At 55.6% G+C, this 112340-nt stretch overlaps 38 protein-coding genes across 38 annotated transcripts; 20 read left to right on the top strand and 18 right to left on the bottom strand.

Annotated features, from left to right (window-relative positions):
• Positions 1-2148: 2148 nt before the first annotated feature.
• UV8b_05392 (uncharacterized protein) lies at positions 2149-3084 on the top strand (the record flags this gene model as incomplete). The annotated part of the gene is made up of 1 exon (XM_043142889.1): positions 2149-3084. One exon carries the CDS (start codon positions 2149-2151, stop codon positions 3082-3084), a length of 936 nt encoding a protein of 311 aa, XP_042998822.1.
• A 4948-nt stretch (positions 3085-8032) lies between these two features.
• UV8b_05391 (uncharacterized protein) lies at positions 8033-9647 on the top strand (the record flags this gene model as incomplete). The annotated part of the gene is made up of 2 exons (XM_043142888.1): positions 8033-8487; positions 8588-9647. 2 exons carry the CDS (start codon positions 8033-8035, stop codon positions 9645-9647), a joined length of 1515 nt encoding a protein of 504 aa, XP_042998821.1.
• Positions 9648-10493: 846 nt separating this feature from the next.
• On the top strand, positions 10494-12444 carry UV8b_05390 (uncharacterized protein; the record flags this gene model as incomplete). Its single annotated transcript, XM_043142887.1, has 3 exons — positions 10494-11952; positions 12094-12205; positions 12309-12444. The coding sequence occupies 3 exons, from the start codon at positions 10494-10496 to the stop codon at positions 12442-12444; spliced, it is 1707 nt and encodes a 568-aa protein (XP_042998820.1).
• Positions 12445-12720: 276 nt separating this feature from the next.
• On the bottom strand, positions 12721-14017 carry UV8b_05389 (uncharacterized protein; the record flags this gene model as incomplete). Its single annotated transcript, XM_043142886.1, has 2 exons — positions 12721-13400; positions 13624-14017. 2 exons carry the CDS (start codon positions 14015-14017, stop codon positions 12721-12723), a joined length of 1074 nt encoding a protein of 357 aa, XP_042998819.1.
• Positions 14018-14361: 344 nt separating this feature from the next.
• On the top strand, positions 14362-14580 carry UV8b_05388 (uncharacterized protein; the record flags this gene model as incomplete). Its single annotated transcript, XM_043142885.1, has 1 exon — positions 14362-14580. The coding sequence occupies one exon, from the start codon at positions 14362-14364 to the stop codon at positions 14578-14580; it is 219 nt and encodes a 72-aa protein (XP_042998818.1).
• Positions 14581-14748: 168 nt separating this feature from the next.
• UV8b_05387 (uncharacterized protein) lies at positions 14749-15414 on the top strand (the record flags this gene model as incomplete). Its single annotated transcript, XM_043142884.1, has 1 exon — positions 14749-15414. The coding sequence occupies one exon, from the start codon at positions 14749-14751 to the stop codon at positions 15412-15414; it is 666 nt and encodes a 221-aa protein (XP_042998817.1).
• Positions 15415-15485: 71 nt separating this feature from the next.
• UV8b_05386 (uncharacterized protein) lies at positions 15486-16235 on the top strand (the record flags this gene model as incomplete). Its single annotated transcript, XM_043142883.1, has 2 exons — positions 15486-15519; positions 15622-16235. 2 exons carry the CDS (start codon positions 15486-15488, stop codon positions 16233-16235), a joined length of 648 nt encoding a protein of 215 aa, XP_042998816.1.
• An 861-nt stretch (positions 16236-17096) lies between these two features.
• On the top strand, positions 17097-17606 carry UV8b_05385 (uncharacterized protein; the record flags this gene model as incomplete). Its single annotated transcript, XM_043142882.1, has 2 exons — positions 17097-17379; positions 17494-17606. 2 exons carry the CDS (start codon positions 17097-17099, stop codon positions 17604-17606), a joined length of 396 nt encoding a protein of 131 aa, XP_042998815.1.
• A 422-nt stretch (positions 17607-18028) lies between these two features.
• Positions 18029-19968, bottom strand: UV8b_05384 (uncharacterized protein; the record flags this gene model as incomplete). The annotated part of the gene is made up of 7 exons (XM_043142881.1): positions 18029-18082; positions 18185-18280; positions 18389-18563; positions 18667-19051; positions 19132-19316; positions 19383-19603; positions 19687-19968. The coding sequence occupies 7 exons, from the start codon at positions 19966-19968 to the stop codon at positions 18029-18031; spliced, it is 1398 nt and encodes a 465-aa protein (XP_042998814.1).
• A 2993-nt stretch (positions 19969-22961) lies between these two features.
• UV8b_05383 (uncharacterized protein) lies at positions 22962-25064 on the top strand (the record flags this gene model as incomplete). Its single annotated transcript, XM_043142880.1, has 7 exons — positions 22962-22973; positions 23118-23141; positions 23221-23288; positions 23454-23508; positions 23608-23920; positions 24041-24339; positions 24477-25064. 7 exons carry the CDS (start codon positions 22962-22964, stop codon positions 25062-25064), a joined length of 1359 nt encoding a protein of 452 aa, XP_042998813.1.
• Positions 25065-25713: 649 nt separating this feature from the next.
• UV8b_05382 (uncharacterized protein) lies at positions 25714-27651 on the bottom strand (the record flags this gene model as incomplete). Its single annotated transcript, XM_043142879.1, has 4 exons — positions 25714-26249; positions 26345-26725; positions 26908-27220; positions 27331-27651. 4 exons carry the CDS (start codon positions 27649-27651, stop codon positions 25714-25716), a joined length of 1551 nt encoding a protein of 516 aa, XP_042998812.1.
• A 1032-nt stretch (positions 27652-28683) lies between these two features.
• Positions 28684-30460, bottom strand: UV8b_05381 (uncharacterized protein; the record flags this gene model as incomplete). Its single annotated transcript, XM_043142878.1, has 2 exons — positions 28684-30171; positions 30263-30460. The coding sequence occupies 2 exons, from the start codon at positions 30458-30460 to the stop codon at positions 28684-28686; spliced, it is 1686 nt and encodes a 561-aa protein (XP_042998811.1).
• A 3430-nt stretch (positions 30461-33890) lies between these two features.
• UV8b_05380 (uncharacterized protein) lies at positions 33891-35813 on the top strand (the record flags this gene model as incomplete). Its single annotated transcript, XM_043142877.1, has 1 exon — positions 33891-35813. The coding sequence occupies one exon, from the start codon at positions 33891-33893 to the stop codon at positions 35811-35813; it is 1923 nt and encodes a 640-aa protein (XP_042998810.1).
• A 768-nt stretch (positions 35814-36581) lies between these two features.
• On the bottom strand, positions 36582-39443 carry UV8b_05379 (uncharacterized protein; the record flags this gene model as incomplete). The annotated part of the gene is made up of 2 exons (XM_043142876.1): positions 36582-38864; positions 38937-39443. The coding sequence occupies 2 exons, from the start codon at positions 39441-39443 to the stop codon at positions 36582-36584; spliced, it is 2790 nt and encodes a 929-aa protein (XP_042998809.1).
• A 3034-nt stretch (positions 39444-42477) lies between these two features.
• UV8b_05378 (uncharacterized protein) lies at positions 42478-44230 on the bottom strand (the record flags this gene model as incomplete). The annotated part of the gene is made up of 2 exons (XM_043142875.1): positions 42478-43983; positions 44072-44230. 2 exons carry the CDS (start codon positions 44228-44230, stop codon positions 42478-42480), a joined length of 1665 nt encoding a protein of 554 aa, XP_042998808.1.
• Positions 44231-46827: 2597 nt separating this feature from the next.
• On the top strand, positions 46828-48099 carry UV8b_05377 (uncharacterized protein; the record flags this gene model as incomplete). Its single annotated transcript, XM_043142874.1, has 2 exons — positions 46828-47992; positions 48068-48099. 2 exons carry the CDS (start codon positions 46828-46830, stop codon positions 48097-48099), a joined length of 1197 nt encoding a protein of 398 aa, XP_042998807.1.
• Positions 48100-48664: 565 nt separating this feature from the next.
• Positions 48665-49292, top strand: UV8b_05376 (uncharacterized protein; the record flags this gene model as incomplete). Its single annotated transcript, XM_043142873.1, has 2 exons — positions 48665-49058; positions 49117-49292. The coding sequence occupies 2 exons, from the start codon at positions 48665-48667 to the stop codon at positions 49290-49292; spliced, it is 570 nt and encodes a 189-aa protein (XP_042998806.1).
• A 76-nt stretch (positions 49293-49368) lies between these two features.
• UV8b_05375 (uncharacterized protein) lies at positions 49369-49975 on the bottom strand (the record flags this gene model as incomplete). The annotated part of the gene is made up of 2 exons (XM_043142872.1): positions 49369-49863; positions 49934-49975. The coding sequence occupies 2 exons, from the start codon at positions 49973-49975 to the stop codon at positions 49369-49371; spliced, it is 537 nt and encodes a 178-aa protein (XP_042998805.1).
• Positions 49976-50619: 644 nt separating this feature from the next.
• Positions 50620-51510, top strand: UV8b_05374 (uncharacterized protein; the record flags this gene model as incomplete). Its single annotated transcript, XM_043142871.1, has 3 exons — positions 50620-50743; positions 50858-51123; positions 51211-51510. The coding sequence occupies 3 exons, from the start codon at positions 50620-50622 to the stop codon at positions 51508-51510; spliced, it is 690 nt and encodes a 229-aa protein (XP_042998804.1).
• Positions 51511-51697: 187 nt separating this feature from the next.
• On the bottom strand, positions 51698-53091 carry UV8b_05373 (uncharacterized protein; the record flags this gene model as incomplete). The annotated part of the gene is made up of 4 exons (XM_043142870.1): positions 51698-51832; positions 51874-52320; positions 52396-52709; positions 52779-53091. 4 exons carry the CDS (start codon positions 53089-53091, stop codon positions 51698-51700), a joined length of 1209 nt encoding a protein of 402 aa, XP_042998803.1.
• A 2924-nt stretch (positions 53092-56015) lies between these two features.
• UV8b_05372 (uncharacterized protein) lies at positions 56016-57803 on the top strand (the record flags this gene model as incomplete). The annotated part of the gene is made up of 2 exons (XM_043142869.1): positions 56016-56550; positions 56656-57803. 2 exons carry the CDS (start codon positions 56016-56018, stop codon positions 57801-57803), a joined length of 1683 nt encoding a protein of 560 aa, XP_042998802.1.
• A 3439-nt stretch (positions 57804-61242) lies between these two features.
• Positions 61243-61728, bottom strand: UV8b_05371 (uncharacterized protein; the record flags this gene model as incomplete). Its single annotated transcript, XM_043142868.1, has 2 exons — positions 61243-61466; positions 61524-61728. The coding sequence occupies 2 exons, from the start codon at positions 61726-61728 to the stop codon at positions 61243-61245; spliced, it is 429 nt and encodes a 142-aa protein (XP_042998801.1).
• A 560-nt stretch (positions 61729-62288) lies between these two features.
• Positions 62289-62709, bottom strand: UV8b_05370 (uncharacterized protein; the record flags this gene model as incomplete). The annotated part of the gene is made up of 3 exons (XM_043142867.1): positions 62289-62311; positions 62371-62482; positions 62611-62709. The coding sequence occupies 3 exons, from the start codon at positions 62707-62709 to the stop codon at positions 62289-62291; spliced, it is 234 nt and encodes a 77-aa protein (XP_042998800.1).
• A 2187-nt stretch (positions 62710-64896) lies between these two features.
• On the top strand, positions 64897-65628 carry UV8b_05369 (uncharacterized protein; the record flags this gene model as incomplete). The annotated part of the gene is made up of 5 exons (XM_043142866.1): positions 64897-64914; positions 65015-65121; positions 65198-65214; positions 65308-65410; positions 65505-65628. 5 exons carry the CDS (start codon positions 64897-64899, stop codon positions 65626-65628), a joined length of 369 nt encoding a protein of 122 aa, XP_042998799.1.
• A 7656-nt stretch (positions 65629-73284) lies between these two features.
• Positions 73285-74325, bottom strand: UV8b_05368 (uncharacterized protein; the record flags this gene model as incomplete). The annotated part of the gene is made up of 1 exon (XM_043142865.1): positions 73285-74325. The coding sequence occupies one exon, from the start codon at positions 74323-74325 to the stop codon at positions 73285-73287; it is 1041 nt and encodes a 346-aa protein (XP_042998798.1).
• A 690-nt stretch (positions 74326-75015) lies between these two features.
• UV8b_05367 (uncharacterized protein) lies at positions 75016-75584 on the bottom strand (the record flags this gene model as incomplete). Its single annotated transcript, XM_043142864.1, has 2 exons — positions 75016-75209; positions 75311-75584. 2 exons carry the CDS (start codon positions 75582-75584, stop codon positions 75016-75018), a joined length of 468 nt encoding a protein of 155 aa, XP_042998797.1.
• A 1949-nt stretch (positions 75585-77533) lies between these two features.
• Positions 77534-80830, top strand: UV8b_05366 (uncharacterized protein; the record flags this gene model as incomplete). The annotated part of the gene is made up of 2 exons (XM_043142863.1): positions 77534-79413; positions 79501-80830. The coding sequence occupies 2 exons, from the start codon at positions 77534-77536 to the stop codon at positions 80828-80830; spliced, it is 3210 nt and encodes a 1069-aa protein (XP_042998796.1).
• A 502-nt stretch (positions 80831-81332) lies between these two features.
• Positions 81333-81737, bottom strand: UV8b_05365 (uncharacterized protein; the record flags this gene model as incomplete). Its single annotated transcript, XM_043142862.1, has 1 exon — positions 81333-81737. One exon carries the CDS (start codon positions 81735-81737, stop codon positions 81333-81335), a length of 405 nt encoding a protein of 134 aa, XP_042998795.1.
• Positions 81738-82125: 388 nt separating this feature from the next.
• On the top strand, positions 82126-82812 carry UV8b_05364 (uncharacterized protein; the record flags this gene model as incomplete). The annotated part of the gene is made up of 2 exons (XM_043142861.1): positions 82126-82239; positions 82333-82812. 2 exons carry the CDS (start codon positions 82126-82128, stop codon positions 82810-82812), a joined length of 594 nt encoding a protein of 197 aa, XP_042998794.1.
• Positions 82813-83288: 476 nt separating this feature from the next.
• UV8b_05363 (uncharacterized protein) lies at positions 83289-85549 on the bottom strand (the record flags this gene model as incomplete). The annotated part of the gene is made up of 3 exons (XM_043142860.1): positions 83289-83339; positions 83484-85195; positions 85345-85549. 3 exons carry the CDS (start codon positions 85547-85549, stop codon positions 83289-83291), a joined length of 1968 nt encoding a protein of 655 aa, XP_042998793.1.
• Positions 85550-86747: 1198 nt separating this feature from the next.
• Positions 86748-86999, bottom strand: UV8b_05362 (uncharacterized protein; the record flags this gene model as incomplete). The annotated part of the gene is made up of 1 exon (XM_043142859.1): positions 86748-86999. One exon carries the CDS (start codon positions 86997-86999, stop codon positions 86748-86750), a length of 252 nt encoding a protein of 83 aa, XP_042998792.1.
• Positions 87000-90935: 3936 nt separating this feature from the next.
• Positions 90936-93085, bottom strand: UV8b_05361 (uncharacterized protein; the record flags this gene model as incomplete). The annotated part of the gene is made up of 2 exons (XM_043142858.1): positions 90936-92515; positions 92575-93085. The coding sequence occupies 2 exons, from the start codon at positions 93083-93085 to the stop codon at positions 90936-90938; spliced, it is 2091 nt and encodes a 696-aa protein (XP_042998791.1).
• A 780-nt stretch (positions 93086-93865) lies between these two features.
• Positions 93866-95164, top strand: UV8b_05360 (uncharacterized protein; the record flags this gene model as incomplete). Its single annotated transcript, XM_043142857.1, has 2 exons — positions 93866-95030; positions 95127-95164. The coding sequence occupies 2 exons, from the start codon at positions 93866-93868 to the stop codon at positions 95162-95164; spliced, it is 1203 nt and encodes a 400-aa protein (XP_042998790.1).
• A 600-nt stretch (positions 95165-95764) lies between these two features.
• On the top strand, positions 95765-97050 carry UV8b_05359 (uncharacterized protein; the record flags this gene model as incomplete). Its single annotated transcript, XM_043142856.1, has 7 exons — positions 95765-95818; positions 95902-95920; positions 95984-96099; positions 96166-96255; positions 96316-96368; positions 96499-96636; positions 96702-97050. The coding sequence occupies 7 exons, from the start codon at positions 95765-95767 to the stop codon at positions 97048-97050; spliced, it is 819 nt and encodes a 272-aa protein (XP_042998789.1).
• A 1781-nt stretch (positions 97051-98831) lies between these two features.
• Positions 98832-99718, top strand: UV8b_05358 (uncharacterized protein; the record flags this gene model as incomplete). The annotated part of the gene is made up of 3 exons (XM_043142855.1): positions 98832-98950; positions 99187-99313; positions 99539-99718. The coding sequence occupies 3 exons, from the start codon at positions 98832-98834 to the stop codon at positions 99716-99718; spliced, it is 426 nt and encodes a 141-aa protein (XP_042998788.1).
• A 941-nt stretch (positions 99719-100659) lies between these two features.
• UV8b_05357 (uncharacterized protein) lies at positions 100660-101565 on the top strand (the record flags this gene model as incomplete). The annotated part of the gene is made up of 1 exon (XM_043142854.1): positions 100660-101565. One exon carries the CDS (start codon positions 100660-100662, stop codon positions 101563-101565), a length of 906 nt encoding a protein of 301 aa, XP_042998787.1.
• Positions 101566-102358: 793 nt separating this feature from the next.
• UV8b_05356 (uncharacterized protein) lies at positions 102359-103277 on the bottom strand (the record flags this gene model as incomplete). Its single annotated transcript, XM_043142853.1, has 2 exons — positions 102359-102888; positions 103067-103277. The coding sequence occupies 2 exons, from the start codon at positions 103275-103277 to the stop codon at positions 102359-102361; spliced, it is 741 nt and encodes a 246-aa protein (XP_042998786.1).
• Positions 103278-105157: 1880 nt separating this feature from the next.
• On the bottom strand, positions 105158-106639 carry UV8b_05355 (uncharacterized protein; the record flags this gene model as incomplete). The annotated part of the gene is made up of 3 exons (XM_043142852.1): positions 105158-105889; positions 105962-106101; positions 106207-106639. 3 exons carry the CDS (start codon positions 106637-106639, stop codon positions 105158-105160), a joined length of 1305 nt encoding a protein of 434 aa, XP_042998785.1.
• Between the last annotated feature and the right edge of the window lie 5701 nt (positions 106640-112340).

Genomic DNA, 112340 nt, shown 5'->3' with positions numbered 1-112340 from the left:
GACGCAAGCAGGGCACACACGAGTACGAGGGGTCGCACGCAGTTGCCAAATGATCAACGTACTGCACTGTGCGAAGGCGAACTACCTACTGCGTACTCCGTACCTTAGGTCAACTACCTTAGGCAGGTACCTTGCCTCTTGGGATGAATTACTTGAGGTATTACTTGAGCAATTACTTGAGGAATCCTGATTACCTGAGGAATTCTGCCCATGTCTAGACTCCAAAGGCAGCACAGTGCCGTCTTGACTCTTGCGCACCGCTTCAACTTGCAATTTCCTGGCACTGTCCGACCACCCAGACCCAGGTCCAGGTCCAGGTCCGGTCCCAGACGTAAACCCAGACGGTAGGTACTAGGTAGTAGGTCCGGTACACCCCAGGCCAGCCAGAGTCCAGACGTCACCGCCACCTTCCTTCCCCCCTTGCCGCCTTCCTTCAAGTTTCCTCCCCTCCTTCCGTCACCTTGACCTTGGTAAACTGAAAATTTACGGCGTTGCCAGGCCCGCCAGTCAAAGCTCGGAGGGAGTCAGGCATATTTTGACGTTTTTAATTTAACTTGATGCGGTGATAACCTACGGGGCAGAAAATTACATACCAACCAAGGTAGGTACGAGCTACCAGGTAGGAACATTGAAATTTCCAGGGTCTTGTTTGGTGTGTCCTGCCTGTCATCTTGTCAGCCCTGAAATCCCTACCGCTCGTTACGACGTACCCTTACCACCAGTGCTCGGCACAAGGTTTCTGCAGTTTGGTCTGATGATTATTCCCTTTTCCCTGCCCACTAGCATGGATTCGATGCTGGCAACAGCTGGCACAGCGTGCTGTAGCATCCTGCATGGTGCGACGCGTTTCGAAAAGGGAAAAAAAAAAAAAAAAAAAAAAAAAAAAAAAAAAAGGTTGGTGATGGCCCTTCCCTTTCTATCCTCCCCTAACCATCGTCCCAAAATTCCTCTGTTTGCTGCTGATGTGGGGTTTCCAAACCAACCAGACCAGACAATTTCAAAGTTATGTACATAGCTCGGTCCTCTACAAGCACACACAGGACATGGCCGCTACTCCATGTCTAGACTATTTCTCGAAGCACCTCATTTACATCCATGGCGCTAACTCGCCGTCACCGCCATGGCAAGCCGAGAAATCTAAAGTCCCTTGTTCGCTTCATGCTGTCATCTCGCTGTATGTGGTGCTAGGGACAACTGCAGCGGCGACGCAAAAATGAGACAGCTGTTACAGGCACGCATCCAGCCTACGCCGGCGCTACACTTGCGGCCGTCGTGTCAGAGAATAGAACGAGCCGCTGCGAAAAGGCACCAGACAACTTGCTCCCATCTCAAGAGCCCCGGACGAATGGATCTTGCTGGGATCTACCAAGTAGCCTCGGGGTCGCTTGGCTTGGCTTGGCTTGGGGTCCTGAACTAAAACGTGCCAGCCTGGGATCCCACCGTCGATTTTGTTTCTTATCCCCTTGCAGTCAACGTGCACGCCGCCATGGCTCCAAACCTCTGGCTTCCAAAATTCCAAGTCACTTCTGGAACCTTTGGAGACCCGGGAAGCGGAATCAATTTATCGGGACTTGTTCAAGTGCGGCAGTTGCTCTGTCTCGGCTCGGTTCACCGAATGGATATCCACGAGTGATTATCCAGACACCAACGCTATCCATCCCCTGGTGTTTTGATGGGATTAATCGAGCCTCATACTCCGTACATGACCACATATCGCAAGGCACGCAAACGAGGTGCCTTGTCACGATGCGCTCGGGGCTGCTGTGCCCAGACTTATTTATTACCCACCCGCGGTCCTTGATTGACTCCTGGTGTATGTTGATCAACGGGTGGTGGGGCGTCTCAATCTACTCACTTAGTCTGGAACGAATTCAGATATCGGGTCAACAGACCGACTAGGGGCCGGGGTCTTTGCGTTATACATATCTTGGTGTATACGCACAAGTATATCACAAGACTGAAGCTATTCATCAGATTATTTAAGGCCTTGTTCAGCCCTCCAATGCAGCAGATTCCGAGTCACATATCCCTCCCACCTTGTCTCGTCTCTCATCCAAACTTTCAAGCTCGAATCTAACTGAGCACTCCGCGAAAGGCCTTTGTATGCTTTTTTTTGTTTTAAATCTAAAGAGAAAAGAGTTATCCATCATGGCTCCCTCCGCCATCACCCCTGAAACCTCCCCCGAGCGTCACATTTTTGTCAAAAAGCTCAAGGTGCCAAGTCGATCTCGCCGCAGCTTTGCCTCACCGGTGCCGTCCATCCTGTTGAACGATGGCAACTCTATTCCCCAAGTGGCCCTGGGTGTCTACAAGGCTCCCAACGGTCAAGAGACCGAGGACGCCGTGACTGCCGCCCTCGACGCCGGTTACCGTCACATTGACTCTGCTGCCAGATACGCCAATGAGGAAGCTTGCGGCCGGGCCATCCGACGCTGGCTCGAAAAGACTGGCACTCCCCGCGAAGAAGTCTTCATCTGCTCCAAGCTCTGGGACACCGACCACGGCTACGAGGCCACCTTCAACGCACTTTGCGACTCTCTTGATAAGTTCGGACTCGACTATCTTGATCTCTACCTGATTCACTCTCCAGCCGAAGATGAGCAGAAGCGTCTCCAGAGCTGGCGTGCTCTTGAAACCGCTCAGCGACTCGGCAAGGCCAAGTCCATCGGTGTTTCCAACTTTGGTGCTGCCCATCTTAAGAATCTCTTGCAACATGCCACCGTCGTCCCTGCCGTCAATCAGATCGAGGTGCATCCCTTTTGTCAGCGCGAGGCCCTGGTTGAGTTGTGCAAAAAACATAACATTAAGATTGAGGCATATTCTCCCCTAGCCCGTGGAAACAAGCTGGAGGATCCCACCATCAACGCCATCGCCAAGAAATACAACAAGACGCCCGCTCAAATCCTACTCAACTGGAATGCTTCTCGAGGCAACGTTGTACTGCCAAAGAGCTTGACCGCTTCCCGTATCCGGAGCAACTTGGAAAGCTTTGACTTTAAGCTCCATGCCGAAGATGTCGAGAAGATCAACGCTCTCGGCTCAGAGAACTACGTCACCGGTTCAATGCACAAGTCGAAGGATTGATTGCACTCTTGACAACTGCTGTTTTCCCCTTTTTTTTCCTCCTTTTTTTTTTTATTTAACGAGGAACGAGTTGCTTTTTGGAGGCGGCCAAAAAAAATAGAGCGGTTTTTCTCTCCGAGGACGGGATCCATGGAACTATAGAGGATGAAGCAGCGCAGCAACATGCACGCGTCGCGGCTCGTGCCGCAGCTCATATCAAACGTCCACTGTGGACATAATACTAACCATTTCGCTTCATAAGATATGATGCCAAGCTTTGGAACTCTGATCCTCTTGGTATTTTGCCTTCTTTTTTTTCTTCTTCTTTTTTTTCGGCCATTTATATCTATCTATATTTTTTTGGTCGGGGGGTTGGGGGGAGGGCGGGTGGGAAAAGCAGCCTCTTTTTTTTTTTTTAGATTCGGAGACATGGCAAAATTTTAGACATGGGGCGAGGGTTTCTTTTTTTCTTTTGCGGCAAAAAATCTATCTAGACCAGTCAGGCGTACTGACTATCAATAGACCAGAATTCAAATGGCCCTCGAGACTTGCCTTGCGGCCACTTGTCAATACCCAGTGGAGGCTAGGGAGTGCACGACACCAAGACTTGGCAAAGTCGGCCTGCCAGAGCTTGGACCAAGGTCATCGGAAGTGGACACTTGCGATGCAGGGACGACACTATAGAGTATGCACCACGAACCATGGTTACACCGCATGACTGGATTGTTCAGCATGTTGTTGGCACTCGCAGAGTCCTACTCCGTACATATTCGAAGACGCACCGAGCTCAGCGTGGGTCTGGCTTTGCTCAACCCCACCGGTTTCGAAGCAAAGACCGGCTCTCACCAACGTTTCACCACGTCGGCAATGGCGGGCGGGTGATGCCGTAAGGACGGAATCGGAGGCCCGGTCTGGGTTGCTGCCATGGCTGTTAAGCAGCATGAAGCTGCAGCATGAGGCAGCTTGAAGTGCATGCTGGAAATGCAGACGAGGCACCGTGGGAAGCAGGTCAACTCGCCAGGTCACTTGCATTGCATGTAAGGAGGTCAATGACGGTTGAGATGCAGCACAGGGGAAGCCAACTGGGGCAGCTGGAAGTCCTAGGTAATCCAATTGAGGCGTGAATCTCGTCAGTTCATCTCGACTCGCCTCGCAGACTTCAAATAGATGGCTGGGGGCTGGCTGAGGGTCTTTGTAGGCTTGTCAATAGGCTGATGGCGGCTTGTAGCGCGGTTGGCACGGTGGGTGGCTCAGTGATGGCTCAGTGGTGGCTCAGTGGTGGCTCAGTGGTGGCTCAGTGGTGGCACGGTGGCTCAGGCAGCCATCAATTTGGTAACGGACATATATGAAGATGAAGGGTTTGGCTTAATTGGGCCTGGCAGAATCTCCGTCTCAGGCAGAGCCTCATGGAAGGAAGGAACGGCCCCCCTTGGATGGGTCTGGTGGCTGGCGCCACGCCACATGCATGCGTCTGGGTGACGTAGGCACTATATATGTAGCTCTTCCAATTGATAGCCTCAATTGGGTTCCGTGCGCGTGGTGGGTGTGTTACAGTGTGTAGGACATATTCTCATGTGTGCGGATACTTTTGCGCATTTTGCTTTTTCTCTTCGGATGGTTTTTTTTTTTTTTTTTTTTTTTTTTTTTTTTTCACGTCCTTTCTTTCTTTCTTTTTTTTTTCTCGTTATTTATTTTCCCCCTGCTGCATGAGCCAGCAGTATGTCCCTAGTTTATAGCCCTTTCCGCAAAGGCCCGAGCAGGACGCACCCAGAACAGGGCCGGGTTACACAATGGTATAAGGGAGCCGGCCGCCGCACTCCCACGGGCCATGGGCGTGCAGCCAAGCTCACCGTAAGTTCGATGACTATGAATAACCTTCCCAGGAGGAGGGGGGGGGCTCACGGAAGTGGTCGAGACCATCCGGGTCCGGGTCATTCAATCATACACCAGCATGTCGCTGCAGCCAACAAACCCTTTTCGGGGCTGCTCGGGAGATGAAAACCACTTCACCGCCGGAACAATCTCCCCAGACTCCGGTTTGCGTAGGGCAAGGGATCCAAGGGGGGGTGGATGGAGATGCAAAGAGGACCTAAAGAGGGGAGAAAAAAAAAAGGAGAAATAGAAGAAGAGGAAGAAGAAGAAGAATATGATGATGATGATGATGATGATGATGATGATGATGAATGGAAAGCCAAAGATGGCTAGCTACATACATACCTACCTGTCAACAAGGAGCAACCCTTCTTGAAGCCCAATCCCACGCTGCCAAACGCGCCCCTGCTGCCGCTATCCGTGCTCCCGTCAGAATGGAACGAGCAAGGACCAGACGGATCCCAAACGGGCAGTTGAAACTTGTGATGCACGTGGGCCTCTCATCTTCTGATTCGTATTTGCGACTTGACCCCTGCCATACTGGGAGACAAGAAAAAGCTGGAAACCAATCGAAGTTGCCGACCCAGGTATATGTACCTTGGGTTAGGTTAGGTTAGGTAAGGTACAGTACCTAACCTAAGCTCGACCGCAGGGTCGGGTCCAGACCGGACCGGACAGAGTTGACCCCTCCCCTTATACCCCCTTATCCGTGCATCTTGCTTGCCTCCTGCTCCCTGATGCGTCGCTAAGAGGAAAACCGGCGGTGTAAAAAAAAAAAAAAAAAAAAAAAAAAGTTGAAAAAGAAAAGGGAGCCTTGAAAAAAAAAATAGGAAAAAGAAAAAGAAAAAGAAAAAAAAAAGAAAAAAAGAAGAGACCCTCGGATCGACGGTCTGGGTTGAAATTGGACAAGCAAGTCAATACCTCCTGGCTGCATACACATACGCCACCGCACCTCCGTACATCAGGTACATACCTAGGTACCTACCTACCTAGGTACACGTGAGTTTGACAGCAGTCTGCCTGCCCTCTTTGGCACCGCGCAGGCCACACAGTCCGCAGTCCACAGTCCACAGTCACCAGTCACCAGTCACCAGTCACCAGTCACCAGTCACCAGTCCACCGCACAGACATGGCGTGATGCACAACTTCGACTGCATGCAACTGCCCATGCATGGTACATGGACATGTCCAAAACATCTCCCTACTATATTCCTTGATGGTATGCTGCAGCCGGACGCCAAGCACCAGACGCTACTCCGTACATACCAGTTGACCTCCATTGACTGCTACCGCCCAGGGTACTGTAAATAAAGCACCTCAACGGTTCAACCATCAGCAACCCTCCCCCCCCTACCCCCCCTTCCCTTTTCCCCGGGGCTAGGGTCTTGGATGCCGATGCTGGCTGCTGCTACGTTTTAGACAAATAAACTACCAGGTAGGTAGATAGCCCTGGCTTTGCCTGCTCGAGCCTCGAAGCGGGCTGGGGTTGTGCATGCCACTGCACCCAGCCCCCAGCCCCCAGCAGTCCAGGGTCAAACAACCAAAATGCCAGGCACTTTGCAGTTTTCATGAAAAGACACTCGCCGGCACAACTCCCCGGTACCAGAGAGCAAGATTCGAGTCGAAATCATGTTTTTTGGTAATCGGTAGGGTGCGTCAGGAAGTATAAGAAACTCCCGCTTTCGCTGCGGCCATCGACCTTGCATCACGACCCCTCTTGCGGCAGGTCGGTCCTTTCGATCAGGCCTGGAAATATTCGTGCGTGCTATTATATTAGCCTCGATCCGCTGCTGCCAGAGGTACTGTACTATACAAACTTGGAGCTTGGACTCTGCTCGAGTAGTCCGTAGGTAGGTACCTAATGTAGGTACCCGGCCAGGCCAATGAATCACCGACGGACGAATCTTGCATGAAAAAAAACGTCATCATCTCCAGGGTGAACCAGCATCAGAGTGGAGCGCGGCCTGGAATTGCGCAGATTTCGTCTGGTCTCCGTATGTCCAAGTTGCCCTGGGGCAGCAGCAGTTCACGGTCGATTCGGGTCAAGTCTGGTGCTGCGTTGCTGATCTGGCCGAGGGGCACATGCCCATGGCACACATGCTCCCATCGAGAACAGAACCCCCCCCCCCCGGTCAGGGCCAGAGGATCGCCAGAGGATCGCCCTCGTGCTGTTATCGAACTTGCTGCATTTTCGACTGCCGGGGTCTCGAAACTGAAACTGCTGGGCAGCAAAGCGGTGTTTGCGCGATGCCCAGGTTGGGTTGTCAATGCATGTGGACTGGACTGGACTGGACTGGATTTATCTCGAGGTTTGAGCCTGGCAGCAGCTGCGCTCGACAACCGGCAGCCACCTGCTGACAGTCTGTCCTCTCAGTCTGTCCTCTCAGTCTGTCCTCTCAGTCTGTCCTCTCAGTCTGGTGCCCAGTGCATTGCCACTGCCACTGCCGCTGTCCATCCCCGACCAGACCCGATCCCCCCCCCCCCCCCCCCCCCCCCCAATTGACTGGCATCTGGTGCTGCGTGCTGCCTTCACGCTCACAACGGCGGGCAAAGCAGATCGCTCTCCCTTTCGGTGCCCGTGTGCCCCTGAGAGTCGAGACGATGCTTGACCATCTCCGTCCAGACCTCCTTTCGACCCCCAGTAGCTTTCCCGGCGTCATGGCGTGGATCATCGCCCTGGCTGTCTGTCCTCTGGCTTCCCCAACGCTGCTGTACGCTATTTACGCGCCAGACTCTGGGCTGGTGGTGTTGCCCTTACAACCACCAGCTGGCATCACAACCTGCCATCGTGCCATCGTGCCATCGTGCCATCGCGCCAGCTGACCAGGAGCCATGTCCCATACCGGCCTCGCACCTGACTGCCACCAAATGACAGTCACCATGGAGCTACGAGATGAAATGACACATGCGTCGGCAGACACCTTAAATACCGACGCTTTGGCCGGATGAGGTCAGCTCCCCGACTTCCCACTTGCGCCTGTTTTCTTTCGAGTCAAATTCTCCGCAGCTCAGCCCTGGTCGTCAGGGAGAGTCTTCCCCTTGAAAGCTTTGCTCCGTTTGGCATTCCGGCCGCCGACGTTCCCTGCCGAACACCACAATGGGTGCGGCAACCGAGTTCTACAGATCCCAGATTGGCGGCACTTCGGTCATCAACTACAGTTACACAGACTTCCCCGTCACCCTCTTGTTCAAGGACGTGTACTACTTCTTCGTCTACATCTGGGCTCTGCCATGGATCGTGCTACCCCTCGGACCTTGCGGATCCGGTGAGCTTGACGAGTTGTATCCGAGCTGGAACAACATGTTGTGCGTGTCTGTCCATGCCATCCTGGGGATACTGCAACTGGTCTTTGTCTTTGTTCTTCCCGTGGCTCTTGTTCTCCCTCTGTGGCTGAGTGCAGTCGCAGTTTCTGCTTTCTTGACACTGAACTGGGCCTTGTGCAAGCTTCTCAACAGCAAACAGGTCACCTTCCAGTCGGATGAGAAATATGCCAAGCCGCGGCCTGGGCATGCGCACGAGCAATGGGTGTTTCTCAACGGTGTCGCAGTTGGGTAGGCTTTCCCGTAACAAGTAGCCCGAGGCTTGACGCTGCGACTCTGCATCCTGCCGGTCGTTCAGACACGGTCATGCGCTGACAAGTCTACCGAATAGCGAACACTGGATGAAGAGCAACCTTAACCGGCTGGCGTTGACCTTTGGTCGTCCAGTGCTCGGCATCCACAACCCAACTTCGGGAATCATCTTCGACGTGGTCGAGTGCTTGGTTCAACGCAACCTTACTTATGCCACCAAGAATGTGCGAGTCTCGTACAGGATCCTCCGAGACATACTCTACGACCCCAGCAAATCCAAAGTCATCCTCATTCTCCATTCCCAAGGGGGGATCGAAGGGGGCCTCGTGCTCGACTGGCTGCTGCAAGAGACGCCTCAGGACCTCTTGTCAAAGCTGGAAGTCTACACCTTTGGGAACGCCGCGAATCATTTCAACAACCCCCATCGCCACGTCGCCTCCCAAGACTTGACCGACTCCAACCCCCTGGCCGCTTTGACAACATGCTTCTCCGAGACGAGCTTCTCGTCCTCTGCGGACTGTCCGGCGGAAGGGACAAGACGAGCGGTTGCAGGCAAACACGCGCATGAGACGCTTGGGCCGGGGGCATCACGGACCGCTTTGGCAGCCAAGGACAGGGCGATTGGCCACATTGAGCACTACGCCCACTCGACCGACTTCGTGGCTCTGTGGGGTGTCTTGCACTTTGCAACGAACCGGATGGGCTCCCGCCAGCTGCCGCGGTTTCTGGGAAGACTGTTTAGCCGGGCGACTGGCGCCGGCGGGCATCAGCTCAACCAGCACTACCTGGACGGCATGTTTCCCCTCAAGCGGGACGCAAAAACGGGCGAGCTTGTCGGCGCCGACGAAGACAACAACGCGTTCATGGAGGAAGTCATCAAGTTCGGCAAGGAAGGCGACAGCATGGCCAAGACCCGCGAAGCTTTTGATATATCGTACCTGGGAACGGACGGGTTTGGGAGCGGAGACGTGTCTACTCCGGTGGAGGTTCACGGAGTGGCGGGAAGGAGGCGAATCGAGGCCGGGGTCAAGGTCAAGGAACTCAGCAGACTCTGGAGCTACAGGAACGGGCGGTCGCCGGGGGAGATGCCTCCTCTGCTTGTTTCTGAAGACGGCCTCGTGCGAAATGCCACTTGGTAGACAAAGGGTTGAGGGGGCGATTTCGATGCGGAAGTCCGTAAATCTCTTGGCAGTTCTGGAAGTTCTGGTGAGCTCCGAGGAAGGCGGAGGAGCCGCTCGCTGGCTGATGGCCCGGATGAACGACGGAGGACGGAATGGGGGGCGTCAGCCGGGAAGGGCCCCACCGCAGCCCGGGTAACGAACGGAGTATCCGTAGACTCGGGCAGTTGCTGCTTCTATGGAGCAGTCTCTGGTGTCTGCTATGAGTTAATTCCATGTACATATATATGTACAGTCTGGCCTGGGTGCTGCTACATAGGTACCTACCTAGGCAATTGCTCGCAGCAGGGGGCCAATTACACCATCTGCCAAAAGTGGGGCTTGGCGATAGCGCCAAGACCAACCACGAGAAAAAAAAAAAAAAAAAAAAAAGAGACAGGGAAAGAGACAAGAGACAGAGAAGGAGCAACCAAAAAAAAAAAAAAAAAAAAAAAAAAAAAACCTTCAACGTCAGTTTCTCACCTTTAGCAGTGGAAACTGGGATGGAAAACCTGGAAAACCTGGAAAAACCTTCACCATAGCTTGCTTGCTTGCTTGCTTGCTTGCTGTTACGGCGCCCGTCGTCAATTGCGAATCAGTAGCGAATTTCCTCCAAGTGCCGCGTTGCATCATTGCCTTGCGTGCAGGCGTGATCTGTTGCCTCTTCCTTTTTTTTTCCTTCCTCTTTTTTTTCTTTTTCTTTTCTTTCTTTTTTCTTCTCGCTCTTCTTACCCAAGACCGATTCCGAGCGAAATCTCTGCCTTCTTCACCAAAGCCCTTGAACGAGACAACCTCGCGGCAAACGCACATTCCCCGGCGAAAAAGGCCATGCTGCCTCCCGGACTCGTGCCCATCGGCACCGACGACGACGACGACGCCAGCAAAGCCCCCCGTTCGCACGCGCACACGCACAGGCACACGCACGCGCGCGCGGCAGCCGGCGGCGGCGGAGTCGTGGCCTCGGACGACGCCCTCGCCAGGACGGCGTCGCCCCCCCCCTTCGACGACGACGACGACCACGGCGGCGACCTGCTGACCGCCGGCGAGGGCCGCCTCCTCAAGCGCGGCCTGGCGGAGCGCCACCTGTCCATGCTGGGCATCGCGGGCGCCATCGGCACCGGGCTCTTCCTCGGGCTCGGCGCCGCCGTCGCCACCGCCGGCCCTCTCGGCGCCCTGCTGGGCTACGCCACCATCGGCCTGGTCGTCTGCGCCGTGCAGTTCGCCCTCGGCGAGGTGGCCGCCCTGCTCCCCGTCACGGGCGCCTTTGTCCGCCACGCCGAGTTCCTCGTCGACCCCGCCTGGGGCTTCGCCATCGGCTGGAACCTCGTCTACGGCAACATCCTGTCCATCCCCTCCGAGATCACGGCCATCTGCGTCCTGTTCGAGCTGTGGACCGACGTCAACCCGTCCGTCTGGATCGTCACCTTCATCGTCCTCACCTTTGCCGTCGGCATCTCCCTCGTCCGCGTCTTTGGCGAGGTCGAGTTCTTCTTCGCCGTCCTCAAGATCCTCCTCGTCGTCTTCCTCATCGTCCTCGGCCTCGTCATCGACCTCGGCGGCGTCCCCGGCACGCCCCCCGTCTACTTTCGCCACTGGCGCGACCCGGGCCCCTTTGTCGAGTACATCGCCGCCGGCGGCTGGGGCCGCTTCCTCGGCTACTGGAGCGTCATGACCGGCGCCGTCTTCTCCTTCGCCGGCGTCGAGTCCATCGCCATGGCCGGCGCCGAGACCAGGAACCCCCGCAAGGCCATCCCCGCCGCCTGCAAGAACGTCTTCATCCGCATCATCCTCTTCTACATGCTGGCCATTGTCATTGTCGGCATGCTCGTGCGCAGCGACGACGAGCGCCTGCAGGGCGGCGGCGGCACCACCACCCAGAGCCCCTTTGTCATTGCCGCCTCGGCCGCCGGCCTGCCCGCCGTCCCGTCCATCGTCAACGCCGTCGTCATCACCTCTGCCTGGTCCTCCTCCAACCAGAGCCTGCTGGCCGGCACCCGCGTGCTGTACGGCCTGGCCGTCAAGAGGCAGGCGCCCAGCATCTTCCTGAGGACCACGTCCTGGGGCGTGCCCTACGTCTGCGTCCTGCTCTTCATCGCCTTTAGCTTCCTCAGCTTCATGACCCTGTCCAGCAGCGCCATCACCGTGTTTTGGTGGCTGGTCAGACTGACCTCGGCCGGCGTGCTGGTCTCCTGGATCTCCATCCTCGTCAACCACATCCGCTTGCGTCTGGCAATGGAAGCGCAAGCCATCCCCAGGTGTCGGCTGCCATGGTCGAATTCGTGGACCCGTAAGAGCATTTATTTTACTCTTTGTTTTGTTTTGTTTGTTTGTTTGTTTGTTTGTTTGTTTGTTTTGTTCTTTTTTTTCCTTCTCGCGTCTCTTAAACGGGCTGCTAACAAGACTTGGCTTCTGTTTCATATTCTCGCAGTATACTCTTCCTACCTTGCGCTGGGCACGTGCATCGTCATTCTGCTCACGAGCGGATTCGCCGTCTTTACCAAAGGTCGTTGGGATTCCAGCACCTTTGTGTCTGCCTATCTGTAAGCACCCTGAGCGTCAATGCCTCCTCCTCCCCCCCCCCCCCCCCCCCCCCCCCGCGAGAAGACGCCTCGCCTCGTGCGCGCTAACGAGGCTTTTCCCAAGTGACATTCCTCTTGTCTTGACCGCGTACATGACCTGGAAGTGCGTCAAAAAGACAAAGGTTGTTGCCCTGGCAGACATTCCTCTGCACAAGGCTTTCGAACGGGCCGAGCAAAAATACGAGTCGCTTGAATCATAGAAACGGCGTTGGGCGGACATGATTGATGATTTCTTCTCCTCTTCTCTTTTTACAGTGTAATACTCTCATGATGTCATGTATCTCATTTCCCCGTCTGTCTCGGCATAGCATAGGGCGCTGTTTAACTTTTCAACACATACATACTCGACGCATCAAGCTCAACTGAATACGATGCAATTTCCCATCAAGTATCCCGCAGTTTCGCCCTCGATTCCCCTTTCCTTCAGCTCCATGCGCACACAAAATCATGACCTGCTTCAAAGCGCAGAGAAGCCGTCACTCACTTCCAGCGTTGGGGGCCAAGGCTTGGTTCAGTACCTCCGTGGTATGATGCCACACCTGCTTGCTGGTTCCGGAATCGCGGACCCGTTCGTAACTCACCTTGTCTGTGGCCTCGGCCCTCTGCCCGACGGCGTAGCAACCACCGCCAGGCTCGTTTTGGGTGCTCCGGGCTGCTCGCACCCCTCCCGCCAGCAGCTTTTCCGGATCTGCGATACTCCCTTTGGCTGGATATCGCGACGTTGCGAGATACAGCATGACACGACCGCAGTCACGGGGAGACGTCATGTACAGCCGGAGCAGAGGCTTGACGCACCGGAACACGACGCGGAACCAAACCGGCGCATCGTCGCTGTAAAAGGCCGGCCCGTCGACCAAGCCCGGGTAAACGTGGGTCAAGCTGAGTTTCCCGGCGTGTTCTTGCGCGAGATGCTCAAACGCAAACGTCTTCATAAAGGCGGCGTGCTTCCGGACGCTGGCTATGCCATAGGCAGCGGGCGGGGGGCACCCAATGGGCGATTCGCCTGGCTCTGTGCCGTCTTCAAAGGTTCCCGCGTAGACGGAGACGACGTGGCCGGGGCCGGGCGATGCGGCAAGGAGAGGAAGGAGTCGGGTGATGAATCTGATGCGAGAGTAGTAGACGGTCGAGAGGAGGGCGTCTAAACCCTCTGCTGTTGCTGGTGTTTGCGGGAAAATAAAAAAAATGAAAAAAAAAAGAGGAAAGAAAAAGCAAAGAGGGAGGGCAAGCCGTCAGCAAGATGGGGGTGTATTCAACCTCGACGAACGAACGAAACTCGAGGGCTAGGCAGGGATAAAAAGCGGGATTCAAAAAAAAAAAAAAAGAGAGAGAGAGAGAGAGAGAGAGAGAGAGAGAGAGAGAGGCCGCAGTGATGAGCTCACTGGATCGCTGTTTCAAGATGGGATAGCAGTGTGTCATGTAGAGGAGATGCAGTCGGGCCGGTTCTCCGTGAAACGGCTCCTCGGTCTCTTGGCGGACGATCTCGGCACAGCAGCGATCAACGTCGCGGATGAGGGCGAGGTCGGTGGCCTTGACGAAACGCCATTGCGAGCCGGGGCTGATGCTTTGGCAGTCGGCAATGAGGGCCTCGGCCCTGGCGACGTTGCGGCCGATGATGTAGACGCGAAGCTTGGCCCCTTGGCCAGCAAAGGCCGCGGCCAGAGCCCTGGCAATGTAGGAGCCGATGCCGGTGGTGCCTCCGGCAAGGGCAGCGACCAGCGGGGGGCCGCGGCACAGCTCGTCGATGCCGGCTTGGACGACGCTGAGGCTCGGCATGTCTGTCGGCTGGTCTGTCGGCTGGTCTGTCGGCTGGTCTGTCGGCTGGTCCGTCTGCTGGTCCGTCTGCTGGGGCGATGTGATGTGCTGGCCGGACGCAAGCTGGTGTATTTGACTCGAGCGGGCGACAGCGGAAGTCTTATCAGGGCAGGGACGCTGCTTGCCGTGCGGAGAGGGTTTCGCCGGCTTTGCTCTTTTTTTTTTTTTTTTTTTTTTTTTGGAATGCAGACGAGAGTATGGAAAGCGGCACAGCGGCGTGGCTGGGAGGCTTATTGAGGGCGCTTGGTTGCCGGGGACTTGCTAGTAACTTGGCTGGAAACATGAGCTGGTAACATGAGCTTGTAATGAGCTGGGTGAGACTTGGCGCGCGCCTGTGCTCCCCATCTTGCCGCCCGACCGGTTGTTGTTGGCATGCTCCACTGCGGCTTGCTCTGCGGCTTGCTCTGCGGCTTGCTCTGCGGCTTGCTCTGCGGCTTGCTCTGCAGGGCGAGACAATAGGAAGCCAAGACGTGGCTGGCGCCTTGCTGGTGGGTAGGGCAGGACAGGTGACGAGGGGAGGATAATAAGATGGGTTGGGCATCGGGTCGGCCGCAACGCATCCTGGGCATCCGTCCAAGTCGGTGGCCACACGCGTCAACCGGGACATATGTCCTGGGACAAAGGAGCAAGCAGGCTCTCGGCATACAAGAACAAGAGGATTGGTTCCCTTGCGCCGCATGCCGACCCCCTAAATGCCCCAGCCAGCTTGGAACGCAACGCAAACGCAGCGCAACGCCACGCCTCGCTTGCGTGCTCGCTCGCTTGCTTGCTTGACTTTCTCTCCGTTGCCTTTACTCCATGCCGAGGCCGAGCCGACGCAAGGCCCGCATAGTGCCTTGGATGGCTTTGCTACGGACCAGCATCTCCGGTCGGCAGTCGGTGTCGGTCAAAAGCAACCATTGTCTTGTGTCTCCCAACTGAGTCTCGCACGCGGCGTGGGAAAACCCGCCCGAGGTGGTTTTCCAGGGATGCGATGCCGCGAAACGAGGCGGTTTCGAAACGCACCCGGCTTCACATTCCTGGGGCGCAACAACCGCTGTCGCATGGCACGGCACGGGCGCCGGTCTTGTCGCGAGACTCGTCGCAAGCCGGTTTCACCAACAACGCCTGGCTTGTATGGTGCTGGCGCTGGCGCTGGCGCTGTCGCTGGGCCGGTCGCCTCTGCATTGCATCTCGACGGACTTATAAATGGCCGGTCGACAGAAGGCATCGCGCAGCTCGGCGCACCACAAGTCATTGCCGAGACGACCTGGCGTCCGTCTTGCTTCCTTTTTCTCCTCCATTTCAAATTTCTGCTCGTTAAACCGGCACTGGTGCCAGTTTTTTTGATTATCCACCCGCATCTCTCTCTTTGCTGATTGCTTTTTTTTTTGCCCTTTTTTTTTTAATTATTACCCATTTCCGCTGATTTTTATACTCCCTGGCCAACATGGTTCCCTTGGCCTTGGCTTCTCTTGCCGCCCGTGAGCAACAAGTTGCCCCCCCCCCCCCCCCCAACGTCACGTTCCGGCCAAGCGGGGAGAAGCTTTGACTGACGGGACCCGCCGACTCCGGGGGCCAAATAGTGATCCTGACGGCCGGCGCGGCTGTGCCAGACCCCGCCGGGGCGAGAAACGTCGGCAACGGCCAGGGCCGGCAGTTCATCACGGGGCAGTGCCTCAGCAACACCGACTGCGCGTCCGGATGCTGCGCGCAGCTGAACGGGGGACCGGGCGTGTGCTCGGGGGTTGGGGCGCAGTTCCAGGCCGGCAAGACGGGGTGCGGCTTCGCGGGGGGCGGCGGCAACGGGACAAGCACCGGCACGGCAGGCGAGGCGGGCAAGACGGGCAAGACGGGCAAGGCGGGCAAGGCGGGCAAGGCGGACGAGGTAAAGGCCGGGGGCAAGGGCGGCGGCAGCAAGGGCGGCAAGGTCAACAACGTTGGCTGCAACGCGCATCAGGGTGGGAGCGGGAAAGGGGAAAAGACAAGGGGAAAAGGAAAAGGAAAGGGAAAGGGAAAGGAAAAGGGAAAGGAAAAGGGAAAGGAAAAGGGAAAGGAAAAGGGAAAGGCAGAGGCAAAGGCCAAGCAGGCGGAGCAGGCGGCTCGCAACGCCACCCAGAGTCAGCTGGCTGGCACTGGCAATGGCAATGGCAATGGCAATGGGACTGGCACTGGCCGTCTGACGGGCTCCTATGCCTAGGTAGGTAGGCACCACCAGCACCACCAGCACCTCCTGACCAATAACCCGTCGCGCCTGCCGCTCGTGGGAGTGCCATGTCGCCTGCGTCCTCGCGGGCGCTCAACCCGGCCAGCTGCCAGCTGCCAGCTGCCCTCCGCAATCCAGTAACCAGTGACGTCTGGTGCATGCTGTCCGCTGTCCGCTGCCCGCTGCCCGCTTGCCCGCTTACCAGCTGCAATTCCCCACCCACCAGCTGCCAGCTGCCAAGCCGGCATAGCAGCTTGCCCCCCCTGCCAATAGCGTGCCTGGCCCCACCGCGCCTAACGGCCATTCACCTCCGTAACCATGCCGGCAGCCCGTTACCACCTTCCTGACCGGACCACGCCCGGTCCCCGCAACAAGGCACGTGCTTCGCGGCCAAGCGCACCGAGCCCTTGCTCCCCTCTCTTATCGGTGATCCCTCCCGTTCGGCAAAGATTTGCCGTCACACACGGCCCCCCACCCCCCCGCGCCAACGCCTGCGTTGCCGGGCCCTCAGCTGACATTGATCCCACCACGGCCAACCTTCCAAGACGCGCAACATGGCCCGACACGGCGGGATTGCCGAGTGCCAAGGACCAGAGGGCAAAAAAAAAATTGAAAATGAAAATGAAAATGAAAACGAAGTAAAAGGAATAAAGTTAAAAAGGGGAAAAAAGCCCACCGCTTCTGGGGGACTCGAGTATTGATTCCTGGCTGCGCGCTTACCCCTTCATTTCCTTCTTTTCCACCCCCCCGGTTTCTCAGATCGGCAGGTCGGCAGGTCGGCAGGTCGGTCGGAAGGAAGGAATCAAATAAAAACAACACCCAAATCCCCCAGCTTGACCCGTTGAACTCGCCAGCATGCACCTCGCACTGCTCGCGGGTTTGCTTGTCGCCGCCACGGCGCGCGCTGCCCCCGTCGCGACCGCCGTCGCCGGCACCACCTGCGGGACCGTCGTGTACAGCGGCTCTGCCGTCCAGGCCGCCGCGGACGCGGCCTGCGACTACGTGCTCGACGGAGGCGAGGCCGGCTCATCGTCCTATCCTCACCGCTACAACGACTACGAGGGCTTCTACTTTGGCGGCGTGCCGGGCCCGTACCAAGAGTTCCCTATCCTCGCGTCAGGTGCCATCTACAGCGGCGGTGCGTCGTCAACATACATGCAGGCATACGAGCAGGCATACGTGCCTGTGTCCATTCCCCCTCCTTGCTCGTGGCGCGCTTTCCCTGTTGCTAATGTCTTTTTGCCCGTGGTAGGTCGTCCCGGCCCGGACCGCGTCATCATCACCGATGACTGCGAGATTTCCGGTGTCATTACCCACACCGGTGCTAGCGGAAACAGTTTTGTCGGCTGCTCTGGCACCTCTTAGCTCTTTACAAGACGGCATTGCATTTGTCAGGGCGTAGGGGGGCTGTGCCTTCCTCCCTTTTTTTGCCTTTTTCTTTTTCTTTTTTTTCTTTTCTTTTTCTTTTTTTTTCTTTTTTTTTCTCGTTTCAATTGCTCTCTCGCTGCTCACTGCTTGCTGGCGAGACAAAGAAGATATGTATGTATGGGTTTGTGTGTGGAGTGGACGTCTGTCACGACTGTGTAGGTAGGTATATAAACAAGGCACGTCGGCTCTGGTGTGCTCACTGGCACAAACTTGAACAAGTCTCTTATCATGGCATTGCGTGCAGCATGATTTTGCACAGCGCACTGCTCCGTCCCTGTCCGTCCCTGTCCTCTCCAGGCAACCCGCCTCTATCCAACGTACCGCTGTCAAGTGCCCCCCCCCCCCCCCCCCCCCCTGTGTCAGGTGGTCAGGACAAAAAACGACGCCCGGTCACCACGTTCTCGCTGCTCTAGCTGTTCTCGAGTCGTCAAGCACGGTAGATATTGCCGCGACGCTCGCATCTGGTTCTCCCTCCGGCAATACCACGTCATGACCGCGGTAAGCACGCAACTTACACCCATCATTCCTAAAAGTATCCCGTGACCCGAGACGAACCGGCGAGCATTCTCCTTGCAGATGATGAACCCAGCCAGTCCCTCGCCCAGATTGCCCTGGAGAAAGCATTCGGGAATCAGCCAAACATTGTCCTAGACTTGTACATTCAACCACAAGATGAGACGAGGCGAGATGCCAAGGCAGGGTGTCGTGTCGTAGCTTACCAAACCAATCTGCATCGCGATTCCAACTGCCCGTTTGGTCGATCCGCCGATATTGTTGGCATTCCAGGCAACATCTTGAGGAACAATCGGAAACGTTCCTATGGCGATCAAGAATGTGGCTACGTACTCCATCTCCAGACTCTTGGCTGTTCCGAGAATGGAAAATCCCACCATTCTGTTGCCGTCCCAACAAGGAACTTGTCAGCAGTCAAGTTGATGAGAAGGAGTGTTCCCCCCCATCCCCCAAGACTATAAGACTAGACACACTGGACACATACCCGATGAGGCAGAAGCCAATAATGAAAACGCCACGCTGTTCGTGCCGATCGGCTGCAAATCCTCCCGCCAGCACAAACGCGCTGGCAACGAGACGAGGGGGAATACCCATGAGCTTGGCTTGCACGCCTTGATACCCCATTTCCTCAATAATGCCCGGGAGGAATTGGGAAATGGCAAACATGGGCACCGTGACTCCCAAAGTGACAAGCATGTGGACCCAGATTTTCCAGTCTGTCAGTGCGTCCTTGACGTATTTCAGGCGGAAGTTCTTGGGCATTGATCCTTGTTCTTCGTCGATTCGTTGCATCACCAGTCGTCTTTCGAATGGCGTGAGAAATGTGGCCGATTCGGGGTAGTCTTGCATCAGCCTGAAAGCCACGAGAGCTGCTCATTTATCCACGTCAGTCCCCAGATAGCACGCAACAAGTTTCGAGACAACAGCCCTATCTTGCTGACTTGCTTACCTGCGACCAAGGTGACGCTTCCCTCCATGATGAATAGCCAGCACCAGCCTCCGAGGCCGGCTCGGCCGTCCAAGCGTAGAATGGCATTTCCAACGAGATCGTTAAAGGAGTCGCCCGCCACTGCGACAGAGTACATCATGGCAATGCGAAGACCGCATTCATGACTTTGGTACCACATTGAAATGCTACATCGAGCATCGTCAGCATCATACGCGCCCCCTAACAAGGTTCAAACACCGCCGCCGACTTACAAATAGACAATTCCGGGAAACACGCCTCCCTCGAAGAGACCAAGGAAAACGCGAGCGACAAGCAATCCCGCAAAATTCCGAACAAACCCCATGCAAGTGATGATCATGGCCCAGCCCAGCATCAAGCTGGGAACCCAGAGCGAAGGCCGCCATGCTCTCATGACCAAGTTGGATGGTATCTGAGAGATCAAGTAGGACGGGAAGAAGACGGAAACGGCAATCTGTCCGGTATTAGATTGAGGCCATGTTGATTCCCTCGTTTTCTACGCATAGGTTACGCATAAGGGGTCTGCATCCGCCTTACATTAAAGTCATCCTTACCTGTCATGCGCAGATCCTTTGTGAGCCCGTTCTCTTTGGCGTTGTCCAAGTTCGAAAAATCCAGCCAAGACAGTAGATAGAGAGCCGTGATGATGGGTATCAGATTTCGATCGATTTTCCTCAACAGGGCTTTGGTATTGCCCTTGGAAACCTCATAATCTTCCAGGTCGACAATGGATGGCTCGCCGACGAGGGTTCCCTGGGGCGACAACGTCACACTGAGGCGCACGCTTTCAGTCCGGACCTCCGCCGTCGATTTAGCCATGGTTCTTCATAGAGCCGCCGTTCTCCCCTCCTCCTCTTTTTTTTCTGCCTTTGCCTTGTTTCCTCTTCCTTTTCTCGGCGGTCGGTTCTCGCAGTTGGCTATGGCAGGTTTGCTGAGAGGGAAAGCAAACAAAGAGCCCGATTCGAAAGCCGGGAAAGGAAAGCAATGGGAGTCGAGTAAAGGAGCGATACCGACTTATACACCCGGAAGCACAAGGGGAGAAAAAGTAAAGCAAAATAAAGACATGTGGGAAGCGAAAGAACATAAATAGATTGGGGACACATGCTAGATAACCTGCACCCTGAAGCGCCTCCACTCCGTCCGTGGGTGGTGCTGACGTCGGTCCATGTGAACTTGGAGCTCATGAAAGACAAGGAAAAAGACGAAAAGAGGAAGAAAGCACGGGCGAGGTGTGATTGCCGGCAACGTTGTTGCCGGTCGCTGGAGATTTCACCATCAACATGGAACCGTGCAGGGATTGTGCAATACAATGTGCCAAGCATTACCGGGCTCAACCTGGCTCACTGCGTAATGCGTACCAGGCACCATGGGGCTGATCTGCTGACCTTGACCGAGTGTTTCAGTCGATGCCATTCCATTCTTGTTTAGATAAAACTGCCGATACAAACATCTAGCACTCAGGCAGGACAAGGCATTAAACGGTGTTGTTCCAAAATAAATGGGCGTGGCCACGTCACGAGCAACGATGACATGGGGAACCCCTATATTCTATGCGGCATGAACTTGTGTACCCGATGCGTAATCTTTATGTACGACGTAGCGTCAGGAACAGGGTCAGGAACTGCCGGAGCCGGGCAGGCACAGATATGAATAAAGTTATCCCGTATGGCTGCCAGCATCGAAGCCCTGCTTGGATTAGTAGGGCGGGTCGTGCCCCAGGTGCATTAGGGGGCGGATAGAAACTCGAGGCAGGGATAGGGGATGGCCGACCTATCGGCGCACGAAGGGGGGCGGAGCGGTGCTGGAAGCAAAGGGTTGAGATACGGTATGTTGTTCGATACGATCTGGGTGGCAAGGCAGTCAGTTATCTCGTGGAAATCAGGGCAAATTGGGATACACAGTATGAAGCAGGGGTTGCGAGACAGCGTGCACAGAACGGAGAGTGCTAGCAGTGGGGAAGGGGTCTCGGCCGGCACCTTTACTCAGTTTTGACTCTCAGCTCTCAGCTATCGGTGCAGGAAGCGAGCGAGATACTCGGACTCGGAGCACTTTCTTGAATGGAAAAAAAAAATAAAAGCCCCTTGGTGATGAGGTTTGCGAGGGTTGTCGTGTGTTTTTTTTTTTTTCTTTTTCTTTTTTGCTGCGTCTGTTGTATTTTGGCGAATATTTCTTTTGTGGAGCGAGCACACGACGTAGTTGGCCGCAGTGGAGGAAGGTGCCCCCCCCTCCGCCCCTATCGCCCCCATCGCCCCATTTTTGGAGCCCCAGCGCGAAAGGGGACTGTGCAGTGGATTTATCTAGGTACCTAAGGTAGGTACATAGCTCCGACCAGCACGAGCATGAAGAACATGGTACACCAGACGGCATCTGTTGAAAAAGGGGGCATCGGTTTAGTACCATCTGCCCTTGAGCACCAGACCTCTTGGGAGGTATTATAACGGCACGATTCAACAAGTTCCAAGTTCCCAATCACATGCAGGGTATGGAGCTTCTAGAACCGCGAGGCATGAGCTTTACTTGGCGTGTACGGAGCATGTGGAGGTTAGCGGAACGAGTTTCCTTCAGCCCTCAACGTTCAACGTTTCAACTCAACCAGGCCAAGGTACTCCGTAAACGTAATCTAACTGACGGGTGGAGCGAAATGGACCCGACATGACTTGCATCACATCACCTCTCCCGCCCAGCCTCTTTCCGAGTGATTCGGCAATTAGGCAAAGGGAATCGTCTTTCACTGTCCTCAGATCAACCAGGGGACTTTCTCGTTCACATCTCCGAGATGTATGACGTGATAGATACATCATTACTCTGCGTTGCTCGGTACTTGGCTACCGAGCACAACGGGTGATTACACGACAGCTCGAGACTGTTCTTGCGCAGAATGCAGCAGGATATCGGAGGAAGAAGAAGGAGAAGAAGAAGGACGTTGTCTCGTACAAGAGGGAGCATTCCCGAATTCACCAAGCCGACAAGGGGAAAGGGGGAAAAGGACATTAAGAAGAAGGAAGACGGACGAGTCTTGTTGTTGTTGTTGTTGTTGTTGTTGTTTGTTGTTTGTTGTTTGTTGTTTGTTGTTGCTGTTGTTCTTGTCCGCAAAAGGATAGCTAGTGGGTCCACCGCCCAATGCGGCCAAATGGCAGCACCGTCTCCACAAATCCTGGGCTGTCACGCCCAATCATCTCGCCTTGGCATTTCGCTGCGGTGCGGCGCGGTGCGGTGGCGGTGACGGTGGACGAGAGGGTTATGTTACGGAGTAGTATGTTTGGCAAAGTGCGCAAGTACCAGCCCGCTGCGTCCGCCAGCGAGAACCCGCCCCATGAATGTGCGCAAGTTACATGTCATCTGGACTGAGCATTTTCATTTCATTTCTCGCCTTGGGCGTTGAGTGGCACAAACAAAGCATTGGGCTTGCCCGCCTAGCCGCCTACATACATACAGCAAGCCCAGCCAAGCGCTACCCTGGGCGCCAGGCAGCCGAGTTCCCAAAAAGAAAAAAACAGAAAAAAAAAAAAAAAAAAAAAAAAAGACCCTTTCCCACAACAAAGGGGGGAAAACAAAGGAGCAGAACCGAAAACCCGAGTCCAAAACGAACGAAACAAAAATAAAAAAGAAAAAAAAAAGGGAAAAAAGAAAGAAAAAAAAAATCCTTCGCAGGAGACTGGACGACATCCGTGCCGTGCTTTGCTGGCTTTTGCTTGCTTGGGCGACCCTTGAGCCTCTCGAGTCGCTTCGCTTTCCGTTGCCCCATCGCCGCCGCCGCGAGGCTATTTTGCTTCGCTCGCCCGCCCGCCCGTTCCGCCGGCACCCGAGACATCATGCCAGAGATTGTATGTTCACCCTCCTCATCCTCGCATTGCTTCCTCATGGCTGCAGCCGTGACGGAGGGGGGGCAAGAAGGAGAAAAGGAACAAGAAGACACGAGAGAAAAGCCCGGCGACTAACGAGCCGTTCCCCCCCTTCCCCTCCAACAGGTCCATCTCCAAGTCGGCCAGTGTGTAAGTTTCCGAGCCCCAGGGACCCGGGGACCCGGCTTGCGACGATTCTTCAACTGTGCATCTTCTAAAGCCGCCGTAGGGCAACCAAGTTGGCACTGCGTTTTGGCAGACGATTCTCGGCGAGCATGGCTTGGAGAATAACGGAGTGTGGGTTCTTCCATCCTCCCCCCCCCCCCCCCCCCCCCCTTCCTTCTCCCTATTTCACCTCTCTTATCTTTGCTGGCATGGAACCAGAAAAAAAAAAAAAAAGATGATGAATAGAGTACAAGTCGTGGCTTCGTAGCTCGAGGTAACACGTTCCTTGTCACCTAGATATACTGGCCAAGACCACATCCAGCTTGATCGAATCAACGTCTACTTCAACGAGGTGAGGAGCAAACCCTCTTCCCCTTTGACGCCTGCGGGTGGGCGCGCCCCTTTTCTGGTCAACCCTGACAAGATCGACGTCCCTGGGCCACGTTGTTAGGCTTCAAACAAGAAATATGTTCCCCGCGCCGTGCTTGTCGACCTGGAGCCCGGCACAATGGATGCCGTAAAGGCTGGTCCGCTGGGCCAGCTCTTCCGACCCGACAACTTTGTCTTTGGCCAGTCATCTGCCGCCAACAACTGGGCCAAGGGCCATTACACCGAAGGCGCAGAACTCGTCGAGGAGGTCATCGATGTCGTCCGCCGTGAGGCCGAGAACTGCGACATTCTGCAAGGCTTCCAAATCACGCATTCCCTGGGAGGCGGCACCGGTTCCGGCATGGGCACCTTGCTCCTGGCAAAGATTCGCGAAGGTAAAGCCCCCCCCTATCATCCCTTGAAAGCAAGCAAAAGCATCAATCGTAAAAGCCAAAAAAAAAAAGAGCCGGTGCGAATGCAATGCAGCAACTGACCTTGGTGACCCTCCGCAACAGAATTTCCCGACCGAATGATGGCCACCTTTAGCGTGGTACCGTCCGCTCAGACTTCTGACACCGTCGTGGAGCCTTACAACACAACTCTATCCGTCCACCAGCTGGTTGAGAACTCGGATGCCACCTTTTGCATCGACAACCAGGCTCTTTACGACATATGCCTGCGTACCCTCAAGCTGGCCAACCCATCAACAGGCGACCTGAATCATCTCATCTCGACTGTTATGTCAGGCGTGTCGACTTCCCTGCGCTTCCCCGGCCAACTCAACTCTGACTTGCGAAAGATGTGTGTTAACTTGGTAAGACAGCCAGCGCAGCGCCAGTTTCATCCACTTCTGTCGCATTGGAGGGGGGGAGAAAAAAAAAGAGAAAAGAAAAAAAACCTTACACTCGGGAATGATCCAGCAAACGCTAACAATTATCCCCCTAATCCTAGGTCCCTTTCCCCCGTCTTCACTTCTTCATGGTCGGCTTTGCCCCCTTGACCAGTCGCGGCACCAACGCCTTCCGATCTGTCACCGTGGCGGATCTCTCGCAGCAAATGCTGGACCCTCGCAACATGATGGCCAAGTCGGACTTCCGCAACGGCCGTTTCCTGACCTGCTCAGCCATGTTTCGCGGCAAGATCTCGGGCAAGGAAGTGGAGGACCAGATGCGCAAGACGCAGGACAAGAACTCGGCCTACTTTGTCGAATGGATCCCCAACAACGTGCAGACGTCCATGTGCACCGTGCCGCCAAAGGGCCTCAAGATGGCCTCCACCTTTGTTGGCAACTCTACCGCCATCCAGGACATCTTCAAGCGCGTGGGCGACCAGTTCGCCGCCATGTTCCGTCGCAAGGCATACCTGCACTGGTACACCGGCGAGGGCATGGACGAGATGGAGTTCACCGAGGCCGAGTCCAACATGAACGACCTGATTGCCGAGTACCAGCAGTATCAGGATGCCACCATTGACGACGACAACGACGACGCAAAGGAATACGAGGACGAAGAGCCGGGCGCGCAACCAGCAGAAGGGTGAGGAACCAGGCCGGAAAGAGGAGAACCGGCCGGGGCGAGTCGCGAGTCTTCGTTGGGAGATTCTGGCCAACCCGAATTGTGTGGACTTGCGGGGGTGGATTGCGTTTTGCAAAAGTAAAGGAGCTACAGCCAACGCCTTTTGTCTATCAAGCTGTAATTCGCACATATTTTCCCTTCTTTTACTCGTTTCTTCTTTTTCTTTCAAATCTTTGGCTGCTGTTCAGATATCCAGTAGTCTCTGTGCGGGGAAGCACTCTGATACATATCCCACGCTTATACAAGCGCGATAGTTCATCCTTTCTCATGTCTGCATGTTGGGGAAATGTGTCTCGCAGCTCTCTGGCACGTTGCTCAGCCGGGGGGGGGGGGGGGGGGGGGGGCGGTTTGACAACAAGGGGCCCCCTCCTCCTCCTTCCCCCCCCCCCCCCCCTCCCCCCGTCCTTTCCCTCTTTTAGTCGAGGACTTGCCTGTTTGCCCATTGGCCGAAGTCATGTTGCAATGGATGCTCCAAGTTGTTGTATTACCTGCGTTTGAGGTCTAGTTACCAGCAACGGCCTGCCAATTGGGAAAACCCTGCGAATCGCTTTGGAAACCCCGACGTGGAGAAGGAAGAGAGAAAAGCCTCGAGGAAGAAGTTCAAGCAGCAAACACTACTCCTCGGCAGCATTTTGCGCTGCCGTCCGGCGATCCACCGCCCTGCACAGGAGCGGAATCGCAGCGGCCAGGGCGGCAGCTGTTCCCAGGAACGCAGCCGTGACGCCGAACCCGATGCGGAACGCGGGCCTGTCCTCCTCGGGCCATATGCGGCTGCCGTAGACGCTGGACAGGTTGCCGACGGCGTTGACGAGGGCCAGCGCAACGGCCCTCTTCTCGGCGGGCAGGCTGATGGTGCTGCTCGTCCAGGAGAGCACGAGCGGCAGGGCGGACCAGATGCCCGCCGCGAGGAGGCAGAGCATCATGTAGCGCACCAGGGGGTTCTGCACCGCGGCGCAGCCGGCGCTGCAGGCGAAGCCGACGCCCAGCGCGGCGGCGATGTGCCACCGCCGCTCGGCCGCCCGGTCCGACGACCACGCGAGCAGGTTGACGCACACGGCAGCCACGGCGTAGATGGGCACCGTCATGTACTGCGCCGTGGTGGATTCGTACCCCAGCGTGAGCGTGATTGTGGGGATGAAGTAGCTGATGCCTTTGGAGAGCGCTTTTGTCAGCGAATCTTGACGAGGACAGACGGGCGGAGTTTTGGGAAAACCACCCCTCCCCCTTCTGTGCAACCTCACTTACTGCCGGCTCCGGCGTCCATCATGAACAGCAGAAGAAACATGTACGTTCGGGGGTCGCAGACGGCCGCCACAAAGGCCTGCCAGGGTCCCATCCGGCCGTCGTTGGCGAGGCCGTCGTTGGCGAGGCCGTCGTGGATGATGCGGATGGCGGCTAGTCTCCGCTCCCGGGGCGCCAGGCGCTTCGACGTGCCCGGGTAGTCGAGCAGGACGCAGTACGCCGCCGCGGCGACGCAAACGGTGGCACTGCCTTCGACGATGAAAAGCCAGCGCCATCCGGCCACGCCATGCGCATCGTGCAGGCGGCCGGTGATGGCGCCCGCCAAAAGACCGCCAAAAGCACCCGACAGCACAGCGGCGGTGTAAAAGATGCCGAACCTCTTGCCTGTTGCGCAACCGACGAGTTGGAGCACGGATTTTCCCTCGACAATGAAGCCATTTCGCATTCGCTAAAGGAGGAGAACATAAAGGAGGAGCAAAAGGGGGGGGATATCCCCCCCCTAAAAAAAACAATAAAATAAAATAAAATAAAATAATAAAATAAAATAATAAAAATAATAAACGCACCTAATTCGGCCTTGGTATACCAGCAGCTTAGGTAGTACAGAACACCGGGGAAGAAGCCTGCCTCGACGCATCCCAGGACGAACCGAAAGCCCAGCAGCGCCCGGTACGTCTTGGAGACTGCCATTAGGGCACTCAGAGCCCCCCATAGGAGCATAAGGGTGGGCAGGAAGATGGAAGGCTTGCTTCGGCTGAGAATCATGTTGGATGGCACCTCGCAGAGGAGATAGCCGAAAAAGAAGATGGAAAGAACCCATGCGTAGCGACCCTCGTCGAGGTCAAGCTCCGTAGCCATGCCGGATATCTTGGCGTTGCCCTTTTTCCGCCCCTCCCCAACGCCCACGTTAGCAGCTAGCAGGACGAGCATGTCTAGTCTGGAGGCGGCAGGAGCAAGGCAAGTGAGTGAACGGGTTCGGCGAGACTTGCAATATTGGTGCGGTCGACGTAGTTGAGGATGTACATGATCCACAGAGCGGGCATGAGGAACGTGTCAATCTTGCGAATCAGCTTCTTCTCTTCTGTCGAATGGGGGACATGGTTGCGGAGGGCTTCCGCCAGCTCGTCACTGCTGAGGCCGGTCGAGTTTTTGGCGTCGTCGTGCATCTTTTCCACGGCTCGCGGAGGGCCCTCTTTTTCGTTGTTGCGGTTCCTAGATGCGTTTGCGCTCGTCAGAGGGAGAGAGCTTGTTGCGGCGGCATTGGGGCGCTTGGCGAAGAGCAGAAATGGCTGGGCCTTTGAACTTGGCATCAACATAACATCAACATCAGACCGAAGAAACCGAGGACCTGAGGACCTGAGGAGCCCCGCTTCTTGGCCCCGCTTCTTGGCCCCAGCTGGCTGGCAACTGGCTGGAGACTTGGAACTTGGAACCCCTGTCAGCCGTTCCGTTACCCGCTGCCAAGCCCCCGTCATGATGACACGATTTCCACCAATCAAGGTCAACCGTTCCCTCCGGATCCGACCCTGTGGGCCCTAGGTGATGGCGGCTCCACATGCGGGGGTGGGGGGATGGGGGGTGTCTCCAAGCACTTGCAGCTCCAGTCAGTTAGTTCGTGATGCCCCTATCGCAGTACATATAATACCCAATAAAGTCACATATTGTGTGGCGTCACACCTTTGGTGCAACAGCCCCCTTGGGCAGCGTCAAAGAGCAAGCAGGCCAATGATCCTTCTGCGGAATGCTTGGGGCGTGTCGCGTTGCGCGAAACGCGGACGAAAAAACACAGGATCGAATGTCATGGGCGACGAGTCTAGGGCCTACATCTCCACGCCATGAAGAACAAATCTTCTCGCGCTGGAAATGTACGGATTACATGTCTCGACGATGCATTTCATTAGCACACCACAGCACACCACAGCCACGTCCAGATAGGAATTGTCAGCCGGGCATTTGCGAGCCGAGCGCGCCCAGATGACTGATCCCGCGCTGCGCCTCTTCATCCTGTGGAGACCGTTTGATTTGCCCTTGCTCGTCGTCGGCCAAATATCCAATTTCAGTCCGGCCACACCCCACTACGGAGTACAACAAGCCTTCATGCTCGGCAAAAGTTCCCCGCTAGAGACTCGATTTATCCGAGACATGACTGGGATCACAGATAAACGCCTGCAAGGTCTGTCAGAAGGTTGGAGGGTCTGCCTTTGATTACCGCCTCCCAAATTTCCTCAGGAGAGCTCGATAGACTGGCGCGGAAGGAACAGCAGCGCTGTGTGAACTTTGCTAAACCGTTGTTCGTCTTGGTAAGCAGGGAAAAAGAAAACCAGAAAGGCAACTATGTGCCATCATAAAGGGATGCTGCAACCCTGCTCATGTGCGTGACGCAGTACGCACACCAGGTTGTCCACCAACGCAAAAGCATTCGCGTTGCAAACAGACCACGTTTTTTCCTTCTTCCACATATCCCTACATGACTGCAAGGCGTCGAGCATGATTTTTCTAGGCTGTGTCTCACAGAAACCCGTGTGAGAAGAAACAGCTGTGCTTTCCAAGTCCCTGATCAACAGGGAACACACTGTCATGGCGGCCATGAAAAACTCGTGTCTAAAGAATCCGGCAAACCATGCGCTCAGCTCGGCCCATTTCTCGCCTTCGCACAAGCCTCGTTGGTAGGCCAAGATGGCCAAAGCGCTCTCGAGAGATGAAACGTATGAAACGGGGTGTTCCGTCGACGCGTTCGGTTGCAAGGAAAACCTGGCGTGGAGGGCCATGAAAACTTGTCGGAAGAAGATCTGCACCATGCATACTTCGAGGTCAATGTCTTTGGCGGGTTTATCAGCTTCCAAATGACTGTTGGCGAGGCCGATGCCGGACTGGTAAAGTTTATCGCGCAACGACGTGTCGACTGCGGCGACGTCGCTGTATGGTGTGCCGCCCATGGGAGAAGTGGCGAGCTCTATGGCTCGGAACAAAAGGTCGTCGTCGGAAACGGCGAGTAATCGGGTCAGAATGATCGGGTCCTTGTTCCCAAAGCTACCATAATCAATTCTCGAGTCTCCTAGCGTCGTGTTGCCCGTGCTCGGAGTCTGGCTGGTGTTGGACTCGACCGAACTGATGTCAGCTGCTCTCAGCAGAAGCGGCATGCCACACACCAAGGATTGACGCATCTCGAGGACGAGGACAACGGCCCAGACTTGGGACTTGACTTTCTCCTCGTGTGATCGCTGCGTATATGGCTTCCACGCAGCTCTGTGCAAGCCCATTCGGATGGAAAGCCGGACAATGAGGCCCGTGAGTGGCCAGCATGTATCTGCCTCGTGATAAGACATGGCATACATCTGCTTCGACATGACAATCATGATGAGTGTTCTGACGTTGGCCAAGCTTGTCATGAGCATATACGGAGTTCTCTTGAGACAAAGCTCGGCGCTTCGCAGAAAGCCGGTTGGCATGCTGCGATGTGCCTCATTGCCACTCTCCTCGGAGCAATAGTTCATGGCCTGGCAACCAAGACCGAGTATGACGAAATACTGAGCCAACCAATCCTCCGCTTTTGCCGCTGGATCCTCCCAGAATTCCTGCAACTCTCTGTCGAACTCTTCAAGATGGAGGAGGTGGTACGTCTTTTCCACGGAATTGAGATAATAAGAGACAAAGAGTTCCTGGACTGGTCGCGGGGGTAGCTGGGCAAGCACCCGCACGATGGCACCCCTCCCCACCGTGTCACCGTTGAAGGGGTAATTGATGGTTGGGACCATTCGTGAGACAGGCTTCTCCTGTTGTAGGCTGGGACCGGTTCGTTGCGACGGCCATTGGGGGAGATAGTTTTCCATCTATGAGAAGCGGAATCAGTGGTCAACGGCTTCATGCGAAATGAAAGACGGATGGATGTTAGAGTGAGGGAATCAGCAAGCAATCACACACTTGTTGCAGCAAGGAGTGCCAATGTGATCCATTTTGGACAAGAGGATTCCATTGTGAATTGATGAAGCTCGTGGCAATGACACTGAGCGGGTCTTGCTCCTTCTCGGACGTTGGCGGTTCAACAGCAGGCGACGAGTCGGCATCGGCATAGATGCATTGGGGCGCTCTCTTGTTCTTGACGCATCTTCCACAAGGCATGTTGCGGTCACATCGTACCTTTTGTCTCCTGCATCGCATGCAAGACAGGATGACACGATCACGCGGCGGCCTGGGTGATTCGCCGGTAGGGTTGGGAGCAGCCGTACAAGACATGTGCGCACCCCGGGAGGGAGACGATGCCGCGTCCAAGGCCGAGGGCAGTTCCAGGGAGAGGGAAACCCCAACGTGACGGCGGGATTTGGGTATTCCCAGAGCAGCTGCCGCTGGCTTGGGGGGACTGGGACTCGAGAGAGACCCGTGCTCCGGTAGCGGGTGACGAGCAGCCCCCACGGAGGCAGAGGCTTCGGCAGACGGTGGTGAGGTGGTGTAATGGCACTTTGCCTTGACCCTCGCGCATTTTTTGCATCTGGGCTTGGTCCTGTCGCAGCCGACCTTGCGCATGCGGCATCGCTCGCAGGCGGAAATGGGCCGGCCGGGTGATGGAATCGCCTCGGCCATGACCAGGGCCGCCACGGGGAACTCCCCCATCCCGCGGTGCGTTTACCCAGGCTGGTTCGAGGGTCCGTCCACCTGGGAACTTTTTATCCCGATTTCCAACTGTAGAGAGGCGAGGGCATGGTGAATGCGCGAGGACATGACGCCAAGGACCGAACGGAAACCTGGTTGATTGGGGACGACGGGTATGACTTGGCTGCGGGTTGAGCCTGACCGCGAGACAAGTTGCTCCCAGTCACTCCGGTTGCTCCACTCCGTATACGGACAAGGATAGGACAGTGTCGATAGTGAATAATGTGAATAATGTACAGTGTGACCCTGCCTACCTCCTCAACTTGGGGTCAGATGGAAGTCGAATAACCAAGAGGTGAAATGGGTGCCAAGTCAAGGTTCAATTCAATTCAGTTCAATTCAAGTCCATCTGTAACCGTCGGCTTGCAGACCGGTTCAAGACTGGCCCTTTGACGTCGCCTCCGAGCCCATTCGATATGGCCAAGGTTTCCGTCAAGAGGCTGTTGGGCCGAGAATCGGACAATGGCCACACCACGAGTTGATGAGCGAGCCAGGCCGGCTCGGCTCGTATGGACCAGCCACAACTAAAAGAAAGATCCCCCGGCCAAAAAGACATCCAGGAGCCTCAGCTATGGGCGCGTTTGATGTTGCGGCTTTGTCTCTTGGTCTCTTGGTCTCTTTGTCAGTGATTGACCCAGTTTAGCCGCGTTCAAAGTGAAAACGTCATATGCCAACGGCAACACAGCGGAACAGGGGGTAAAGTTCCCGTCAATAACGTTCCCATCAATAACGTTTCCCATCAGCACGGTACTCCATAATGAAATCGAAACTCCTCGTCAGCCGTCCGGTCATGGCCAGGTCCGTCCCCTCGAGACGCCCGAGTGCCCGGTCCATATTCCCGTGCGGGGGTGACGCCTCCCTGAAGGCAGCCAGCCGCAGCTTCCGCATCCATGGTGCCATGCATAATGTAGTCCGTATACTCGCGAGTCGTGCGTGAGGAGGTTTTGTGTGATGCCGTCTCCGTCATAGTTTGATTCGGGCAGTTCGTCCTGACTTGGTTGGTAAACCCTCTTGCTTGACTTGCCGCATTAAAGACCTGCCGCATTTAAGACCTGCCATGCCAGGTGGGCATCAGCAGGTTTTGTCGCCGGCCTTTTTGTTCACCTGGTCTCTCTTTAAGCTCAGCTGAACCATCCATTCCGGAACTGGGCTGTGTTGTGTTGGCGTCGGACAGCCGTGCGCAGCTGATGTTTTGTCTCCTGACAGGAACCGAGACGTTGATTGGGCTTGACTCTGTGGTTGCAGACGGAAGCGCCGACAAAGAGAACAGAGCACGGGCTTCTGGCCCCAGCCGTTGCCAAGATGTATGTACAGTATGCACCTAATGTCTGGTAAGTACCGGGACATTGATGCATGTGTACGGAGTAGACCTGGATGTATCGGCCACCATGCCCCCCTTGGACTGCCTTAGGTCTGGTACCTGTCACTGGGCCCTGGCTGGCAGTTGGTTGACCTTGGCATCTTTGACAGGTGAGGGGGTTAGCGGCTCTAGCGGGGCCATGGGGGGACGCTGGGCCGCCTGCGCTAACCAGGCTCAGACTCTACATCAGGTCAACGGTTGCTCATGTCTTTTCACAGAGGATAAGGTGCCTCGTAGCACACATCATGTCTGCAGTAATTGATGGTTTCTTCACAAGAGAGTTCCAAATATTTTTCACTATGCGAAAGGAAAGGTGGTTTAAACAAGGCATCTCATGAAAGAAATTAATCTACTCTGTATGTCGGGTAATGTACCTCTTGCAAGTAAGTGCAGGTACATACCTTCTAGGTACCTGTCTGGTACATACCTTGTCCTTGTGCGTGTAGGTCAAAGTGGAGCTACCAGACACTAGGTTAGGTTAGGTAGGTACCCCTGGCCCGGGTCGGTCACTTGGGTCACTTGGTGGGCAAGAGCAACCACGCAGTTGGAAAAAGCAGACAACATTGAAACTCCTCCAAAGCCCTCCTCCCTTCAACCTTCCAAGCCGCCAAGTTCCAACGCTACGGAGTGCATAGCAACATACATGTACGGTTCCAATGGTCGACCCGCCACCGCCAATCTGTCGTCTGGTGCTTATTTCCCGCATCGATTGCTCGAGCATCACCACTGCCTCCGCCTCCGCCTCCGCCGCCCCAGCGTTGCTTTTCCGAGCCGTCCTCCTCGACGGACCGGTGCCCGCCCAGTATAGCACAAGGCCCTGCTTGCCACCCCTTTCAGGCGGCGCGCGGTTTACAGTGCCGGAAGTTACAGGCTAAAAGAGATCAACATGCCGCCAATACCAGACCAGTCAATACACATCGTTACGTATAAAGTACATGCAACGGTGTGGGAGAGAGGGCATGCCGCCGTGTCAAAAAGGGCCGCCGCTAATATACCGCTCCGAGTGGCAACGCTCCTTTGCAATGAATGGCCTTAGGCGCCCCCATGGCGCCCCCCCCCCCCCCCTTTCGACTAGTTCCATGGCCCATGTGCTCTCTCAGTTGCCAGATTCGTCCAACATCGATGGAACGTTGGACGACCCGTCCTCTTCATCATGTCGCGGAAGGGAGGGTGCACGTTGGACCGCCTTGCATGTCCCGGGGTCTCGTCTCTCCCGGTCACGGGAACGCACGGGAACGGGGACTGGCCTTGAGACAGGAAAGCCAGCCGCATTGTCAGGACTCGGGACGGTTGTCTATAACATGACTGCGCCGGGACAGGGCAACAACGGCCGCCAGATTAATGGCATGGTCGGCCGGGAATGAGAATCGTTATCAAGGGCCATGGCTCCCGACTGTTTCCCCAGCCTTAAGTCGAGTTTGACAAGTCGGAGAGACTGAGCCTGGCCCCTGCTACCCGCGCTCTTGTGCGAGCAAGTATCTTGTTTTCTTCTTTTTTTTTCTTCTTCTTCTTCTTTGAATCATGTTGCGGATCTGGGTGTCAATGGAGGAGCCCTTGGCCAGCTTGATCTGCCTCCTCCTGTTGACTCGGATTTCACTCGCGACTCCGACGCCGAAGCCCCTGGAAAAGTGCTCCCGCGCCGCCGTCCCAGACGTCTGCCGAAAGGAGGACCGGACGTATAGCAATGAAGTCCCCAAGCCGGGCAATCACATGCCGTGGGCTCAGATCCCCCTCCAGGGCATCGGATTCCCCGCCAAGCAGTACATCACCATTGTCAACCTGACGCCTCACCGGTTCGTCCTCGACCGAAGCCGCACGCACTCGTACCAGATGGACACGTTCGACTGGGACGACATCCCCCAGGGCCGTGCGCGCCAGAACACGGCCGAGTACACCAAGAAGCTCGGCAAGTACCCGGTCGACGACGCCGGCGAGGCCTACTACTCGATCGCGGGCACGGGCAAGGGCTTCGAGATCCGCGCCCGCACGCACATCCCGGACCAGTATCCCCGGCGCACCATCGTCGACCTGACGGCCATGGGCCTAGGCCAGCGCGAGTACCCGGACCCCGGGAAGGAGACGGCCGTCACGCTCGTCATCACGGGCAGCGCCTCGTACGGGTTCGCCGCCTCCCTGCGCCACGGCCGGGGCGACTGGATGAAAGGCCTGTACGGCGTCATCAAGGATCGGCAGATGCAGCACGTCTTCATGCCCGCCACGCACGACTCCGGCATGAGCACCATCAGCGGCAGGATCGACTCGATCGGCACCGACGTCAACACGCAGACCCAGGGCGTCGGCATCTACCACCAGCTCCGCGCGGGCGCGCGCCTCTTGGACCTCCGCGTCGGAAGCGTCCACCGGCTCGACAACCCGGCCCGCTACTCCTTCTGGACCATGCACGTCAGCGACGAAAAGGCCCAGGTCGTCGTCGGCAACACGGGCGTGTCCCTCGACGACGTCGTCAGCCAGGTCAACATGTTCACGGCCGAGTTCCCCGGCGAGGTCATCTTCTTCCGCGTCAGGTACCTCGTCGGCGTGCTGGAGCTCCCCGCCGGGGGCCCCATCTACTGGACCGCCGACATGGTCGACGACTTCTTCGGCAAGCTCCGGCGGGCCAACAACCGGTGCGGCAACCTCGACGGCCGCACCAAGTTCAACAAGCGCACCGCCTCGTACTTTATGGACCGGAACGGCGGCCGGGGTTGCGTGCTGTTTCTGCTCGACGGCGGCAACCTCAAGGCCGACGTGCCGCAGGACTCGGTCGCCGACGGCATCTACAGGTCGTCCGTGATGGACCTCTGGGACAACTGGTCCAACCTGCCCGACACGGCCAGGATGGCCAACGACCAGGTGTCGGGCTGGGAGGCCGTCGGCCGCAGCGGCGCCTTGGACAACGACCAGTTCCTCGTCAGCCAGTGGCTCGTCAGCGCCGACCCCGTCACGACGACCCTGCTGAGCATCCAGGACATTGCCATCCTGCCGACCAACCCGGCCCTGTACTGGATGGGCGTCAACCACATGAGCCCCGAACGCTGGCCCACCGCCCTGCTGGTCGACTACCTGGGCGTCGTCGTCGCCAACCGCTGGAGCTGGGACCAGCTCAGCGCCGAAATGTACACGCTTGCCGTCGGCATGAACCTGTACATGATCAGCGAGAACTGCGACATCAGCCCGCGACGATCACCGCTCCTACCCCGCGCGGGAGCGGGCGCGGGTGCGGGTGCGGGTGCGGGCGCCGCGCCATCGCTAGCCGCCTCGACCGGCTCTCTGGCCGCGTCGTGGAACGGGATAATCTACGCCAACGGCACCGTCGTAGACGGACCCCCAGAGACGCTGCATCTGGGGCGGGTCGAGATGCTCAAGAAAGGGACGCGGTTTCTCAACGGGACTGTTTTGCGCCGCGACACTCGGAACCCGGCGCTGGACTTCCTGAGGGGGGAGCCAGGCGGGACAAGTAGATAGATGCATGTGCGGTGGAAATGCCATGGATATATGAGTAGATGGACGCATGTGCGGCAACGTCATGGGTACATGTATGTGTTTTTTTTTCGTGTTTTCTCGTAGGTACAGTACATACATACGTAGCATATGCAACAGCACATAGAAATCTCTGCCAGAACATTGCCCAGCCTACCTCTGCCCTCCAAAGCCAGCCCAGCGTGACGGCGACGCCGTCTTTCCATTCTCCAGCTCCTTGATCCCATCTGCTCGAGCACCCCCGCATCTTTACGAATATGCAGAAACACAGGAATATAGCTGGCTACTTGCTCTAGGTCCCTTGACTGCACACGCTAAGAACTGCATGGATCAAAGCATCTGCCCACCCATGCTTGCGGTGGGGTGGCCGTGCCTGCATGCTAGCCCGGCGTCAGCCAAGCTCGGGATAGGGTCTAGCCGTACTGGAAATTGCTATATGCCATTCTATGATACCATTTCTCTGGCGCGCTGGGATAAGCGCCATGCTGTGCCAGTGCCATCCAAACTCGGGAGACTTTTACCGACGTTGCCGTCAACACCGAGACCGAACCAAGCAGCGTGTTATCGAATCATGTGGTCAAATAAGAAAGCACGCCTACCAGAGTATTCACAATCGTTTGCACACTGCACAAAAAAAAAAAAAAAAAAAAAGAGGAAAGAAAAAAAAAAAAAAAAAGAAACATCGAGAGACAGAGAGGGAGAGACGCCGCAGGACTAATGGCTCCTTGGCAGCTCTCAAAGTCTGCATAGACCCTACCCGGACCTGTTCTTTGAGCTGCCGGTCCGTGAGAACCCGGAGAGCCACTTCCTTCGACCCCCTGCGACGAGAGGCGCAGCTGGGCTGCTTTCTACATTGGCCTCCTCCTTGGACGCGGCGGCTGCAGCCATGGCCGGGTTCGGTGTCTTGCTGCGACTGCAGTCTTGGGCAGCAGCTCGTTCGGCCTCGACTTCGGCGCCCAGCGTGTTTCGCCGTCCTTGGCGTGGATTGAACATGATGGGGGGTGGAGTAGCCCCGGTTCTGTCATCATCGACTGCCGAGGCCCGGCTCGACCAGGATGGCACTCCCACCATGTGCTTGCTGCTGCTTGGCTCTGCGCTGTTGATGTCGAAAGCACTGGTCTCACAGGGGGGCGCGGTAGATGTGCCGCTTGTGGAACGTCTGAATAGCCTGTTCAGCCCGACCCGGGTTCCGTTCTGTTGGCCAGAGAGCGGGGGATAATGCTTGCATCTCTGTTCACTGCTAGGCTGAGGTGGAGGTGCCGAGAACTGGTCACGTTGAACCGGCGTGCGCAAGTCATCTCTACGGCCCAGGTCCACGCTGTTTTGCCTGCTGTGGTAGCTCCGACGTTTTGTCGCTGACGAGCGTGGTCGTTTTTCACCGCCATGTTTGCCTGCGTTGAGCGATGAAGCTTCAGACGAGCCTGTTGTCGCTTGCAAGCTGGATCTTCTGCTGGGAGGCGGCGGGGCAGCGTTGCCAAAGAGACCCTGGCGAAGCGAGAACAGGTCTCGCATGTAGTCGAAGCCTGGAGGAGGCTGATCGCGTCCAGCCTCGGCACCAATCGGTAGCATCGACGCTGCTGAAGCGCAATTCCCCGTCAAGACGTTGGCGGGGAAACTGAAGAGGTCTGGTGATTCGCGGCTCCGGCCCTTGGATTGGTCGCTCTCCCGCATCCAAATGTCGAGGCTGGACTGAAGTGAGCGCGTGTCCGAATCGTCGTCCAGGTCACTGTCCCAAGCTTTGCCTCGTCCATGTGATGTCGTAGATTCATCGGCTGAACGCGGCCGAGGAATTAGTGGCCCTCGGTGGTGGTCGAATGGCGATTCAATGGGTGGTTTCCCCAGGGAAGCCCAGCTGTCCAATTCTGGCTGATGCTGGTCGGCAACCGCTTCCCCGTGGCTGTCGCGCCATGTTTCGTCGTGAACGGAGCTTTTCAGAGAAACGCCATTGCAGCTGTCGTCAATGACGTCTTGCTCATGGGCGAGGGCGTCGTCTGAGCCCTGTAAGCGTTGCAAAGTCGAGCTTGAGATGGTGTCAGGCGTTGGGGGAAGGCCGTGATCGTGTAATCGAACACCGCCAGGTCCTTCGGTCAGTACTCTGCGCAAGGTATCTCGCCTATCCTTACCAAGAGCGCCTGGTGCCGCTGATGGCGCATCAGACGCTGTGTGGTGCGTTTTCGGATGATCTCTTTCTCGGCTTTGGGGGAGGCCTTCTTCCCTCTGGCTTGTCCAAGAGCCGTCGAGACGTTCCAGGCGCTGAAGCGGCGAGCCGGCCATCAGGTCCGTGATGGATGGAAAATGGGTTGCGGAACTGGCTCGCGGAACCACCGCACCATCAGGCGGTACGGAACCTGCTTTGCCTCGCGACATCTGATGCTCCGTCGAGATCTTCATCAAGGTTGGGCCGTCGCCGTCGTGAACGATAGTTTCGTCGACCTCCGTACAAGCTGCATCCCCAACCGCGCCGTTCTCCCTGCGCCCATATATACTCGCAAACGAGCTTTCGCTAAGGACGCTCAGAGTCGGGCTGCCCAGGGTTCGGAGAGTATCGCCTTCGGGCGAGCTTTCCAACAGACGGGGAAGGCTCAACATGCTGCTGCCCTTGGTCCCCAAATATACATTCCTCAGATTTTCAGTGGCTTCGCTGTGGTCCGATAAAAAGCTGGGCACTCGATTGACAGCTTTAGCGTCGTTTTCCATCTTGACGATGTCGGGTCCCAGGCCGTGGGCAACTGGTGTCCTGTATCCAATTTCGTAGCCTTGAGAAAAGAAGGACTCGTTTTCCATCCTTTCCGCCATACTTCTTTCTCGGAAAAGCTGTTCTACTTGCATTTCCAGCGTGATGATCATGGCGACGGCCTCTTCTACCGCCTTGTCACGCTTCTCGAGTTCGACCAATAACTTGTCGTTAACCTCTTCCATTCGTTGCCTATCGTTCTCCAGATCATCGAGACGCTCTTCCAGGGTGGTTTGTCTTTCTCGCCTGTGGTAAAGCTCGAGCTTGAGGTCGAAATTTTGCTTGTGGAGAGTGGAAATCACCTATGAAATGGCGCAGTCAATAGGTGAAAGATCTTTCGCCCACGGTGGGATTATGAAACCCCATCAACCTACCTGTTCCATTTCTTTTACTCCTAGGCCCCTCTTCTTTCCCAGCTCAAGTCCAGCACCCGACTGAGGTCTACTTATTTCTGACATTGACAACTTGAGGGGGGACCCGGAAGCTCGTCCCAAGTCCGTCGAAGCACTCATATCGGGGTTGGACCGTGGCAACGAGGATTGCGACCGGTTAAGTTTGTCCGCCTCTGCCTTGCGCTCCCTTGACAACTTTTGCTGCAGGAAGGTCGAGACCGCAGGTTGTCGCGTAAACTCTGCGCTGTCGTCCTGTGTGGAAAGTGGCGGTGTCGAGCGCGACGTTGGTCGGGGGGAGCCAGTGGAGCATTGAGCATGATGAAATCGACGCGACGAATGAGGGTGTGAAGTTTGCGGCGATGCGGGAACATGCGATGATGAGCTGTTGGCGCTGAGGGAGGTCACGCGAGACGCGCTGGTATGGCTTGAGGAACGTGATGGTGCGCGAGGGTAAGATCGTTGACGGGGCTGTGAGGGAGCTCCTTCCATTGTTGGCGTAGTCTGCGCGGCACACCGAAAGTGAACAAGATGACGAGACTTGTTTTGCGGTAGATGTGAAATCAAATGCCGCGATTTTAATGTGCCAAGTTTAGCAGGCCAAAGAAAAAGCAGGTTACGGGCCACAAATGAATGGCAGGGAAGGGGTTGCAGACAAAATGTCTCAAAATCGGTCGTCCCACAATTCTCCAAGGGAAATAGGAGAGAGGTACTCGGTGCAGAGCAGAAAGGCGACGGGAGGTTCGACAGAGCCTTGAAATACGGCTGAGGGTTTCTTATTCATGTGCAGATTATATCCTCCTCGAGAGCCAACCGGTGGTTGTGTGCATCTCGAGGCCTGCTGAGTGGCTCTGACGGGAAGTGGCAGGCCTTGGACGAGGTGACGATTGGTGTTGTCGAGCGGGCAGATTGTCCACTCAGCAGCTGATATCTAAAGCCCGCATGGCATAAGCAGCTGAACCCAGAATCCTGGCCAGGGTTGTGCTTGGCGGCGGTGGTGGTGTAACAAGGCGGCGTCTGCTGTAGGGCGTCTGTAGGTCGTATGTAGGTCGCGTGGAAGTCGAGTCGAACGAGTACGGTTCGCCGACATGGATTGAGCAGGGGGAAGTGGTTCGGTCTGCTTGCTGCTCGAGTCGCACGAAGTCGGTTTTTGCAGCCGACTAGACGACAGCAGTGGTGGGATCGACGTCGAGTTCTTCGAGGGGGCTCAGAGCATGGCGACTGGCTGGTGAGCAGCGGAAGCAAGATTGAAACACGGGGACAAGAAAGGGGGGCAGACAGGAAGAGCGGTAGGGGCCGGGGCCTGTGCTGCTTATTCGAATTTTGCTGGCGGAGGAGAAACGGGGAGCAGTTAGGATAGGGAATGTCAACAGACGGAAGGGGGCGGGAGGACTGGAATGCAACGGCAAATCTGAGGCCAACCGAGCAAGACGGGTCTGGGTCTAGGTCTGGGTCTGCACAGGGAGGTGAAGGGGCAGAGGTTATAGAACTGAAGAAGGGGGAAGGAATCAAAGATCAAAGCCATAAGGCAGATGCCTGGCGGGTCCAGATGCGGCGGCATGCTAGTCCTTGGCAGTTTCAGAGGTTGGACTTGGCGTCGGGCGTCGGCAGACCGCCGACTGCAGGGTCATGCAACCGTGCAGTGATTGCTTAAGCCATGTTGGATTTGTGGATGGATTGATGGATGGGGGTTGTACGGGCTGTACCAGCTAGGGTTGCAACGAGCCCATCGCCGTTGCAGCTTGGCAATACGGAATGATTGGACACGGAGGAGAGTCTGGTGGCTGTGGCTGTGGCTGTGGCTGGGGCAGGTCGGGGGTTTGTTTTTCTCACCTCTTTTTTTTTCCCTCTCTCTCGGTTTTCTTCCTTCTTTTTTCCCGTTTTTTTTTCCTTCTCTTTCCTTCTGTTTATATATACGCCCGAGATGGAGCGAAAAGCGGCCAATGAGCCCTTACATGATTTGGACGAAAATAGACGTGCCTAGTATGCGGCTATCATGGGAGGAATGACGATGCTAAACCCCGGCTTAAGCTGATGGCTAGCTACTTGTCAATATGTTGTGTCAAATCTCAATCACTACTAATAAAACACCATCAAGCTGATAATGAGCAGGTCGGGCCAACGCCCACCCCCCTTCACGTCACGTCACGTCACGCCCCGGGACGAGCCGGCATATTCAGCGCCTCAGGCAAAAAGTCCCCAAAAGTGCCAGTGCCTCTTCTCTCTGCCTACCCCCCCGCCCACCCCCCACCTGAATCGCGGGCCAATGTTTTTCTTCGGCGCCACCTTCAGACCCGTCAAGACGCCACGACTTGACGACTTGCCATGACCATGACCTTCCTCCAAGCATGACGCTCCAACGGCGGCGCGTCGAGGCGGCGCCTGGGCTGTATCTTTGTGCCGCGGCTTCGTTTGTCGTCATCCGCTTTCTTTTTTTTTTTTTTTTGTTTCCCGTCCTGTCACTGCTCGCAACTTTTCTAACGCCCGCTCTTGGCTTCCTACCATCGGGCAAACAGACGAGACAGACAAAGACAACCAACAGCCACGGATCTCTAGTGGCGACCAATCAGAGTGCATTCCAAGGGAGCGGAGCAGGGGGCTCACAGATCCCTGGCCGCATCTATCCCTGCGGTTGGATCACAAGGTGCCACCCCCCACCGCCACATCAAGGGAGGAATTTTACGGCCGGCTGCATTTGTGATTTGTGGCTTTGGGGACAAGCTCGGCTCCTTGCGGGCGAATCCACAGTGAAGGAAGGGCGGTTCCTTTAGTTTGGTTCCTGTCTGGTGGGAAATACTCCGGAGTTCGAGCCAGGTTTCTTCATTCTCTGCCTGCAAGCAGTTCCCCCATACGGTTGTGATTTTGCGTGAATAAATCAATCCATCGGTGCTAACCAGCCGGTGCTAACCAGCTGGTGCTAGCACCCAACCGGCGCTGTTTCTTATGGTCTGGTGCGTACATGTAAATTTCCCCTAGGTACCTACCTCTTAATCACGGTGTTATTAAGATGAAACCCAACCGTGTCGAGGTACGTCCAGCCCACCCAATGGAATGCCTTTCCCGTGCGGGTACAGATGTACTGTGTACCTTGCGAGAAATCATTCTCTGCCTTTCCATACATTTCTTTCTTCCCCAGGCAGGATAAACGCTGGGATTCCAAGACAATCGGTCAACCCAAAGCCAATTTAGCCCGTCACAGCTGATGTTACTTGCTTTTAGCCTGTATATCAAATCCGATGCCTGGAACTCGCCTGATCAGTCAGCTAAAACGAGTAGAGTGGTGCCATGTGGAAGCCGCCAGTGTATGTTGCCTGCCTTCCGTCACGCGCCAACGTTCGCTTTTCAGGATAGAAAAGAAAAAGCACCATGCCTGGATTCCGTAGCAGGCAGCATGAAGAATCAAGAATGAACTCGTCTTGTCGTTTCCCATCATGTAAAAGCTGTAATTCCAACTGATGCTTGTTCTAACCGCCCTCCTCCACCCACCACCCACCACCCACCACCCACCAACCCCCCAAGTGCAGGGCTACAGTTCGTCTCGCTCAAAAAACCTCTCTTGGCTGCCCTCTCCGTCCCTCTTTTTCTCTTCGGACGCTCCGTCTTTACGCCCCTTTGACGGGTCTTTGTCATCCTTTGCGTTTCGACCGCCATTCCCCTCCTGGTTCTTTTCCTTGCTCTTTGTAGACTTTATTTTCCCATGGGCCGTGCCTGGCTCGTCAATGAATCCAAGCAGCTCCTGCTCGTCCTCTTCATGCATCTGGAATAGTTGCATCTTCCAGCCCGAGTCGCCAGCGAGCTTCTTTAGCTTTTCTCGCATCTCCTTGACCGTTTTTGGGTCAACGTTGAGGCCTTTGAGCTCCTCGGCTGTCAGCTCCTTGACTTTGCCGCCCTCGGCTTTGCTCGCTGCCTCGGCGATGAGCTCCAGAATCTTGGGCTTGGGGACGAACAAGTTACCGAGTTGGTCGAGTTTGACGGGTTTCCCGTCTTCGTCGCCGCTGGAAAGTGCCCGTTTGCCCCCCACCAGCACCCCTCCGATGGTGATTTGCGGTGTCTCGTGTTTCTTGCTTGTCAGCTGGTGGCCATCATCCGTGCCGATCCCGTCTTTCGGTTCCTCTGCTGCCTTGATAGCGGAAGTTTGCTGGTCCAGGAGGGGTTGAGATGCTTCGCTGATATCCGAGATCAACTGGCAGGTTATTGGGTTCGCAGGATTACCCGCAGGGGGTTGGAAAGCAACATCGCTGCACAGGCGAGGCGTGTTGATCATCATGACATACGAGCAGGTGATGACCTCCTTGACCCATCCGATCTTGTCGTGCTTCAGGCCCGGTACGCACTGGTACTGAACCTCGATGGTGCGCTCCTTACCCGTCAAGTCGCAGACAGTGCCACCGCCTAGCCTTTGGACCAGATATCGTTGATCACCTTTGATCTGCAACTCGGCTGGGAGGCGCGCGGGTTCGTTGGCATCACGCTGCTTCCTTGATTTTTCATCTCCCGTTGTCGCGGGCAGAGTCGGTACCCGTCCCAGTATGTACTCTTGGCCATTTGGGTCTCGTTTCGGGACCTGGCTCTTGCCGGTGGCAGCGACGGCATGGTATTGGACGATTTCGCGGTTTTTGCAGAAGCTGTAGCTCCACCACCCGGAAACGTAATACAGGCAAAAGTCTTGGAGGCCGTGCAAGAGCTCCCAACCTTTGACGGTGGCTCGGTGACGTTCCCGCTCCTCCTCGGCCTTGGCCAGGGCATTGTCCGTCGCGTTCACCGGACCGGGGGGTCGGATGGTGGGTATCGTGCACAGATATCGGTGCGGCGACATTTTCAGGATTTCGTACGAGAAGCCTACAATTTCGTCCGAGTCGGCGGATCTGGGTGCCGAGGCAGCGGCAGGGGTGGAGGCTGTTGTCGTCGCGTGGCCATTACCGTTGGTCGAGTCAGAAAAGTCGGCCGCATACGTCGCGTCTTGTCTGCCGCGTTCCACAAGCGCCTGCGCATCCCTCTCGGAAACATGGGTCTTGTCGAAGACAACCTCAAACTAAGGCGGTTCCTCGTCAGCCGTGGCAAAGGTCCCGGGGGGCTTCGGACGAAACGAACGGGAGTGGGCGGTTCGGTCATTGGCTTACCTGAGGAAATGCCAGCATGTCATCATGAATGCTGAAGCCCAGGGACTTGGCTGCACTCATCTGAGTAGCAGCGAGAAGAATCAAATTCGTACGGCGCATTTTGCCGCAGCCTTTCGCATCCTCTCTCTCACATGGAGCGCATGGAGCTAGAGTGAGCATGAACGAACAAGGCTGGGGTCTTGGTCCAGAAATGTCGCTGTCATGAAGACGGCAAGGTGGCGTTGCGAAATGCCGATAATTTGCCGGATGGGAAACCGGCGCGGCCACGCTGCAGAAGCCAAATCGCTTCTTCGAGGTCGGTGCCTCCGTACCGTGCTATGTACCTCCTAAGGTTTAGGAACCTTAGGTACCTAGGTACCTATTGACCCTACCCTTGTTTAGCTCGTGCCATCTGCTCCCCGTCTGCAGCCCAGGCAGGCCTTTACGAGATGACGGGCTTCTGCTTAGCTGCGGTTGGTGAAATGGGCCAGACGACTTTTAGACGCCAGTCTCCCACCACCATCCCACCCCCCTCCTCTCCTTCACGTTTCAGCCTCATCCTCACGCCCCAAACCCGAGGAGATCTCTTGGGCTTGGGTACAAGTTGGTTGCCAAAAGGTGCCGCTGGCCAAAGCGAATATAGGTGTGCACCGTTGATGCTGTTCTTTAACGGGTGGGGGATCCAAGTGATGCAACTCGTGGTTTGCTCGTCGCTCCCGTGCTCGGCTCCGACCTCGGAGGTTGACAGCCTTCAACATCAACGCCCACACGTCTCACTTTTTCACTCCTAAAAGGGCGCGCGCTAAAAATTTTAAGCTGCCAGCGCTTGGGCTCATCAGGCATCAAACGTGGACTCGGCGGATGCTTGAGTGCCTATTGATCTTGCGTAGCGACAGAGAGCAAGCTGTCCATATCGCAGTACACAATACCCAATAAAGTCACACATTGTGTGGCGTCACACTTTTGGTTCAACAGTCCACAATGATAGTATACCTAGGTACCTAGGTACCTAAGTAATAGTACATACCTACCTACCTAGGTAGGTAGGTAGGTAGTTTTGAGATGTACATGGAGCTACATTGTACTGATCGCCTTTATAGGCATGGCATATCAGGGCGTTAGATACAAAAGCGGCACCTTAACACAGCCAAAGGGCTGACAGAGATGACTGAGCTTATTTAGGTGGCATCTGGCCTTGCCACGGGTTTGCATCCATCAGAGTCACCAACAGAGGGGACATCAAACTGCCAGCGTCAATCCTTGTTTGGGCCCAGATCCAGATCCAGATGCAATCGAGGCGTTTTGGCGCACAGAAATTGGCGCATTGTTCATAAATACCGGCACCTTACCAGAGTTAGTAAGAATCTGCAGCATAATTTTATGGAAGCGTTCCAGAACCCCGCAAACCCTCAGTGCTGTTCACGATGTATCGCGCTAGCAGGGGCGGGCCGCCTACACCATGACGCCCCGTAAAAGGAATAGTTGCTACGAAAGTGCGCCAATTTGGCGCACAACCGTTCTTTGTACATATTAAGGTCTGTACGCCAAAGCCTCAAAACGCCTCGATTGGGTCTCTGGGTCTCGTGCTCGGCTTGAGTCCTCTATGCTCTTTCTTCCATTCCCTCGCCGCGCCACTCCAACATGCCGCTCTCGGCGACAGCACGCATGCGCGCCCCTCCGGTCTGCAGAAGTCCAACCCTAATTCGGACGAGAATTCGGACGAGAATTCGGACGAGAATTCGGAAGGCCAAGGGGTTGGTTGGTTGCCTTGATGATGACGGAGCGCCGCGCGGCACCAATATGCCCTTGCAGTTATGCAAGCACGATCAACTATGGAGTACTCCGTACGGTCTCGCAGGCAACCCAGCGATGCTGAGCCAATCTGATCGATGCACGTGCTGAGCGATGCTGGGCGACAAATGGGTTGGTCCTCAAGGCTTGAAATGATAGGAGGCCATGTTAGCATAGTGTCTTGACGTCTTGACAGAGCCGCCTCATTGTGTTGAGCGTAAGCTGGGCAGGCGCAGGCGCAGTTGCAATCTCCACTGCTCCCCCGGTTGCCTCATGCGTTACTCACTCATGGACGCCTTTAATGGCCGTGGTATGTATATATATCTGCCCATCTCCCCGCAGACGTTCGCTCTTGCTCTTTTGTTTAACCAAAACCCCAAAACCCAGACCAAACAATCTGCAACTGCAATAGGTTGGCACTACCTTTTAAGCATTCTTGCAAGCAGTTTGGAAATCAGACTCTTCCCCCCTCCTCCTCCCCTTCTTTGATAGCGACTTGGGTGTGAGGCCTTGGTCCCCAATGTCCCTCATCCAGCCACCAGTCACTTACCCATCATCTGTCTTTTCACTTTTGGGTCAGATCTTGTTCGGCGGCAACGGCAACGGCAACGGCAGCGGCAGCGGCAGCGGCACGAATAGCCCAGCATGGCCTTCCAGTCTCTTTTACAACCGACCACAATGTACGGATACGACATCGCCTTGCATCTCAGTCTCCCTCCCAACTCTACTCCGTACAGCGACCCTAATCCTTTCTCACGCTGGGCTATTACGTCATTTAGGGACGGCAAAGTGCCTCTCGACGGCTTCAAACGCGTTAGAGTGTCTCTACAAGCTGCATCCTCCTTGCCCATTTCCCTCTATATTCCATCTGCTTCAGCCCGTTTGTTCATACCGAAATTCAGAATGGACCCAGTGGCGTTTCGCGCCCAGACATCGGCCAAGGAGCGTACTTGCCGCAAGATCCTCCAGATACTCCAACACACCATATGGCTCCCGGAGCCTTTGACCTTTTCGACTTTGACTCTCATCTCTCCGACTTTGACAGAGCCTCTTTGTACGGGGGTGCGGCCTCGCCTTTCATCAGTTTCCCCTATATCCAAGGTGCCCTAGCCTGCGTCGACCAGAATGGCAGTGTTCCGCGGTTCGGCATGCACCCCAGCAACTTCCTCTCGTCTAGCAGCTGGTGTGACGGCCAGTCGCACGTACGTACTGCTGGGTCATTCTTGTCTCCAAACCAATTCCGCAACAACTTCGTTCCTCCGGCCTCTGTCTCGACGGTGTCGAGCATCTCTGCTGCTGAGCCTGATCCGGCACTCACCGGACAGAACATCTTCCATGATGGAAGCAATGGCGCAAGCAAGGCTAGTCTATCGTTCTCTCAGTCCTGCCAGACGGATGACTTGTTTATCCCAGCATCTTTGCAGCCTGCCGACGTTGATGATAGATGGCCAATCAACTCTTCCTTTGCAACAGCTTTTCTCGGCATTGGCTGGGGATTCGAAGAATCGACCCCTCATGACTATCCCCCGTCCATACCCAACACGGTCGCCTTCTTGCCTACCTCCATCTCTCAACCTATGGAGGAGTCATTGCCCGGCGCCAGCTCAACCAGCGCAAACTTCGGTGGCTCCAACTCTGACCGCTGTGCCAAGCAGGGGTGGGACGAGACTGTGAAAAACGGCAAAACGAACCAGATTCGTGCCGAAATCCAGGGCACTGCATCGCTCGAGAAAAGCAACAAGCCTTCGTTGCCCAGGAACCCCAACAAGCCAGGGAAAGGACCCAGGCTCTTCTGTGACTGCAAGGATCATCCGAACGGATTCCGCGGTAAGCATGAGCTTCGACGTCATATCGAGGCTCGGCATAAGCGTATCAAGAAGTACGTCTGTCGCGACCCATCAGCGGCCGGTATTGCCTTGTCTGCTCCGGTCATCGTACCATTCGCCAATTGTGGACCTTGCTTGAGTAAGAAGCAGTACGCTGCTAACTACAATGCTGCCGCTCACCTCCGTCACGCACACTTTACGCCCAAGCCTCCCCGCGGAAAGAAGAAGGGACCCAATGATGGGAGATGCGGCGGAAAAGGAGGCGGTACCTGGCTTACAATGGCGGAGTTGAGGCCTTTGATAAAAGTCGTCAAGCATGAGCAAGGTAAGTCTTGCGCTTCGCCAGTCAATGGTGCGTCACTTGTCGCTGACGGCGACATGTACAATCTTTTCCTCAAAGGCCCCAGCGCCGACGCATTCGCGCATTTGTGACTGGAGTCTATGAAGAGTCATTAGAGATACCTCCAACAATGCGTCTCGGTAGGGCCAACTTTCATACGATTCGTCGCCTCACATACGATACCTAGAGGACGTATTTCCCATGCGGGCAGACCAAGGCATCGATTGTTCTTTTCTGGATCTTATCTCACCCGGACCTGCTGCTGCACCCTTTGGACAAAATGAGCCGTACCCATGACGAACTAAAAATATGTGATCCACGCGGTTGTTGTGTCGATTTACCATGATCTTTGGCTTTGCCTCCAATCCTTGGCAAGCGGGCAATGTGGCTGGTGTTGGGAATATAGGCTTTTTTTTCTTCATCTCTCCCTCTGTCTTTCTGTTTGTTTCTAACTCTGCTACTCATCTTCAACGATTCGGGTATCTCTTTTTTTTTTTTTTTTTTTTTTTTTTTTTTTTTTTTTTTTTTTTTTTTTTTGGTTCCTTGTCCGTCCTTCGAATACCCATACGCGGGAGTGTCTTTTCTGTACAAGTTGCTGATGTTCGGAAAGACGTTGAAACGAAAAGTTTGAATAAAAATCGACGAATTTGCATATCCATGGGTCCATTGGCCGTCTTCGCCTCAGGCAGAGAATCTAATGCCTTTATGCATCCAATTGTCCAGGCTGTATGCCTAGTTCTGGATGACTGGTCGATGGTTGAAATTGTCAAGTCCATGATACTGGCAGATGGTGCCGAGCCAGCCTGGAGCCCAAGACCCTCTCGGTCAAGTAAATTCCCGCCCCTGCTGCGACTTGGCCTGATCAAGGTGCTGATTTTTGCAAGTCGTGCTTTGGCGCCACCCGAGCGGGCCCATTTTCCTTATGCTGCAGTCGAACGATGTGCTCGTCATGTCCGGGTGGATGGTCTTTCGGCGCTGATTGTCTGGAGGTTGCAGAGGACGCGGGCGTCCGAACGGAGACGCGACGAACAACCCTCGCCAGAGCTCCGACGTGAGTACTCGGTAAACAAGACGTGTGTTTGGAGCACGGATTGGTCATGGAAAAAAAGAGGGATATGCGGGGCGAATACCTCGCGTGCGGCGTTACCAACGCAATACGCTTCGCCGGCTGGGACTAGGCCCTGACGCAGCATCCGATTCCAACCTGCCGCTCCGCACAGCGCGTGGAATGCCGGATCCAGGCCGCACTTCGCACCACTTGTCGCCCAGTTCCCGACGCTCCTAAACGAAACCCCGCGCGCCAGACGAGGCGCCTCCTCCCTCCCTAGCTCAACGCCGGTGCCGCGCTTCCGAAAACTCACTCACATCTTCTTCACCCTCTCCGTCCACTCCCTGGCGCCCCTGACGCCCTCGTGGCCCCTGCGGAACAAGCTCCTCTCCCACTCGTCCAGGCCCCTCAGGAACTCCTGGCCCCGTCCACCGACGGCCTCGTCCGCCCTGCGGGCATGCAGGCCGATCTCGCCGGCGCGCACGACAAAGGTCCTCCGCAGGACGGCCCCGAGCTCCTTCTCCTCGAACAGGTCGAGCATGCGCACGGCGAGGCCGTAGAAGTGGGCGCTCTGGTCGCGCAGGGCTACGGCCCGCGGGTCCGCCTTGAGCGCGTTAAGCACCCGGTCGGAAAGGCAGGGCGGCAGGTTGAGCGTCAGGGGGGCGCGCGTGCCTTCGCCGGCCGACACGAGGGCCAGCAGCTCGGCCAGCCACAGCGGCAGGGAGAGCTGGGTGCCCGCCCGGAGGGCTGGCGAGTTGTCGAGGTGGCCCAGGTACGGCACGTCGAGCTCGAACCGGCACGGGACTTTCTGCGTAGAAGTACGAAACGCTGGTTTAGACTGTGGCCGGCGTGAAGGCGTGTGGGCGGCTTCAAAATACCTCTGCGTCTGTCAGGATGGCGTTGACGTCGTAGTACGACATGGTGAAGAAGGGTCAGTGTAGCGACACCATGCCTCGGATTGGGGTTTGGGAATGGGTCGTCGATAAGGAAGGTCGTCGAGGAGGAAGGCCGTCGATGAGGAAGGCCGTCGATGAGAGGGCCGTCGATGAGGAAGGCAGGCCGTCGATAAAGGTGGTTTTGTTGAGACGCGGTTGGGGAAGGGCCAGCGGAGCCACGTGACCTCAACCTCTGGCCTCGTGTCGCACGACGCCACGACCCGTGCCGTTTTACCAGCCACATCCACCACGCCACACGCGCTGCCGAATCCCACCGAATCCACCGAATCCACCGAATCCACCAGCTGTCAATGACTTGTGACGACAAGCTGACACCACCCAGGCGCAACCAACTGGCAACCAACTGACTGGTCTGCAACTGGTCTGTTCTTCCGTTCGTCCACTTCCAAAAAGCTTCACCTCCGTTGACCCCGTCTACGTTCAACCATCCGCTCCACTCCCATAGGTACGCCCTGGACACGCGCCGTCCCCAAAATTCCTCATGCCCTGCCGTATGATCATAACTGCTTCTACCAGCTCCCTCCTTCTCGCGACACCTCTTTCTCTCCACCTTGTTGCGCCCAGGCTCTCAGGCTAATTCGCATCAGACATCGCGCAGGGCACCAACCATGTCGTCGGCTCTGCTTCGCGCACCACCCTTTTTCCGGGCCGGCCTCCGGGCTGCCAAGCCGATAGCCTCCGTGGCAAGCACCGGCTTTGTCCGGAACAAGGCTACACTGCCAGATCTTCCTTGTAAGGCGCACAACTTGCTCTTGACCTACACACCTACCTGCTGCGCAGTGTGGCAAAACAAAATCCCGTCATGTCTCTTTGACTGACCATGAGACGCAAAAATTCAATAAACAGACGACTACGCCGCGCTCGAGCCTTACATATCCGGGCAAATCATGGAGCTCCATCATGCCAAGCATCACCAGACCTATGTGAACAGCTACAATGCCGCCATTGAAGCTTTGGACAAAGCCCAGGAGAAGAATGACGTCACGGCTGCCGCTGCGCAGGCCCCCCTGATAAATTTCCATGGTGGTGGTCACGTAAATCACTCTCTGTTCTGGGAGAACCTCGCCCCCAACGGCAAGGGGGGCGGTGGTGAGCCTGAAGGCAAGCTCTTGGTATGCGAAAAAGAAGCTCCTCGTTGACGCTCTGCCTTTCTCCCCGTTCAGCATGATCACACGACTTACTCGATCTTCTCACACAAGGCCGCTATAAACGAGGACTTTGGGTCCTTCGAAGACCTCAAGAAGCAAACCAACGCTGCGCTCGCCGGCATCCAGGGCTCTGGCTGGGCTTGGCTCGTTAAAGACAAGATGTCGGGCACTCTCAGTCTCGTTACTCGCGCTAACCAGGATCCCGTCATTGGGAATCTTCAGCCTCTTCTCGGAATCGACGCTTGGGAGCATGCCTACTACCTGCAGTACCAGAACCGCAAGGCCGAATACTTTGGCGCAATTTGGGAGGTTATCAACTGGGCTACTGTCACCAAGCGATTTGAAAAATGAAAGGAAAGCTCTCAGGACGTCGTACTTGTGGAGATTCGTGACCTGTATGCTTCGGAAAAGTAGCTTGCTGGCTGCTATGGGTAGGTGCTTGACCAAGTTGAATACCTACCTTAGGTATATGTATGCTTGGTGCGCAACAAAAGATGTAATAAAAATCAGCCAGAGGATACAGATTCTCCTCCTTTGTTCACATGACGGCTTCGAATCCTTCTTGAACGTTGTCGCCAGGATCCGCCTGCTGCCTCCTTATTGGGGTTGTTGTGCGTGTTTCCGGCTCAAGTGCATTTTCGGCGGCAAAGGCTGTGTTTGTTATGGCCATTATCTAGGAAATTCGTGGGTTGGTCATGGCATTTGACAACGCACAATTCCCTGATATGCGGCCAGCTCGTTGGGAAATTCCTCTGCGAATATTTCCCCTGCGTATTCGTACCAGTCGCTATTCTTGTCACTGGTTCGAGCTTCAAAGAACTTGACGTAGTCCCACCATTCTGGATACCAGCCAGCACAGTCCCACCCCGTGACATGCAACAATCGATTGTTGTCGACAATGATGTTCCTTGGGCAGATTTCCCCATGACTCAGAATAGCAGGGGCAGGGGCTCTGTTGGCCAGCTGGTGAGCCAGAGCTGCTGCGACTGCTTTCGGGACGGAGGGTTCGAAGGATGAGATCAAGAAAGCAACAAACGTCTCGTGAGTTGGGGTTTCCCGTATTGCCCAATATGTGCTGTTCTGGTGCTTGTCCAGCAGAAGAGAATACTGCCCGGATCCGACGGATCCCAGCTGGGGCACGGAGCCAGCAGGGCGAATCGTCTGCATCCTTTTGACAAGTTTTCGCACCTGACGGGCCGTATCGTACTTGCGCGCTGCTGAAAGATTATGCTAAACATCTTCTAGCAACTCTCCGTGTGCGATGCGGCTGAGACAAGGTTCGGCTGGGTATAGGGAGCCGTGTGCTTCCTCCAAGGTTGGGAGTGCTAAGATGGGCAAGTCTGAGAGATTTCGTATGTGTTCCGTCAAAACAAGCCCGGCGTCTGTAACTCGACGCGGTTGCGTGATAGCAGCAGCGGCAGCGGCAGCGGCAGCGGCAGCGGCAGCGGCAGCCGTTGGGGCGGACCTCTTGGATGGCTCGAGAATCAGCTGCAGGACTCGATTGCGGAGGAGTTTTGTCAGATACAAAGTGTGCTCATTTGATGGCGGAGCTGGTTTCGGATCGTCCACCGCAATTGTTAGCCATGGGTCCACGCAGCCTGCCACAGCCTTTAACTAACGCGGAGCGAGAACAGGTGGTTGCTGCATTGCATCGTCGCAGCCGTCGTGCCGCCGGATGCGTTTTACTCTCTTGTCGCTGACGGGGTCGAGCGGCCGCTTCAGAGAGAGGTCCGCGGCTTGTCTGGTGCCTGGGGGATCGACAGCTTGATTGTCTCGGCTGCCGTCCATGCCCAGGCCTTGCCGCTGCAGAGCAAGGATGTTGGCACCTGTGATGCGAATCTTGGTCACGTCCAGAGGCGGTGGTGGTGGTGGCTCGAACGGTGCCTGCGCATTCTCCTGGAGCATGCGGACACGATCGGGGTTCATGGCCATCGCGGCGTTTGCATTTGCCTGCCTGATGTGCACGATGGGCAATGGGGGAGAGATGGCCAAAAGCAGGCAGTTTGTGAACGGGGAACCGTTTCCACGGTGATGAGGATGAGTGAGGTGCGGAGTAACGGCACCTGCCCAAGTCTCGGAGCCGAGACATCAGTTGCTCCTGGCCAACTCCCACCTACATAGTCACGTCACGCACCTCCTCCCCTCCTCCCAAGGCACGCTGCACGTTGGGGTACCAAGCTCTAGGATTCATATGGTCATCTTCAACCGTTTCTTTCAAGCAATGGATCTGTGGGCTCCATGGCCGGCCTTTGAGCCTCTGAGCAACTACCCGAGTAAAACGGGTTTGGTTGGTGTTCCCGGCTGTAGCTGAGTGGCACTGAGCGGAGACGGCGACGGCACGAGGCACCACGCTGATCTAGCACGAGAAGACGCAGGTTGGACAAACTCAGACGAGCGCCGTTGCAAGTTAGCCGAGTTGCCTTTCAACGGCCAGCTGGCCATCCATCAGCTCCGGTGCTGGCATGGACTCGGACGTTCTCACCGGCGAACCACTCGGCTGGGGGGCCAGCAGGGTTGGGCCACGTGCCCGAGGCCTATTCTGCCCATGATGGAGGCTACCTCTTCGCGTGTCGACGCACAAATCGAAAGCTCGAACTGCTGTATACGAATGACTCATGGATGGCACGAGTTGCTGGGGAAAAAGCCCCATCATGGAAACTTTTGCATGCTCGGACCTTGCTCTCCGTGGGAATACGTCACCACTCGACGGCTCTTTTTACGGGGAAGATAGAAGGAGCTTGCTGAATTTGCATGTACCCTTTCGACTTGATGGGTATCATGGCTTCACGAGATCCGGTGTTCGTGTCCCATGCCATATACTGCAACTCCTCTACCGGGCAAGATGTCTGTCTGCTGCCATTGGTGACAGCATGGCATGCATGCTTCCGTGGGCTCGAGCCGTTGCAGAGAGATGCGGCTGGCTTTGAAGGCGACAGAGCCGGGCGGAGCACGACAGAGCGAGACGGAGCGAGACGGGGGTTTGGTTCCGCGCTGTCCGCATACACCTTTCCCTATCAACGTCGCCATCACCGAACCCAACCGACCTCATCTTTATCGTTTGGCTTCTGCAAAGCTTGAAAGTAAGACATCACTTGGATCAAGTCTCCACAAATCCAAGGAGATTCCCTGTGAAATGATAAGCCGTCGCAGCTACGGATTTTCGCGAGACGCGAGCAAAGGCTTGCTTGGATAAAGACGTGACGGACATTCTACGACCTAGTTGCGTGACTTGGAAAATAGACCTCAGCCAGGGACTCTACGCTTTAAGACCTGGACGCAACCGCAGGCTTACCAACAGCACTGCTTACAGCCGACCCATCCCTCTGACCGGCAAAACTACAGACGGCTAGATCATCCACTCGGCGATGCAAATGTATCTGTCGGACATCCGTGAGACAATACCGAGGCTAGGGAGTGAGCGAGTTCTGTGCATGGCGGTCTTTGGCGGCGACAAGAACTTGGGTGGCAACAGAAAACCACGACGTGGCTAAACTCGGTAAACTTCAGAAACATCAGGGATTATTGTCAGACTCGAGACTGGACGAGCCGGAGGAAGACACGGCTGTGTTCGGCTGATGAGAAGACCTTTGCCGTGTGGTCGCTGGGTGAAGGCAAAATTACTCGCGTCCCGCGCGTCGTCAACACAAACCCAGTCAGGCAGGTCGCTTTGGAGAAGCCGATGCTGGGAAACCAGACCTCAAGCCTTGAAAGACGGAAAGGCTTTTGCAATCGCTAAAACTCGTGCTTAAAACCCAAACCCTTCTCTTACTGGGTACGTCGTATAACACTGGCAGCAACGTCCCAAAGCAGTGTTTATGCCAACCCATATACTCCGTACACAACCCCAAGTCGAACCACGAGTTGAAGTCTGGGCTGTAGCACAGACACGTCCAAGGCCAGGGTTCGGATGTCGCCCGTGCCTTCATTACCTGCTGCCGCCGTTACACCTGCTAACGGCTACTGACATGTTCACCGCCCTGTGCTTCGATCCGAACACATGGTACCGGGCTTGTCATGGCAGTTGCTTGGCTGCCGATTTAATGAGCCTCGCTTCCCTATCCCGCACACTGCGGCGCGCCAGCATCCCCTCCTCTTCTTGCTGGACCGAGAGTGGCGAGGACTTGTGAGCAACGTTGCACAGAACACCTACTTGCTTTCCTGAACCCACTGGCGGGAAACCCCTGATGGCCGTGGTTTCCCGATAATAGCGCTGCTCGATGCTGCCAGGCGTGTCGCGTCGGTCGGGATACAATGGAACGGGCTATTCCCCCCTCCCCCTTGTCCAGTATATCTCTGGCACATTCGGACATGGTTCCTTGTATGACCGGCATACGAGATTCGGAAAGGTAACAACAAAGCTCCATCAGGAACCGAGAGACTGGTTAGGCGGTTTCGAACTGCCTGCATGATTCGGCTCCCCCCTCCCTTTCACAAACCCCCCCCCCCCCCCCCCCCCCCCCCCCCCTCAAACCCCGGTTCTGTGTCGACGTTGCCCCCGGGAAAATCTGGACTCATCTTTTTCTGTCACTTTTGTTTCATCCTTACCAGATGGTCGGGTTCGCAGTCTGTTCCACAAATCCACAGCCTTCTGACACGACGAGTCCAGCGTGCGGTGCAAGCCTATCATCACGACATCAGCACAAGCGGGTACGAGTTTTGGCCTGGGTCTAGGGGAGCGGCGGTTTGCATCTTTTTCTCCTTTTTTCTTTTTCTTTTTTTGGAAAGAAATCGTTTCTCGGTAACCAATTACTTGGCTGATATCTGTCTCAAGTCAGAATAGGAACGGGAAGGGGCTGGAGTGACGCATGGTTCCAGGTGGATATCACAGTTCGGCGTCGTCTTCTTAAACCATCCGCATGTCTCTTAACCCCATCTTTGCTTTCCCCGATGATATGGTTCTGAACATGGCCGATAATATTATTAGGAAGGCCTGCGACCGTTGCCACTCCCAGAAGCTGAGCTGTAAACGTGTTGGTGACGAGGCTTGTGAGCGGTGCATTAGACTCCAAACCGAGTGCAAGTCGAGTCCCTCTCTTCGCTATAAGAAGCAGCAGCAGCAGCAGCAGCAGCAGCAGCAACAGCCACAGCATCATCATCATCATCATCATCATCAACAACAACAACAACAACATCATCATCATCATCATCATCATCAACACCAATATCAACAAGAACAACCACCGCAACCGCAAGCACAGCAACAAGCACAGCAACAAGCACAGCACCAGCAGTATCCGCGGCAGGTCCAAGGACACCCTAATCCGAATCAACAGCCGCCACAAGCTCCCCAGCCGCAGGGTCCGGCGGCGGGCATACAACCCCCGGTTGGTAGACGCTCCCCAAAGAGACGAAGAACTGGCAGTCAGCTGGACCTGGTCGTTGGAGAACAGGGTAAGTGATCCTCTGCACGGCAGTGTCAAGTCAGTGCATGCCCATTATTCCCCCGACCAATGATTGATAGCTTCATGTATTGACAAAACATGCTTTTTCTTTCAGACCTTCCTATACTGCAGCAACCTGAGGATCCTGGGAAAGAGGTCGTCGTCGCAGGTGAAACATCACTGGGTCCTGCGGATCTGGACTTTGCTCAGTTTGAGCAGCTCGGCTTCTTCTCGCCGCCCGCACCAGCACCGCTGCCACAAGGTTCCCTCACTGTGTCGGTGGAAGCGTTCCAACCCATCACTTCCTTTACGGAGCCGTGGGATCACCAGCTGAACCAGAGCAACAACGACACGTTTCATCCAACACGAACAACTTTGCCGGCAGCAGAGAGCAACCAGTTTCAAACGCCGGTTTCGTCAATCGACCTGAGGGGAGGTAGTATCCAAGGCCCAAGTGTCATTGACAAGCGCCGAAGGTCACGGTTCCGCAGCCGACCACGACAGATTGCCTTGCGTCACGCTGCTCACGCACCAATACCCAAATCAAACTCCCCGGACAACAACAACAACAACAACAACAACATTCACTGGATGGCGCAACTATCGGAAATCAACTCTCGGCTGCTGGACCTTGCCTCTGTTTTGCCTCAACCGCAAGCAGCCGTGTGCAATATCCAGGTCCTGGGAAGAGCAGCCGACGAAGCGTACCCAGACCAGGGTGGTTTCCCCATTGACGAAATGTTCAAGCTCACTCGGCGGGTGGCCGATGTTTTGGACCGATTGTCTGCGTGTGAGCAGCATGGTTCAGGAGCCGCTTCCATGGATAGCTCTGATCCCGGGAACTCCATGTTCGTGCTCTCTACATACGTTCGACTTCTGGACATGTATCAAAAGGTCTTCAGTCTGGTTCGCATGGAGCTGTCGCAGGCCGATTCCGAGACGTGTTTTCGGTTCTGGAGACTCCCTGATGTCCAAGTTGGTTCCTTTGCTGTCGATCCATCCCCGTCTCTGCAAATGTCTCTCACCATACAGCTGGCCGAAGAGTTCCTCGCTCGTCTGCGCGCCGCAACTGCCGCCTTGGATCCAGCCCTCAACTATGGCCACAGTCACTCGGCTACTGGTCTCGAAGATTGCGTAAACGGCAAGTCAATGTTCTCGGACGTGGTGGGTATCTCTTACAGAGCAGTCAAGTCCAAGGAAGAGAGCCTTGGGAAGCACCTAGCTGAGCTCCGAGACGAGATTGAAGCCTTTCTGGATCACTGATGCACGCCCCCGGCCGGGTTAATGAGCAAGTCTTTTGGAGGATCGAGTTTGTGTTGGCGCACCCACCAGTAGGGAGATGACTATTGTTTCGAATACGAGTGGCCCCGCGAAAGCGTCGGAATTGGGTCCCGGCGGTGCAAAACTTGCACAAGTCCAGGGGTCTCTTCCAGTGTCTTGACCGGGAGCCCTCATCTTGTCCAGAACGCTGAGCCAGGTGCTGCTCAAGCCTAATGTATTTTCCCCATGTTGTTGCGGTTCGGATATGCCCTCCTTCTATAGGCCATACATAGATAGCACTTAATAGCCATGACGTTGTGCCGCCGCTCAAGTCGGGTTTCACCGCCATCCATAGTGCAGAGTATCTTTCCGTTGGGTTGTTGGGTGATTTGACTGCATAACGGTTGGAAAGTTGGTTTCCGGGGGGGGGGCTACCAGTGTGCCGACTACTGGCAGCTGTATCGGCGTTTGTGAGATGTGCGAAAGCAGATACTTGGCGGGAGATTGTGCAACAAAGAGAAAGAAAGAAACTCGAGGGCCAAGAACGGACCGGACGTGCATACCATGTCACAAGCCCCCCCCCCTGATTCCAGTCGATGATGGGGATACCTATCTCCACTGGACGGTCAATCTTCAACACGTCTGTCGTATCTACACACTTGTCTCTTTCCTTGCCCTTGACCTTGCTGGTCTTCGATTGACGTCTCCAGCGGGTATTTATTAGCCTGATTCGCTAAAGCCAGTGAGTCAATTACCAAAGGCCGTGTGTGAGGGACACGGGGCAGTCGTCCCGTCCCATCCAGATCTTCGGCGTGTCGCAATATCTGGCCATATCTTATACCTTCTGGCCCACTTGGCGAGGTCAAATCTGCCAGGAATGGCCAAACTTTTTGGGGCAATTTGGCTCGGCCCGAGTTACTCTTGACTGCTGTGTGATGACCAGCCCGCCTGCATGGGCTTGAGTCACTGGACTCTCGAGACAGCTGTTGCTGGGCGCGCCCTTGAGGTGTTGCCGAGCTTGAGGAAGGGGGGTTCCTCGAATGATGCAACGTCTTTCTGCGTCCGCCACCCCCAATCTTCATGGCTCGGGGAATGCGCTATCGAGGTCCGTGCTCGCTGGGTACCTACTCTACTGAGCATGGGTGGTGGCCAGTAACCGTAAAAGCGTAAACTGCAAGTCGTAGTCGTGTAAAATGCAGCTTCCCCAACTCGCAGAGACTTGCGACTGCAATGAGCCGGCTGTCAAAGGCGCACATTGGACTTGGTGTTTTTTCTCTTTCTTTTTTTTTTTTTTTTTGGCCCTCACAATGAACCGACCTAGCGTGACTCTGCTTACGGAGGTATGCTCCCAAAGTACTAGCTAGTACTGGCGGTTGTAAAAAGAAAAAATAATAATAAAAATAGAAATAAAAGCCAGGACGTGGTCGGTTCGACGAGTATTCGGGGAGTAGGCATCCAACATTGATTTGCCCAGGGGCCTAGCTAGGGCTGGCTGATTCGGATCTTCTAGTGCTAAACCCAAGCAAGGGTGTCCTCGTGGAGCCGATGAAACAGAAATCCAAATCACGGGACGGACGGTCTGCAGTCTGGACTTCCGGACTCTGCTGCCTTTTTAAAAACACCCTTGGCGAAACATCCCTGTAGCTTGTGAGTGATGGTATGTATCAATTTGCATACCCTCCTTCTTTACCCAGTCCTACCCAGATCGAGTGGAGCACCCAGATCCCCGTGGAGCTATTTTCCGCGCATTTTCAACTTTGCTGTTGTCAAGGAAGCATATGGGGTAAGCCAAGTTGAAAAGCCCAAAAACCGCGGCTCGGTAAGGGATGGAGGACTGGATCATTTTCACCTGAATTTACCATGGCGACGGCGCCGTTGGTGCTTGGCATTTGGCAAGACTTGCTTTGTCGGAGAATCCCCTGAACCGCAACCACAACCACTCCGTACTCCCGTTCCGTTATCCCATTGAAATGGGCTTGGCTGGCGCCTTGCATCGGCAGCCCCCTCCCCCCGGCAGTTATCGTTGGATGCAGCAGCTTGGCGCAACTAGCTCGGTAGGTAAGGCTTGGAGGGATGGGATGGTGGCCGGCTCGCTCCACTCATGCTACTAGGTAGCCTACCCACTGGAGATTGCAGCGGAGTTTGAACCCATCTTTCCGTGGGCCGCTGTGACGGTTGCACGATGTGATATGAAGGAGGCTTGATGAAGCTAAGCCAAGACGTGTTGTGGTGGTGGAGCCTATATACGCCTAGTAGGTGGGGTCATGTGACAGCCGCGCTTGACGCTCAACAACTTCATTCAGGCTCGACTCGACTCGACTCGACTCGTATCGTCTCGTCTCGTATCGTCTCGTCGCGTGATTATTGACTTTTTAAAATCCCCCCCCCCCCCATGCAGTCAGCGGCTCAGGCGCGGGCGCGGCTTTTTGGCCCCAAGTTCCATCTGTGATGTTGACTATAGTCATCGTAGCATCAGGCATCTAATCTTTGTTTACGCTTTTGCTTTTGTGGTGGTATGACCTCGGAAACGTCGAGCCAAAGTTCGTTGGGCATCAACATGGCTGTTTCATACAGAGAGATAACGTGCTCGATCGAGCATTATCACCAGGGCATATGATACATTGACACGCAAGGACTGCCGGTGCAGCGCCGGTTTAAGCAATCTACATTACTTTACATGTCAGCAGCCTATGCCTTGAACTGCCTTGGGTCAACCATGTTATAAATGAGAGGGCAAGGAGAGAGGCCAAGGAGGGGACATCAACAAATAAACCGAAGTGTGCCCCACGGCATTGGGGTGCACCCGCGTTAGGCGCACTTGGCTCTCTCAACAATGTCAACAATTGTCACGTCACAGTCAAGTCTTGAGCTGGAAGCAAACAAGAGCAAAAGTCAATGAATGAATGGCCCGGCCCCACTGTCTCTGGCCAGGATGGACAAAAGTATTTGGCTCGCATCGTATTGCTTTCACAGGTAACGACATGATGTCTGTGCTCCTTGGTCAAGTAGGTAGTCAAGACGAACAATTCGTCTTGATAACCCGTGTCCCCGAACCACAAACAAGGAATGGAGCCTTGTGGTCTTTGTGTTGAAGCTTGACTCGTCATGGATTTGCTCCAGTCCGCTGTGGCTTCGGAAGTTGCCTGGATTATTGTGGCGGATGGGTCGAGCCGTGCCGATGTTGGGCAGAGCCGTCGTGTCACATTGGACCCGAAAGCGTGCACACGACCGACTAGGGTATGTACTAGGGTAGGGGGTCGACCGTCGGAGTGAAGGTGGAAACGGTGGGGTCGAATAGTTCTAAGCTCGTAATGCTTGTAATCTACATATCATGATCCTGTCCTCCACCTTTCCACCCTCTGCCTCAGCAGACCCTTGAAAGCATCCGCAGATTGACCAAACGTCCCTCCTTTCTTCACAGGCTGAGGAACCACAAGACGCGTTAGAATGTCGCCGGGCGGTTGTGAAACGGCTGCAGCAAGTCATTATCCCACCATCCCATCCATACCGTCCTTCTCAAACGGCGGTTGGAATGGCTCTTGGTAAGGCTGTTGGTAAGGCTGTTGGTAAGGCTGTTGGCAAGGCGGTTGGGAAGGACATCTTGGAAAATACGGCATGGCCTCACCGGCCAGACGTCAACATCGGAAACGTGCACGTCCTTGAAGCCTACTTTTTCACAATCAGTGTCCATCACAATCATGTATGTCATGTCATGGCCCTTACCCACTGCCGTAGCCGCGGCTTCTGGCTCGCACCTCTTATTCTTATGCGTGCGAGTCCCAACTGCAGGTGCATGGTCTCTCTCCCGCCTGCTTTTCCCCTTGGCAGCCGCCGGGTTGCTGAATTGGGCGTGGTGCACCAAACCGTGCCAACCAGTGACCACCCCGCTTTGACATCCGTTCTTGAGCCCGTCATGAAACGCAAGCATAGATTCGTTGCATCGTTCTTGGCTACATGAGAACAAGTTTGAGAATGTTCCGGATATGGCTGGACATGTATCCGCCTCGACTATTGGTCGATTCGCTAGAGAATGCCACTTCAATCCTGGTCATCACATCTTCACCGGTCTCCACATTGAAACGGCTAGGGAGACAATGTTTGCCCTTGGGACTCCTGGGACATGGTAAACTGGTAAATAGTACGTGCATGAGCGTTCTGGGCCATCTCTTGGCAGGCTTCCGTGTAGGCATGGCTAGTCTCCGTGCTCATCGCGTGACTCCAGAGAAGTGAGGGTAGGACGCTGAATCTGCAAACTTGCAGCTGGTGTTTGCAGTACTGGTCAGCGAAATTCAGGTACCAATCATTTTCCATCCTTGATGTCTCCCATTAGTTCCATTGCAATCCGTATCTCGTCCAGAAACCCAATATACCTGGGCATTTTCCCCGAGCTTTCGGAACGCCCAACCCCTCCTAGCATTGAGCATGCAAGTGGTTGGAAAATGGAAAAAGGGGGCAAAGACGGTGGTACGTATGTCTTGCATGTCTAGGCTAAGGATGTGGTTCTGTGTGGTCTTGTAGGCTCACGTTTATGGTCAGTACGAAGACGTTCTGAGTGGGGTGGACGTCTTACATATGTACCAAGGTCTTCCGGGCCGGACGCAATAGCGTGTCTGCGTGACGAGGTTCAGGAAGCAGCCATTTCCGTTCTTGAGACCGCCGTGGGAGCGCAAGGAGGGGGTGTGCTTAGGGCAAGTTCAAGACGCAAATACCACCACGTGGTAGTTGAGATGACTGCAGACTGCAGGTCGTGTCGTCGTTTCGTCTGAGCTGGCACGCTGTGGTTGACGATGCGGGTTAGGCACGAACAGACTTTATAGTCTTGGGTTGGCGTATGCAAATAGGTCTGGTTGGTTGTGCTGCGATGTGGACGGACATGGTAGGGAGAAGAGAATAATGGCGTGGGCTGCATTGCAGTTGCAGTGTCTTTCTTTTCCGTGCCGCCTCTATGTTTTGTCTTTATCTCCTCCGGCTTCGATTTAAGGCGTGCATTTCGTTGCTGGGCTGGGAAGGGCAGGCCCAGGGCAGGCCAGGTGTCACAGTTCGTACCTGCCTCAGATGCCTAATCCACCAGACTGGACATGCACCGCTGCAGCTGGCGGCGTCGAATGCCCACCAAACCAAAACCGACCAACCCTCCATACATCAACCTTCATCGCATTGATAGCTTGCTGCCGTTTCTGCCGTTTCCCAGCGTCAGCACAATGCCCAAGAGCCTTGATGACGAGTTTCGCGGAAATTAAAGGAGGCATCCTTGATGCTGGGTTCAAGCAATCGGGCGCTGACGTGCAAGCGCAAACCTGACGCTGCACGGAAGCGACCTGGCCAACTTGGCTGCGATGCAGCAATGATTCTTGCCCAAAACACCACAGCACACCACTGTACTCCCACTCGCACGACGTCTGGTTTGGGTCCGCGGTTCTGGTTTGAGCGGAACAGAGGCAAAAAGCTGACACCAGATATCCCCCGTCTGTAGATGAACTAGAAGCTTTTCGCGGTGGGATCCACCATACCATCAGTTTGTCCGTTTGTCCGTTTGTCCCCGCCCTTGCTCTCGATTCAGCCAAGCCGCACACTAACAGGTAAACTACCTACTACATAGTAGTTAGTTAGGTGGTGATGTGATGGCCCATAGGCTAGCAGTCTCCTGCATTTGTCCGCAGAAAGATGCCGACGTTAAGCTTTTGACTGGATGATTCCAAGTCTGTACGCCAATGCTCGGGCGAGTTCTCGAGTGTATAAGAAGGGGAAAAAAAAAATAAAAATAAAAATAAACCTCGTTTCTCATGTCACCACTTACAAGCTGTTCGACGTCATTACAAGAGTTTCCTGTTCGATCGACCGCAACATTATTCTTTGGATAATGCCCCTGGGCGCCTGAGCAAAGTAGCGAAGATGGAGGTCAAACTTCATACCCGTCGCAACTGGATTCCTAAGTCATCGTCGCGATGATTCAGTCTCGCTCGGCTTTCCCTCCTCCCGCTTGCGGCGTCTGTCATTGATTTATGCTGGAACAAGCTTCTGTCACAACCCGCAAGCACCCCGAATCTGCGCCGGGAAAAAAAAAAAAAAAAAAAAAAAGGTGAAAAGCAGGGCAGGCGAGACAAGTTCACCGACATGGCAGCCAACAAAGTCCGAGTCAAGCAACGGAAGACGTTACTCCACTGTTACAATGATACAGCGATGCCGTTGTGGTGCAGTTGAAGCAATCGCACTAGCGAGGCGGGACGAACTTGAGCGCAGCGCGAAGCGAGTCTCGGGACGGCTCTGGGGGAGTTGCAGGTTGCAGGTTGCAGGTATCAGGCATTTTCTGGACGACAAGGCCAGAGTTATCGGTTCTGGGCTCCACAACACCCACGCCCACGCACCAGACCCCAGAGGCTTTCATGCCAACCAAAGATGATGTTGGACACCACCACCAAGTTTCCACGCCCCTCTCTTTTGGGAGGGTCTCGTTTTGCTGCCTGGGGAAGAGCCTAGAGGGGGGTATAGGAATCCAAGTAAAATCACCCCTTGCCTGACCTGCCGGGTGGTGTGTTGTTTTCCTACCCTGGCTTCTCGCACCCTTCTCCATGTCGGCTGGCAAAGTCAAGTCATTGTGTGCTAAGGGCCTCGACATCAAAGGCAGGGGGGAAGACGATGGGTAAAGCGGAGACTCCTTTGCCAGCTTATTCACCCTGGCAGTAATAAGAATGGCCGCTGCTCAACATCGACGCCTTTTTCCTCGATCGTCTTTGACTGATGAAATCTTTGGGAAGAAATCACTGCCCTATCGTTGTGCGGATTCAGTATTTATCTGAGAGAAGCCTCGTCCTTGGATGAAAGAGAATCCTCACCATCTTGTCTCTCCAGCACGTTTATTATTCCGAGCCATCTGTCACCAGACTACTACGCGCAAAGTACTCCGTACGCCGCTGACAAGATAACCTAATCTGGCACCCCGTTCTTGCTGTTCGGTTGGACCTTTGCAACTCTCACTGTCCCGGCCCCTGGCTCTGTCCTTTTGTCCAGGGAACAGCTTCGTTCCTCGACCAAGACTAGGACGGGCTCTCCGAGTAAAGGTTTCAGGCTTTGACCTAGCAGCCATCACACACACAACATGTGCAACTACATCTATGTAAGGAGCCTATACATCCCGAGCCCAATGGGGACGTGGATCAGCGTTAACAGAGGTACTCTTTTTCTTTTCTTTTCTTTTAACGGTTTCTTCCTTTTAGAAAGAGATGAGCTGCCAACATCACTACCATTTGGTGGAATCGTGGTGCTCCAAGTACATCGAAACAGAACGGAGATGTCCGCCTACAATTGTGAGCAAACAGTATTGGTGAGTTTCCCGAGTAGACGAACAAGTGTCATCAAAGCGATGTTTTGGATGCAAAATAACTCATGCGTTAAGCTAGGGGTGACGATATCTGTTGTACGTGCCTAATCTTGCCTTGCCCCTTGCCCCCTCAAGATTCATGCGTTTCCCGGACCTGGTTGAAGTAGAGACTGATATACAAAACTGCAGCGGCCTGCCGCGAACGACAGCAACCAAGCAATCATCCTTGCGCAAAGCTGATTCAACGGCCAGCCCCGAAGACACCATCCTCGTATCAACATGTGGTGGCACGGTAATGGTCCACATGGGCACCGTACAGCTGCGTGGCTCCGGCTCGCCACAGGTGCAATTTTTCTGCGCGACTGAGACGGTGTATGGACGGCTAGCACTCCAGGACAGATGAGAAGGTTAAATCTCAACAGGAGGACTGGGACGCTGGCAGAGACGGTCAAATCTCTCCCTTTACTGCAATGGCCCATTGTGACGGCTGCGCAAAGCAGATGTCCTTGAAGAAATATCTGTTCTCGCTCTCCCACACACACCCTTCTCTTCTCTCTGCTCCCCCCTTTTTTTTTCATTTTTATTTCTTTTTTTTTTTTTTTTTCCCCAAGCGAACAAAATTCCCGGTATAAGCGATTTATGGTGGCAAGCAAAAGGATTCTAGCTAGCGCTGCACAAATCAGGCTCCCCTACTGCCTTGGGACATGTAGTTGCAACATTATCTGATGACCTTTTTTCTTTTCTTTTTTTCCTTTTTTTCCTTTTTTTTTTTTTTTTTTTTTTTTTTTTTTTTTCGATTTTGCTTACTGTTCTCTCGTCACGGATATCGCGGTTCTATGTGCTTTCTTCCCCGCTACCTCGCCGCGTACTTTGTTTGAGGTATGTACCATTGAGGGTCACTGGTGGGCTTGCTGGCTCTTCTTTATTACTGGCGTCTGTCTGCGAGTTTTCGCACCAACTTGGAATATATCATTGATGGGAAGGAAGGGGGTTCATGGGCGGATTCCCACTACGACAGCCTGCCTATGTATGTACCTTGGGTTCCTAATAAGTACAGTACAGTACATGCAGTAGTACATAGCAACTCTGGACCACCTTGGACAGCCACCAAGATGGCAAAGAACAGCAGCTGTGAGTGGGCTTGTGCGCAAGTGTCAGAAACATGCGTGCGGTAACTTCAACCAACAGCGGTAGCTCGTCGACACGGCCTGTCTCGGATAAGCACCACAACGAGAGGCAAGGTGTTTGATGAGCAACAAACATGCGCCGGCGCCTTGAACGCGCGACGGGCTGTGACATGGCGGTCATGTGACTTGGCTATTGACTTGCGCGGCAACCCGCAACCCGCAACCCCCCACCCTCACCCTCACCCTCACCCTCACCCTCACCAAAGGCTTTGGCCGTCTGTCGAAGCAACCAGACGCCAGCCGGCGGTCTGCTGTGCAACACACGGGGCCCCACTCGCGCAACTGTTGACCAGCAAGCAGCAGCAAACAGTCGAACGGGGCTAGCGCTGCAAGTTCCGAGCCCAGAGTCCAGAACTTGGCTTCCGCCGCAAAAAAGAAAGTTGCCCTGATGCGTACGTTGCTTTCCCTTTTTTTTCTTTTTTTCTTTTGCGCCCCCCCCCCGCGCTGGTCAAGCTTGGGCCAGACATCTCGTGGTGCAGGCAGCCAGCCACAAACGTTCTCGATCCTGCAAAGGGGGAGCTTTGGGCGAGTCTTGCATAACTCCTTGCAGCCAGACGTTGCCAGAATCAGTAAGGACTCGGCGCCAGGACTTCAAACTTGAGCGGAAAATACCCCATACGTCTGGAAAGCCCTGCCTTGGCAGGTGTCGCGCTACAGACCAACGAGATAGGCTAGCAGGTCCAGTGGACGCTTCCATCTTTCAGCCGCTATTCAACACAGTCGTTTGCTCGGGCAATAGCTGCGACGGCTGCTATCGAGGTTGCCCAGACGACAGTAGTTTGTTGATTATGCGCAAGCTCACACAGCCTTGTGCCTGTGTTCCCTCCCTGACCTTGAGGGGAGGGGGGCCCCCGAGGACAAAAGCGGTGAGAAGTAGAACCGGAAATCGCGTTTGATGACAGGGGATGACGACGAGTGCAGCGCAGCGCATGCGCAACCCGTCCACATCTTTCTCGAGTCCGTTGTTGCTTCGAGACGTGACGGCCCCTCGACTCGACTTTGTCGTTTCGGCTTGCATCAGGGCCCACGTGTCATGGCAGGAAAAGCTGCGATGCAAAGCCGGCCGGCCTCTTGACGTCGTCGGCTTGCAATTGTGGGCTGATTGCGGAGCAAAGCAATGGGCCCAAAGACCAGAGGGACGCGTCAATCTGGCACCTGCAGTTGGGCGAGGTGGTGGTGCCGTTCGTGGCTCCCCGACCCGGCTTGGGGCCGTGAACGGGTGTTCCGGGGTTGGGGGGGGGGGGGGGGTGTCATGGATCCTACCTGCTTTGCCGTCTTTGGATCCAGCCTCTTGGTCAAGCCGTCAAACGTACTTGGTTAACTGACCGACTGGGCCTCTAACTGATAAGTCACTGCCGCTGAAGCCAATCTCCCCGGATCCGAAGACACAAGACCCCGTTCCCTCCAAGAAACGCGAGGCAACGGGATGGGAGACATAGGGCGGTCCAGACTCTGGAGTTTGTGACCTCGGCAGGGCCACTGCAACCTTAATTGATCGGACGAGCGGGAAATGGTTCCGCAACTCGTTGGATGACCAGGGCTGGACGAGACAAGAATAAGTGGACGGGGCTTAATCAAAGGCCCGAGGGAGGGTTTCTGGAAGGGAGAAGGGACGGAGCCCGGGGGGGAGTTGGCAAATTGCGGGCCTGGTTTGAGCCACCAACGCGGCGAGCCCCTTGGCCGACCGAGAAGATCGTCGCTTTGTTCCTTGTTTCTGTTTTCTTTTTCTCCCCTCGACGCCGAGGGCCAGCAAAGTCTTACATGTCTGGACAATAGCAGACCTTGGACCCGTTTGATTTTGAAAACAGGCCGTACCGAGCGCGTCGTCACGGGAGAGAGGGGCCCCGGGGGAGGGGAAGGGGAAGGGGGCGTTGTTGGACGTCAGGACTCAGGGGGGCTGCCACTGCCCCTCCGGCCAATTCCCAGTTTGATCTCGTGGGGACCGGCCGAGGTTGGCATGTCCCGGCACCCTGGCCCGGCATCCTGCACTTGTCGAGACTCGAGAGCCCGTGTTGCTGCCCCAGGAATCAACGGCCGCCGGTTTTGGAGTTTGCAACGCTCTTCCCGGCTGCCTGTTGCCTGCTGAGACCTGCATTGTCGTCGCCCCTAGATGAAACAGGCGATTCGCATCGCATCTGCCAGCATGGTTTCTGGCAGGCCGATTGGGCATCACGGCATCATTCGAACGGCCGGCTGACCAGGGGGTGGCATGTTGGCATTCCACCTGGCTTGGCGTCGCTTTTCTACTTCAACTGCCATATGGTGTGGGCTGGTCAGCTGTGATGACTGGCATCTGCCTCGTTCACTGCACGGGAAGCATGGCCGAGTTGCGTGCGCAGAGAGTGGGTTTCGCCTCGTTTCTTGTCAAGATGAACCAAGAAAAACACCGCTTGCTCCGACATGATGTCAAGAACCGGCCAAGGGAAAACAGAAAGTTGGCGGTTACGCATCATCCCCGCAATTGAGTGAGGCTTTTACCGCGCCGCGCCGCCTGGTCGTACGACGAATCATAATGCTCCCGCAAGCCCGGGATGGAGGGGGGGTCCTGACTCCAGACTCCTGGATTTCTGAACTCGCAGGTGTAAGCGGCCCACCTCTGCGATCTCTGTGTGTTTGAGGCTGAGTTGAGCTTTGTTTCCTCTGCAGAGCAAGCCGTAGTCAAAAAGCAAAGCGCTGTCTTGCTGGCAAACAGCCCCGAGGGCCTCGGTCATCCTCCGGTCCAAGTCACTATAAAAAGAAAAATGAAAAAAAAAAAAAAGGCGGAAAAGAAAAGAAAGCCAGTCGGCGAGTCTGGTGAACGGTTGCGTTGAATCTCATCCATACATTCTCGCATGAAACCTGTCAGTGTAAAAGACGGACAGTGGACGCCGTCGACAAGAGTGACTTGACTGGCTTGGCTGTTGGCTGGCCCGCAGGCATCCATGGGCCGCGATCCGCGTACGGAAGGTGTTTATGCATCAACGCCATGATTGACCTCCACAGGAGTTCGAAAGGGGAAACGCCATGTTGTTGTTGTTGTTGTCTTGAGGTCGAAAAGCAGCTTCATGGGAGGGATTCTTCTCCATGGCGAAATACGTGCAAATTTCCCAAACACTGCGTCACTTGGGACAACTTGTTTTGGTACTACGTGACGTGACGTTAACGCCAGGCAGTGGTGAAGAAGTTGGGAACAGGCTTTCGAAGCCAACTCTTGAACCCGTTGGTTCTGACCGAAACGGCCAGTTTTCACGTCCAGCCTTGATCACAGGGTTTATATCCCGGTGGTTCCGCGCCCCTGTCTTTCCCTAGAGTTTCGCCATGTTCCAGGCAAAGGTCGGCGGATCTGCTGGACACGTCATTTCCTTCGTATACCCGGCCACGGGGCGTACCAACTCATCCAGTAGTCAACGTTGATGCAGTGCCTGCCTCTCTGGTCCGAGCAGCTCCGCGTCAGGCCGGCTTCCGTTGTTACGCACTAGCATGCCAAGCTGCGAGGTCCGAGACAAAGAGTCTCAGTCTCCCCCCCCCTCGGTGTCTGTGTGAGATAGAAATAGGTCTCAAGGGATAGTTCGGTTCATTCGTCGCATCTTCATGCAAGTAATCGATGCGCAATTTACACAACAAGGCCGACTCGGCCCCTGTTACAAACGGCCCAAGCATGCCGACGCTTCTTGGCCAGAGTGGAGGTCCCTTTCCTGCACGGAAGTGAAAAGGAACAGGAGGAGCAACATGATTGCTCTGCTGGTGCCCCATGAGCACGTTCTCATGGGCCCGCACGCCGGGCAGCCGGGCAGGAAGGAAAGGGGAATAACACGGAACAGGCGGTATTTGTAACTCATGCCACAGGTGAGTTCCAAGCTTCATTTCCGCTGCACCAAGGGGTCTCAACACCGCTGTACCCTGCTCCAGCAACCGCGGGGCAAAGGCGAAGGGCCGGATACAACGCGTCTGGTCGCACCATTTGCAATGACGAAGCGGCTGTGTAAGGGAGGCCCTGCGAAAAGGGTTCAGAGGGAAGAGGACTCTGCCGGTTAGAGAATCCAGGTATGGAAAAAAAGGCTTCAAGCGCTGAAGCTCCTTCACCCCTCCCAGCAGGCCCTATTCGTCCCTGGCATATCTGACATGAACTCGCGCAAAGACAAGTCTGCGTGTGCCAGTGCAAAACAACAGGGCTTTCCTTGCATGATCTTATCGTCAGGTGATTTGGAATCGACGGGCTTCAACCCTTCGAAGCCTTTACAGCGGCCAACACGCTGTTGGAACACTGTCTTATCCTCGGTTTCCATTTGCACCGAAGCGCCGTGTTTGCCTGCCAAGGTGGCACGAGTAAGCGGGCAAAGTCCCAAGTTTCCAGCAGCTGAGTTGTCAGCTTTCGTTCTCAAGTGCGCCATGTCCTGTCTTGCTGCGGCAACCGTCATCTGTGGTCGTTGCTTTCAGCCCTTGGTGAAACAAAGACTGAGCCTTTGCATACAAGTGCGGTGCAACACTCGTACGGATTCGACATCGCAATCCTTGAACGGAGCAGTCGATAGAAAAGAGGGACGAGTTGAATCATGGATGGGACCGTGCTTCCCCCAACAAAGAGCTCCTTTCTGCACCTGGCCCTTGCTTTGGTCATTTGTGCTTTGGTCCTGTGCTACTGGACTAGACCCTCACTGTTGGTTGTCTTTTGTTCGTGATTACCTATCAACCCGCATCGCAGATCTGGCGCAGTTTTGGCTTTTTCTCATCATAACTGACCTGTAAGAAAGTAAGTCAAGTGGCCACAGAAAATATCGAGCGGGTGAGCCCGCCGAAAGATTGTGTGCTTAGATTTCTTTCTTCCCTACCTGTTGGCTCGCCATTCTTTTTGCTTTCGTGATTTTTAGTCTTCTTTTTTGCTGTTTCTTCGACTTCATTTACCACGCCGTCGGTAAATGACGCGCTCAATGACATGTCGGGGGAGGGAAAAGAGAAAAGATGGGGAAAGAAGCCACACTTATGTTTCCCAAGGTCTGGGAAAAAGAAACGAGACAAGCCTAGGTCCCACTTAAGGTGTATAACATGGCCTTTCGAAGTCAAGATGCAGATTGCAGAAGGCCACATGGTTTGTCTTGCATCCACCTTTGACAAGGCGTCGTGTCGCATGAATGTGATATGAAAATGTCCGATAAGAAATTGTGATTGTTGGGGCCCGGGGGTGTCCAAGCTCCGTCCGAAACGGATCATGCTGGAATGCTGTCCTACACACCCAACACGGCGGGTTTGAAAATAACGAAGGGCCCGTGTCTTGTGTTGCTGTTACACGACGCAATGATCGAATGGTGCCATTTCATTCAGCGTTTTGCATGCCGATCATGGTACTTTCACCATGGTTCTTTTCATCGAGATGTCCGCAGCCTCATGAGGCTGCCCAGATCGCTCCCGTCCAACAACAATACACAATACTCGACAGATCTTTGCTTGCTGCCCTCTACAAATCGGCTGCAAGTGCACTCATGGTCGCTCTTTCACCGTGTTGCGCAGCAACTGAATCGCCGGGCAAGTCGTTTCTCAAACGGATAACCCAAGTCGCAAGCAAGAACACCTTGATGGATCGAAGTGGACAAGGACGAATCCTGGCCAGCCCCTGTTTTGCAATAAAGGGGAATAAGAAAGTTCGCCGCAGTTTCATACAGAGTTGTCAGCTGCAGTTTCGAAACTGATATATGACTGGTTTCATACCAGGTAGACAGTAATTCCCCCCGTGCTCATCGGGCAGCGCAAATTTGCTTCATCGATAACCCTCGTTTGTTGCAACAATCCAAGTCGCAAAATACATCATCGTCTGTGTCGGACGTCCTTCTAGAAACAGTCTCTGAGCTCCAAGTCCGACTCAAGTTCCAGACAAGAAAGTGATAGGTGGGAGCTTAACCGGCGGCCCTTCGTGTCATTCCAACATTCTGAAGAAGCCTCCAAATGTGCTCACCCCCAAGACATTATGCCAGGCATGCCTTGGCGACCAGCTTTAATGATGTGCAGGGTAGAGAAGGGTAGGGTAGGGTTAGATATCAATCACTATTTCGACTCACAATTGCATGTTTCCGCCTTGACTCTCCTTGCTGAATCAACGAGGGCCTACTCCGCAGTCAAGGCACAAAGCAATTAAACTATTCGGGGAATTGCACCACCGATCCAAAAACTACACGCCGCGCCGTCGTGTCTGGTTGCCACGAGTGCTTAACGTGCCTCCTCCAATCACCCTCCTGCATCAATGGAGGGGTTGCCTGGAAGCGGCAACTTATCCGATGTACCGGCACAGATCGGGAGATATATTTCCTCCATGCAGATGACATTAGCCGTTCTTGTGAACTCGGAGAGGATGTCAAAACGCATGTCAAGTGCTCTGTGTCGTGGGGGCAAGGGCGATGCTAAGGTCATCGGAAAGACTCTGTTCGCCCTGAAGAAGAAGCTCAGCAAATAGAGCCAGCATGTGGTTGACCAAAAGTGTGACGCCGCGCCGAGTGCGGGTATATTGTGCTTCTAATACTGCGACAGCTGCTTCTCCGGAGCCCAGTATCCTGCAACGAATCAGTCAACGTTTTCCAAGTGACATGAGGTGACAGAGGCTACGAGATGCAGGGTATCCAGTCAAGCTAGCGGAAATAATCACTATCCAGTCATTTTGAACGAGTGTTTTCTATTATCACTATTTTTTCTCTCATGAAAATAGAAAGATCGACAACAAATAGAAAGAGGTGAATACTTGATTTCTCGCCGTATATTGTTGCCCAAAGAGGAATTAGCCGCTCGCTGCAGGGCGTTCGTTATTTGTCTCGCAAGCTGGTTCCGATAAGCATTAAGAATGGTTGATGACTGTTTCCACGCCTTAACCTTCTCTTAGTTTGCAAAAGGGTACAATCAAGCACCCTGTGAGTATCTAATAGACCGTTGAAATGTCAATACCTAGCCAAATCGAAAAAAAAAAAAAAAAGGCTTCATGCACTCACTATCAAGGTTGAGAATAATACATCAAGGGGGGTCATTTTTCATTGCTAATTGCAGGATAGGGATTCGAGTCCGTGGACACTATCGTGATCTTTTGAACATAACCAAGCAGTAAACCTGGGGAAAGGGCATCTTCAAGCTCAGAATCATTAGGAAGGCGGCCTTGCGTCAATGAATTTTGTATGGCTTTTCGGATGTCACTTGAACTTGGCGAAGTAATAGTTGCATTTCGATCCGAAGGCTTGAAGTAATATTGTCGAATAGGTCGTCTCAATGTTAGACAAGTCCATAAAACGAGGGACCATTCACAAACGCCAAGGGATGATACCGAATCTGCAAGGGACATTAATGAAGCAAAATTACCGCAGCCGCTGCCACCTCGAAAGCCCTCACCCTGGCAATTTGCAGTGGTGGCGACGTCGAGTGTTTCGCCAACAAAATGAAAACTCCAAGGCGAGCAACCTGGTAACTGTCCTAGGGTGTGTTGAAATCGAAAGTCAACGGGCCGAGAGATATCGCTGGTGATGGCTTCCGTGCAATTCCACTGACCCGGGTCATAGGTAGCTTGCCTAGTCACCCAATCGGGGCCAACTAGAAGCAAAAAGCACAGCTTGACTCTCTGCTTCTTCAGATTTCGCAACATTTGTTTCTGAAGTCGAGTCAATGAATCACGACAGTCGTTGTACAACCATGTGTCATTTTTCGGAAAGGAGCTCGACTCTGCCCAGAGACTGATTCTTTGAGCCTTGTCGAAGGAAAACCTGGAAATATCCTCTCGGGCTCTCCGTTTCAGTTGCTCGTCATCGTGGGGGAAAATGATTGCGCCCCTGATATTCAGAGACCTTGACAAGCTCGATAAGATGGCGTTGAGAAGCGCCGCATGCCCACGGTGAGGTGGATTGAACGATCCCGGAAATAACAGTATTCGATTGCGAGAGGTGTCTGATGAGATGACGCAGTGTCGATCAGGCTGATTAACGGCGGACAGGAGGGTTTCTGAAGGCGGTTCTGTACGGGTCTGCTCTGCACTTTCACGAGCACAGTCCCATATCGTTCTGTGTGTTGCCGCGCACATGGAGCAGAAATTTGCAGTAATTGGTCATCTAGAGTTGCAAGGCTAAAAAGAGTCATTTAGGAGAGACTTGAAGATGGAGTAGGTCTTTGCCAAGTGATGGCATTTTCGGCAGCTGTCCATTACGGGTGCCATGGTAGACCGACAGCTGGCAAGGCCGGCAATACAAGACGGTAATAACCATCTCAACTGGACTTTAACCTTGGGGCGCTTTGGCGAGAAATCACCATGCTCTTTCAAGAAATTTCGGGTCAATGATTCCAAGACTGTAAATGTGGAGTCATCCGTGTGGTGCGGAATGGGGTGTTGCGGCGGGTGATACATATAAAAACGGCCGTGATACCTTTGCAATCATTTGGCGTTGTAGTTCGGTTGGAGAGGGCAACTCATGCAAGGCAAGGAATGCCTGATTTCATAGACGTCGGTGACTGATTCCATACATGACATGGCGTCGTACCATGACTGGATTAAACATCTCTAGATAAGAAAGGATGTCGGGATGAAAAAAAAGACCCGTCTTGGCAGCAACAGGCATTTCTCGCTGCATAGACACCCGGCAGCTCTCGGAGTCACAAGTCAAGTCCCCATATATACATAGCCTCCCTTGTTGATACGTAAATTATTCGAGGATTTTCATGTCGCGTAGAGCCTTTGGTCAAGGTCAATCGTCCTTGGTCACCCGATTTCTAATGCTTACACAGCTATCACGAGAAGCGCAGTGGGCAAGCACAGGGCAAACAAGAATCCATAAGCCGCAGCGACGGCCGAGGCAGCAGATGTCTTGACGTTGCATTCGAGAAAACCGTTTCCATTGGCTCCCTGGTGCGTAATCACCCCGGCCAGCTTGCAATCGCGGGTGATGATGACACGGTCGGGACCAGGGTTGCCTGCGAGTTGTCAGGGCCAAATCCATCTTTTTACAGTCCCACATCCACATGGCTGAGGGAAGAGTTGGAATGCAGCGGTGTCAGGGGTGGGCGGCGCTTACCAGAGAAATAGACTTGGCCGTTGGAGAGGATGGGGAATTCGTAGAATGGCCCGCTCAGTCCGCCAAGGTTGAGCTTTTCAAGATTCTTGTACTGATGGGGGTACATGTTGGTGCCAACAGAGGTGCCGTTCTTGACATAGGAGCAAGAGGCATCGGACGCCTTTGCGACAGCGTCGGTGCTGTACTGCCGGTTGCCGCAGACGGCTGAGTGGCCAGCGGCGGCGACAATGGCGATCAGGGAGAGGAAGAAGGCAGCTTGAGGCGAGAATCTCATCTTGCGCAGAGGCCGGCGGCCGTATAGACAGTATAGACAGGGCTCAGCTGACTCGAGGTTGGGACTGGTTGCCGCAGAAAGGAGGTGTCACGAAACGGGTTTTTCAAACTACTTGCGGCGAGAGAGAGACGGACTGTTGCCAAGGGTGCAAATGGGAGTCGAGGCTGATGGTATGATTGCGCTGGCCTTTGCTTTTGTGACATTAGCCATGCGCATCGAAGTTGATGGGAAAGCAAAAGCTGCCGGCATGGCTGAAAGTACGGAGCTGACAAGCATCGCATTGCAATTGACTAGACGAAAGCTTGAGGAGCCACCAGAGGGCGGCAGCGGCTGTAGTAGTCTGGTAGTTTCCTGCAGCTGGTTGACTGGTTGGTTGGGTGGGCAAGACATTGGCGTAGGGTAGTTGGTACGTGACCTCTTGCCACCTGCATGCCATTACCAATGACCTAGGTACCTACCTACCTTAGGTAAGGACTGGAGGTAGGTATACTAATGCCTGGGTATCCGTCGTTTCCAGTTGGTTCCCCGTCCCTATGTCCATGTCCCTATAAAGGCCGGCTGGACCCTGCAGCCCCAGGCGCCACGGCGCCACGACATCGTGCCAACCCCAGGAAAGTGCCATGTTTGTTCATGTTGCTCATGTTGCTGGCTGGGGGCTGGCAGCTTTTGACAATTCGATGCCATCTCGGGGGCGATGCAATGCCTCTTGCAGTACGCAGTACTCCGTACGGAGCATGTCTCCATCTCGGCGCCTGAAGCGTATGGTATGTTGCGTGCCAGTGCCACCATGCCATGCCGATGCCACACAACATTACTACATGTAGTGTTCAACCAGACAACCCTCACTTCCGTTCCGTTCCGTTCCCTCTCCCTCTCTCCTTTTCCCTTGCCCTTCCCTTCCTCCCCCCCATTTCCCCCTTTACCTCTCTTCTTCCCTCGTGCTTTCACCGCTCGTCTCGTCACTCCAACGTGCCCACGTCCTGCGCCATCACGCAAAGCAGCTGCTGCCTCTCGTGGGGGGTTCGCGACTGCTTACACCTGGCAAACACGGGACCCCCCACCTTCATCTTTTTATTTTTTTTTTAATTTTCTTTTTTCTTTTTTTCTCTCTCTCTTCCCTCTTCCCTTCCCTCTGCGGAAACCCCCCGCCCCACCCCCGGCGACTCAGTCTGGTGCGATGCGCCCAATATAAGTTGCGCGTGGAGATACGCTGACAGCACGCCGCGCGCGCGCGCCTGCCGTCCAAGGGGCCAGGCCCAAGGCCCAAGGCCCAGGGCAGGTGCTGCCAAGGTGCTAACACTGCTAGCTGCTGCCCTGCCCGGCTGATTGTGGGGGCTGGGCTTTCATTGGTGCCTCGTGCGGCCTCCTAAGCCGCCCGCCCCTCCCCTGTCCAGCGTCCTGATTTGCGGCTCAGCGCCCCTCGAGCTCGAGCCCCCAGCCCCCGATCCAAACGAGGTCAACAGGTGGTCGGTCAGTCGGTCAACTGATCAAACTCGGGTTTTTCGAGCTTAAATTTCGGTTCCACCATGGATCCAAGACACCAGCCGCCCGCTTCCGAGCCACGCTCCAACAACTCCTCTGGCGGCTCCAACCCAACCTCCAGCAGCGCTTCTTCTCCTTTTGCTCCCAGGCCATGTCCGGCTTCCTCAGCGGCTTCGCCCCCCTCGCCGACTCTGCACACCTCCCATCACCGCCATCACCGCCATCACCGCCATCACCACCACCACCACCACCACCACCACCTTCAACATCAGCATCACCCCGCCGCGACGCCTGCCTTTACCCAAGGCCCTGCCCAAGGCCCTGCCCATGTCCCCCCCCATCTTCGTCGAACCTCCGACACGCCCCCTCGCCCCGCAGGTGCCCGGAGCGCCAGCTCGCCGGAGCCTGGCCATTCGCGTGCGCAGAGCGCCTCGTCGCTCCTGACCTCGACGCAACTCGGTCGCTCAATGCCTCCACCGCCGACCTCGCCCACCCAGGGCCAGCCTGCCGCGAAACCGCAGCAGCAGCAGCAGCAGCAGCAGCAGCAGCAGCAGCAAAAGCACCATCACTCGCAGTCCCAGGGCTCCTTGAGCTATGGCCCGCCGCTTCCCCCACGACCGCCACCGCCTCCCCTGTCCGTCGGCCCTCCCAGCTCCTTCCCGTCCGCAAGAGAGCTTCCTGCCTTGACCTCTCTCGCCAGGTCCGGAGGCGCCGTGGGCAGTTCCATGTCCATCTCTTCCATGCTCGGCGGCCCTCCACCGGCCTCGCGTGAATCCCAGCAGCCCCCTCAACATTATGCGCCTCACGGGCCGCCCCCGCCTCCTACCTCGGGGCCTGGCTTCGGCCCATCGTCGTCGTCTTTGCAGGCGTCGCCGCTGATGCATTCTGCGTCGTCCGAATACCCTCCTTTCCGCCGTCCGCAAACCCCCGACCACCCCCCGAGACAGCCTTTCGACCCCCGAGGGAGCGCCGCCCCGTCTCCTCGCGGTGGTCCTTACTGCACCACCCCCGACGTGCAACGGTACGGCACCCCCCAAGGCTACCATCAGCGCCATCCATCCGCACCGCCCGACACGTCGAGGGATTCGGGCAGGCTGTCGGTCGGTCCGCCGACGGCATCAAGTAGCCACGCAAAGCCTCCTTCCTACGCTGCTATGCCGCCACGAACCATGGATGTGGGTCGCCCTGAGGATCCCTACCCACGCCGCGATGACGGCGGTCGGCCAGCGACGGGCATGGGCATCGAGTATAACCCCGAACGGTCGGGGCTGCGTCCGGCTTACCCATACGATGAGAGGTACCGAGCAGAAAGGGATCGCCAGTCCGTGACTGAGCATCGTGGGAGGGAGGGTAGGGAGAGAGGCTACTCGGGCGGAGCCGATCCTCGGCGTCAGCACATGTCTCCTCATGAACTTGGCCACCCTGATGCACACGCGAGCCAGTCCCCGTACGGACGACCCCCGGATCCGCGCGATCCACGAGATCAGTGGGGGCGACCCCATCCTGATGCCAACGTACGACCTCCTACAGAGCACCACCAGCGTCCCCAGCAACCAGATTACGCGGCATCAGGACCCTATTCGCACCACGGGCCGGCGTATCAAGGCGCTCCGCCGGAGCATTATCCACCGACGTCGTCGCACCCCTCCCGCCCTTCAGCGACCGCCGCACCCGCGCCGCCCCCGCAGGCGTATGAATCCGACCGGGCCCGTATAGATCAAATGGACCAACATCAGCCGCCGCAGCCGCCGCCGCCTCCGCCGCCTCCGCCGCCTCATCACGGGCCCCATCGCACTCGCGACGAAACCGCGGCGCCACCTGCTGCGGCATACAGCAACGTCCACCCTCCTCCGTCGTCGTATGACTCTGCGAGAAAAGGAAACGACGATCATCATGCGCCCAACGGATTGCAGCGCAATTTGCTGGCCGTCCAAGACATTAGTCGCAAAGGAAGAATGTCGCCGTTGCCTCAAGCTGTACAGGGCGCCCAGCCTCAGCAACCAGGACCGGGTGCCGAACCAGGAATCAAGAGCGAGTTTGGCCGTATGTTTTCGGGAATTGGAAGCGGTGTCAGCGGTATTGGCATGTCCAGCCCCATCACGTCCTCCTCGGCCGTCACCTCCCTCGTCGCTGGTCCTGGCTCGCATCTCGGCGTCACGAAACGAGACGATGCCGACATCACGGCCGACCCAGGAGCGGATCATGGAGGCAAGGCACCCAAGGCAGGTAGAAGACGGAAACTAAAGGATGAAGAAGGTCGTGATGATGATAGCACAGGCCGGCTTACCCCTGCTGGGCGGGCCAACAAGCGACCCAAGGCGCACCAGCACCAGCACCATCACCATCAGTAAGTTTGCGCTGCACAATTGATGCAACGACTTTTTTTTTTTTTTTGGGTGTGCCAGACTTGGTCCCCTAACACTGCTCAATGTAGTCACCACCACCACCACCACCACCCTTCTCCTCAAGGTGCCGCGCCGTCACCAACAGCAGGAGTCGCTGCATTGAAGAGTCTCAAAGGCAGCACACTGGTGGGTTCACCCATGGACAAATCTCACCATCACCACCACCACCACCATGGCCCGAAAGCAGGGACGCAGACGCAGTCAGGCGGCCAGACCAAGGCCGCGGCAACGTCAACGGCTATCCCACCCAAAACGAAAACCATTGTATCCTCCAAGGCAGTCCTGGATTCAGTCGCGCATCGCCCCAGGCATCATTTGGGAGATTTCATTTACGAGCCTCAACTGAAACCCGAGCGTGTTCTTCCCAACACCCCAACGCACCGGGGGTTCTCCTCGAACCCGAAACCGCTTCCTTGGGACATTATCAAGGACAGAGAGAACTGCACGTTGACGGTCAAGGTTCCGCGCATTCATCTGTCCTCTGTAGCCCGCGAGGAGATCACAGCTCGGGCGTACCTTTGGGGCACAGACGTGTACACGGACGACTCGGACGTCGTCGCAGCCTGCATCCACGGGGGGTGGATCAAGGGTGAATGGACCGAGGACGTCGATACGGCAATGCTGGACCTGGAGCTTGGGTTCGGCGGTAAACGGAAACAGAAAGCTCGGGTCCCTGAACTGCCGAGTCGAGAATCCGAAGGCACAATCACGGCGCCTCCGTCGTCGGGACCCATGGCGGTCCCAGCCAACCGCGACCTCCATGTCAACATCCTGATTCTTCCGCGTTTGACAAGGTACTCGAGCTGTACGCGCTTTGGCATTACCAGCCGAGAATTCGGCGGTCAGTACGGCGGCCGACACTCCGCGCACGATGGAATCAGCTACATGATCAAGAGCATCCGCTGGGTCGAGAATGGGGGGCAACCGCAAGCGAGGCTGCGAGGCCGGGCGCGACGGGAACGGATGCGCAAAGCCATGAGGGAGGTAACAGTCAGCTTTGGCAACATTGGCGGCTTAGAGCTGGGACAGGCAAAAGACGGCAGCGCCAAGACGACGACGACGACGACGACGACAACGACGACGACACCGCCGACGACGACGATGGCGACGACTACTAGGGGAGAAGTCACGGGCAACTGGACAAGGGCGGATCAGCAATCGGCTGCTCACGTCGACCCGGGCGAGAAGCAGGATCAAGATCGAGCAGTGAGCGAGGGTAACAAGGAGAACCGATCCGGCGGAATCTCGGGGCCCAAGGAGATATCCGAAGGCCGCAAAGCCGCAAGAGACGAGGACGCTGGGATGGCCAACGCCGCAGATGCGGAGAGGAGGACGGCGGTCGAGGGAGAATGCAAGTGACATCAGACCATTGTAAGGTTGGGGGGGGGGGGGGGGGGGGGGTGGATACAGTCGGAAAGGGGGCGTCGCTGGCAACAAGCTCTGTTTGCGATTTTTTGTGTGTAGTATCATGGACCGACTCAGCGAGGCGATTCGGCAGACACGGTGGGCATTTACGGCCTATTTTGTACATTTTGCGGCACTCTTGAGTACCTACATGGCTGAGGAGGACGCCCACGGACTCGTCGTGCAAAAAATGAGTTCAGCCCCGCGATGCGGTGACGCAGCGGGCCGTCACCGCAGCAGGCGGCAACCATTTCCTTTGCCCCTTTTGCCGCTGCGTCTAGGAGTGTCAAGGGGCCTCTCCGCCTCCTAACCAACTCTCTGCGGTCTCTATGCGCCACGGCTAGTTTGCCGAGCGGACACCAGCACCTGCCAACCACAATGGCTGCTCACAACCATTCAACTCATCTCGCATCTTTGTGTCTCGCGTAGCACGCCCTGTCGTCCCGCCGGGGCATCTTCAAAAGTCCGTCACGCGTCCATTGTAGCTCCAGTCGCCGTCGCCCCCCCACCGCAGCGGCTCGTTCTTGGGCCCGCCCACCTCCCCCGTCCGGGGGTTCTTGTCGCCGCTGAACTCGGGCGGCGCGCCCCTACAGTACGCGGGGTTGACGGCGTCGGCCTCCTTCAGCGTAGGCGGCGCTTCGGCCGGCGCATCTGGCTGGGACAGCGGGGCGGCAGCCTGGCGCTGGAGGCGCTCAAACTCGGCCTGCTGGGCGGGCGGGAGCTTCGGAGGCGCGGGAGAGGCAAACGACGAGGAGGGCCGGGGGCGCGGCGACGGCGTCAGCGGCGTCAGCGGCGTCAGCGGCAGCAGGCAGGAGGGTTTGAGGGCGCGGCCGAGGGCGGCGCGGGTGACGAGGAGACGCATGGTTGTTATGGTTTTTGCACACGAAGAAAAAAGAAAGAAAGAAGGGTTTGAACAAGGGAGTGCTCTGGTTCCGCACAGGCGATCCAAAGGAGCGGCTGAAATGTTTGCCTTCATCATCTTCATTATTCAGCGGCTAGGGTGGGCCGGCTGGCTAGCGGCTGGCTGGCAAGTGGCGGAGGCAAAGTGGGGTCCCTGCTGGCCTCGGACTCCTATCCACCTCGAGTCATCGTCAAGACGGAAACCAAAAGGGGTCGCGAAAAAAAAAAAAAAAAAAAAACCACTTGCGGCTCGTAAACAACCCAGGGGAACCAACCGTTCTCGACCGGAAAAACATTCCTCGCCAACCACCCGCAGAGGCGACGAGCACGCCCACGCCCCTTCCGACCCCATGGCTCCCGACGGCCGGCCCTCCATCGTCGGCCCGCCGGATGGCCCCGAACCCCCGTTCCCCTACGTGATGCAAGGGAAAGTCATTTCCGGCTTCGGCCGAGGCTCCAAAGAGGTCCGTCCCCCACGGGGCTTTTGCCCGGTCCCCCTTCTCCCCCCCCCCCCGCGCAAAGATCTTCTCGGGATCTCATCATCACCCTCCCCGCAGCTGGGCATTCCTACCGCCAATCTGCCCGTCGACTCGGCCCTCACGCCGTGGATCGCGTCCGTCCCCTCGGGCGTCTACTTCGGATACGCGTCGCTGCTCCTCCCCCCCGAGCACCCGCAGAGGCAGGGCCTCTCTGGCGGACCCGCGTCGTCTGCGTCGTCGTCGTCGCCGCCGTTCGCCGTCTTCCCCATGGTCATGTCCATCGGCTACAACCCCTTCTACAAGAACGCGGTGCGGAGCGCAGAGGTCCATGTGCTGCATTCGTTTGCGGCCGACTTTTACGGCGCCCATATGAGGCTGCTGATACTGGGCTACATTCGCCAGGAAAAGGACTACGAGAGCCTCGAGGCCCTGATAGAGGACATCCGTTTCGATTGCGAGGTTGCCCGGAACAGTCTGGACAGGGGCGGCTGGACGCCCGAGGCCGTCAGGGTGGAGGGCTACGGTCACGGAGCCGACTGGTTGCTAAGGGAGGCGTAGAGGTTCGAGCAAGTCACGATGCGTAGTGTGAATCGAAACAAGTCGGTGCTTGTCCTGATGAGCATTGTACGAAATGGTAACCTGTGTCGCGGGTATCAGAGAAAAAGAAAAGGAGGAAAAAAAAGAAAAAAGGAAGAAGCAAAGGGACTGTTTGTCATCCCCAGACATAAGAAATCCTGTCAACACATGCGCCTCCTCTTGCTCAGCACGAGGCTCTGCTATACCAGACTGTTCCATGGACAATGTCTCCCCCCCCCCCGCGGGTACGTAGAGGCGTGTAAAGAAAGGCATGTATAGTGGCAATTTCACGCCAACTCGAGCCTTCGCCAAGTTCCACCTCAAGCCGCATGCCCTAGCAGGCATCAAGGAGGACTGCCGACTAACCCAATCAAAGAAATAAGACGCCCGAGCCATGCCCAAATAAACGTATATGCACGAGCAATATGTAGTATGTGAAGCCAAGCGCAAAAACCGACTTAAACAGCAAGCTGGTGAGGTTCCTGGTTTGGGTAATATCGTGGCAAGAACTAGCAGAATTTTCTCGTTAGCTTTTCACCCAGGTTTTCTTCCGAGAGCCAAGAGCGCCGGGACATGGCATGGCTTGGCTTGGCTCGGCTCGGCTCGGCTCGGCTCGGCTCGGCTCGGCGGCCCCCGAGGACGGGCAGACGTACATTCATAATAATCATCATGGGGATATCGAATACGTCCCGCTTGATTGTCCAGCAATACGTGCAGTTCACCCTGCCATCCTTTTCGATTCGTGATATCCCCTGCTCGCTGTCAATCTTGGTAACGCGACTGCTCAGGATACCGTTTCTGTCCCGCTGAGACGGTGCGTCTTTCCCATCCAGCATGTCTTGCGTTCGGTACTTCATCAGGCTGCAACTCCTTTGCACCTTGCCGCGGCTGTCTTCGAATGCGAGCTGGGCAAAGTCCTGGTAGAATTGCACGACGCTGTCGTCGTCCAGAAGCTCGGCCAGAAATACTGGCTGTGGCCGCCCGCCATCCAGGTCAAGCGTGACGGGCTTTAGGCGCGGCGTCGGGGCAGCAGCAGTACGCGTGCTGCCGTCGTCGCCGTCGTCGGAGCCTTGCGGTGTCGGCCCGACAGAAACGTTTCGGTTGGGTTCCTTGCCCAGCAAGACGTTCTTCGTCCAGCCCGTCAAAGCTGTAAACTCCTTGTTCACGGCGGCGACTTCGCCAGAACGACGACACACAACCGTTGGAGCACACGAGTGTTGGAGAAAATCGTCAAACTCGAACAGAGTACGTTGGAAGCACTTCTCCATGAACAGCAAATCTTCGCGAGTCAGATCCTTGGTGCAGGCAATAAAGGACGGGCGGATCTCGCCAAGGGCTCTTGCGATGGTGATGAGTTTGTTCAGGGGTAGCCGGTGCTTAATCACCGAGATCATGTTGTGGAAACCGGCCGTGTACGGGTACGGCTCCTTGACGTTGGCGTACACCGAGGCCGAATCTCGATGTCTTTTGCCCATGAGTATTTGAGAAATCTTGTCCTGCTTTGGTTTCATCCTTGCTGCTCCGCCTATCCCTGGCAGGTTGTTCAAGGCTATGTGCGGAGATGCGTCGACGTTTGCCTGCGGACTCGCCGTCGCATCCGTGCTGGGACTGGCAAGGCTGTTGGGCCCAGCCGGAATGGCGTATGCATGGGGTAGGCCATGCTGCAGATTGTCTTGGGAGTATATATTGCTGTTTGAGTCGACCCCCGAGTAGTCGCTGCCCGCCATCATTGCATCGAACGGTTGATTCGGGCCGTTGCCAAAGAGAGATGCATAGGTAGCCTCCGTGGTTGGGGTAGCTGAGATGGAGTTGTTGTCTCGCGAGGGCGTTTCTGCCGCCAATCCCATCTTGTTCAAAATTCCGAATTCCCAGCCAGCATACTGGCTGCCGAAGTTGAGGCCCTCCAAGTCAAAATTGTACAGGGCGGGGTTGCTATGGTCAAACAGTGTGTTGAAATCCATGGTGTGGTTGCCTTGAATCATGTTGTCCATCTGGGATGCGGCGGTAGCAGCATTACTTTGGACAGTTGCCGTTGCTTGCGGGTTGAACGGCAGGGTATCTGATAAGCCAACTTGGGTCTGGTTCGAGGTGCCAAACACAAATGGAGTCCCGGTGTTCTGAGGCAGGAAGCTGCCGCCGCCGCCGTTACTTCCCGTGGCAGTCGAGACTGTATCCGAATGACTGGGGGTTTGCCGTTGACCGTTGGCACGAGTGTGTTCAGACTTGGGGTTGTAGTTGGGTCCGAGCACGGGTCGAAGAGCTTCAGGCGGCGCGTCGTGAAGATACTTTGCTTTCTTTCGCACGCCGTCTTGGCAGGCGTCTGCTAGGCCGCGCTTGATACAGCGCTTGCAAGGCCGCTCATCACCTGTTGAGAGGCCAAAATCAGCACCGTCCCATGTCAGATATTCAAAGCATGCGCCTGGGGGCCGCGCAATTCCGAGAAGAATGGCCAGGACTGAAGTTTGATCTCGAGTATCTATCACTCCAACGGGCTTGAAAGCGACATGCCCTTACCGCAGGTAAGATGAGCCCTTTGGCAGGCAAAGCAAGCTCTTCGCGCCTTCTTTCTCCTAGGTCTTTGAGGGTCCTTTGGGTCATATCTTTTCTTAAAATCAGCCATGTTGTCGTCGTCCTGAATTGAAGGCTCGTTATCGTCCTCAATATCAGACATGTGGCCTGGCAAGTCGGCCTCATGGTCTTCTGCTTTGGGAGCGGGCATTTTAGCAGGGTTCTTATAGCCCGTGACATGAAAAGATGCCGATGGTTGTCTATCAAGATGAGCTCGATTCCAAACCCCCTGCAAGTTTCTGTAATAATCAGCAAGTCTCGCTCCCACGAACAGGACCGTGATTCGTAGGTCTCCAACTGCACCAGCTCGACTGTTACAATCTACCCAAGCCCTTGCACAGGGAGGACCACGCCGCAACACACACCCCCCTTACCCCCCGTTACACGGCTTGGCCGAGGGTTGGACGGCTGATGCCAGAGGTATGGTTTGGTGTAATATGTTCTGGCCTTGGTCGGTGGTGCGTCCCGAATGGAACCTGCGACGACGGGGGGGAGGGGGGGGGGGGGGGGGTCGTGCTTACCGGTCAAGGAAACAAAGCCTTGCTGTTCGTGGGACCAGCAGCACACAGGCTAAGACAGGCAAAATGACAAAACCCCGTCTCAAGTTTATTTCAGCGGGGTGGTTCGAAGCGCATGGGATGGATGGTGGTTGACAGCGGAGGGGTGCCAAGGCAGATGATCACTGCAGCTTTACGAGAGATAGTCAGGTGCAATAGCACCAAAAGAGGGGAAAGAAAAAAAAAAAAAAAAAAAAAAAAAAAAGAGGTGTTGGTATTGAATATTGGGGGAGCTCGTATTCTCCCCCGCGGACGCTGAAGCAATGAGGCCCAATGAAGTGGACGGCCAAGGAAAACGAGGCGTTTGTGTGTGCGACAGGACGGTGGCCAGGAAGGCTAGAATGATGTTATTGGGCCTCCAGAAGTGCATAAAGTAAGCCTGGAGGGCCGATATATTGGTTGCGTTAGTTGATGGAAGGAGCGCCAGAGCGTCACCACAATCTCAAGTTCGACAAAACGGAGTGGAGATGATATTTTTGAAGAGTGATTCTGCGATTGGGGATTGGGGGCAGCCGTGTCAAGTCGCCGTTGTGCTGAAGCCAGAGTGGCTGGCTAGTACAAACATATGCGGCAGCTACCCGTCTGGAAAAACACCTGGCGGTATCTGCGAAGAGGTCAACTGCGAGGCATTGGTGTTTCGATGAGCGTTTGGACAGAATGGCGGCCTATCTGCGTAGTGGTAAAATGACAGTTGGCGCACGAGACGGTGTATCCGGGTTGGGCGACAGCTGCGGCGTTGGTAGAGCGGAACAGTCGGCTATTGCGCGTAGTCGAGGGAGGACGCATGCGAGGTTATTCCAAGGGCAAGGTAACGACGTCGACGGACTCGTCGCTTGGGGGAAGTGTAGATGGACGGACGCCTGGCAGGCAGAAGCGGGCCAAAACAGCCCCAACAGCCGTCAATGAAAGACGGCCGCTCTTTGGGTCTGGCCTATCGGTCTCAAGAGAAAGGCGAGATGGGCGACAACCTATGCAGCGCCAGGTAGGCTGGTGAGTTGACGATGGGGGGTTGCGACCAGCATCCATCAGCTCGCAACAGAGCATTTGTCCTGCAGAATCCCAAGATTTTCCTGCTGGGAAGGGGACGGGGGGGGGGGGGGGGAGGGGTGGAGGGGTGGAGGCTGATCGTTGACTAAGGCAAACTGGTCGAGGTCTCGGCTGAGGACGCACATGCGGATTGGCATGGCGGGCAGGCGCCGCAGGACCGCAGCTACCTAGGAGGAACTTGATCCTGGTGGCGATTGCTTGAGGGGCGCAAGTGCCTGCCCGGTTCCGGCGCAGGCCCAGGGAAGGTGGGGGGTTGCAGCAGAGGTACTTGCCAGGTACATGTACTCTTCCCATCTTCAGGCCCTTGTTCTGGTGGGGTGGGGACGGCCCAATCTCAGCGGCGGGGTATCCAAGGTTCCGCCAATGTACGTACTCCGTACCACCAGCTTCCATCAAGCGTTCGCCGTTGACCATGTTGACGGGCCCGAGGCTGTTTCAGATGCAACGCCCTTGTCCCCATCCATCCAGCCTGTATCTCTGAATCTGCAGCGTGACTGACCTGACTTACTGAGCTGCAGCCTGTCGCAAAAGCCCAGAGCCGTCGCCAAATCGTCGCCAAACCGTTCGCTGCAGGGGAACCGGAAGAGCTACAGCTGTACATAGGTACCTAGTCAGGACAGTTCGCTCCCCCCCGCGCAACAGTCTGGTTCAGTCTCCAGGGAGGGCTTCAGGTAGGGTTAGGCAAGGTTCCAACTTCCAGCCTTCCAGGCGTCGACAAGGCAAGAGCCGTGGAATTCTTCACCTCGGCGCCTTCCTTGGATTCCCTGGAGCACCCACCAGTGAGTGAGCGGTCTCTTGCGCGGAGGAAGGCGGCAGCGCGGCGGGCACAAAGGAACAAGGAACATTGAAACTCTCAGCCAACTCTCAGCCGTCAAGCACCCAAGCATCCATCCATCCATCCATCCATCCATCCATCCCCCCGTGCCCTCCTCTGTACGACCGCGATTGTCGAGCTTGGGGCCTTGGGACCTTGGGACCTTGGGACTTTGGGTGTCTTGTCTCTCTTTTCCTCCCTTCCTTCTTACTCATGTGCAGCCCAACCTTGACGATTTCAGAGTGCGTCTTCTCTCATGTCTCTCTACTCAGGAAATGTGCCTCGCCGTCTTACTCACGAGTCACGACTTGTTCCACAAACCATCGCAGCAAAAAAGGCCCTGGTTGCCCGCGCAAAGGTTGGTGTGGTGATTACAACTAACCGATTGAATCCAAACTAGTCCATGGTTAGCTGATGACTGACCGCTGACCGGTCTCCACGCCATCTAAACTGTCCACTCGACAGCGGCCGTTTGTCGTGCTCCAAGCGCGCGCCCGCGACGGATTTCCCAGAAAACTACTCGGCTCAGGAAGCTCTGCGCACCGGGGCCTGGTATTTCTGGATTTCCGCTTGCTCGCACACCCACCAGGCATCACCCAGCACGCGGCAGGAGCATGGAGCATGGAGCATTGGAGCATGGTGCACGGAGCACGGAGCACGGGGGGGGGAGACGGAACCATGGGACACACAGCTGGCCATGAGCAGATGACCCAGTTCAGCGCCGTGGCCTGCCTTCATCCTACGTAGCCCTGCAACATTTCGCCCACACCGTTCCTCAGGCGAACGCAAATCTGGGGACAGCCGAGAGGGCCGAGGCATGTGTTGCAGCATCCTGCAGCCCCAGCTTGACGGCCGCCTCTACGATTTTCCGCGTCGATTAGCAGCAATGGCGTACGAAGTGCGCAAAAGCTTGGGACAAAATGTTCCTTTGGTTCCATCGCGCGGCTTTTCAATTTGTGAAGGTCATCTTCCAGCGACAATGCGCCATTCAGATCAACAAGCTGTCGAGTTTGGCGACTGGCCTTTTCGGGTTGCCAGAATCAGATTTGAAGTTGACGCCGATCCGGCGTGTATGATCCTATCCGTCAAGTCATCCGGCACTTTACTGATAGGAGCCGCCACGCATGCTTTCAACAAAAAGAAAATAAAAATTAAAAATAAAAGAGAGAGAGAGAGAGAGAGAGAGAAGGCGAGAAAGAAAAATGTCTTGGAATGCTGGCTCCATTCGGCGTCCTCCTACTATTCCCACTCTTCCGGGAAAGTTATGGACACAAAGGGTAGCATAGCCACAAGATATGACGAGTAATGGAGATTTCCATTGGCAGCCCGAGTTTTAGACTTGAACTCTGAATCATGGGAAAGGACGTTCCATCGCTGGCATTTCGCATCCGTACCACACGGCAAGGGATTCGAGGGGGGAGGGGGGGAGAAAAGGAGGAAAAGAAGACTCGGCATGCAGACGCGCTTGAATCGAATAGCAGAAAACGTCGTAACTTGTCCAACGAACCAACATAGAAGCATCGCACAGGGGCATTGGCAGCAAGCGCCCTCGCAGCGTACAAGGAATACACAAGTATGCGTCGACCTGTTGAACAGCAACCAGGACTCGTGGTCCGCTAAAGGGGCATGTTTCTTGGATGACGACAGTCGACCCTGCGGATGCACCCAGGCAAAATGTTTCTAGACAATTACGCAGCAGGTCAGGCAACTTGGTACCGAATCAAAGGCGGCAAAACAACTGGCCATTGGTTCTTCTGGAACCTGACAAAGACGTGACTAACGTCACCCCGGACTGGTGCCATGGCCCATCTATGGTCCATGCAGCCCACGCGGCTTGCGGAAGTGTGTCGTCCAAAAAACGTGGCCACGACAGATTGCCCTGGGCTGATTCTCATCATACCCGATGGACGGAGCAAAGGTGTTGCGGTGGGTGGACGCTGCCAATGTGCCGATCGCGTGAAAGAGAAAAGCCAAATAGAGGAAAGAAGACGAAACGAAACGAATCGAAACGAAACGAAAAGCCGACAAACTGCAAAACCAGTTGGACCTTGTTTGTTTCCTGGTCATAATCTCTCACCGCCAGGAGTTGGGAGCGGCGTGTCTCGTGCTGTGTGACAGAGTGGCTTTGAATAGAAAGCCAAGACATGCCCGGCATGCATACCGACGCGATCCAATGATGGATGGGGCAGTCTTTCAGTATACCCGAGGCCAACGTCGACCCATGCAAGCATGAGCATGTCGGCTGCTAACAGGACTGAATCCCAGGAATGACCCGCGAAAGATGAGATTTAGGTGCGACGACTGGACAGCCGTTCTCCGCCTTGGAGTCTGTGAAAACACCCGTATACACCTCTACTAGTCCATCTCAAGTATGGCGAGATGGTGGCTTGCGCTTTGTCTCCGGCACAAGGAGCACCACAGACCACAGCTAGCCATACAACACCTGACCAACCCAGCAAGACATGGCAAGACCATCCATCGCCAGTCTCCGTGACGGTTGCTGAATGCCCCCGAGAAAGACCCTTGCTCGGCCGCAAGAAACGGCAGATGGAGAACCAAAGCCTCGGGAGTTTGGAGGCTCACCGACCCGTCCCACCCTGAAACGCCAGCAAAGAAGTGGGAGACAATAACGGTGAGGAAATTGCTCGACAACGCCCGGGCCCATCTTGACCGGGTTGGGTTGGATTTTCAAGGCCGACACTTGTGTCTATCTACCAAAGGTGTATTTACTATAGCAGAATTCTCGAACCATGCAGGGCAACTTTCAACTATTGTGCAAAGCCGTTTCCCAAACGGCTCCCAGGGCCTTCTTCTAATTGCCAGAAACATGGCTTTCAACGCAGCTCATGCCGAGAGTAGAACAACGCCCAGTCGACTGCGCGTGATAGTCGCGACACCTCCCACCCAATGCGAGGAACAATTTTGCAAAATCACTCAACAAACGCTTATGCCAGAACATGTATCCCACCCCCCATATGTACTTGCCCTCGGGTTCTCCTGCCAAGGGGATTATATACCCACGTCACATTCCATAACACCCCCCCCCCCTCCCCCCCTTCTCCCGCCGCGACCTCATCCCGGGAACGACGTGGCGCGGCAGCGTCTTCCCGTCTGGGCTTTTAGTACACCTCTGCCAGTCCGCTTGCCGAAAAGTCGGGAATGTCCGCGTCGCAGTTAAAGCTTCGACTGTATGCCTTGGCTGGCATGATGCCAGCGGTCAAGGCGGCCTCGTAGCTCCACAGCGCCGCGCTCTCCGTCTTCCACGTCCAGTACCACCAGCCCCAGCCCTTCTCGAAGCTGTGCATCTGGGCCTCGGCGAACATCTGGAGGAACTTCTTGTACGCGTCGCTGTACTGGCTCGGGTCCGCGTTGGCCTTGGAACACGAGCATGAGCTGTTCAGGGTCGGGCATCGAGGAGTAAGCACCGAGGTGTCCTTGTCGCCCGTGTTGTACGTGCCCTCCCAGCGGTTGCCCCAGCCGACATTCGTCAGGTACTGCGCGCAGTCCGTGTCGGCCTGCGACCACTCAGCAAACTGCGTCGGTCCGTAGCCCGTCTTGCGGTCCATGCTCTGCAGGGCCTGCTGCGCCCAGCCTGCGCACGCGTACTCGACCTTCTTTTGGTGCGAAAAGTTGATTTGGTTCTGGTTGAAGATGACATACTGGTGCACGTCGAGCACCATGTCGTCGTAGCCGCTCATCAGGCCCTGCCACTTGTCCAGGCCCATGAAGCCGTCGCCGAATACCACCAGCGCCTTCACCCCGTTCTTGCGCACCGTCGTGTACGCTTGTTCCGTCCACTGGATGACGTCGGGCACGTTGAGAAATGTCATCCGCGGCTCGTTGGCCAGACCGTAGTGGCTGATGACGTTCTGATACCGGTCTTGGGCGAAAAACCGGCTTAGCCGGTCGTGGATATCGAGCGACCTCTTGGCGTTGAGTTGGCCGTCGGTGCCGTTGAGCCACCCTATGAGGCCCTGACGCCCGCTGTGGTTCCAACCGTTTTGGCTGCCGGGGAGGCCGTGGAGATCGAGATTGACCCGGAGACCGTACTTTCGCGCCCACTCAATCGCTCGCAGCAGATACCTCCACGACGTTCTGAAGAGGTAAGGATCCCCATCGTACACCTCGACTGCCCAGTACGAAAAGGGTATTCTGACATGATCCAAGCCGGCCGCTGCGATGGCTTTAAAGGTATCTTCCGTGACGAAGGATGCGTAATGGCTCTCTAGCGTGGCTGCCGTGGAACCCCCGAGATTCTTGCAGAGGGTATACTCGTCCACGATGCCCAGTCCCAAGTTGTAGTTGAACAGAGACGGTGTAATAAAGGGCTCCAAGGAGAGCCAGCCTCCAAGATTGACCCCTCGAGCCGGACGACTCCCATAAGAGCCCCAAGCCTCGTTCAGCGCCGGCACTTTGTCGTTTGCTCTGGTAGAATCGTCCCAGTCGGTGTAGAGCCCCATCACGGGTAATCCACCCACCATTTGATCGGTAAAGGTGGTGTTGAAACCCGCCGTGGATTTCCAGGTCCACGGGTCGAGATAGGTATTCTTCCATTTGCTCGGGACGCTACTCGGGTCTTTGCCGTTCAGCGAAGACGAATCGGACAAGCCTCGGCCTGAGTTTTTCTTGCTCACCACGACGGCCGCAGCAATGATGATGATGATGAGGATTACCGCCCCAAGACCGCCGAGAAGCCACCCTGGAGATTAAAGCGTCAGAGCAATACAAGACGAATAAGACACAGCAGATTACACCTACAAAGCTTCTTCTTCTTCTTTTCCTCCTCCTCTGGTATGGCCCGCTTTTTATCCCGGTGGCGGTAGTGCTTTTCTTTCTCAAAGTCACCATCGCCCCAGCTGCCACCTCCTCGCAAGCCTGATTGTCCTGCTCTTCCTTCTTCCATGACTGCGCCACTGACTACCCGTCTCTTCTTTCGCTCGGGCTGCCTCGTCTGCTTTCGGGGTGTTGGTTGCGGTGTGACGTCTACCTGCTGGTAATCTCCCCTCCGACGTCTCCGACGCTCCTTGTCGGCGTTGCGCTTCCGCCGCTCATTTTCTCTATCCAGCTGGGCCAAGGCATCGGAGGAAAGCGTCTGAGACGAGCGTCTCGATCTCCTCTGTTGTCGGTTCTCCTCGGGGTTCGGTGCGGCGCCGGGTCTTGTCTGATTCGGTCGTTTTCTACGCGGCTGGCTTGTCCTCGGCTCTTCGTCCGTCTGTCCATGTCGGGATCGATGGTGCCTGCCGGGCCGAGTCGATTCTCTAGGCGCCATTGTGATGCCATGTGTTCCTCGCCCTTGTCGCTGGAATGCGGCGACATTCAAGCACGCATGCAGGCGACATTTACGTTTAGCATGTTGCCGAGTCCAGACCCCAGTTTTTACGAACACGTCATTGAAAAAGTGCCGCAGTTACAAGAGTACAGCCCCGTTGGCAATCAATTCAACGTACCTTGGGAGGTATGTAACCCCTGGCGGCTCGGTGTTGGCTGGGCAACCAACCCTTGGTGGGGTGCTGAAATGACTTGGGAAGTACCGAGAGAATCGAGAGATTCGTGAACCATCCATGTGTATGCCTTGTGGGAGGAAAAGAAAACAACAAAGACCGGGGACGATCCGACATGTCAAGACGGGAAAGAAATTTGCAGCATGTGGCAACATGAAGCCATGAATTACAATCGTCGGGTGGTTTCCCAGGGTTGTTGAACGAGCCATGGATTTCCGCCCAGCTCTTCCACTTCCCTCTATTGTACAGCAACAGCAGTAGCTCAGCTCACCCAGCCGGCTTAGTTTGGCAGCAGTCACTGGTTCGTTCCTTCTACCATCGGCTTTGTGACGAACTAGCTTGAACCTGCAAAAGTGGGTCCTCGGAAGGCCGCGACAAACCGAGCTCACGTCCTAGCATCATCACCTTCCTTGGCCGGAACTTCCAGAAGTCTGAGACGACCACATTTCTTCCTTTACCTCGCTGGCCTTGGTGTTCCTCTTCCTGAAGGGAACTGCTTCGAAAAAATCTTCTGTTGTGGCGCGATAGGAACGCTGGCGTCGAGTATCATGAGGCACCACGCTGTTCGTCAACTTCGAAGGGCAGCAACGCCATGCCAACAGCCGCCCTTCCAGATCATCCGGCGGCGCTATTCTCAACACCTGCCCAACGCCAAACTGAACAAGCCTATAGATTACGGAACAACGTACCTGCTGGCTCACGGCAGCAAAGGCCCGGCGCTGGGCAATTACGCAGAGATTCCCGTCGAGGTGCGGAACGGCGCAACCAGGAAAATGAACCTCTTTCAAGCCATCAACGATGCCCTGGGGATCGCTCTCGCCCAAGACGACTCGGTGCTGATCTTTGGCGAGGACGTCGCTTTTGGTGGCGTATTCCGCTGCACGATGAAACTGGCCGAGACGTATGGGAGCGACAGAGTGTTCAACACGCCGTTGACCGAACAAGGCATCATGGGCTTTGGCATCGGGTTGGCCGCCCAAGGGATGCGTCCAGTTGCCGAGATTCAGTTTGCCGATTATGTTTTCCCGGCCTTTGACCAAATCGTCAACGAGGGAGCCAAGCTACGATACCGTGAAGGGGCCACTGGTGTTCATGCCGGTTCCTTGACTGTACGCATGCCATGCGGTGGTGTTGGTCACGGAGGATTGTACCACTCCCAGTCCCCCGAGAGCCTGTTTACCCACGTCCCAGGCTTCCGCGTCATAATGCCGAGGTCTCCTATCCAGGCCAAGGGTCTCTTGCTGGCAGCCATTAGAAGCAACGATCCTTGCATCTTCATGGAGCCCAAGATCTTGTATCGTGCCGCCGTGGAACAGGTGCCCGAGGCCGCTTATGAGCTGCCCCTATCAAAGGCCGAAGTCGTCAAGGAGGGCAAGGACGTCACCGTAATCTCCTACGGCCAGCCCGTGTACACCTGCCTATCTGCCATTCAACGCGCCGAAGAGGACCTGGGAGTTTCTTGCGAGCTGATCGACCTGAGGACAGTGTATCCCTGGGACAAGGAGACGGTCTTTGCCAGTGTCAGAAAGACGGGCCGGGCCATCATCGTTCATGAAGCCATGGTCAACGCTGGTGTTGGCGCAGAGGTGGCCGCCGCCATACAAGAGGATCCGGAGACGTTTCTTCGGCTGGAGGCTCCCGTGGGACGAGTTGCAGGTTGGAGCATCCACAGCGCATTGATGTTTGAGAAGTTCAACGTTCCAGATGTTGCACGTAAGTCCAGTTTGTCGTCTTTTGTTCGGCTTTCAAACTTGTCCTGTTGTGCCTTCCGAAAATGCCTTGATGAAACCAAAACTTACCAATATACAGGCATTTACGAACATATCAGAAGAAAGCTAAACTATTGAAGAAGGAAAGCAAGAGGAAGATGAAAGACGACCACTGTATATAGCGCATAGCCGTCCCGGCGTTTCAGTAGGCAACACTCTGTCTGGTTTTCATTGAGCTAGGGGCAGAAGTTGAAATAAAAAAAAAAAATATCAAAAGTCAGATGCCTTGCAGTGCTCAATGAGCATCAAAGTCCGTACGCACCCAGTATATACCTCTTTGAGATGATGTCGGGGAGCAGTCCTTGTCCGCCATTTCCTTGTTCCAGGTTGATGAAAAACCCAGTGCCTCTGTTGAGCTGGAGAGGTACGCAGGACGCGGCACGTACTGTGGAGTACGTATGTCCGCCTAAGCTGCCATGTACTCCGTACTCCGTACTTCGTGCCCATGTACTCTGCAGTTTGTACTGCGTAATGCACTGTGTACTACACTGTATGTTAGGTACAGTATGCCCCGCCTCCGAGTCCCGCCGCCTTCATCTGTAGCCAGCCAGCCTGACCGCATATTGCATATCCAAAACATCCTGCTGCAGCCTTGACTTGACGCTCTCCTTCAACCCGGCCCAGCATTTCGCCTCTGCTCGTCCCCGGAAGGATTTGCTGCACGGTCCCAGCCCAGTAATGTCGCACATTGAGATTGTCTCCAGCTTCGTGGAGGCAGCTCCTCCGGGAGAGGTGAGGCCGCCACGGCTCCGCTGGCCTTGCCTGTGGTATGCACCGAGCGTAGCAAAGTCGGTTTGCTAATGAGGAAGACGCAGCTCGCAGATGTCATCGCTGGTACGATTCGCTCGCCGCTGGACGGGCCGCACAATTTTATTTTACTTACCCGTATCCGTGCAGATATCAAATCATTGACTGCATCCTCGCCAAACATCATTTCTGAGCTCTCGTCTGCATTCCAACGATACAATGAGGAGCAATTGACGACGGTGACGCTTCCTGGGAGCAGCCAGCCAGTGAGAAGACAAAGTGCGAAACTCCTGCTTGGCCAGGGCAACCTCTAATCGCGTCGAATTCACCAGGTTCTGGTTACCGAGCACAACTCCCTTGGTGACGGACGGTATTACGATGTAGAGAGCTCATCGAGCTTCGCCTTTGATCACACCAGACAGGCATGTTGGCCTCGAGCGAGCTTCTGGGACCGACCGACTTGCCTCTAATCATGATTACAGAAAGCCAGCGCTGTGCAAAGCCATGTGCTGGAAGGTGCTCTAGCTGATCTAGTGTGAGAAACTTGATTTTTCTCATTATCGTTCCCTGGTTTTTCATCATTATTATTTTCTTTTTTTTTTTGCCGGTTCTGCCGGAAACGGTATTCGATGGGCCAGCAGGTCGGTCTGACAGTTGAGCCGCAGCAAATCCATCCTGAAAAGCACCGGAGCTTACGTCAAGGAACACTTTTCAAACGCGTCCTTTGGCGCATACCCTATCGAGTCCGACTCGAAAGTAGCCATCGCCATTGTGGCGAACAAATACAGTCCCCACAACTTTTGGTACAGCTCGATCGGCGCTCTGGAATGGGTAGCGATGGAGCAATGCTGACGCTGTGGGACAACAGGAACGGAAAATGGCGGTCGCTTTATATTTTCGACGCAGCATCTGGAAGCATGGAGGGATCCATCAAGGTCGATGTGCACTACTACGAAGACGGCAATGTCCGTCTGCTTACGAACAAGCCTGTCACGGCTTCCATCTCGCCTGGAACAGGCGCAGCGGTGGCTCGAGAGATTTCAGCAGCAGAGAAGAAGTACCAAGAGGAACTGAACAAGAGCTTTGTCAGCTTGAGCGAGGGCTTATTCAAGGGATTGCGAAGACAGCTGCCCGTGACGAGGCAAAAAATCGAGTGGGACAAGGTGATGAGCTATAGACTGGGACAAGACATTGGCGGAGGCGGTTCCAAGCGATAGGCAGAGCCGATGCGTCAGAGAGGTTTGGGTCGGACGAGAATCCCCTACAAGGCATCGCCATTGCCATTGCCATTGCCATGGCCATGGCCATGGCCAGACGCGAGCAACGCTAGATCGGTTCGTTGTTGGTCTGAAGAAAGAAAGCACGGCTCTATCCCCTTTGAGTCGACGACGGTGCAAGGATTACATGTCTGCAAGTACGGAGTGGCTAGGTAGTTTAATGGTCGCAAAGTTGCAAAAGATGACTGCAAATGGCGGTTCGTGTCTTGGACATTTCCTGTGGCCTGACGTAGACAAACAAGGCCAAGGCCGCCGAGCTGGAGGAGCAAGGGCCGATGGGAAATTGACTTGTCGTCGTCAAGTGAAAAAAAAAAAAAAAAAAAAAAAAAAACCTCCAAGTGGCCACGACTTGCAGAGACCAGAGTGCCTATTTCGGCCCATGTATCCAGACAGACGCGGCGAAGCAGCAACGTCGGATGGACAAAAAACTGACTCGTTGCCGTTGGGTGGGCCGGAACCATGCAAGCAGCGCAAAAGGAAGAGCAGGAGAAGCAACGAGTTGAAGGAGAAGATTGAAACCAGGGTCGGTCGGTCGATCGATTGGGCCAGGTTTGGGGGGTTAGGGGGAGGATTACAGGAAGCCGGGCATGTTGGGGTTGTGTCGGCGTTGGAATCGAGTACTGTACGTCCGTACTCCGTACGGAGTAGTCAGTCGGTCACTCTGGTCTGCAAGCGAGCCATGCAGTTCCGTGTTGCTGTTGCTAGGCGTCGTGGGCTGCGACACAGAAAAAAGAAAGAAAGAAAAAAAAAAAAAAAAAAAAAAAAAGACACGGGCCAAGTCAGGGTTGTTTCGACTTGGTGGTGATTTTCTTCATGCAGACTGAGATTGCATGGCGCGTGTGGCCCCCGCGGCCCGTGGCAAATCACCGGGCTGCTGAATAATGGGGCCGCCACATTGGTGGAAAGATTGGGCGGCCGGGGAAGAGGCTGGGAAGCTTCAATTGCTTGTGACGAAGACGGCGCCTCGACAAAGCCAGATGGATGAGCTCGACTCGATGGCTGCCCCGTAACGGCAGGACTTGGCGACGAGGAACCCTTCATGTTATTTAAGAGGCAACATGACATATCTTTGCTTTGCTCTGCTCTGCTGCTCTTGGTTGGTTGCAATCAGCAGCACTCTTCAACCCAGCGCTCTTTTCAAGTAGCGCCAGAAGACCCGAGGACGACGGCTGGCTGGCTGGCGGGGTCAAGACTTTTGGCCGCCTGGTCAGACCAAATTTTAAAGTCACAGGGCCCTCGGTCGTCGAGCGAACAGCACCAGCGGCACGGCTGCCAAGACAGTGCACGAGCAGCCAGCAGCCAGCACTGAGGCACTGAGCCCTGGAGCACTGGAGCACTGGGAGCGCTATCGATTGATCGACTGATTGACTGATTGATTGATTGATTGATTGATTGATTGACCAGATTGACGCTTGCCAGTGCTCACAATGTCAACTCAACTTCCAGCACGTCCTCCTGGGCCTTGCTCCTTGCTTCCTGCAAACTCTCTCCACATCTCCGTCTCCGTTGTCCATCATTTCGGTTCGACTTCGTCGTCTCCGCTTCCCATCATTTCGGTTCGACTTCGTCGTCTCCGCTTCTTCCCAATCCCTCCTCCTCCTTCTCTGCTCCATTTCCCGCCTGCTTGAATTTTGCCGTTGGGAACTCTTGGCTTGCCAATCATTTTGCCAGCCAATTCGCTCCTTTGCAACCACGCCAGCCCGAGCCCATATCTGCCCACCATGTCTGCCGCCCTAGAGCTTAGCTACCAAGACGTTGCCGAACACAACACCAAAAAGGACATATATGTAGTGATTCACGACAAAATCTACGACTGCACCCAGTTCCTCGACGAGCACCCGTACGTGTCTACAGCAATCTCCCGTCTGCCCTTCACCCCGATCTTCTCTTCCCGCATGGCTGGCTGGCTGGCTGGCTGGCCGCCCGCCTGCTTTGTGTACACCCAAGCTCCAGCGGCAGCGTCAACCCGAGCATGGACCCTTGTTTGCCCTTCCCCCAGCCTTTCCTACCTGGAGTTTGGCCGACAGTTGATCCGTCTCCGTTGCGCATGGTCAGCTAACAAACTTGTCATTGCAGTGGCGGCGAGGAGGTTTTGCTCGACTGCGCTGGTCAAGACGCTACCGAAGCCTTTGAAGACGTTGGCCACAGCGACGAAGCCCGTGAGACCCTCGACAAAATCCAAGTTGGCGTCCTGAAGCGACAGGTGAGTCGACATGCGCATCCAGGTGTTGAGTTGACGCCGGCCGAGACGGGCTTTTTTTCTTTTTTCTTCTTCTTTTTCTTTGTTTTTTCCCCTTTTTTCAAGCTGGGCATTGTGGCTTGCCAGTGGCCGCCACCAGCATGCCGATGCCGATGCCATTGCTGATGCTGATGCTGATGCTGATGCTGATGCTGATGCTGATGCTAATCCGTTGCTTCTCGTCAACAGCCCGGTGACCCTGCCCCCAAGACCTCTGCCCATACTACGAGCACCTCATCCCAAGGCGGCAGCGACAACACTGGCCTTGGCATCGGCATCTACTTGATTCTTCTGATTGGCGGCGCTCTGGGCTACTTTGCGTTCCAATACATGGCCAAGCAAGAGCAGGCCAAGCCTGCCGCTGCCTAAACTTGCCTCGAGCTTTTCCTCAGCATTCCCTTTCTCGCAAACAAAGAAGAGGTGTGCAACCAGAAAAAAAAAGAAGGGGAGGAGAAGACGGCCCAGACTGGGCTTGGGAGGTGGGAAGTGATGGCCCAACTTGGGTGTGGCAAGCCGCCCGCGAACGCGAAAGAGAAGAGAATTATGTTGGGTTCCCGGTTCCCCAGAGGAATATTACTTTTTGCACCATGTAATCAGCTCGGTTAGATCTAGACGTCGAGAGACTGTAGGTGGATGAAAAGAAGTTTGCGTGCCCTGCTTTACGTTGCTTTACGTTGCTTTACGTTGCTTTACGTTTCTTTATGTTGCTTTACGTTGCTTTCCCCTTCCTTCTCCTTCCTTCACTCGTTTGTTTCCTTCTTTCTGGGCAGCTTTGCTGTTGTTCACACCTCGAGGCTTCTCCGTCCGCAGAATGCCGCACGAGGCAGAGCTTCTCTGGCAAACGGAGAGTAGAAATGAGGCATGGGAAAGCAGAGCATGCTTGTGAGTAGCAGCCGCGTGGCTCAATTCCCCGGCCGGCGCAAAAAGGGGCAACGTGCAAGAATTGTCTTTGTCGAAGCAAGCAATTTTCAAGTTGGTTCCGAGGTCGAGGGTTGCGCTTTGCCACGCACGCAACATTCGCTTTGTAGGTGCGACGGAGTACTATGTACTGTACAGGGTATACCCTGGGCGTGCTCCGTACCTGTTGTTTGTTAGTCAGCCAATCATAATCATGGCAAGGCTTCTGCGGAGACTTGGACGATGTTCTGCAAAATCAACCCCAAAGCCAAACTTTGGATTTGACTACATCCATCACCACCGCTGCCAAACTCGCTTCCGTCTTCCGTCGTCCGTCGTCCCGTCGTCCGTCTTGTCGCTCCGGGATAATCCCCCCCCCCCAAAAAAAAGGAAACAGCGTCCCGACCGCCCAAATGTCGTCGTACCTGGAGAAGCAGTCGTCGGCGTTTCGCGGCACGCTGGCTTCGGCGGCCGCCAAGCTCTCCAACCCCAGCAGCACGAGCGCCGGCAAGGCGACGTCGCTGGCTCCGCCGTCGCCGTCGCCCTCGGCGGCCTCGGACAGCACGACGCCGACGGCCAGGCGCAAGCGCGACGCGGTCCCCGACGTGCCCTTCTCGCAGCCGCAGCTGACGGGGTACGGGGCCGAGGTCAAGACGCAAATGGCCTTTGCCGTCGAGTACCTCAAGAAGAAGGCGGACGCCAAGACGGTGGCGGACATCATCGACCACCTCAGCCTGCGGGGCCACTCGGAGGAGCACAAGAAGCAGCTGGCCGACGGGCTGAGGGGCCACCCCCGCGTGGACTGGAAGCCCGACGCCGGGCTGAGCGAGCAGAGCTGGAAGACGGGCCTGTACGCGTACCGCCCCGTCATACGCAACGTCCGCGACGGCACCTCGCTGCTGGCCTACCTGCAGCGCAAGACGGACGCGTCGGGCGTGTCGGTCAAGGACCTCAAGGACGGCTGGCCCGACTGCGAGGACACCCTGGCCGCCCTGGAGAGGCAGCACAAGATCCTCGTGGTGCGCACCAAGAAGGACAACTTCCCGCGCTACGTGTGGGCCGACGACTCGTCGCTGCACTACGCCGTCCAGCCCGAGTTCCAGGTCATGTGGCACCGCGTCCCCATCCCGAGCGTCGACGACATGCACCGTAAGCTGGTCAATGTCGGCCAGAAGCCCACGAGCGAGGACCCCCTCAAGATCCAGCAGGCCTCGAGCAAGCCCAAGGTGCAGAAGAAGCGGACGAGCAAGAGGGCGGGCAAGGCCACCAACGTGCACATGGCGCACCTGATGCAGGACTACAGCAACCTCCGACGGTGAGCCCGTTGTTTGGGGGGGGGGGGGGGAAGGAGGGGGGGCGCATCGGCATGTGCTATTTTGAACCGTTAGCCTTCTCTTCCTCTCTTCTTCTTCTTCTTCATTAGCTTTTATTGTTCCATTCTTCGTCTTCCCCTTTTTGCGGCCAATATCCAGACTTCTCTCTCTCTCTCTCTCTCTCCCCCCTTTTTTTTTTTTTTTTTTTTGTTGGTGCACGACCGGCTTGGGTTGTCTCTTGGGTCTGCGATGGGAAGCAATCGGCTTTTTTTCTCTGCATTTCTTTTCCCCTTTTTTTCTGTTGTCTTGACTTGTTCTTTGTGCGGCAGCACGCGTACTCTTGGCACGGAGGTTTCCCTGGAAAAGAAAGAAAAAAAAACATCAAAAAGGAGACTGGCGTCGTTCAAAGGCATGAGGTTACTTGGGGCATTGGCGGCGCTTGGGCTATAGAATGTCGATTTGGTCGTGTGTGTGCAGGCACACGGATGGCACGCTGGTGTTTTGCTTTGCTTTGTTTTGTTTCGTTTTTTTTTTTTTTTTTTTTTTTTTTTTTTTTTTTTTTTTTTTTTTTTTGCTTTTTGCTCTTCTATTCTTCTTTCTCGACATTGTTTTTTACTCCTCTTCACCCTCTCGGCTCGCTCCCAAAGCGCAGACCAACCGCAGCAGACCAGGCATCCCCGTTCTATCCCGACCAGAGACGACACCTTTTTGCGCGAGACGACACTTTTGAGCGAGACGACACCCTCAAGCAAGACGACACTTTTGCGCTGCAAGAAAACATAAATGCACCCCTTACCACTCACCGCCACTCACGCCCTGGTATCCCCCCCAGCAGCCCCTTGTTCTCCTCCCAGATGCGGTCAAACAGCTCCTCGAAGACGTGGGCGTCCTGGAACCCCCCGACCTTGTACTTGCCCAGCACGGTGACGCACGGCACCGCCTCGACGCCCTTCTCCTCCACCGCCTCCTCGGCCTGGCAGTCGACGAGGCGGCCGTTGTCGCCGTCGCGCAGGTCAGCGCGCACCAGGTCCGCCGGCAGGCCGGCCGTCTCGCTCCCCAGGCGGACCAGAAAGTCCTCGTCCGAGAGGTCCTGGCCCAGCAGGAAGTGGGCGCGGAAGAGCGCCTCCACCACCCGCGCCTGGGCGGCCGGCCCGCGCCGCCGCAGCACGTTGGCGATGAGGATCTGCGACGACCGCGACGGGCCCATGACGCCGCTGACGGAGAACTTGACGCCGTACCGGGCACCCGCGGCGGCCACGCGGTCCAGGTGCGCCTGGAAGCGTCCCTGGCCGCCGGACCACTCGTCATACAGGAACACCTTGTCGCATTCTACGGGTTTTTTTTTTTTTCGTTGCGCACCCAGTCCTCAGTACGGCTGACGATGATGACGATGATGACGATGACGACGATGACGGACAACGAGGCGAGACGGGGGGTTGGGGAGGGGGGGGGGGGGGGGGGGCCGAGGCAAATTTTCAACGACGCGAAAAAGGGGAAAGCAACGTACTCGTCTTGAACAGCGGGTTCAGGCAAAACGACCGCCAGACCACCTCAAACTCCACCTCGGGATGCCGGCTGCCAAACTGCCTCGTCGCCTCCTCCAGGCTCTGCTTCTCGACCCAGCACCACGGACACAGCGAGTCCGAAAACACCTCGATCGGGATGAGCAGCCGCTCCTGCCGGAGCAGCGGCACGCCGCGAAACTTGACGGGGGGCATTTTCCCCCGGGGGGACGCGCTTCCTCTCTTCCCCCTTGCCGATGTCGTCTTTCTTTCTTTGTTCCCCACCCCCTCCCCCTTTCCTTTCGTCTCTTCCCACTCTGTTGGCTGTTTTAATTTTTTTTTTGCCCTTTCGTCGTCGCCTCGCACCCTGTCGCGGCGGGGAAGCGGGAAGCCAGAGAGTGAGTGGCCCTGGTCTCTGGCTTTCGCTCTCGCCCAACGGGAGCCAGCCCAAGCAGCCGTCAAGGGGAGCAGGAGTGAGTTCCAAAAAAAAAAAAAAAAAAAAAAAAAAAAAGAACAAGAACAAAAAAAAAGAAGAGAGAAAGAGACAAAGAGAGAAAGTAGGAAAGAAAGGGTGGATGCGATTGGTCTGGGATATCGTGCCCCGTAGGCTGGTATGCGGTCAATGCGAGGCAACAGCCATTCATTATATACCCATGAGCTTGACGGCGGGCAGGGGAACAGACGGGAAACCACTACAAGAGGAACGGCGATTGATTTCCCCGTCCAGACGACCTAACCACCTAACCTCGCACAAGACCCCATCCATGGCGGTTTGGACAATCCTGTCGCGAACAAGGTGAAAAAAAATAAGAATAAAAAAAAAAGGGTGGGGGGGACCTTGCATCGCTCGACTAATCCAAAATCCCACCTCCAGCGCAATCGGGCTTGGCCTGTGGCGGTTGCGCGACGCAGTCAGAGCAAGTCAAGTCCACTGGTTGCCGCGTGGTTTGCCAGTGAAACCGATTGGTTTTGGGCCAAGGATTAGTGATCAAGCCCCCCCGCGTAGGCCCAGCGGAGGCGGAGGCGGAGGCGGAGGCGGAGGCGGCGGCGGGGAAACGACCAAAGACGCAAAAGCTTTTTGCACGGTCTGCCTCGGGCTGGCGCGACTAATCAATCAATCAACCTACCTAAGGTAGGTATCTATCTGGCCTGGTGTAGCGGGGTGGGGCCATGCCTCGGCGTGGCCGATACGTGGGGATGCAGTCTGGTGGGATGCAAGTTGCATGGGAAGCAGACTGGGAGCAGCCAGCTGCCTCGTGGGACAGTTCAGTTACCTCGTCGGACGCCGTACACAGTACGTGGGGCGCGTGGTACACAGTACTCACGTACTCTGTACCGCACGCTACGGCAAGTGCCGCCGTCAGTTACAGATTGACTTGTCAGCTAGCAAGACAATTGAGACATTGATGAGACGAGACGAGACGAGACGAGACGAGACAATGCTCATTGTTTGCCGACCAACAGTCGGGCGGGTATGGAGCTTGTATGTCTGTCTCCACTCCGCTGCGGCTTTCCGCTCCAAGCAAAACAAAAACAACTGACAAAGAGCAGAAGCAGCCGCAATCGCAAAGCTAGCGTTTGAAGGCATATACATCGTCCCCCATGGAAAGTGCTTTTGCTTTGCGGGACGACATTCCAATGCATCAGTGAAGTGCAGATAAAAGACGAAAAAAAAAAAAAAAAAGAAAGAAACAAAAAACAGACGAAAAAAAGGAGGGAAAAAAAAAAGAAGAAGAAATACCCACATATGCGCTGCCCACAATTTCCGTCCGGGGAAAAGAAAAAAAAAACTAAAACCCTTCCAACGCACCAACTCACATTTGCCTATCCGTCATCATGAACCAAGATACATGCAGAGATGCGCATACAAGTCCAAACCAAAAGCCGTGGGAGAAAAAAAAAAAAGAAAAGAAAAAAACCTCGTCATGATCAAGTCTTGTCGTACAAAACAACAAACGATAGGGGGTATCGACGGGCCTCTCGTCCTGGCCCCAGGAATGAATGCTAAGGTGGGTGGGCAACCAAAAAAAAAAAAAAAAAAAAAAAAAAAAAAAATCAGCCATCCGTTATCCACCGACGGCAAAACTCTCGTCTCCCTAAGCCATGTGCACAAGACCAGGCTCGGTGCTCGTGGGGCGGCGCATCTGGGTTGATGCTCCGTAGTACATTTGGTTCATCGCCGCGTTTTGCTGGTATGTGTCGGGTTCTGGATACACGTAACCCGCTCCGTTGTGCGACGGGGACGGTACGTGCGAGGGCGATTGCCAGCCCATGGCACTCATGTGAGGGCTACCTCCACCGCTCCCCGGCCCGGCCTGGTGCTGCTCCAGATTGGGCTCCAGGATCGGCGGTGGACCGTACGAGTGAGGATGTGATGTAGGCCGCATACCGTTGCTGGTGTAGCCCGCCGACGATGTCGAGGTAGGACTGCCGATGCGCAAGTGCGGTGGAAGCGATGCATTTTGCTGCAGGTATTGAAACTCGCCAGCATGCCTGTTCACCGCGCTCGCCGTCGTCATGTCCATGGTAGGTGACATGGACATGGCTCGCTGAGCGGGTGAAGGCGTTGTCAGAGGAGATCCGTGGCTTGAGAGATGATCTCCATCAGAACGTGTCCGGGTTCCCCCCTTTTGCGCCTTGGAAGCGGCAAGCGCCGCCGCAGTAGCAGCTGCGGCTTCCTCAATCGTGCCGCTGTGGTGGTTCTGGTGCCGGGTAAGCGTTGTCCGTCTGGTAAACGTTTTTTGGCAATCGGCGTAGGGACATTTGTACGGTCTGTTGCCCGTGTGGGTGCGTCTGTGTCGCGCCAGAGAGCTGCTGTCGCTGAATCGCTGTTGATTTCAAATGGGTTAGCACATGTACGAGCCTACGCGCGTGCCACAGTCTTCCGTCTTCTGACTTACCTTGGCGCAAGTCTCACAGTGATGCGGTTTTTCTCCCGTGTGGACACGCTTGTGAACGGTCAAGGCAGATCTTTGGATGAATTGCTTGCCGCATCCAGGGAAATCGCAGACGTGCGGTCTCATGCCGCTGTGTATCCGTTCTTTTCCCTCCCCCCCGCCAGAAACACGCAAGAGTCAACACAGCCTCGTCAGGCAAGGTAAACGAGCAAGGAGAAAAAAATTACAGGGGCTAGGTGGTGACCTACCATGTCTAGCAAGGTCACTGCGGCGAGCAAAGCTCTTGCCGCACGTGCTGCACAGGAATGCCTTGGCTGGTTGAGGTGGAGGTTGAGCTTGTTGTTGCGTCATCTGGTGCATGGCCATGTTGTGCACGACGCCCATGGCTCCAGGCATATCTGGAAAAGCATGCATGGGCATGGGACCCGTCAATGAGCTTGCCATGTGCATCGGTGCCTGTATGGCGCTTGGTGAGGGGTACGGCCTGCCGATGCTGTGAGGCGTCGAGTAGGACGAATGCTCAGACATATGGGGGGAGACTGAGCGTTCCATGCTGGACTCGTGCTTGATAAGAGTAAGGTGAGGTTGGTGAAAGTCGGTCGGAGCTCCGAGGAATTGTGGATGATGAAAATGCTGAATGATGGGGCCGCCTTTGCTATTCAGCATGTTCGTCACATCCATCGCCTTTCGGCCAGGGGAGTGCTAGTTGTCGCTGGATCTGCAAAAAAGTCATGGGTCAGATGTCGACAGGCAAACAGAGGAGAGAAACATGTCGGAATTCACTTACGCCGACACACCAAGACCTTGGGTCTCACAGTCACAGCACAGAACCAGTGAATAGGATGGAAGGAAAGGGACCTTGCCAGACGGTTAGCCGTACTGCGTCCTCGACCAGCAGAAAACCAGATTTGATCATAAGATGGAGAAAAAAAAAATATAAAGGTCGATAGGTAAGAATGGCAAGAAGGAGTAGAGGAACAAAAGACAAGAAAACAGCGATGCGTGGCGTTCCGGCCGTGGTCATGGCCTCGAGCGTAGCCTCACGCTTTCTCAGGTTCGGTCGGCCCAGTGGCAGCTCCGAGCAGCGCAGCTTCCCCGTTTGTTTCAAGTCTCCCCCCTTTTTACCGCCCGAAAACGCGCTGCAATGTTGGATATTACTTACCCTTTGTATCGAGACCACCTAGATCTCAGTTCCCGTTTTGTGCAGTGATGAAGATACCTGCGGAATGAGACCAGTGCAACAAGTTCAACGGCAGAAAAGGTCAAGTGGTACGGGCGGGCTGCGCTCGTGGCTGCAGAAGCGCAAATCGTCCCAAAGGATATCAAGCCGTCCGCGATAGTCACCAAGCGGTCCTCGATAGGGACGAGGAAGACGGAGCGTTCTTTGAAGTTGGGAGGGGAGAAGAAGAAAAGAAAAAAAAAAGAAAACTTTTTGTCGACCCCCACTCCGTGCAGAGACTTTGTCCCGGTACTGAAGGGACAAGGCCTCAGGATGGTTCAGAGATCTGCCGTGTCGGACGATCCGATGTCGTCGGTTTCCTCGGGCTAGGCGAAGAACAGAGGCGGAATCGATGCGAGAAGGATGCAATTTGAGTGACTATCGACAGGATGCACGTTGGGCGGACCAGCCTGCAGCGATTGCATGCAACAGAAGGCGCTATGCGATGTTCGGAGGTCGGTCGGTCGCTCTGGGGGTTGGTTCGGAAGCGGCAAGCAAGCAAGACGGGAAGAAAGCTGCGGTCAACACGCTAGCGTTGGGATAGACGGGAGGGCGAAAGGTTGGTCTGGGATTTCGAGATGCTGGCCTGTCAGCTTCATGGCGTTGTGAACATGTTTTGACAGCTGCGCAGGAGGTTGAGCATGGTAAGGAGCGAGCCACGGAAGGTGTCGAGCTGTAGTAGAGCTTGCCATAGGGCAGCTTGGTCACGGGCAGTTGAGGGCCGAAAAGGAAGAAAAAGGAAGGGAAAAAAAAAAAAAAAAAAAAAAAAAAAAGGTTCGGGAAGGTGAGCGATGCAGCAAAGGCTTGCTGGGATCGGCAACCGACGTAAGTTTTAGGGGCCAAAGCCTTGTGTGGGAAGTCGCAGGACCCACTGGGATGGACCAGCCATCAGGGAGCAGCAACAGGCTCGGTGGTGCAGAGTCGCGTGCCACTAAAGCACCGGTCAGAGGTACGTACCCGGGTACCTGACTTGGATCCCCGGGCTGCCGGCTGCCACCAAGAGTCAACAGCCAGAGGAGACTGGTGGGTTGCGGTGGGTTGAGGTATGAATTGGCCAGGGCCTAGAAAGTGGCTGCCGGCGCCTGGAAACTGGAAAGGGGGGAAGCAGAGGACTGGCTTGGGTGAGGGAGGATTTGGAAAGGGTAGTTGAGGGTAGCGAGGCGGGTGAGGAGGATGATGGAACGATGCAAGGTGGGAGGAAAAGAGGGACCCTGGGATTCAGGCCAAGGGTACCGCCCCCCTGGTTCAGGCGGGAAAGCGTCAAACAACAAGGCAAGGACGGGGATGAGGGCAGCGAGAAGCAAAGGCCGGAGTCTGGCGCAGGGCCAGATCCAGAGGACGGGGAAAAGAGGTGGGCGGTATGGAAGATACTAACGCCTGTTTGTAGTGTGTACGGGTGTACGGGGACAACGCGAGATCTGGTTTCGGGAAAGGGAGAGGAGTGAGCAGGGGAGGGGGGGGGGGGGGGGGGGGGGAGAGAAGGGGAAGAGCAGCGGGATCGTAGACTCACGGGCGCAATGTGCCACGGAGAGGACCGAGCGGTACAGTGACGGCGACTTGGCTACGTCGATGCTTGTATAGGTGTTGCCTCTGCTTGATGCGGACGGACAGATGGCGATGCGACTGACTCTCTATGCCACAAGATGGCTGGCTAGACGGCTAGACGGCTTGACGGTGACGGCGGGCCAACCAAGGGGGCAAGCAGCAAGCAGCAAGCAGCAGGCAGCAGGCAGCAGGCAGCAGGCAGACGGCAGTGAGAAGATGGCGCTGCTATCGTCGGCGGATGGCCAAGGATCAGGTGGCGACGAGTTACAAGTCCCAATGGTGCCTGGCACGACGCGAGGGATTGTGTGCCGTTGCGTTGTTCGGGAGAGCCGCCAGTGTCGAGGATATATGGGCAATCTTTTGGCCAGCAGCGTCCTCGCCTCCGGGCCGGTAGCCTATCGAGGTAGCCTATCGAGGAAACCTGGCGAGGAAGCCTAGCGAGAAGCAGTTGAGGTCGGGTCGTCAGCAGGTCAAGTCGTCAGCAGGTCGGTCTGGGAGGGACAGGCTGGATGCGGAGGCAGTTATAAAAGGACCCAGAAGGTCCAAGGGCTCGAGCAGCCGGCTTGGCTTGTTCATGAACAGATGAAGATGGATGGTTGACGCGTCGCACAGCACGGCGGCCACCTTGGCTGGCGGGTGAGCAATGTGAGCAATGTGAGAAATGTGAGCAATGTGAGCGATATGGGCGATGTGAGCGACGCGGTTAAAATTGGAATCAAGTCGGGAGGCCCAAGCTGCCTATGTATAATGCGGCCGGCTGTTGCTGTCTCTGTGCAGCTGCAGCTCTTTTCTCTCTCTCTCTCTCTCTCTTTCTCTCCCTCTCTCTCTCTCTCTCTCTCTCTCTCTCTCTCTCTCTCTTCCTCTCTCTTTAAATTAATAATAATGATAAATAATGATAATAACCCCCCCCCCCTGCCTTGAGCCGCGAAATAGAAACAGCCGTATCAGAAAGCAAGCTGCCAGGGGGATCATGATCCAAAATAGAAAGCTTGGTGTCTCTTTCTCCTAAGCTGGCCCGGGGAGGGGCGTGCGTAGCAAACCGCCGCCTGGCCCGGTGGGCTTGCGAGGCGTGAGGCGCTGCGCTGCGCTGCCTTGCCTTGCCTTGCCTTGCCTTGCCTTGCAGGCGCATGTGGGTGGCACGATTGCGTTCGTTCGTTCCGACCCAGGGCCGGCCTGAACAAAGTGCTAATTATGTCCGGGAAGCCAGAACATTGACGACGACTGTAAGGCAAAAGAGTCGCAAGAGGGCCCGGGTCGGTCATATGAACACATGCTTGCCAGACATCATGGTTCCTCATGTCGCGACCCCACCCCCCCCCCCCCGCCCCGATATCCCGACCCCCGGCTGCCTACAATGGCACATGCATCGTCCCCAGGCAGCGTTGTCCACTGTCGGGCAAGGTTCGAGAGCGGTCAATAGAGCGGGCAAGAGCCCAGTAATGCAATGCAGCCTGGCCCCCCAGCCTGCTTCCCGTCTGGTGGCACCTGCTGGCCTGGGGTGTTTGCGGTTGCCCACAGCCGCCTGACACCGGACGCTCTTGCAGTGGACTGCCGTTTGGCAGCCGTCAAATGGCCGTCAAATGAACGAGACCAGCTGTTGGGGACTGCATAGCTCTGCCTGTAGCTTAGGAGGTAGGTAAGGTACCTACCTTAGGTAGGTTATCTGGTGAAAAGGCGGCTGCCCAATGGCCAGGCCCCAGCCATCTGGCGAAAGCCGGCCGCGGATCTTCTCTGCCAAAACTGCCGCCCCCTCCTTCCCTCCCTCAGCCCCCTTCTCACGGACATCCACCCTCCCCCTGCCTGCCGAGCATGGGTATGGTATGGAATGGCCATGCAAGGGTAGGGGTAGGGGTGGGCAGGGGTGTAGGGGTGGGGGTCCCTGACGTCGTGGAACCGCTTGCAAGTGGGCGGGTCGGAGGGGGGGAAGGGGCGTCTGGCGTCTGGCGTCTGGCGTCTGGCGTCTGGTGGCGTCTGGCATCTGGCCGACCCAGGCGTTGCCTGCATGCAGGCTGCGACAGACTTCAAGTTCCCAGCCATGTTCTCCGTAATGTTGTTTAATGTTGTTCAGTGAGGCTCGCTCGCCTGGCCCTTGTCGCAAGGAGTCTGCGGTCTTGACTTCATGTTCCAACTTCCCCCCAGCCAAGAAAGAAAGACAAGTCAAGTGAACAAACGACTGGCCCAGCCACAATACCCCCCCCCCCCCCCCCCCCCACCCACCCGCCATCGTCGTCCGTCGTAACGCAGGTTCATCGTTTGTTCACTTTTCTGACCGAACGTCTGGCGAGACCCGCAGAGCATCCGTGTGAGCGACATTGGCAAGGCGCATCCTCGTCCGTATCCTCGCCCCGCATCCGCATCCACGGCCGGGGTGAGCCGGCCAAGTTTGACATCGACGTTGCGCCGAGGCGTGCTGGAAGCGGGCAACATCTCGCAGCAACGGCCCAGATGGATCTCGCGGACAAATCACATATCCCCTACAAAACTGCCTGTCTGCCGTGTTCAATAGGAGCCTTTCGCCTATCGACGACCTCTTATTTAGCACAACGTGCCGAAGCAATCAAGCACTGCCCGAGTTGTGATTTGCGAGGAGCAAGTCGGCCGAGCCGAGGCAACGCTGAACCCGGACGAAACAATCAAAGATGAGCAAAAGAGAACACACCCCGAAAGTACCCATGAAACCAAGAAGAAGATGAAGAAGAAAAGACGCCTGATTTGATGCAGCACGGGTTCCCCTTTCCGTCTACTACGGATTGCACGATGCAACAGCCGTGCCAAATGGGACGGATGCAGGACGATACCTCATGCATCTCGTCCTCCATTTGGACGTGGGGGGGCCCTACTATTTCTGACGGATTGCATCGTAGCCTCAGGGTGCTCCGGCCATGTGTGACCAATCACCATGTTCATCGACGTTGCTCTCTCCTCGTTGGCGCTTTGAAAGCGGCCACGATGGCCAAGCTTCCATGGCAGGGATTGTGATGACACACTTCCGACAAAGAAGTTGTTGGCTGGGGATTCAGGTTGCTGTACTCGCATTCAAAGGACGGGGGTGGCGGGGAAAACAAAGGCGAAATAAAACTGGACGCGCATTGGGTTTGGACTGATAAGGAAAGGGGCCCCGACTTGTCTAAAAGATATGTATAACATGAACTCTTTTTGCATGGAGTGCTCAAAGATGGCAATCTTTCCCCAATACCACAGTTCCATATCTAGGGCTTGGGATGCTATCAGTGCTTTGACGCTTTGAATGTGCAAGTAGGCGGTCGATGGTTCAACGGTTCAACCGAGATGGCGGACCCGAGAGGGCGCGGTGCTCTCCCACGTTGGCCATCTTGGGGGCGGCCGGCCCGGGCTTTTTCCCGGGTTGCCGCTCCATTCGTATGTATCAACAAAGCTCTGGAGCTCGAGCTTGGCGAAAACAAACTCCCAAGCTCCTGCTGGTTCCGATGCCGGTCGATGGAGCTGTTGGGGAGGCCTGGAGAGGCCATGCATGATTGGAGCTGGCATCCCCAACACGCCCCTCGCAATTTGTGCAGAGACGGACGGACTGGATCAAACAAGGTGGGCAAGTAGGGGTAGTAGGGGTGGGCAACGGTGGAATGCATCGAGTGGTCCAGC

The sequence above is a fragment of the Ustilaginoidea virens genome, chromosome 4 (genome assembly GCF_000687475.1).
Source record: "Ustilaginoidea virens chromosome 4, complete sequence".
Lineage (NCBI taxonomy): Eukaryota > Fungi > Ascomycota > Sordariomycetes > Hypocreales > Clavicipitaceae > Ustilaginoidea > Ustilaginoidea virens.
This window is presented reverse-complemented; position numbering and strand designations above follow the sequence as displayed.